This window comes from Gorilla gorilla, chromosome 9 (genome assembly GCF_029281585.2).
Source record: "Gorilla gorilla gorilla isolate KB3781 chromosome 9, NHGRI_mGorGor1-v2.1_pri, whole genome shotgun sequence".
Classification (NCBI taxonomy): Eukaryota; Metazoa; Chordata; class Mammalia; order Primates; family Hominidae; genus Gorilla; species Gorilla gorilla.
Window position 1 is genome coordinate 106,099,419 of NC_073233.2, and position 144,179 is coordinate 106,243,597.

Here is a 144,179-nt window from a genome sequence, read left to right on the forward strand (position 1 = left end):
TGTGAAGCTGCAGACCTTCACAGTGACTGTTACAGCTCATAAAAGCTGCACAGACTCAAAGAGTGAGCAGCAGCAAGATTTAATGTGAAGAGTGAAAGAACAAGGCTTCCACAGCGTAGAACAGCACGGGAGCGGGTTGCAGTTGCTGGCTCGGCAACCTGCTTTTATTCCCTTATCTGGCCCCACCCACTTTCTGCTGATTGATCCATTTTACAGAGAGCTGATTGGTCCATTTTGACAGGGTGCTGATTGGTGCATTTACAATCCCTGAGCTAGACACAGAGTGCTAATTGGTGCATTTACAATCCTCTAGCGAGACATAAAAGTTCTCCAAGTCCCCAACCAACTCAGGAGCCCAGCTGGCTTTGCCTAGTGGGTCCTGCGCTGGGGCCGCAGGCAGAGCTGCCCGCCAGTCCCGTACTGTGCACCAGCACTCCTCAGCCTTTGGGCGGTGGATAGGACTAGGTGTCGTGGAGCAGGGGGCGGTGCCCGTCAGGGAGGCTTTGGCCATGTGGGAGCTCTTGGGGGGAGGGGGTGGGCACCTCGGGCATGGCAGGCTGCAAGGCAGAGCCCTGCCCCGTGGGGAGGCAATTGAGGCCCACTGAGAATTCAAGCACTGCACGGGTGGGCCCATGGTGCTGGGGGACCCAGCACACCCTCCACAGCTTCTGGTCTGGGTTTTAAGGTCCTCACTGCCTGGGGCTAGCGGTGCTGGCCAGCCACTCTGAGTGTGGGGCCCACCAAGCCCACACCCACCCAGAACTTGTGCTGGCCCATGAGTGCCACGCACAGCCCCAGTTCCCGTCTGCGCCTCTCCCTCCACTCATGCCCACAAGCAGAGGGAGCAGGCTCTGGCCTAGGCCAGCCCAGAGAGGGGCTCCCGCAGTGCAGCGGTGGGCTGAAGGGCTACTCAGGCATGGCCAGAGTGAACACCGAGGCCAAGGAGGTGCTGAGAGCGAGCGAGGGCTGTTAGCAGGTTGTCACCTCTCATTGTGACTATGACAGTTATGCAGAGCATTATAGCACTGAAAGAGGAGAAATGTTTAAAAACAATTAAAAAAAATTATGTGGATATACACACATGAATATATACATACATATTTCTAAAAATTAATATTAAAAAGAATGAAATGGAAAAATAATGAAAAAATCTTGAACAGTTCCAAAAGCACATAATTTAATTAAAATTATCTAAAAAATGATTTGAAACTTGTAAATACACTACAGATTATTGCATGTTTTTGTAGTGCAGTACCGTATTTGTAACTTTGGTGGTTTTACCAGTTGGTGAGCTATTTTGCAGGTCTGTATAGGGTCAGAGATTATCTTTTATATGTTCACCTTGAAAAGTGCAAATATTTCCTGCCATTGTAAAGATAAAACTCAAACGATTATTGATTTTTGTCCTGTTGGACATGAATCAGTTTTATAGAAATCTAGCATTTATACCCCAATACATGTTTATTAAACCTCCTATAAATATTCAACTCTTAAAATGCACTTTAAACTGGTTTTAACATCTTACCTGTTCCCTTATCAACACATTATTTAAATACAAATTTGCTGCATGTTCACTTTATATTTGCATTTTTGGATGTCCTGTTGAGTAGCCCAAATGGACATATTTAATGGAGTCAAGTAATTTACATTATGGGCTGCTTAAGTCCAGGCCCTTTTTTTCTTTCCTGATTTCCAGAGGAAAACCCAAGAAACACAGAATTTTTATTTCACGAACTGTATTCTTTCCTTCTCTACCCCTACTGATTTTGTTTTATTTTTTGCTACTAGTTTACTCATATTAGTAACTTGTTTCCCAATGGTGGCATGATTCAGAATTTAGTTTTTAGTTTGATAATTTGGAGATTTCTGTAAGTGAATGATGAAGATCTACACCTTACTGAGTAAAAGATGACACAAAATATAGTTTTGAGTCTTTTTGTGTCAATTTATCAACTGAAATTAATTAAGAAAACTTTTTTTGCCCACTTAGAGTAATTTTTTGATAGATTAGTGAATTTTTATAGATTTTGTTTGCTTGTTTTCTTTTTCCTTTTTTTTTCTTTTGATATGTGACAGAAATTGTAGAATGGAAATTGCAGACATTACATGTTTCTGTTTGTCTCTTTGTCTACAACTCAGAAAGCTTAGTGCAAAGTCTTTTTCTACCTATGGAGAGTATTTATCGATTAATATTTTGTATCTCTTCAATTAAAATGGTATTATAAGTTTATAGAAATAAGTTACTGGTTATGTCTTTTCTCTGATTTATTAATATAGAGTATAATATAAAAGTGAACTTTATAGTTTCAGTCTTATTTAGAATTGCTTCTTAATAAATAGACTAATTAATCTTGAATTTGTAATCTTATACCAGTTTTCTGATCAAAATAATAAGCTTTATCCTAGTATAAGCTTTCAAATTATAAAAAAATATAAATTTTGTTCAACAAAATTGAATTTTAACTTTATGAATATTTTTATTTGAGCAATCATTTATTTTATATATATATATTTTTTTTTGAGATAGGGTCTTGTCCTGTCACACAGGATGGAATGCAGTGGCAGAATCACAGCTCTCTGTAACCTCAAACTCCTGGACCCCAGCGACCCTCCTGCCTAAGCCTCCCAAGTAGCTGGAACTACAGGTGTGTACCACCATGCCCATCTAGATATTTAAATTTTTTGTAGAGATAAAGTCTTGCGCTGTTTCTCAGGCTGGCCTAGAACTCCTGGCCTCAATGATGTTCCTGTCTTAGCCTGCCAAACTTCTGGGATAACAGGCATGAGCCACCATGAGCTATCATATTTTTAATGCGTTAACATGAACATTATTTCCAAATCTTTTGGTAACTTAAAACCTTGAATGAGTAATGACTACCCTTCAGATAACTACGTAATATCTAAGTAATTCAGAAGGTTGAAATATTTATTGGTAATTTTTATATATAATATCTTCATGTTATGAAATTACTATTTACTGGGTCATAGGAATGCAAATGTTTACTTTTGCCACCTAAAAATGTACAAGGGAAAGTTGTGCTTTGGGTATTCATTCATTTTGCTAGTTTGCTAATATATTTGTGTATGGTGAGCAGTTCTCAATTATTTACCACCCAATTTTGTCCATGAAATAAAGTTACTATAATACCTTCCTAAAAAGTTATAATTGATATAGTGGTTGATATTACCTAGAAACAATAGTGACTTAGAAACATCACCACATATGCTGAGTAATAAGGTGAGTTGTGTTTTGTAAGAAAAAGGAAAAGCCATTTTGCTCTAAAGTGTTAACTTTGTTCTGAAATATAAAAACATAATGAAAGAGAAAATTGGAGAGTGTATAGAAAGTTGTAGAATAGTGAGGGGGGTAATATTTTTTATCTTGTTTTTTAATACCTCAGTCGGTGAAGATGCTATTGTTTTAACTTTCCCACAAAGTTCACTCACTTTTAATGATCTTCTGTATTAAAAATTTAAGAACAAAAAAGGACTCCATGACAAACTTTGCTCTCAAATAGTAAATTACTTCGCTCTCAAATAGTAAATTAGTTCAAAATAAGAATTTGGCTTATTTTTTTTCTGTTTTGTTGTTCCTGAGACAGAGTGTCCCTGTGTCATCCAGGCTGGAATACAGTGGAGTGATCTCTGCTCACTTCAGGCCAGTGCCTCCCAGATTCAAGTGATTCTTGTGCCTTGGCCTCCTGAGTATTTGGGATTACAGGCGTGTGTCACCATAACTGGCTAATTTTTGTATTTTTTGTAGAAAGAGAGTTTTGCCATGTTGGCCAGGCTGGTGTTAAACTCCTGACAAGTGATCTGCCCGCCTTGGTCTCTCAATGTGCTGTTATTACAGGCACAGGCATGAGCCACTGCTCGGGGCCTGGCTTTTTCTTTGTTTGTTTGTTTGTTTGTTTTAATATGGCTGGGCTTGGTGGCTCACCCATGTAATCCCAGCACTTTGGGAGGCCAAAGTGGGCAGATCACTTGCGGTCAGGAGTTCAAGACCAGCCTGGCCAACATGATGAAACCCTGTCTCTACCAAAAAATACACACACAAAAAAAATTAGCTGAGTGTGTGGGTGGTACACGCCTGTAATTCCAGCTACTAAGAAGGTTGAGGCAGAAGAATCACTTGAGCCCGGGAGGCAGAGGTTGCAGTGAGCCAAGATCACGCACTGCACTCCCGCTTGAGTGACAGAGTGACACTCCATCTCAAAAAGATACCGCAAAACCAAAAAAAAAAAACAAAAAACAAAAAACACATTAATCCTAGAGCTTTTCATTAGGGGATGTAAATGATAATACTTTATTTTCTGTGTGATCTCTCTAGAAGAAAAATTTTTACTGCTTGTGTTGATTTTATTATTCATTATTTATAAAAACAAATAAAAAATCCCCAAAATACAGGAGAACAAATGTTCCTTGCTTATCAGAATTTTCTGACATTTATGCTGCCTTCTTCTTTCTATTTAAATTTTTTTGTCATTTTGATTATAATCATAACTTCCCATCCACTTATTATTCTGTCTGAGTCAAGTGATCACATCTCTTCTAACAACTTTTAATTTTGCCTTTTTAATATCAGAAACTATATTTAGAAAATAAAAAAAACTTTGCACCAAAAATTGCCTTTGAAATTTCCCAGAAGTTCTTGAAATCACAAGGATTTATTATTTTACATTATAAAAAGAAGCACTAAAAATATTCCATATGTATGCAACATATATTATCTCATCACTGCTGGAAGAGCTGCTTGGTAGGAATTGTGAAATGAGAAGAGATGCCCAGCCTTTGCTCGTTAACTTCATCCAGATGATATGTTATTAAAGTGAATACTTCAGAAATTGTACGCATCATGGAAGAGCACTGGATATTTCCCATGCATTTACTCTACCTACTGTGCTCTTACCTTTGGGGAAACATGGATCACACTATTAATAAATAGTTATGAATTGTAATTCAAAGAGGATTTTATACTCCTCGAGTTTTTATAATTGGTTACTGAAATAAATTAATCACAGCTATGTAGTCTTATTATCAAACATATATCTGCTTTCCTATCTATTCCCTGCCACAGTTTAGAAGCTAAGTGTTCAACAAATAAAGATATTCCCAGAGTTCTATGGAAATAATAGTATCAAGTTGCTTAAAATACTCTTGCTTCAAAGAATGAAAACTTTTGTAAAAGCTACTGAGCTGACATTTTTTATACGTTGACTGTACCACTGATCTCTGTATCTTAGGATTTTTAGTTCAGAAACAGAGAATGCTGACCCAACACCTAGGGAGCAACATCAAATTATACAAAATTGAATGAACTAATTAAAGAAATGTAATACTTGTTTTTTGTTTGAAATGTTGTTGGCAATGTTTTTATTCTTCTATTGGTACCTGATACTCAACACCTCTGTTTTCATAGGTGGTAAGAAAGTTCATAAGCCTTAACAAATTTTGAGGACCTCAGAAAGAGTAGAATTCATTCAGATTAGATGTCCTGTGGGTCAAAACGAATAAGAGCATTTGTTTTCAGTTTTTTAGCCTCAGTATATAAGAGCAAATGATACAGAAGTTCAATCTAAGATTCCTTATGAAAATTTGTAAATGAAAGTTAGTTCTCTGGTACTGGTTAATACAACACAGGATGCTCAATGAAGCCTATGTAATTAATTAACACTTTGGTTGGACCTATATATGTAATAATCCAACAAAACATAATGAAACGAGTCTTACTATAATTCATAAAAATCTTCGGAGATTATCAACCAAAGGGTGGTGGAAAATTATTAGAAAAATTGTTAGAAGCTTGGAAATAAGCAAAAGAGATTACTAGTTATTTATTTAGGGCATTACTGGTCTTGTACCTTTGGTTGCTTTTCTGTTGACTTTACAGTTCTGTTGCTTCACAGTTCTGTAAGGGCAGAATTTATTTTGTAGATAATTTTCAAGTAAAAAACAAATTATTTCTGTCTGGTGGAAATATACTTTTAAAGATTACAATGTGGCCAGGCACGGTGGCTCATGCCTGTAATCCCAGCACTTTGGGAGGCCAAGGCGGGCGGATCATGAGGTCAGGAGTTCAAGACCAGCCTGGCCAACACAGTGAAACCCCGTCTCTACTAAAAATACAAAAATTAGCGGGGCATGGTGGTGCATACGTGTAGTCCCAGCTACTTGGGAGGCTGAGGCAGAAGAACCGCTTGAATTCAGGAGGTGGAGGTTGCAGTGAGCCAAGATCGTGCCACTGCACTCCAGCCTGGGCGACAAAGTGAGACTCCACCTAAAAATAAATAAATAAATAAATAAATAAATAATTGCAATATATTGCCCTAAAAGACACCAACCAGTTTTGAATCTAAAAACCAATTTTCTCCTCAAATTCCTGTATTGGATTGCCAAAACTATTCGGCAACTCAAAAGGAACTTTGAACTGGTTTCAACACCCTACTGCTTCCCCCATCAATTAACGAGTAAAATGAAATAGCTGACATACATTCACTATATAATTGCATGAGTCATTTTTTAAACTTTTAATATCTTATCATTAGATAACAACAAATTAAAACCACATTGTTAAAGAGAAACACCACAAAGAGTGATGGTCAATAAAAAATATTGTAAATGCCAAATGTTGGCAAGAATGTAGACACTGAAAATCTCATACACAATTTATGGAAGAATAAATTAGTAACCACTTAGGAAAATATTGGCATATCTACCAAAGCTCAGCATATATAAATCTTATGAACGAGCAACTTTATATACACATAGGTGTATAAAGTAAGCAAATAAATAAATAAATATTTATGAGGGGGTGTATATATGTGTGTATATATATATAGAATACTTATATATTCAACATATATGCAAACATATAATGCTGAGAGAAGCCAGACACAAAAGTTCACACTCTGTAATTCCATTTGTATTTAGTGCAAAAGTAATCAAAATTATTCTATGCTGTTAGAAATCAGAATGGTAGGATGGGTTGCTGGAAAAGAGCATTAAGGACACATCTGGAGTACTGACAATTTCTTTGAAATGTTCAATTTGTAAGCACTTTTGGGCTAGATACACAAAGCATGAACTTTTTCCGTATATATATTAGATATTAGTAAAAGTATGTGTATAAGGTAATTATATATAGTGTGTGTATATTTATATATATACACACACAGAGTAATATTTCTATGTCTCTATATTTTCACCTCTATCTGTCCACCTGTCAAATTTGATGGTTAGCATAGTGAGCAACTCACTATTGTTGGATGTCTCAGAAGATCCATAAACTATGGCAGTCAGAGAAAAAGTGAATTTAATATTAACATGGTTATCAAATTATGCTCTAAAACTCAATAAGAGTTGCCAAATATCCACATGTTGACTTTTGGTCTGAAAATTCATACTTCTGAGAATTTATCCTAAAGACAAATACGAGTACATAAAAATGATATGTGTAAAGGGTATCTATTGCAGCAGTGCTTATCAGAGTGAAAGATTAGAAACTATTGATATAAAAAGCTTTTCAATATATATTAGTGAAAAAAGCAAAGTTTAGAACACAGTATATAACAGGTTATATTTTGTGTGAAAATAGGATGACAAAAATATGAATATATTCTTCTGTTTGCACAATAACTCCTTAAAGTATGTAGAAGAAATTAATACAATGTGATATTTATAGGGATTTAGAAGAAAAATATGATTAGAACACAACTGATAGTAAAACATCTATAGCTCTATCTTTAATACATACAATTGTAATTTGAGTTCTGGGAATGTATTACCTTACAAAGATGTAAAATTTTAAACAAATAAAGCAAATATGAGATTTATATTAAAATCAGTAGCCCACTCTGTGAGAAAATCTGAAAGTGCTCGGTTGTAAGGTCAGGAGTTTTTATCCTGTTGTATAACGGAGTAGAATGTTGTGGGTCTCTATGAAAAGGCTTCAGGTAAAATACGATATTCAGGAAGCTATGTACCAACAACAAGTAATACCAATATGGTGGCCTCAAACTGCAGCATGGGTAACAGAAACTTCAAAATTTGTTTTAACATTCTATTCTATATTAATTAAATTGTGAGTTCCTTAGGGGTAAGTATTGCCTTTTTATATAATTCATTTCATTTCTGATATTTCTATGTCATGTTAGCCTTTTAAGTTTGTATATTCTGTTTATGATAACTCATAGGCTAGAATATTGATAATAAAACACTTAACATATGATTACATTGCATGTGTCAAACACTGTGAAAATCAATTTAAGTGGATTAGCTTATTTAAAAATTTCGGTAATTATTTGTGGAGAGTTTTAGAGTGCCTGTGTTACAGAAAACCAATTTTAGAGCTGTCAAGGTTGACAACGAAGACTTAACACAGAGAATCTCAAGCTCTCCCTGTTTTTCTGCCTCTTAAGCAGATTGGCTTCCTTGGTCAAGTTTTCAAGGTGTCTTTTGCACCTCTAATCATTACATTCAGCATTCCAGACAGAAAGAAAAACAAAAGAGAAGGGAAATATTGGAATGCTTTCTCCTCCTTCTTTTATAAGAAAAGCAAAAACTCTCCCAAACTTTCTGCAGAGAAGAATTTTCTTACTTCTTATTGGCCAGAAGCAAAGTACATGTACACGCCTAGACAGCTGTATACCTTAAGTGAGTTATTGATGAATGGTCATCAAATGAGGGGAGGGTGGGTTTTGTAGCACAATTTAGCACACTTTTGAAAAGTTATTTGAAATGAATTTCAAAGGCATAGTGTAAAACAATTTCAATTTGTATGTAGTAAAATATTAACAGTGTATCATTTTTTTTCTAACTACTGATGTGCGGTAATGACTATGAAGGGACTGATTTCTACATGAGGGAGCCATTTCCATTAAAACTGATCTCACAGATAAAATGCTAAGCACATCAGGAAATCCACAGATCTGAAAGAAATTCAAAATTTGAAAAAAATGGGAAAATTAAAAGGGGAGGAAACGTAGATATAAAAGCATGTTGAAAGGGATTTTAAAACAGGTTGTGATTAAAATGTTCAAAGAGTAAAAGGAAGTAATAGAATAAGTGAGTATGTCTAACTTGTCCAAGGTTATATAATTTCAAATGATCTAAATTCAAACTCAGATCATTATGATTTCACAGCCTCCTCTTTTTAAAATTTTTTGTTTTAATCCATGCTACCTTGTCTACTTATATTCTAATACTATTATACTATTTGGCTAAAGCATGAGGCTCAAAGAGACATTTAGTTCTGTGGCACTTCTAAGTCTGATTCTCCCATATACTGACCTAATGGCCTGGGGTAAGGTGACAGTATCTCTGGGATTCAGACTCATATTCATAATACCTACAACAAAGGGCAAGGAGAAAGATGAATAAGAGTGATATGAAAATAATCTGGGTTCTAAACAGTGACAGCACAAATCTCAATCATTTTATGATAGATGCATGTACTCAATTAAAAAAAATCTGGATGAAATGTAGGTTTAATAGCAATTCTTGGAAAACAGAATATTTACTTTTGGAAGTTGATTGGCATTTTTCTTGTATTGCAAATTATTGCACATTGGAATTACTGGGGTGGGGAAAGAGGGTATTGACTGCTACTTATTGGTTTGTTGCTATTATTTTGCATTTTAAAAGCAGGTGAGTTTTAGACTTTCTGATCACATATGAAATATTTATACAGATTGGAAAATTCAGTATTCTCATTATCAAATTCCTGAAGTTTTTTAGGTGGAGAAATATTTTTATTTTATTATTTATTTATTTATTTATTTATTTTTAAGATTGAATTTCACTCTTATTGCCCAGGCTGGAGCATGATCTCGGCTCACTGCAACCTCCGCCTCCCAGGTTCAAGTGACTCTCCTGCATTAGCCTCCCGAGTAGCTGGGATTACAGGCACATGCCACCACACCCAGCTAATTTTTGTTTTGTTTTTTAGTAGAGACAGGGTTTCACCATCTTGGCCAGGCTGGTCTCAAAGTGATCTCATGATCCACCTGCCTCAGACTTCCAAAGTGCTGGGATTACAGGCATGAGTCACCACGCCTGGCCGCTGAAACGTTTTTAAAATACCCTTGCAAATAGGCTTTCACTGCAAAATCAGACTCTCCTGAATACATTTGGAAAACATAATCTGAAATAAGACTATTTGTATTCCATATTTATGCCATTTAATTAATATTTTATTGAAAAAATAATAATATGCATAATTAGGAACTGCTGTTTAAGCCCATGCTGAGGATAGTATGTATTATTATGTAAACGGTATCACATTTCCAAAATCCAAAAACCTGTCTACTGAGAATATTTCTGACCCCACACATTTTCAGTGAGGGAACTTTGGATTGATATAAATAAAAATAAGTAAATCTCTTTAAAAGTCTATTTAAGAATCTACTGGAAATGAAATGTCTCCCAATTAGTATAATGCTATTTCAAAAGAAGTACCTGAGAAGAAAATAATCTAATTCGCTATTATGTTTAAAGGATGAAAATATATCCTGCAGATAAATTCTTGAAAGGGGATTGACTGAAATACTTTTAATAATTATCATGGGAATATAATTTTTTCCTGCTAGATTTATAGGAAGCTCTTTGACCTGCAGGAACAATAGGTCATCATAAATTTAAGTAACATGAAGGAGAGAAAGAGCTGGACTGTCTATGGTCCATCTACTAGCATTAACCCCATGTTACAGGACAGTGCTAATTTGTCCACTGTATGAAATAGTAAATCAAATGGTTTCTATTTTCTAGGAAGAATAGATGAAATGACATGTCTCAAAGCAGAATAATAATTACACAGGTCAAAGGCCTTTGAGCTGGTACTTAACTATGATACATAATGAGGATAGTTCATCAAGATTTGAGTATCTGAGTTATTTTTTCTGGATTCACTTTTCTTGGCATTTTTCTTAGAGAAGTTTCTAATGGATACTTAATAAAAATGATGCTAAACATATTTAGAATATGGCATAAGTAAAAATAAAGCAATAAAAAGCAATGCAAATATTCTGCATACCTTTAAGATTTAGGCAATGATTTCTTGTAATTCTTTTCTACTTTCCACTCTTAGTTTAAAAGATAATTGCTATCTGCATTTTATTACAGCAACCATGAAATACTATTAGATGTAAAACTACTTTGGAAAATGTAAGTCACTATAAAATGCAATGTTATATTCATCCATATTTATAATGTAATATGTGAAATATTTGTAAATTATGTATTTTAATAATTATTTTCTAGCTCTGGATTCCTAACTTCCCATTAGCTTTGGCATCATTTTATGAAAACAAAAATGACATATAAATAAACATATGTATATGAAATTTTAGGTTCAACATTAACAAATTATTTTTTAAGAAGATGTCTCAAATATTTGGATATACTTGTTGATAGAGTTGTAATTATGTAATTTTGTTTTGGCTTTATCAATACATATTTTACTAATTCTCTGCCAAAGACATTAAAATCGAAGGGACCAATAAAAAATCTGCTAGGCATAATTTAAAATATTTCACAGCTAAGTGGAAAATATTTCACTTTTTAAGTCTTAGATAGGTATCATTGAGAATTATGAAGTAGATAATTGAGCTTGCTGTGGTGAACATTTCACCATCATTTAAAATAAAATTCAAGTTCACGAAAACACAGCATATGTATTCTAAGATTTTATATAAAGCGTATAGCACTAAAAAGAGGAGCACTTATTATTTTGAGTTACTTGAGAATGAATCATTAAATTCTATGGCAGCAACCCTGTGTCCCTGGGCAGTTTACTTACATCTCTGATACCTCTTCTTGGTAAAATAGGATTCATGAAAACTACTTGTTGGAATTACTGAGAGGCTTTATAACACTGGACACAGCACAGTGTCTACAAACCAAAAGATGATGGTAGGCTTTTGTTTTGTTTGTTTTTTGCTTCCTCTTCAGCACTCACCAAACTCCATAAAACCGCTTATTTTATCTGGACCATCTTCTTGATTAATATCATCCAGAGCTTTATAACCACTGAAAGAAAAAATCTGTGGACCACAAAATCATGCACTCACTTCTCATCAGAATAGGGAAAGTCCCTAAATAAGTCACACATCTGATGCTTGGGCTCTTTCCGAGGAATCAGTTAGTCTTGATGAACACAAGAGGCTAAAAAAATCCTTTAATATTTGTACAGTGGACTGTAGATGACTATCGAATACTCTCTAATACTCCTCCCACTTACTCAGAGTACTCTCTAATTTATATTAGGCAATATATAAGCGAGATTAAGAATTTTGGATTCAGCCAGGTTTGAATTAATATACATTCCCACATTTGTAAAAAAGAGATATATATCCTGTATGTTTGTTGTGTATAGCAAATGACATATTCTATTTAGAGTTCATATAATTTATTATACCAATAGTAAGTATATGGTAAATTATTTTTAGCATTTATGACTACATACCTACCATTTACTTGGTGCATGTTACCTGTCAGACACTGTAATAAACCCTTTGCATGCATCATTTCATCTAATTCATATACCCTATGAGATACATTAAATTATTGGGACAATTTTACAGATAAGAAAACTGATGTTTGAAATTGTGCCTGTGAAATCATCAAAGGTGGTTGCATACTAAGAAAAGCTCATGTAAATATTGGACCAGCTTTACAATACTGTCTACTTTTTAATAATACTAAACTCTGAGTCTCTTCCCTTTAACCAGTACTGTATAATCACTATCAAATTTAAACACTTTAAATTTTCTAGTTCAGATTCATGTAAAACTTGTATTATTATCAATTGCTAGAGTTTAGCCTAGTTCCACTAATTACATATTAGTAATTTTTGCCTACCTGGAATTAGCCATTGTGATGAGATTGAGTACTTTTCTAATATTCACAGATTTCTATTAATTGGCGTATATACACCTGGGTCCTTAAGTACATTGGACCGCTTGCAAGATGCAGAGACAAGGACATTTTATTACCTTCATTTTGTCTACCATACCATGGGTGTTTCACAAGCCTGACTCAGAGCAGAACAATTAACAAAGATTCAGTAGTTTCCAATACTTGTATACATTCTCTAGGCTTCTTCAATTGTTCCACATTTCCGTGAATGATTTACATCTGCATTTTCGTCATACTCAGAAGCATTGTCTCTATAAATTTTATATATCTTATCGGTGTGGGCATTAGTGGAAGAGAAAGGGCTAGGAATGTGTGTGTAACAACATTATTTTAAAGAAAATACTAACCAAAAATAGGATAGATCAACAGTATAGAAAAGCAAATACAGAGACATTTTACTCAGAAGAAGAAATGATGGAAGGAAGGATAGAAAGTATTTAAAAGTTTCTTGTACATCTGAGTTTATTCTAGCCCTGTTTTGAAAATAGGCACCTTGATATTCGTGAATAATACTGAGCAGGTCATAATAAATTATTTTTAATATTAGCTTACTGCAGCATTAAGTCTTTCAAATGCTAAATATCACTTTTGTTGTTTACAAAGAAATATTAATTGCATTGCAACTTTTTTATTTCAGAGAAAACTTATAGAAGACAGTTCTGGATTTTAATAACTCTTCTCATGTGCTAAGCACAGTTGTCTCATAGCATTCTATCCAAAGTGATTCTTAATTATTTTACTCTATTATTTTATGAACATTCAATATATTCTTATTTTGCATTTTTTAATCTGAAACATTTCCACATGAGTGATAATTTCAAAAAATACACTCAATTTTTAAGCACAAAACACCATGTTTTGAGCAAAGGTCTTATTTTTTTCCTCTGTCTACTGAACTTAATTATAAAGAAAAAATATTTTATACTTTATGTGCAATAGTACTTCAAGGCATGTTTTTTCCTAAGTAGAGGACAATTAATTCTAGGTCAATTATCTATAAACTCTGATCTGCCTCTCAGTTCATTATTATATGTAAGCTTCATTACTGTTCCTTAAAATTACAATTTGGAAGTTGATGTTGATTTATGAATATTTCTCTACATATTTTTACTAATTCAATGATTTTTATTGGGTGTTTTATTCAAGGCATCTTGCAAGGACTTATATGGAATTCAGATGTGAATAAGGCATGGCCTCCTATTTCAAAGGCTGTTATCTGTCCAGTTATCTAAACTTGTATCACAGTTTCTCAATATGATTTAACTTTTTTTTTACTTAACAGTTTTGACTGTGGAAAAGCATAGTGCAGTATGAAAGCATGGATCACACTGTTCACTTTCTAGTGCAGATTAAATACATGTTAAGTAAAACCAATCCAAGATTTCCCTCGAATAACTATGTTTTGATTTATTTTCCTTTATTTTTACATTTTTATCCATAGAATTATCTTTATCTCTTACTTCATTTCCTGCTTAGGTTACAAAGAAAGATAAAAAAAAAAGTTTGCACTTCAATTATTAGTTTCAAACAAACAAATCTAAAAGATCACTTTTCATTGCTCATATTAATAAAAGCTCTTTGCATGATTGCTTTGCCCTGTCCCGGTTGCTAAAATTGTGTGTGTGTGTGTGTGGTGTGTGTTTAGACAGAGAGAGAGAGACACACACACACACACACAGAGAGAGAGAGAGAGAGAGAGAGAGAGAAATCCATGCTACAGTTTGCAAGGATATTGTTAGAAAGTTTCTTCCCAGTGATTTGTTTCTTTGCACTTTAAATGACTGCTTGATTTGGAGGCCACATTTCAATACATGTTCTTCAAATACTTTATTTAAAGTATATTATTTATGAGATTCTGTAAGAAAATAAAGTGGAACTTAAATAAAGCTTATAAAGTTTTAAATATGTGACTTCTAACCAACAGTAACATATATGGTATTAAGCAGTAGATCAATATTTTGGAGGGTTTTTTGTTTGTTTACTTTGTTTTCTATTTAATTTCATAAAAATCAAATTTACCAGCCCCGTTTGAAATTTTTGTAGATTTCTCTACTTGTTTCTCTTCTCTATATTCCTCTATTAAATTACACTTTCCTAAATGTAGCATCACTATTTCTCACAGTATGTTTGTTTCAGTCATCATATGCCTGATAACTTTTTCTACTGGGATTAAATATGTTTATAAAATTTAAAAAACGTTAATTTTGCCAAAACTGTTACTAGAATCATTTGTTTTAAAAATGTAATAAAAAGATGCCAGATTTATTGATTCGTTCTCTCTGACACATACATATATACACAATTTAAGCCCTTAAAAAATAATTTTTTTGTACTTAAAGGCAAAATGTAGTAAGTGTGCTTAAGACAAAATTAAAACAGTCATTAAAGGCATATGTGGCACAAAAATTTTACTATCTCCTAAAATCTGTACATTAGACTTAAAAGACATTTGGGTTAGCAAAGCAGTAAAGAATATCATGTATGGGGTGTGACAACTGCTATGTATAGAATTATAAGGAGTTGAACTGTGGTATAGAAATTTGGTACAATATTTACCTTTAACATGAACAGTGTTATGCTGGGTCTAGAATAAAATTAGTTTGGACTTATTTTTTGCAGAAAAACCTAAAAATTAGGAAATTAAAATGCAAATTATTTTAGAAGGGATACAATCCTCAAATAATATCCAGTTCTTTGGGGGTTTCTTTGTTTTTTTCTTTATTGCTTCTAAAAAAAAAACAGGATACATGCGCAGAACATGCAGGTTTGTTACATAGGTATACATGCGCCATGGTAGTTTGCTTCACCTATTGACCTGTCCTCTAAGCTCTCTCCCCTCACGCCCCACCTCTTAACTGGCCCTAGTGTGTATTGTTCCCCTCTCTGTGTCCATGTGTTCTCAATGTTCAACTCGCACTTATGAGTGAGAACTTGTGGTGTATGGTTTTCTGTTCCTGTGTTAGTTTGCTGAGGATGATGGCTTCCAGCTTCATCCATGTCACTGCAAAGGACATGATCTCATTTCTTTTCATGGCTGCATAGTGTTCCATGGTGTATATATACCACATTTTCTTTATCTAGTCTATCTTTGATGGGCATTTGGGTTGGTTCCATGTCTTTGATATTGTAAACAGTGCTGCAATAAACATACATGTGCTTGTGTCTTTACAATAGAATGATTTATATTCCTTTGGGTATATACCCAGTAATGGGATTACTGGGTCAAATGGTATTTCTGGTTCTAGGTCCTTGAGGAGTCACCATACTGTCTTCTACAATGGTTGAACTAATTTACATTCCCACCAATAGTGCAAAAACATTCCTCTTTCTCCACAGCCTTGCCAGCATCTATTATTTCCCAACTTTTTAATAATCGCCATTTAGAATGGCATGAGATGGCATCTCATTGTGGTTTTGATTTGTATTTCTCTGATGATCAGTGATGTTGAGTTTTTTTCATATGTGTGTGAGCTGCATAAATGCCTTCTTTTGAGAAGTGTCTGTTCATATCCTTAGCCCACCTTTCGATGGGGTTGTCTTTGTCTTGTAAATATGTTTAAGTTCCCTGTGAATTCTGGATATTAGACCCTTGTCAGATGGATAGATTGCAAAAATTGTCTTCCATTCTTTAGGTTGCCTGTTCATTCTGATGATAGTTTCTTTGGCTGTGCAGAAGCTCTTGAGTTTAATTAAATCTCATTTGCCAATTTTGGCTTTTGTTGCCATTGCTTTTGGCTTTTTTGTCATGAAGTCTTTGCCCATGCCTATGTCCTGAATGGTATTGCCTAGGTTTTCTTCTAGGGTTTTTATGATTTGGGGTTTTACATTTAAGTCTTTAATCCATCTTGAGTTAATTTTGGGTAAGGTGTTAGGAAGGCATCAGGTTTCAGTTTTCTGCATATGGCTAGCCAGCTTTCCCAGCACCATTTACTGATTAGGAGATCCTTTCCCCATTGCTTGTTTTTGTCAGGTTTGTTGAAAATCAGATGGTTGTAGATGTGTGGTGTTATTTCTGATGTCTCTGTTCTGCTCCTTTGGTCTCTACATCTGTTTTGGTACTAGTACCATTGAAGGAGATAGAGACACAAAAAACCCTCCAAGAAATCAACAAATCCAGGAACTGTATTTTTAAAAAAAATTAACAAAATAAGCCGGGCGCAGTGGCTCACGCCTGTAATCCCAGCACTTTGGAAGGCTGAGGCAGGCTGATCAAGAGGTCAGGAGTTCAAGACCTGCCTGATCAACAGGGTGAAACCCCATCTCTACTAAAAATACAAAAATTCGCCAGGCATGGTGGTGCACACCTGTAATCCTAGCTACTCAGGAGGCTGAGGCAGGAGAATTGCTTGAACCCGGAGTCAGAGGTTGCAGTGAGTGGAGATCGCACCATTGCACTCCAGCCTCGGCGACAGAGTGAGACTCTGTCTCGAAACAACAACAACAACAACAAGACAGAGAGAAGAATCGAATAGTCACAATAAAAAAAGATAAAGGGGATATCACCACTGACCCCACAGAAATAACAGCTACTATCCAAGAATACTATACACACCTTTATGCAAGTAAACTAGAAAATCTAGAGGAAATGGATAAATTATTGGATCCATACCCCCTACCGAGACTAAACCAGGAAGAAGTTGAATTCCTCAATAGACCAATAACAAGCTCTGAAATTGAGGCAGTAATTAATAGCCTACCAACTAAAAAAAAAAAAAAAAAAAAATCCCAGAAGTATTCGCAGCTGAATTCTACCAGAAATACAAGGAGGAGCTGCTACCTTTCCTTCTGAAACTATTCCAATCAATTGGAAAGGAGGGACTCCTCCCTAACTCATTTTATAAAGCCAGCATCATCCTGATACCAAAACCATGAAGAGACACAACAAAAAAGAAAACTTCAGGTCAATATTCCTGATGAACATCAATGAGAAAATCCTCAATGAAATATGGGCAAATTGAATCAATCAGCACATCAAAAAACTTAGCCACCACGATAAAGTGGCATTCATCCATGGGATACAAGTCTGGTTCAACATAGGCAAATCAATAAATGTAATCTATCACGTAAACAGAACAAAAGAAAAAAACCACACAATTATCTCAACAAATGTAGAAAAGACCTTTGATAAAAATCAACATCCCTTCATATTAGAAACTCCCAAAAAACTACATACTGATGGAATATATCTCAAAATAATAAGAGCTATTTATGACAAACCCGCAGCCAATATCATATTGAATGGGTAGGAGCTGGAAGCCTTCCCTTTGAAAACTGGTTCAAGACAAGGATGCCCTCTCTCACTACCCCTATTCAACATAGTATTGGAAGTTCTGACCAGGGCAATCAGGCAAGAGAAAGAAATAAAGTGTATTTAAATAGGAAGAGAAGAAGTCAAGTTGTCTCTGTTTGCAGACGACATGATTTTATATTTAGAAAACCCCATCGTCTCAACTCAAAAACTTCTTGAACTGATAAGCAACTTCAGCAAAGTCTCAGGATACAAAATCACAATCATTCCTTTACATCAACAATAGGCAAGCAGAGAGCCAAATCATGAATGAACTCCCATTCACAATCACTAAAAAGAGAATAAAATACCTAGGAATACAGCTAACAAGTGATGTGAAGGACCTTTTCAAGAACTACAAACCACTGCTCAAGAAAATGAGAGAGGACACAAACGAATGGAAAAATAGTCCATCCTCATGGATAGGAAGAATCAATATCATGAAAGTAATTTATAAATTCAATGCTATTCCCATCATACTACCATTGACATTCTTCACAGAATGAGAAAAAAACTGTTTTAAATTTCATATGGAATCAAAGAAGACCCTGTATAGTCAAGACAATTCTAAGCAAAAGAACAAAGCTGGAGGCATCACACTACCTAATGTCAAACTATACTACAAGGCTACAGTAACCAAAACAGCATAGTACTGTTACCAAAACAGACATATTGACCAATTTCAATATGAATTTCATATTCATAGAATTTCAGGGGTTCAAAAGCAACGAGATTTATTTTCAAAATTCTTTGAAAAAACATTTTTTAATCAGATAATAAATCTATCTGTGTGTCCGTAGGTATTTCATGTTTCATTGTACCTATAACATGATTTATTTTAAAATAAAATAAACATGGCATAAACAGCAACATCACTGTTTCAACTAGAGAGTTCCATATGGCCCCTACCCCACATTTGTTCCTTTAAGTGAGAAATCTAATACTAGGGTATTAAATTCAGTACTTTCTTTGAAAGTGTAAAATACTTCCAAATATGCACATACAGTTTTCATAAATGTGCCCTTTGAATTTTCAGAAACTTTGCACTTCGTGTAGCCTCCAAGCATATCAAGAAAAAAATAAACATTATCAATATCAGAGAAGCCCACCCTTGCCTCTTTCTGGTCAATAACCTACACCCTTCAACATTATACAGATGTCTAACAGTAAATATTATTTATTTTCTGTTTTGTACTTTATATAAATTCAATCAAAGTGTATTTTTTTGCATCTGCATTTATTGTTTCAACATTCTCATTGTGTTTGTTTATTCTTATCTCAGTATAGCACTACATTATTTGATATATTATAACCAAGGAGGTGAAAGATATTTACAAGGAAAACTACAAAACACTGCTAAAAGAAATCATAGATGACACAAACAAATGGAAACATGCCATGCTCATGGATGGGTAGAATCAGTATTGTGAAAATGACCATACTACCATTAAATGCAATTCCTATCAAAATATCATTATCATTCTTCTCAGAACTGGAAAAAAAATCCTAAAATTCATATATAACAAAAAACAGCCTGCAAAGCAAGACTAAGCAAAAAGAACAAATCTAGAGGCATCACATTACCTGACTTCAAGCTATACTACAAGGCTATATTTACCAAAGCAGCATGGTACTGTTATAAAAATAGTCATGTAGACCAATGGAACAGCATAGAGAACCCAGAAATAAAGCCAAATAGTTATAGCCAACTAATCTTTGACAAAACCAACAAAAACGTAAAGTGGTGAAAGGACACCCACTTCAACAAATGGTGCTGGGATAATTGGCAAGCCACAGGTAGAAGAATGAAACTGGATCTTCATCTCTCACCTTATAGAAAAATCAACTCAAGATGGATCAAAGATTTAAATCTAAGACCTGAAACCATAAAAATTATATAAGATAAAAATTAGGAAAACTCTTCTAGACACTGGTTTAGGCAAAGAGTTCATGACCAAGGACCCAAAAGCAGATGCAACAAAAACCAACGTAAATAGATGGGACTTAATTAAATTAAAAAGCTTCTGCACAGAAAAAGAAATAAATGATAAGCAGAGTAAACAGACAACCCACCAAATGGAAGAAAATATTCATAAACTATGCATCTGACTAAGAACTAATATCCAGAATCTATAAGAAACTCAAATCAATCAGAAAAAAAAAATCCCATCAAAAAGTGGGCTAAGAACTAAAGGGGCTGAGAATAATTTTATGTGATTATTGACCTCTTAGATTTCTTGTTTGGAAAAGGACATTTTATTAATGTGTTTCATACTGCTAACATAGACATACCTGAGACTAGGTAATTTATAAAGTAAAGAGGCTTAATGGACTCACAGTTCCACATAGCTAAGGAGGCCTCACAATCAAGGCATGAGGCAAAGGAAAAGCAAAGGCATGTCTTATATGGTGGTAGGCAAAAGAGCTTGTGCAGGGGAACTTCCATTTACAAAACCATCAGATCTCCTGAGTCTTCTTCACTAGCATGAGAACAGTATAGGGAGAAACCACTCCCATGATTCAGTTATCTCCACCTGGCCCCACCCTTGACACTTGGGGATTTTTACAATTCAAGGTGTGATTTGGGCGGGGACACAGCCAAACAATATCACAGATGTTCAAGTACTTTGGCCATTTTTTGTTGTTGTTTAATTTTTTGCCTTTTCTTACTGCTTTTTAGTAATTGCTTAATTGTACTCTGAACATGATTTTTATGTCATATGTATATATCAGAAGTATCATCTCTCTGTGACTACTTTTTGAATCTCATAATTTTTTAAAGGAAATGTTCTTAATTTAAATACAGTCAACCATATCTCTTATCTTCATGGTATTTGAATCCTTCATGTGGGAACTATGCCTTCTTCAAGTCATAAAGATGTTCTCCTGTTTTTTTCTAGAACATTCATAATATTACCATTCTCATTTATAACTACAATTCTTCAGGAATGTATTTTTGTGTATAACATAGAGTACAGATCCAGATTCATTTTTTTCCCATACAGATATGAAATTGACTAAGAACAATTTATAGAAGAGTCATTTCTCTACTTTGTTCTAGGATCACATTGTTATGAATTAGGTGCATAGGTGAATTTGTTTCTGGATTTGCTTATGTCTATTGGTTTAACTGTCAGTCCTCAAATGAATACCACACTGTCTTGAGAAATATATTTTTATATTTAGATTTTTACTGTATATGTTTAGCAAAATTATTTTTTGTTGTATTTGTTTGTTTTTAGAGATGGGATCTAACTATGTTGCTCAGCCTGAACTCAAATTCCTGGGCTTAAGTTATCCTTCCACCTCAGCTTCTCACTTAACTGGGGTGTATATCACCATGGCTGGCTCATGATATTTTAATATACATATACATAGTGAAATAATTACTACAGATAAGCAAATTAACATATCCATGATGTCAAATGGTTTCCTTTTTTGTTGGTAAAAGTACCTAAAATCCACTCTTTTATCCAGTTTTCAATAATACTAACTAGAGTGGTTCCCCCGATAACTTGTGGTTTCGCTTTCTATGGTTTCAGTTGCCCATGGTCAACCACAATCCACAAATATTATGTAAAATAAGATATTGAGAGAAATTACATTCACATAAATTTAACTACAATATATTGTTGTAATTGTTCCTTATTTTTAATATCCTACTGTACAAAATTTATAAGTTTAACTTTATCATAAATATGTATATAGATAAATAGAAAATGGAGTATATATAGGCTTTGATAATATCCATGGTTTGAGGCATCCAAGAGGATGTCGGAACATGTCTCCTGCTATAAGAGGGTACTAGTCTATTGTCTTCATTGATGTATCTTAAATATCTTAAATCTCTAGATTTATGAAACTGTAACTTTGTACACTTTCACCTTGGTATCCTCATTCCCCCACTCCATCTCTCTACCTGGTAACCACCTATCTTCTGTGTTTTTATGTATTCAAGTTTTTTTGTTGTTATTTTCAATCCACATGTAAGTGCAATCATTCCGTATTTTTCTTTCTGTGACTGGCTTATTGCACTTAAAATAATGTCTTCTAGGTTCATCCATGTTGTTGCAAATTGCTGGATTTTGACACAGAATCTTAGGTGTTCCATCACTAACCAGAAAACTCTGTGGCCGGTGGCACCTCTGCTTGGGTTTTGCTCATGTCTGCTGGACTCATTCCACCCATGCAGCCCAGCAAGCTGTGGCTGGCTTGCACTATCCGCCCAGATCCCATGCCTGACAAGGGCGAGCCAAGCACGGAGCAGCTAGTGGTGTGTGAGCAAGTGAGTGTGGGGTCCAGCCACTGTGCACAGCAAGGTGTGCCAGCTGTGGCAGGATAGGCAGCTCCAGGTGCTGGCACAGGCACTGGCTCCATGTGAGGGTGCAGCTGTATCAGGCATACTGCAAGCAGCTTCCACTGTAGGCACTGGGGAACATGGTGTAGCCCGAATGCTCAGAGATGCCAGGAAGCACAGAGCTCCAAAAGGGTGTTACAGGGTGTCACAGCCCAGGCTCAGGGAGCCCCACAGTCTGGGCCCTCAGAGGGGCCACAACTCTTTTCTCCTCATCACCTGCAGGGCAGTGAGCAGTGGAGTGGGGGTGTGTTTTGGGGGTGTGTGTTTCAGCCCATCTGTGTTACAGCTATTTCAGTACTGCTGCCCTGCTCCGGCCCACAGCTCCTGGGCTGTCCAGGCCCTGCCACTGCTTCCCAATGCATTTGGCAGCTGCGGGGCACAGGCATAAGATGGGAGGGCTATAGTGTTACAGCAGCTCAGCTAGGGGAACCCCAAGGTCTGGGCCCCCAGAGGGGTCGCCACTCTTCACTCCCACAGTCTGGGAGCCTGACACATCCTGCAGTTCAGCAATCCAGTCCGGAACATGTCACAGCTCCTTTCGCTCCTGCCAGTGGTTTCCAAATTGTTCTCCTGCATCCAGGAAGAATGAGGTTATGTGGACAACTGGAGGATGAACAAGGTAAAGAGGAGCTTTACTGAGCAACAGAACAGCTCCTGAAGTGGATAACTCCTATTTACAGGCAGGCCATCCTGAAGAGCACAGTGGAGACCCAAAGTGGGTAGCTCTATCTGCAGGCAGGTCTTCTTGAAGAGTGTCTGAGTCTGGCTGAGTCCGGGGGGTTTTAATGGGCTCATAAGGGAGAAAGCGTGTGCTGATTGGTCCATGGTTGGCCATGGGTGGGCCTGGAAAAAGCACCATCCAACCAGCCAAAAGACTTATTAAGGAAGTTTTCACCGTGGGTTGTGGACTTCATCCGTAACTGGCAGCGCAGTCCCCAACCTTCAGGCTGTCCCTGGCTTGAAGGTGGGGTTTCACCAGAGACCCACCTCTTCCCACCTAGGAACCTGTCTGCCTCCTGCTGACATCAACATGCTGTCTACAGCACCCAGGAAGTCCATGCAAGGGGCACTTGCAGGCCCATGGCTAGCTGCCTTCAGCTCCCCAGCTTCCCTCCCATGCTCGACGGTGTCCAAAGTCCAAAGGGGGGCCGAGGTGGCAGGGGCCTGGCATGTCAGCACTACCCTGGGCATGAGCATACCTGGCCAGGTCACAATAGCACCTGGGCTCTGCCACAACTTTGCTCCACATCAGAGTGGGTGCTGGGAGCGGGGAGAGGCCAAGGAGTGGGAGGAGGCACTTTAAGCCTGTGGGGGCAGGGGGCTTCCCAGGCCCCAAGAGCACAGGGGTGCCCAGGTCTGGAGCTGCAGCTGCGCCTGGGAACATGGGGCTCTAGCCCTGCCAACTCTCTAGCGGGTGGGCATCTCATCTGTTCCTGGCTCCACGGAGCACATAGCTCTGGCCGCACCTCTCCTGCTGCAGCTGGCGTCTTCCTCACAGCGGCCGTGCTAGGTAGGCTGCTGCTGCCATCAATTTCCTTCTTCTATAAAACTGAAAATAATTATACTGTATATATAGACCACAATTTCTTTATTCATTTATCCATCAGTGGACATTTAGGTTGTTTCCGTATCTTAGCTATTGTGGATATTGCTGAAAAGAACATGGGGATATAGATATCTCTATGAGGGGCTAATTTTATTTGAGTAAATACCTGAAGAAAGATTACTGGGTCCTATGATAGTTCTGTTTTTAGTTTATCTGGTGTATTCTGCCGTTCTTGCATTTCTATAAAGAAGTACCTGAGACTGGGTAATTTATAAAGAAAACAGTTTTAATTGGATTACAGTTCTGTAGGCTGTACAGGAAGCATGGCACCGGGCATCTTCTTGACTTCTGATGAGGCCTCAGAAAGCTTACAATCATGGTGGAAGGCAAAGGGAAAGCTGGCACATAACAAAGTGAAAGGCTGAACAACAGAGAGAGAGTGGTGGAGGGAGTGTTATACACTTTTAAACAACCAAATCTCATGAGAACTTACTATTTTGAAGAAAGCACCAAACAATGAGGTATTCACCCCCATGACACAAACACCTACCATCAGACCCCACCTCTGGAATTGGGGATTACAATTAAACATGAGATTTGGGTGGAGACGAATATCCAAACTCTATTATCCAAGAACCTTCATATTCTTTCCACCATCACCGCACCAATCTACATTTCAAGAAACAGTGCACAAAGGTTCCTTTTGCTCCACACCCTTGCCAACATTTGTTGTCTCTTACCTCCTGAATTGAGTAGCTGAGACTACAGGTGCATGCCCCCATACCCAGCTAAGTTATTATTATTATTATTATTATTAATTTTTGTAGAAACAAGGTCTTGCTATGTTGGCCAGGCTAGTCTTGAACTCCTGACCTCAAGCTGTCCTTCCACCACAGCCTCCAAAAGTGTTAGAATTACAGGTGTGAGTCACTGATCCAGCTCTTGTCTTTTTGATAAAAGCCATTCTAATAGCTGTGAGGTGATAGCTCACTATGGTTTTGATTTGCATTCCCTGATGATGAATGATGTTGAGAACATTTTCATATACTGTTGGCCATATTTATGTTTTATTTGGAGAAATAATTATTCTGGTCCTTTGGTCATTTTAAAATCAAGTTATTCATTTTATTTTGCTATTGAGTTGTGTGAGTTCCTTATATGTTTTGGATATCACCTCTTATCTGATACATGTTTTGTATATTTAGATATTGATCACTATGTGGATCTCCAGTTTTGCTTTTCTTAGTATATGGTTTTGTTTTGTTTTATTTGAATTTGATTTTTTAAAATATATTTTCTTGCCCTATATTATGTAGATCTGTGGGAAATAAGGAGATAAAAGCTGAGATCTTCATTACCCCTGATATGTATATAGTTGTCCCTTGGTATCTGCAGGGGATTTGTTCCAGGACTCCCTATGGATACCAAAATCCACAGATACTCCTGTCCTTTTTATAAAATGGTCTAATATTTACACATAACCTACACATCCTAGATAATTTATAATATCCAATAAATGTAAATGCTCTGTAAGTAGCTGTTATACTGTATTGTTTTTAAAATTTCTATTATTTTAATTGTTGTACTGTTATTTTTTATTTTCTGTTTTGGCTATTTTTGATCTATGGTTGACTGAATTCACAGACATGAAACCTGTATATATGGAAAGTCACCAACTCTCTCTCTCTCTCGCTCTCTCTCTCGCTATAGATAGATAGATAGATAGATAGATAGATAGATAGATAGATATGCACACACACATGCACATACATCATGTTAGTACATTTCCCTAACCCGGTTGAACATCCATACATGTGATCACACACACATACACACACAAACACATTGCTTAAGGTGACATCTTTCAGAGAACTGTGAAGCATAGAAATGTTTATATTTATCCTAAGAGGACCAGGTTTTCCTACAGTTTGATAAATCCTCCATTACGTATTCCTTTTTCTAAGTCTGGAGTCCTTCAAATTAGAATTTCCTCTGAGGGCAAAATCCCTGAAAAAATTACCAATTGTTTACAGTGATGGAAAAGGTAAACAGACTTCCCACTAATTAAGGTTTTTTTAATAATGGAAGACTCAGAATTTAAGCAGTTTATCTTCTGCTTCGTTATTGATATATTTAAAAAAGAATCCTTTAATATATGTAATCTTCAAACTTACAGAACTTCTTACTCATTTTCCAGTAGGTTTATTTATTTCTTCTGCATTAATACACTGGAAAGACCTTACAAAATTTTTATTGTTTTTGATATCAGGCATTCTTGACTGAATATTTTGATTATTATTTTTAGCCACAATATATCTTTTTAACAGGTTACTTAATATTAGTCACTTTACTTAATTTACATGTTAGAGACACATTTTAGAATTTTATTTTTTAATTTGGAAAAGATATTAGATTTCTCAGCATCTCATCTATACCAACGGAAATTTTAATTTCTTTTTTTTTTTTTGAGATGGAGTCTCGCTCTGTCGCCCAGGCTGGAGTGCAGTGGTGCGATCTAGGTTCACTGCAAGCTCTGCCTCCCAGGTTCGCACCATTCTCCTGCCTCAGTCTCCCAAGTAGCTGGGACTACAGGTGCCCGCCACCATGCCCAGCTAATTTTTTGTATATTTAGTAGAGACGTGATTTCACCGTGTTAGCCAGGATGGTCTCAATCTCTTGACCTCGTGATCCGCCCCCCTCAGCCTCCCAAAGTGCTAGGATTACAGATGTGAGCCACCATGTCTGGCCATATTTCTTATTTTTTGAACACGTATATTGCTTTCCATTTACCTAGAGGTTTCGATTTGAACTAACCATATTTTTTCATTAGTTATTTTCTCAAGACTATTTGATAATATTGTCCTTAATATTTTTATGTCCATATCTATGTAGAAAGTTTGTATATTTTGAGAATTGTAAGTCTATATGTGTTGTTAGTTTTTGTTCAGTGTTGTCTTTTTGCAAATAGATTCATGAAATTTCTATATTTGTGTATAGCTGTATAACTTTATATAGCAGGTACTATTTTGATACTTAAAATAATTTACCTGAAAATTTATCTGGCAACTCATCTTTATGTGATTTTTACATTTAAGAAACTATTATAGTTTCAGTGCAGAGTTTCTATATTTAGTTGTCAATTTTGCTAATTGATATATTTTTTTAAAATAATATAATGTTTACATTCTCAGTTTGGGTGTAGAGCTATATACAGTGTTATTTAAAATGTTTTATTATAATCTTTTCAATATTTTAAATGTCTAATAATATATACAGCAAAAATACTTTTCATATTAATTTTTAATAAACATTGATTTATAACAAGTGTTCTGGGATTTTGTTGGGAAATGCATTAACTCTGTATATGAATTTGAGGAGAATTGACATCTTATTAATATTGTGTCTTCCAATCCTTGGGCACATTACATTTATAAATTTATTTATGTCTTAGATTTCTTTCATCATTTTTGCTTTGTTTTGTTTTCAGCAACAGAACTTAAAGGAAAATTTATTTTGTCTATTTTTGTAGTACATTGGAGATTACCTGATTCATAGTAGTTGCTCAATAGATATTTGTCAAATAAGGAAATGAGCTGAGAAAAGTCTAGACAAAGCAAACGTATGCAGGGCTTATTCAGAGGGTTGGCAACAATTAATGAGGAGAAATCAGAGTATATTTTAGAGCTCAGAGTTTGAAATTATGATATGAAAATAGCACCATGGCATATGGGGTGGTGTCAGACTCTTTATTTTATTTACACTTGAAAGAAACAGCGTTTGGAGCAAGGTGAGATATTTATATTTGCTTGACCCATATGTGCTACATTTGGAAACATAAATGCATGAATGGCCATTCATGCTGAAATATTAAAAAAAAGTAAGGGATAGTAAAGAGATAGCTCAAATTTGGCGGAACGTGCAATATTTTGTTACAGCCTACAAAGTCAAGAAAATAAATTTAGAATAATGTGTAATATCCTGTAAGAAATATGTACTTATTTCTTATGTACTCATCAAAAGAGATGAGTCTTATCCATTTGGATGAGACTATGTATTCATCCAAATATTTGAATTTGATTAAGGCAATTATGTTTGTCAAAATTACTCAGAACTCATTTTCGAAATCGTAGATTACAGTGTTGGAAAGAGACTTAAATGATCGCACGTTTCTAGACACTTCAGTATTATCAAAATTTCTGACAAAACGAGAATCCAATTTATAGTTACAATAATTAGTAATGACATTGCACATACTTTTGACTCTGTTCTGATTCCTTGACATATACATTATTAATTATTTATTTCTCACAAATTTCCCATGACCCAAGAATAATTATTATTTTCACTTTATAGATGAGAAAACAGAGGCAAGAAAGATTATCTGACATACTCAAAGTCACGCAGTAAATTATTTACTTTTTCTTAAATATGTGACAATTAAATTTATCTCAATGTTTTTTGTAAGCCTAGGTAATTTAAATATTTAAATATTCTTTCCTGATATGCTTGCATTTTCTTTGTTAGACATCTCACTCCCACTTCTTGTATAACATTTTTCAGCTTTTCAACACTTGTATAACTATGGTATTTATATGCCATAATAAAAAGTAACTGTCATTAAAATTACATTTTTATGATCTCAAATTTGTTTTTTTCATAGTTTTATGCCATGAAATCATGTACTTGTGTATCTATCTATCTATCTATCTATCTATCTATCTATCTATCTATCTATCTACCTATCTGTCTGTCTTCTATCTGTCAAGGTTCCTCAGAGAAAAAAATAAACAACAGGATGTGTGTGTAGGTATATAACAATATTAATCACCTCACACAATTATAGAGCAGATCAAATGTGTAGTTTGGGCCAGAAATCTCGAGATTCAGGAGAGCTAATGATGGAGATAAAGTTCAAAAGCAGTCTGCTGAAAAATTTCCTCTTACTCAAGGGAGAGTCAGTTTGCTTGTTCTATTTGGGCTTTCAAATGATTGCATGAGACCCTTCTACATTCTGACAGCATTGTTTTACTCTACCAATTAAAATGTTAATCTCACCCAAAAACTGTCATGGAAATATCCAGAAAAATGCCTGACCAAGTTATCTGGGCACTCTGTGGCCAATTCCGGTTGACAACTAAATTACCCATCTTTACCTTCTATCTATCTATCTATCTATCTATCTATCTATCTATCTATCTATCTATCTATCTATCTATCATCTATCTATCTATCATCTATATATCTATTGTCTACCTATATGTTTCTATCATCTTTAATTTTTTGTCAAACTAGTTTCTGAGGAAATCTTTTAATGTTGTGATGACATGCAGGCTGTTTTAAGGCAAAATTTTCTATTGTAACTTAGCAATTTCTGAGCTCACAAAATTCTGTTTTCTTTCACCATATGCCTATCCAAGTGATTATCTCCTAGATCATTGCTTTCTCAAAATCTCAACTGCCCATGTGGAAAAGTAATGGCAACAAAACTTGATCTAAATTTTGAAGATATTTCTCTGAGACTTAACATTCTCTCGATATCCATCTCCTCATGCCTAGAACTGCTTTTCTTCCCCTTATTATACAGAATGACTGATATTCTCTAGGTGATGTATCTTATTCATATCATAGATATGATCTTTTAGTAAACAGCTTAGATTCCAGTTTGCTGTGCTGTGTGTGAAGACTTGTGTGTACAAACTTATATAATAGAGTACTCTTTTTCTATTCTCTACATCTTAGTGTTTCCACAAAGAAACCACTCATGTGCTTATTTTTCTTTGTTATGAAAGCTTTACTAATACATTCAAAATGTCTGTCAAGTTAATATTAACATTCCCAAGTTAGTGTTTATTATTTTAAAATAATTTTACTATAAATTGACAATTATAATTGTATGTCTTTGCGGAATATGGGATAATGCCATAATGTATTAATACAGTGTGAAATAATTAAATTAACCTAATTATCGTGTGTGTGTGTGTGTGTGTGTGGTGAGAAAATTTGAAATGTACTCTCAGCTGTTTTGAGATACACAATATGCTATTATTAATGGTATTCACCATGCTGCACAATAGATCTCAAAAAAATAAAACTACGCCTCCTAGATGAGATTTGTAACCTTTGACAAGCATCTTCCCATTCCTCCACCCCTATCCGCTGTAACCACTATTCTACTCTCTGCTTCTATGAGTTCAATTGTTTCAGATTCCACATATGTTAGAAAATCACATACTGTTTTTCTGTGTCTGGTTTATTTCACTTAGCATGATGTTCTCCAGTTACATCTATATTGTCACAAATGACAATTTCCTTCTTTATGGGTGAATAGTATTTCATTGTGTATAAATACCACATTTTATTTATTCATTTATTTTTTGATGGACACTTAGGTTGATTTCATGACTTGGCTATTATAAATATTGCTGCAATGAACATGACAGTGCAGACTTCTCTTCAACAAACTGCTTTCAGATCTATTACATAAATACCCAAAGGTGGAATTTCTGGATCACATGGCAATTCTATTTTGTTTTTGGAGGAACCTCCAAAGAGTTTTCTGTAATGGCTGTTCTAATTTACATCCTCACCAACAGTGTACAAGTGTTCCCTTTTCCTCATATCCTCATCAACACTTATCTGTTGTCTTTTTGATAAAACCATTCTGGCAATTGTGAGATATCTCACTGTAGTTTTAATTTGCATTCCCCTAATTATTAGCAGTATCCAGTATTTTTTAATATATCTGTTGGCATTTGTATGTCTTCTTCTGAGAAATATCTATTCAGGCCTCTGGGCTATTTTTTGATTATGTTCTTTGTTTTCTTGCTATTGAATTTTTTGAGATGCTTATATTTTGGATATTAACCTCTTATCAAATGTATGGTTTTCAAACATCTTCTTTCATTACATAGGTTTTCTCTTCATGCTGTTTTTATTTTCTGTGCGGAAACTTTTTAGTTTGATATAATTTCATTTGACTACTTTTTGTTTTATTGCCTTTAGTTTTGGTGTCAAATCAAAACAATAATTGCCTCAGACAAATGTCATGTACTTTATCTCTGCACACATTTTTTTCCTTGTAGTTTTACAGTTTCTTAAGTATTTAATCCATATTCTTTTATATATTGTGTTAGATAAGGGACCAATTTTATTCTTCTGCATATAGATATCCAGTTTCTACAAACTGTTTTCTGAATAGACTATCCTTTTCTATTGTATATTTGTGGCACTTTTGTTGTATTCCAATTGTTTGTATGTATGGGTGTAGATTCATTTCTGAGCTCTCTATTGTGTATCATTAGTTATGTAGCTGTCTTTGTTACCAATATGATGTTGTTTTAATTAACACAGTTTTGTAGTGTAGTTTGAAATAAGGTAGTATAATGACTCCAGATTTGTTCTTTTTTGCATATGATTGGCTTGTCAATTCAAGTTTTTTGTGTGTTTCTATGTGAATTTTAGGACTGCTTTTCCAATTTCTAAAAATATGACATTGGAATTTTGATAGGGATTATATAGCACCTGTAGATTTCTTTGGGTAGTATGTATATTTTAACAATGGAAGTTTTTCAAATCCATGAACATGGGCTATATTTCCATTTATTCATGTCTCCTTCAAATTCTTTCATCAATGTTTTATAGGTTTTGGTGTGTAGATCCTTCACTTCCTTGGTTAAATTTATTCCTAAGTATTTTATTTTTTGTAGCTATTGTAGGTGGGATTTTTCCCTTGATTTCTTTTGCAAATAACTTATTTATTGGTATATAGACATGCTGCTGATTTTTGTAGGTTGATTTTGTATCCTGTAACTTTACTGCAGTTGTTTATTAGTTCTAAACGTTTTTTGGTGGATTATTTAGGGTTTTAAAATATAAGATTAAATTATCAGCAAACAGTTACAGTTTCACTTCTTTCTTTTCTTTTCGAATGCCTTTTATTTATCTATCACGCCTAATTTCTCTGGCAAGCACTTGGATAACTACATTGATTCGAAATGCTCAGAGTGGGCGTTGGTATCTTGTTCCAAATAGACGACTGACTTTCAAGTTTTTATCATTGAGTAAAATGTTAGCTGCAGGCTTCTCATATATGGTCTTTACTTATTGAATTACATTCCTTCTATACCTAATTTGATGAGAGTTTTTATTATGAATGTGTTGAATTTTGCCCAGTGCTTTTTCTGCATCTAATGAGATGACCATAACTTTTGTCTTTCATTCTGCTGATGTGATATATCACATTTATCAATTTATGTATATTGAATAATCCTTCAATGAACCAATCTGAAACTGAGGATTTATTTTTTGAAACATTTAATTTCAAATACATGTCTTTATTAATTATAGGGTTATTTAAATTCTCTCTCTTATTGGGTGGGTTGCATTTGTGTTTTTCAAGAAATTGTTCTGTTTCACCTAATTGTCAAAATTGTTTGGGTGGAATTGTTTACAGTGTTTCTTTTTTATTATGCTAATGTTTGCAGCATCTGTAGTAATATCCTCTGTTTTATTCCTGATATTGATCATTTGAGCTCTCTCTCTATCTCCCTCTTTCTATCTACATCTGTCTCTTGGTAATCTACAGTCATACCAATTGTATTCATCTTTTAAAGAGTCAATTTTTGTGTCATTAACTTTCTCTGTTTTTTAATGTTTTTCTGTTTATTCACTCATTTTTTTTCCGTTTGCTTTTCATTATTTTCTTTTTCTAGTATCTAGAGGTAGGTGCTTGGGTTATTGGTTTCAATGTTTTCTCTTGTGTGCATTTAGTACTATAAATTTCCCTTTCTACTGATCAAATTTTAACCATTTCCTTAATTTTAAAAATATTAAGATAATTGAACGGATGTGGTGCTGCATGCCTGTAGTCCCAGCTATTGGAGAAGCTGAGGTAGGAGGATCACATCAGCCTAGGGTTAAGACTGTAATGAGCCATGGTCAGTCACGCCACTGCACTCCAGCCTGGGGCAACAGAATGAGAACCCTACCTCCAAAAAAAAGAAAAAAAAAGATTTTGGATGGTTGTCTTATTGTCTTAAAGGGTAAATGCATATATAGGTGGGTGGGCATGGAGCCTCACGCCTGTAATTCCAGCAATTTGGGAGGCCAAGGCGGGCGGATCACCTGAGGTCAGTAGTTCGAGACCAGCCAGGCTAACATGGTGAAACCCTCTCTCTACTAATAAGTATAAAAATTATCCAGTCATGGTGGCAGGCGCCTGTAATTCCAGCTGCTTGGGAGGCTGAGGCAGGAGAATCGCTTGAACACAGGAGGTGGAGGTTGCAGTGAGCCAAGATCACGCCATTGCACTCCAGCCTGGGCAACAAAAAAGAAACTCCGTCAAAATAACAACAAAAAAAAAATGTAGTTATATATTGCGAATTTGCCTCCATATGTGTTTTACCACTTTTTACTTTTACTTGCATTGTATGAGAGAGTGCTTGTTTCCCTCACTGTCTCACTAAAATTGTTTACTGTCAAGTGTTTGCATATTCCTTTTTTTTTTGAGACGGAGTCTCGCTCTGTCACCCAGGCTGGAGTACAGTGGCATGATCTGGGCTCGCGGCAAGCTCTGCCTGCAGGGTTCACTCTATTCTCCTGCCTCAGCCTCCCAAGTAGCTGGGACTACAGGCGCCAGCCACCACACCCGGCTAATTTTTCGTATTTTTGGTAGAGACGGGGTTTCACCATGTTAGCCAGGATGGTCTCGATCTCCTGACCTCGTGATCCATCCACCTCGGCCTCCCAAAGTGCTGGGATTACAGGCGTGAGCCACCGCGCCCAGCCAAGTATTTGCATATTTCTTTTTTTTTTCTTTTGAGACGGAATTTTCGTCTTGTCACCCAGGCTGGAGTGCAATGGCGCCGTCTCGGCTCATGGCAACCTCTGCCTCCCGGGCTCAAGTGATTATCCTGCCTCACCCTCCTGAGTAGCTGGGATCATAGGCACGTGGCACCACGCCCAGTAACTTTGTATTTCTAGTGGAGACCAGGGTTTCACCATGTTGGCCGGCCTGGTCTCCATCTCCTGACCTCATGATCCACCCACCTAGGCCTCCCAAAGTGCTGGGATTTACAGGCGTGAGCCACTGCTCCTGGCCCAAGTGTTTGCATATTTATAAAGAAAAGGTTGAGAAGTGGCACCTCAGTATAACTTAATTTGCTTTTCTCTTACTGTAAGTGATTGGGGTTTACTTTTCATGTGTGTAGGAGTGATTTGTATGCTTTGATGTAAACTCTTTATTTGTTTTGCCCTATATTGTTTCGTTTGTGAGAACTCTCATTTAATATTTTACTTTGACATCGTTTGTGATTTTGTTTCATTATGAAATCTTTTTTAATAAGTTGTAAGAAAATTTATCAAGATTTTAAAAATTTCATCTCAATTTTAAGTTATAGTTGGAAGCTTTTTTCTATGTTCAGATATGTCAGCCAATCCATGTTTTAATTAATATATTTATGTTTTTAATATACAGATCTCTTTCCAGTAACAAAAATATTGTGTTGTTTAACATGAGCCACGAGTCAGGTTTTATTACTTCCAAATGGCTATTAAAAGATCCTGTGAATTGGATTTTGCAATGTACTTATTTCCCTTTCTGGACTTTATATTTTGTTCCCCTGGTCTGTCAGTCTATTTATATACCAGTGCACCACTTCAATTTTGGAAGCCTTATAAATATTTTAATATTTGGAAAGGATGTTTACCTTTTCATTGGCATTTTTATTAAATGTCTTTTATTACATGAAATGCTTGTTTTTCTATATAAATTCTACAATCATCTTGTCACTTCCAGGAGGACAATAAAACACAGACAATAAAACTTTGTATTTATATTTGGATTGTACCAAATTTGCATATTCATTTGCAGAAAAATTTTTACATGGCTAAGTTATCCTATTGAAGAAGTGAAGATGGTTTCCCATTTACTCAGGTGACCTCTGTGTCTTTTAGGAGTGTTTCATTTTAACATTCTTTTGTTACTATCTTTAACATTTTTATTGAAGTATAAAATTATCTGTGTTTAAATGATTGAGATATGTAAAGTAAATGAATCTTAATTGTACAGCTTAGTGAATTTATATATATATATTTTATGAATTTATACATATATATTTGGCAAATATATACATATACATGTATATATTTGTATAGACCAACGTATCCACCACTACCACCTCCATCAGAAACAGAATATTTGCAGCACTGTACATAGTTTAGTCATGTTCCTTCATGACTAAAGTAAATAAGTCTTAATTGTATAGCTTGGTGAATTTATACATATATATGGTGAATTTATACATATATACATATATACTTATACAGACCAACCTATCCATCATTACCACCTCCATCAGAAACTGGATATTTGCAGCACTGTACATGGTTTAGTCATGTTCCTTCACAATCAATACCATATTCTGTCCTCAAAATAACCATTTTTCTGTGACTAAAAATTAGCATTTCTATCTGACATTTTTATTGACGAGTAATGACCAAGCATTTTGAAGAATGTTCTTCAAATTGGATTTATCTGAAGTTTTCTCATGATTATACTAAGCTTATGTTTTTTAAAAAGAATATCACAAAAGTTACATGCTCTTTTCATTGCAACACATCGGGGCTATATGATATACATAAAATTCATTATGAGTGATGTTCATCTTAATTATTTGGATGAAGGAATATCTATCAGGTTTTTCCATTCTAAGGTTACTATTTTTATAATTCTCCAGTCTGTTTATTAAAAGTCAGTCATTAGCAGTGCACTTTCAACAGAAAAGGAGTCAAGCTCTACTTTTATCCCTACCTTTCATATAATGTGGGCTGCCTGGGAAAAAAAGCTTACAAAAGTGTGTAAACTTCTGAGTCTGGGGTCACTGTGGGCTTCCTACTCACACACTAGCCAATGGTTGTATTTTAACAACTAATTAAACATTTCCAGGCAAATGTTCATATAAGTTCTTTTGCAGGCTGTCTCCCAGATAATTCTATTTTGGGTTCTATTTATTCCAGAAGGCACTTTTTCTTCTCATTCTGGGATTCAAATTATACATAAATTGGTACTTCATATCAATCTTGTACACTTTTTATACATTCCCAAGTTTTATCTCTCTGTACCTCATTCTGGATATTTATTCAGTTTTATCTATCTGTTTTATAATTTTCTCTACAGGTCTGCTTAATCCCTGGTAAATCTGTCACTGAATAATTCCATTTTTATGCTTTGTACTACATTTTAATTGAGGATTTTTTGTTATTTTCTTTCCTGTACTTTTCATTGTTTTCTGTTAGTTATGAGAATATTAACATTTACTATTTATGTTTTAAAATAGTTATTTTGAAATTATTATTAGATATCAGATTATTTTTATGGTGTATTGCCCACTATGTTTATGGTTACATTTTGTTTTAGCAGACTTAATAGTTTCTTAATACACTCAGAAAAGAAAATTATTTGAATATATGTGTCAATTCAGGAGAGACACTTTAGTTGCATCTTATTGTTATTACCAGTTTGTACTTCTTCAGGATCCCACAAAAAAAAAAAAAAGCAAGAAATTTTACCCGCATGTTTCCACTTCGGTGAACCCTGAAGTCTATTTGGTGTCTGACCCATGAATCTATAAACCACTCTGTTTTCTCATCTTCTATGCTACCATTTTAGGGAGTAGAATATTTCCTAAGGATTAAATCAGTCTCAAATGTGGGGCTTAATGTTTCAGGCATGTCTCCTTGTTTTTTTTTTTTTTTTTTTTTTTTGAGATGGAGTCTCCCTCTGTCACCCAGGCTGGAGTGCAATGGCACCATCTCAGCTCACTGCAACCTCCACCTCCCAGGTTCAAGCGATTTTCCTGCCTCAGCCTCTTGAGTAGCTGGAATTGCAGGTGCACACCATCACACCTGGCTAATTTTTTTTCTTTTTTTTTTTTTCGTAGAGACAGGTTTCACCATGTTGGTCAGGCTGGTCTCGAACTCCTGACCTCGTGATCCACCGCCTTGGCCTACCAAAGTGCTGGGATTACAGGCGTGAGCCACCGCGCCCTGCCTCCTTGTTCTTAATGCAACAAATTCTCCCTTATTTGACGCGAGTTTCATACGAGAAGAGATAATTGCTTTTGTCTATTTTTTCCTCACTTTTTTCAAACAGAAGAGTTAGGGCAAAAATAAATCTACTCAGCCATTTATAGAAGCAACTTTTTTTCAATCTTATTTTACACATGTTATTTTGTAACCAAACGGAGACTTTAAATAGTATTTAAATATATCAAATGTTTACAGTTTGAAAGTGTCTATTCAGATAAAATAGTGATGTTTAACTTAGTAAACTAGAATGATTAAAGTTTTGATGTTCACTGTAGAGAAATGATACAAAAGCTGTTCTATATTTCCGCTATAAAAGACTAACAGTTATTAATCAAATAGTAATAAAATTGAAGTATAGGCAAATAAGATTCTAATTAACTTGAGGAAAACTATGAGTCAATTAGCACTGCAATGAAATATAACAACCAAATCTATCATATGCCAAAATAACTTCTGTCCTTCAAAAAAAGGTGAGAACATATGTACATATATGAAACTACATTTAATTACCTATACTTTAATAAAATATTTGCTATGTATATCTCTATATACATAGTACCTATTTCCTCCCTTTTAAATCTCCTCAAAGCATTTGGTTTAGTCGGAGAGCAAAATATTGTATGTATTAATAAAAAGTTAATTTCAAATTGATATTAAAAAATTTATACGTCATTTTTTATGTGTCATGAGCTAACATACTCGAACACTTATTTGACATCTTAACCTAATTCATTGTTTGAAAAGATTTGTCTACTTGAATGTGTTAAAAGTAGAAGTTCAAATATTTAATATTATTAAAAAATTATAAATCTTGTGATTTTAGTTATCATAACAATAATGTTCTTTATTCTTAATACAAAAGTTAATTCTGTAGCAAAATAAATAAGTAAATGAGACAAGGAAAGGTAAGTAGTAAATTACCAGCCTAGAAAAAGGTCTAGTTAAATATATATGCTGGGAATCACATATTTTTAGTAAATGTCTGCTTCTTTTCAAATGGCTGGACACTGTAGATGAACCTTCTTTTACTCATTTATCTCTCCATATTTACCCTGCTGTAGAAAAAATAATTATTCAAGAATGTTGATGTAAAATGCTTGTACTTAATCCTTTGAGTATGTGATTGAGCAGAGTAGAGACTTAAAAGTGTATTTTGAACTAAAATTCTACCTACTTAATTTCTGAAAAGCTTACTGCTACATATCCATTCTAAAGAGTGATTTATATATGTCTTTCCAGCAATAGTATGTAGCAGTACTCATTTCATTACATGTGTTTTAACAGGGAACACTATGCCCAATTTTTTTTTTTCTTGAGACAAAGTCTCACTCTGTCTGCCAGGCTCCGTGCGTTGGTGTGATCTCGGCTCACTGCAACCTTTGCCTCCCAGGTTCAAGTGGTTCTCCTGCCTCAGCCTCCCGAGTAGCTGGGATTACAGGCACCCGCCACCACGCCCGGCTAATTTTGGTATTTTTATAGATACGGAGTTTCGCCGTGTTGGCGAGGCTGATCTCAAACGCCTAACCTCAGGTGGTCCGCCCGCCTCAGCCCATGCCCACTTTTAATTTTTCAGTGTGATGAAGTAGAAATTTGCTTCCCACGAAGTAGAAATTTGTTCCCATGAAGTAGAAATTTGCTCCAATTTTTGAGAATATTTTTCATTAAATAAATCATCTAACATGATATATAAATGATATAGCTATGTAACTATGCTGTTCAGCTAATTCAAAATGAACATTATGTTACATTAAACATTTTATGGATAAAATCAAGCTAACTTTCAATAAGAAAGCTTAATGAATTAAATAATAGAGAAAAGTTTACATCTGCTAAGTCAAATCCAAATATAAAAAAAATCTTTCAACTAGACTACACATCAAATCCTGAATTTAACTGATGTTGATGTAACCAGCTTAATAACGTTCTAAAATGCACTTATAGCCAAAGTACTGATTGAATTTGCTTTAGTGACTTGGTGATAAATTTATAGAGTAAGATTTAGAAATAATTGTGGTACCTTAAATGTGTCTCAAGCAGTAAGACTTTTCTCTCTCATTTTTTTCTATTTTGTATTGTTTCTAATACCTCTAATTTGATAAAATTGGAGGTTAATATCAAACAGCAAATTTAAATTAAAACATCTCTGTAGTTGGATTCTTCAAGCCAATTGGGAAAAAATAAACTTTTAATTAGTGGGTTATAATAGCAAACCTACATTTATAATTACAAAAATATTGTTTGTACAAAAATCTTCAATTATAAAAGGAATGTGTACTTAATTAGCATTTATAATATAATATATGATCAATAATCTCTACATGTAATTAGTAAAATACCTTGAGTCAGAATGAACATTACTTACTATTTATTATGCTATCTAGATATCAAATATCCAGATTTCATATAATTGTCTCTACTCCTATTAGTGAAATTTAATAGCATTGTGAAAAGTAGATATTTTGACATTCCATCTCTACATTGATCTACTTCCTTAAGAGTAAAATTATACTTATGATCAATAACACCAAGCCTGTCATCAATTAGTCTCATTTTTGTCCCTTTCTATTCTCATGAAACTTTCCATGTAAATCATCACACCCAAAAAACCAGTGTATTGATATGTTGCTATGGCAAAATTACACTGCAACTTAAATTTCATGGGATTAGATGGTCATTCTTGATATATATCTCCTCTAACACTCAAAACCACTGAAGAAATATCACGATGTTATTAAAAGCTACAAATGTACAGGGCTAGAAAATATACAGCTCCAAGACGCCAAGAAAGTGAAATTAAAAGAGAGCAGCTTGTGGAAATATTTGTATAAGCTTTCATGGTTCAGAGTTGAAAAGTAGCTGTAATGATACCATTCCAAAAACACTTTAGGGACATGTTAGGAAGCATTACACCAATTACTTTAATGTTCGGTTATGGTCAAAATCTTGGCAACTCTTTTAAAAGTGTTTAACTAGGGAAATATTTGGAAAAGCATCACTTGATTTAAGCTTGTGTATACTGCCTTAAATAACAAATGAACAGAATGTACGGTGTATTTGATATAAGTAGGGCTTCTATTGCCACTGAATACTGTCAAACTGCTTTTCCAAAATTTATAAAACGTTTTTAAAGCCAATTTCTATAAGAGTAAATGAAGAAAATTGGCCATTTTTTTCTACTCATGGATAAATATTTTACACAGTTAAGACATGGGTAAAATGTCTTCTTCCCAATTAAAGGCTATCTGATGTAACTTTCAATTGAAAATAGTAAAGCAGAAGTCTTTAATTTTTTAGTAAATATTGAACCCCACAAACCTCAAGTTAGCAGTCAAGAAATAATGTTCTATTAGACATTAGCCAATTTTGAAGAAAGTGTGATTAATTATTCAAAGATTCTTATAAAGAAGGTCATTCAATTGATTAGCCCATGAAAATTTTTCCATGCTCTTAACATTTTTAGCAGCTTTTATCTATGCTATATAATATTACTGAATACCATTGATGTATAAGTTGAAGCTCATATATTACAAACTACTCTTTCCATACCAATAGTTAGTTGTAAGTGATAAAGTGAGTCATTTATGCTTCTGTAAAGGAAGGTGAAAAAAAAGTAATCTGGGAAATATGGAGTTAACTAGAATGTGAGTAGAAAAAATATTCTACTAATTATAATATTCTAAAATATTCTAATTTGAATAATGTTCTAGAATATTTGTTCCTGCAGAAGAAATAGTTGTTGCATACAAAGTAATCGTTTTAGACAAAGTATTTCTTAAAAATGTTTCTGAATTTTAATTGACTATTTGAGCACTACTTATTATTAAAATACACTCAATAAATGAACATTTTAAAGTGGAATAAACTTTTTTTTGCTTCCTTATTTACATATCTTTCCTTCAATTGCCTAACAGTCTTTTCTGTCTCTTTTAAAACATCTATGTTTTTTTTTTGCTTCTATTTTATTTATGTAGCCAACACATTAGTCTGGCATTTGTCATAAGTAACTTGCCAAAAAAAATTATCAACTTTCACTTATCTATACACTTTTATGGCAGAAAAATATGTCACCATTCTACATATATCATTTTCTAGGTTCCCTTAATGTATTTAGAGAAAGGCATTCCAATTTTGACCTAAAAATATGTAATTAATATTGCCTTGTCATGAATGGATGAAAGTGTGAGAGAGGCTTTCTACCGGATATTGATAAAGATATCCTAGACAGATCAAGACATTACACTTTATATCTAATACCCAAGTCCCATATTTCCGCAGCAAAAATCATAAATTTGATTGACATATTCAGTTCACTTTCCATCAACCTAACAATAAAAAAGAATACTCTTTTATAGCAAATTTTTTGAAAGAAAAATTAAATCTATAGGCAATGCTTGCTTTTATTGTTTTTGTGCAAATAAAAAAAATTGTCAGCGAAGGTTTCTTTAATAAACTAGGCTTTGTTATACATAAACCAATATTGATTTATGTCATATAAGCCAGCAGTTGTTTAGTATGTGCCAGACATTATGTTACTTTAAATATATTATTTATTTTAAACATTGTAAGCATGAAATTATCATGTCTCCTTCATACAGATAAGAAAACAATGGGCCGGGCACGGTGGCTCACGCCTGTAATCCCAGCACTTTGGGAGGCCGAGACGGGCGGATCTCGAGGTCAGGAGATCGAGACCATCCTGGTTAACACAGTGAAACCCCGTCTCTACTAAAAATACAAAAAAATTAGCCGGGTGTGGTGGTGGGCGCCTGTAGTCCCAGCTACTCGGGAGGCTGAGGTAGGAGAATGGCGTGAACCCGAGAGGCAGAGCTTGCAGTGAGCCGAGATCGCGCCACTGCGCTCCAGCCTGGGCGACAAAGCAAGACTCCGTCTCAAAAAAAAAAAAAAAAAAAAAAAAGAAAACAAAAAAGAAAACAATGACTTAACACAAGCCTGCATAGCTAGTGTATCAGAGCCAGAGATTAAAATTAATCATGCTATTAATATTTCCAAAGGAGAACTTTTTTACATGTATTACAAAAGCATAGAAAGCACATAATCTTTTGTTGGCCAGGATAAATTGTCATAATTTAGAAATCATCACCTTTCACTTTGTTGATTGTCTTTCCAGATTGCTGTCCATGAGGAATTAGTTTACATTTTCTCGGCCCTTTAATGATTATAAAAACTTGATTTGGCAGTGCTATGTAATTGTGACCCTCTCCCTCCAGTTCATTTTTTAAATTTACCTTTTTTGTTCTAAGTGCTAATAATATTAATTTAAAATAGAAGAAAGTATTGTTTCATGCTCTGGAAAAAACTTGTGAGTCATATGATTTTACTTGTGTTGAAATTGTAATTGAGATAATCAAAGTAAAGATGCATCTAGACATTCCCTTCTGTAAAAGCTGAGGCTTAGAGTTACTTGGCACAGTGTTTGGAATATATGATGCAATCTGTAGTCCCCTAGGGTATTTGTTCATTTACCTCATCTAAAAATTTTAAAATGTATTATTTCAGGGACATAGATATTGTATCTGTGGGTGAATTAGGAAGGGTTTCATGTATATTAGTAAAGCAAACATGATAAGTAGGTACCTTCATTTAGATAAATACATGTTCCTCTATTTCTCCAGAGGGGGGGTAAAACCTCAAAACTAAATATTGCTAATGGAAAAAGGATAATTTAGAAACTAGATTAACTTGGATAGTTTCCTTCTTTGATTATATTCCAGACTTAATTACTTTTCTCTCACTTTTCATGTTTAAAATTAAGCAACGAGACTCTAATCCCTAGCTTTGGACAGAAAGGTTTATTCATTGAGGAATCTGTTTAAGTATTTTATTCATATTCGGCAAGGCATGGAATATTTTCCTACACATTTTACATTTGACAGACTGTAGATACGTAAATAGCAACAGATTTTTGTAAACATCAACGTTAGTCCAAGGTAAAATTTTTAAGTCTTATACTACCAAATTTTGATTCTTGCATTTTCTATTTCTTTTTCAATTTAGTTAATCTGTCTACCTCATATTTATATGGTAAATTATTTTATTATAACATTATTATAGTTAGCATAGAAATGTTGATGTGTTCAGAAGAAATTATTTGAGTTTTAAGCTTTCAAAAATATGATCTTATAATCAAAGGCTATGCAGCCCATAAATGCAATTTCTTGAAAGAAAAACTTTCAAGGATATAAGGAGCCTTTTAGTTGTCCAAGATCTTATATTATACCTATGTTACCCCTATATGCACTTCCACTGCAGTAAATTGTTATCTCCTTTCAGGAGGCAAAGGGAGAAGGTAGTATGAATGGAAAGAGGGGCTCAGTTATCTTTTCTGAACTATTCCTTCTCCTTTCACTCAGGCAATGACTCAAGCGATAGAGATTAATTTTCTAGGGACTAAAAAGAAGAGAGAAGACCTTAAAATTGTCAGCACTGAACATTGACTATTTCAAACCTGGATTTTCCCTTGACTTTCATTCCATTTCCTTGCTATTAACTTCTAAATCCTCATCTACTTCTATCCCAGGTCAAATTCAGTGATCTAGCATTTGTTTTTATTCTGACTTAGACCCTAATATTCAATTTTATACAATAGTTTGACATACTATTCAAAAACTTTTTGTAACAGAGGTAGTCTGAAGAGTAAACTAGCATGAGGAGTAGGGCACTAAAAATTTGGGGTGGGAAGACAGAATGTTGTATGAGGACTTTCAATATATGTTTGAGTGTTTGTGTGGATGTAAGAATGAGAGAGAGAGAGGGAGTATTGTAAGACTGATAATTATTACCAAGAGAAAAAGTAACTTAAGATTTATTAAGCACTGATTATGTGCAAAGGACTATGACAAGTACTTTATACATTACATATTTAGTCCTGGTAGCAATTATATTAAATAATTATGAGTATTATCTCCATTTTACATGATGTCTTAGTCCACTTTGTAACAAAATATTTGAGAATGGGTAATTTATAAATAACAGAAATGTATTTATCGCAGCAGCTCTGAAGGCTAGGGAGTCCAAGATCGTGGTGTTTGTATTTGGCGATGGTCTTCTCCTGACATCCACACATGGAAGAACAGAAAAGGGCAAACCTAGCCTGGCAAATTCCTTTTATAACGTTATTAATCCATTAGGTCCTACCTCTCAATGCTGTTGCATTAATAATTAAGTTTTCAACATATAATTTTGGGGGTGAGGGAAACCTGTTCAAAGCATAGCATATGGAAATCAAGACGTAGTTAGTAAATAATTTATCTCAATGTTATATAGTTAGTGAAAGAAAAGAGATATTAAAACCCAAGTCTCACTCTTGAGATGTGACAAGAGTCACCAGGCTGAATTAGAAGACCTTCTTGTAATATCAATACCAGTTGATTGATATTGGTTGATTGAAAGTGGTTTCCTCTTTGAGAGGCTTATTTAGTAATAGTTTAAATTTTTCCTTCTCACTCCATGGACTCTGACTTTATTAGTAAAGGTTAACATATTTGTATATTAAAACAATAATGTTTATTATTAATAAATGCTCAAAACATAGTTCTTACTATGTGTTCTTACACTATAGTTCTTACTATAGTTCTTACACCTACTCAATGTGAATAAAGAGATACTTTATATTTCTTGGTTTGTAGCTGCAAATAATGTTGCATTAAGATAGATTAGATGTTCAAATTCTTAAAATTTAAACATGACTAATTTCACTTTTGGAGAATTATGTTTCTAAAGATAGATATATACAATGCTATATGCATAATTCTTCCTGCTTATTTCACTGCCTATATAACTCAGCATACATTTCCTCTGCATATATGTTGTATGATTCAATAATAGAAGAAATGAGACGTTGTTAGTAAGTACATTCATATGTTACTCATGAGACCAATCTCAAAAATTAGGAATAAATTTTAAGTTCTTATGGTAAATTTATCACAATATCTTTTATGCAAGTATCATTTTCATCTCATTATTAGAGGTCATTCACGTAGGTTTAAAATTTAAATGAATAGTTATAAACACAGTTCTCAAAGAAGTTAGTTTCTCTACCCCAATCTTTAATTTTTAGTCTTACTAAAAAAGTGATAAAAAGCAGTATTTAATTTTCATTTATCAGTAACTTAAATATGCACCTGTTAGAGATAAAACTTTCTAATAGTTCCCATAAAAGTGGAATTAATAACAGATAGTACCACGGTAATGTCTGAAATTTTATATATCTTCTTACTCAGATACCACTATACAAGAAGACAGTCTGAAATACACAGAATTCAAATTAAGTTGGCAAATTTTCAGAAAATGTACTATGTGCTCAATATCACAGCTCAGCTTTCTGTGTAACTCATTACAAAAGCAAGACGCTGGGAAATTACAAAAAGGAGAGACTATTTTCTTAAATGTCCATTAAATTGGCAAGTATTTTTAAACATTTTCTTCACAATTGTGATGACTGACTCATTTTATATGAACAGAAATTTTCAAGACAACAAAATAGGAATAGTGAATTCTTAATATTTTATAATTGACTATAATAATATTCTACCAATGTCAGTTACAAGCAGCATGAAACTGACTAATTCCCATATGTTTATTTACAAATTTAATTTCATAATACAAATTAGGTGTCATCAAACTAATTTGCACAAAGTCTTATGCAATTCTTGGTTAGTAAGAATGTTTTTCAGAATTAATGCTATATTATGCCACCTAAGGCATAAAGGGGTAATCACTCTACAATACACTGCTTTTTATTCCATGATTGCCTAACAATTAACTTATTCCTCCTGGCTAAAGTTGTCACTTATGCCACAAAATAGCAGTAGATTAATTATAGCCTTCAAAATTGATCTCCATGAAAGTTGTGGATGATGTCACTTTCTGCGCACTCTCCTCTCTGCTCTTTCTGTCACCCATGTTCAGACTACGGATAAATACTAAGAAAACAGGAAGTTGAAAATCAGAGTTTTTTTTTTTTCTGGAATGTTCAAAATATGCAGGTTGATCTGTTTTATGAAACTATTTATGATTTTTTTCATTGTTCTTAAGATCAAAGTCTCTATTATTTTTATGAACTTTCAAGAGCAGCCATCACTTCATACCAAGGAAGCTGTCCCTTAATTCTAACAGAACAGGCTAAAATTCCCATTCTTCTTTGCCATAGCCACAAACATGAACTCCACCATAACTGAGAACATTCCAGGAGCTCCAGTGCATTTTCAGAGTTTACAAGCTGCTGTGGCTGTCTTTCACTAATGTCTTTATGAGGACAAAACATGCATAAACATCAACAATCTATGAAGCAATATATTGTACTGGTTAAAATTACATACTCTGGAGTCAGACATAGGTTTCAGTATCTCCTGTCTATTTAATAACTCTTTAATATATAAATTTAGGCAAATTACTTAGTAATTATGTCTCAGTTTCCCTGTAAAATGCAGCCTTTATATTTACATAATGTAATTGCTATGAGAAATAAATTGAGGGATATGTATGGAGCACTTCACATAGTGTTTGGCACATAATCAATACTTGATAAACCTTAGTTACTTTGGAGAAGGCAATGTAATATGCTGTGTACAGATGACCCTAATGAAATTATTTAAATAACTTTATCAACTAATTTGGGAGGCTATTAGAGGATAACAAGATTGTAATACTTTAAATTAAACTGTTTTCTTTTTTACATTTTTGACTGTGAAAATAATGTGTTTACTAGAAAAGGTTATTTTGATTGTTTTATGATATACAAAAACTTATATTTTATTAATTGCTCTCAAGTTGTTCACTTCATAGCAGGACCATGGGATAGTCCTTAGCAAATATGCAAGCTCTTTGGGAAAACTAAATGCATACAATAAACAATAAAGAATTCAAACTTTGAAAACAAAAATTCAGATACACATATCCTAGATGGAATGCTTAAATGCTAAGTGGATGTGAAGTAATGAACAATGCATAACTAATCAGGAAAAAATTGTAAACCTAGTCATGCAGAATAGAGATATAGATGTTTACACAGATAAAAGTTATGGATACAGAGTCAATAATAAATATAATTAAGAAAAATCCAACACCAATAAAAAATATCACAAGCTTATAAAAATGATTCTTAATAAAAATTTAATAAAAATAAAACCAAATATGTTGGTTTTCTCTACCCAGACCATCATTTAAGTCAGTTTAATACCAGCCAGCCCCTGGCATCTCACTACACATATGCAGGTAGAAAATAGATTATAAGATATACATTGTATATGAAAATGAAAACTATATGAGAGATTATACTTTATTAAAAACTACAAAATAAAATAAAATTAAATTTTTTTCTGTATTTAAAAGAAAAAAATCCTGAATTTAGATTGAAAGAATATCTGAAACTCAATTTTTATGAAAGACAATTTCTTAAAAGATTTCTGGAAGACTAAGAAAATAGATCATGAAAAACATAGCTAAGAAAACAGTTAAACTTTTTAAATTTTAGGCAGTATTTATAGATCATTTATTACAATGAATTAGTATAATCTTCTAATTTTTTCTCTCATCTCACTGTTCCCAGTAATTGTTGTAATAATTAAATTATTCCTCCCTTTCAAGGTTAGGCGTTACTTTCTGCTCTATATAGTATGGTAATAAATAGCGTAGACTGTGGATTCAGATTGCTCAGATTCAATCAAAACTTTGCCATATAGCTATCTAAATTTTATCTCATTATTTTACTTTTCTATTCCTCAGTTTCTTCATCCGTTGAATAAGAATAATAGTATATCTGCCTCACTAAGTAAGCGAAATAGTTAACTACTGTTTTATTATTTTGGTTATTTTGTAGCCATAACTAGTCAATTGTTCAGTATTTATCTATTTAAATAACATCTCCACCAATCTCTAGTCCTTCTACTGTGGCTTTCTAATTCTTTTTTGAGTTGCATCTTAATTTTTTCAACAGTATCTTTGGTATTTTATAGCCAAATTCCTTCAATTTTGAAAATTTCTATGTATTGTAGTCATACTTTTAGTAAAATCTTGGCTGGATATAATATTGTCAGTATATCTTTTCTTTCTCCCTTAACTTTATAAATGTTATTTTCTGTTATTGAATAATACAACAAAAATATTTATTTTTGGGAAAGGGAGCAACTCACTTTACTGTTTGTAGATGATTTCCTTAGTCTATTTGGATGGATTAAAAAATATTATTGCCTTAAAACTTATTACCTATCTGGGATTTGTTTTAGTTAATAACATTACATAAAAAAGAAAATTCTTGAAACTGTTTTCTCTGTATCCACAAATTTAATTTTGCTAGATAAAAGATATAAACAGGTCATTAAGCAAAAAAAAAGTTTAATAAACTAAAGATATACTCAACCTTATCAATAATCATAGATGTGAAATAAAATAATATGAGATTAACCAAATATTTACATTTCTATAATGTCAATTGGAGTTTTAAGAGGTCAGTTTTTAAAAAAATCATTGCTTTCTCACCTGAGGTGTGAACATAAAATCAAATAATAGATTTCCAAATTTTAGCTCAATGACTGCTAAAAGCATAAATGAAAAGCATGGCCTTAGTGTGCAGCCAAACAGATTTAGTATCACATTCTAAATTAGATAGTCTTTTCTACCCAGTCGGAGGCAGCACTGATCAAAGATAGGCCACATGCAAAGGGGCAGAACCAACTTCACAACATCTTTCACAGATCTCTGAGACAGCAAAATTTCCCCTCTCTTCAAGCACACAGATCGGACAATAGGAAAGATCATCTGAACATGCTCAGTGCCTTCTCCACCTGTTGCAAATTCTCCAGTGAAAAGTTTTGTTAATGTAACTGAAATATCTTTATATAGAATAATGAGAGGTCTGAGAAAAGTCTATCTTCACTAGAAATGTCAAGTATCAGCAAAGGTGTAGGGAGCCAAGGGCTCTCAAAAACCACCAATGGGAGTTACACATATAACCAATTTGGAAATATCTGATGAAGTTTACTGTAGTGAAGTATTCCAGATACTATACTCAAAATTATAGTCTGTCTCTCTCCCTCTCTCATTCTTTTTCTCTCAAATATATACATATAGGTGTAAGTATGTGTCCATATATTAACGTGTATTTATGTACATATATCTGTATGTGTATATGTGTGTATAAATATGTATGTATGTACAGGCTACCCTGCTTTGATAAAATAACCTCACAACAAGGTTGACTCAAAAAAGATAGACATTCATTTCTCCTTCACACAGTAATCCGAAGTTAGCCGGGAAATGTAAGATGGATACAGAGATATACTGCATAAAGGATTGCAGGATAAGCCGACTTTGACCTGGATTACTTTCATTGTTCTCATTTCTGATTCCTGAGAGCAAGCAAAAGAACTTTCTGAGATGATGGCAGTATTCTATATTTGCACCATCTATTATGATAGTTACTAGACAAATGTGGCTATTATACATGTGAAACATGGTTAGTGTAACTGAAAACTAAAATTTTAAATTTATTTAATTGCCATATGTGATACAGGGCAGGCAAGTCCCAAAGTGCAGCTTTGCCTGCTGGTTTCTTGTCTTTGGCCAGGAAAGAATTCAAAGGTAATCCAGAGGTAGAAGAAAACAACTTTATTGAAGAGGCAGTGTTACAACTGCAGTGGTGTTACAGATTCGTGACTGCTCCATAGCTAGGGCTACCTTGTAGGCAGAGAGTAGCAGTTTGGGGCAGTTTTGCAGTCAAATTTATATCCACTTTTAATTGCACGCAGATTAAGGTGCAGTTTATGCAGAAATTTCTCGGGAAGGGGTAGTAATCATTGGGTCACCACCATGGAAAGGGGCAGTAACTCCTGTGTGTTGCCATGGCAACAGTAAATTGACATGGCACAGCAGCAGACTGTCTAATTGAAAGCTGCTTTCACCCTGGCTCTGTTTTAGCTAGTTGTCAATCTGGTCCAGTGTCCAAGCCTCAGCCCTGGGGTCAAGTCTTGCCTCCTATCGATCACATATGTAGCTAATTGCTACTATACAGTGCTGTTTTTAGTCATCATGTGACATGAAGCCTGGCAAGCTTCACTTCTGCACCCCAGTTCATGGACACAGTAAAGAGAAGTCCAAGACAATTTTAAGATTTATTTTAAAAAAGAATTTTGAACACAGTGCTCAAGTTTACATCTTATGGTCATACTTTGAGCCACAAAAGAGACAGGAAAATCTATCTCTAGCTTGGGCAGCTATGTATCTTGTTAAAAGTTTACAATAAAGGAAGATCATTCTGCCTCAGTATATGTTCTAGAGAAAAGTTTACATTTCAAATCAAGGACACACACCATTTATTAAAACTTTATATAACAAAATGGACAAAAATCTGGACAAATAGATTAAACACTAATTTTAGGATATTGTGTATTTTCTGGGTTAGGAGGGAGATAAATGAGTGAGTGGATGCAATTATATATGCACTAAACATGATTGGATTGATATGTATATACATTATCATTTTTCATTCAAACGTTATCAGAATTACAGTTAAGTAATGTAAAAGAAGTACACTACAAGAGCAGTAGTAGACAAGGGAAGAACATTGTTGAAGATGGAAAGTAGCTGAAAAAATTGTAATTACAAAGTGAAGATCTAAATAGTCGAAATATAAATGACTATACAATGAAAGACAAAATGAAACAAACCCACATACATTGCAAAACCCTAAGTAGGTTTAGTAATTAGAGACACCAGGCCTTTTCAGCAGTGTGGATGGGAAAGAAAATGTAAGAACAAATTCTAAGTCTGTGAGTTTGCCATAAGAGGAATGGTTACCAGTGATCTTTTGAATGGAAGATGTCAATCAATACTTACATACTCCAAGGTTTATTTAATAGAAAATGATATAGCAACTTAAAAAGAGATTATAATGAAAGGAAATATTGAAGCCTACTCCTAAAATGAAGTACAAGATTCCTGATCTTTCACACACATCCATGAAACCTGTAGGTTCTTAGATTTTCTCCAACAGACAAAGGATTCTATCAGGCTTAAGAGACTGGCTGACATGTATCAAAATCACTTCAGCATCTACTGATTGAAGGAAAATAAATCTCTCTCAAAGAGAAGAATAAAGAATATGCGAGCATAAAAAGACACAATGTCTGCGATTATTTACTACACAATTACTGAATAATGACAATGAGGTAAACTAGAGACACATGAAGATCTTGGGGTTTGTTTGAAATTCTCTTTATATCTTATATTAATGGAAATTGTAGGAATTCTTTATCCTCTATCAAACATATCTTAGTATAGAAACTAATCTCTAAAGACCTTCATATAGAAAAAGAGGGAGCTGTATAATCCAAGCTACTTGGGAGGCTAAGACAGCAGAATCACTTCACCCCAAGAGTTTGAAGCCATTCTGGGCCACATAGGAAGACCCTGTCTCTTTTTTTTTTTTTTTTTTTGTAGAGACAGGGTCTTGCTGTGTTTCTCAGGCTGGTCTCAAACACCTAAGTCAAGTTTATTAAAAGCTAATTAAGAGTGGCTTAAAGCACAGCTAAGTTAATATCAAGTAAATCTTAAAAAAAATTATTAAATTAAAAATCACATTATATGTTGTTACCAGAAGTAATTCATCAACACGCAAACATTTGGTAATAAATTCCAGTGGAAATGTCATGCTCACTTAAAATTTGATATAATTCAATTTCCAAACCTTTGTAATCCAGTATGAGATTATTTTATTATAAAGAAATATAGAAAATCAGACATTTTTGGTACAAATTTAATTTGGTTTTAAAACATTTTATACAAGTACTACCATTTATGTCTTTTGTAAGTAATGTCATTTTGTTGTTCTTTGTAATACGATAGAATTTTCTCAATTATCAGATATTCTTCTACTACAAATTAAACCTCTCAAAATTCACATCGAAATATAAAAGTAAATGTAGTAAGGCTTTTAACCTTCTGAGGGAAAAGTAATTCTAACTTAGACCTCTCTATTCATCCAATCTATCTACCAATTAAAAGATTAGAATGTAGATATTTTCAATTGTGTTAGGTCTCAAAGTATTATGTCTCATTCTTCTCTTATTATGATGCTAATAAAGGATATATTAACAAATTTCTTGTAGAAAATCAAGAAAAGTCCTATCTGGTATCTAGAAAAGAGAAGTTATAGAACAGAAAGGAGGCACAGGGAATTTTGAAGACAATGAGGAGAAAAGCCCCATGAAGGCAAATGATTTCAGGAGAGATGTCCTCAATGAGAAAAAAAGCACTAATGGGTTTTCTCATATATTTTAAAGTATTGAGAAGTAATTTGCAATTCTATATGAGTGTTGGAAGAAAAAAAGGGATGTGAGTATATAGAAAATTATGCCAAAATTTGGGATCATTAACTCCAAGGTGAATAAAATAGCATACAATAAAAATAAATAATATTGATATACTATAGATGCAAGAAAAGAATCACGTTAAAGTCAAGATACTATAAACATAGAATATTACACATACAAATGATGTTGTTGTATAACTAATTAGAACATGTATCTGTGTCTGTTGTGGGGTAGGGAGAGGAAGGGCTTATAGAACCATAGGGTATTATTTTTAGACAATATCTAAAATTGGATAGAGTCATAGTGAAAGATGGTTGTTGAACAGGTTGTGTATTTATGATTAAATCCACCTTATATAATATCTCAATTTAACAACATATATTAATAACAGCTATTTGCAAATGCAGCAAAAACAAAATTGACAAATGGGACTTAATTAAACTAAGAGCTTCCTGCACAGCAAAAGAAACAATCAACAGAGTAAACAGAAAACCTAAAGAATGGGAGAAAACATTTGCAAACTGTGAATCTGACAAAGGACTGCTTTTCAGATCTTATAAGGAACAAATAAATCAACAAGAAAAGAACAAACAAGACCATTAAAAACCGGGCAAAGGGCTGGGTGTTGTGGCTCGCGCCTGTAATCCCAGCATTTTGGGAGGCCCAGATGGGTGGATCGATTGCCTGAGGTCAGGAGTTCAACGCCAGCCTGGCCAGCATGATGAAACCCCGTCTCTACTAAAAATACAAAAATTAGCTGGGCATGGTGGTGCATGCCTGTAGTTCCAGGTACTCGGGAAGCTGAGGCAGGAGAATCGCTTGAACCCAGGAGGCAGAGGTTGCAATGAGCCAAGATCACGCCACTGCACTTCAGCCTGGGCAACAAGGTGAGGCTCCATCTCAAAACAAACAAACAGGAGGCAAAGGACAAGGAACAGATACTTCTCAAAAGAAAACATACAAGCAGCCAACAGCATATGAAAAAATGTTCATCACTAATCATCAGAGAAATGCAAATTAAAATAACAATTATTAATAGATACCATCTCAAACCAGTCAGAATGGCTATTATTAAAAAATCAAAAAATAACAGCTGTTGGCAGGGAGGCAGAGAAAAGAGAACACATATACACTGTTGGTGGGATTGCAAATTAGTTAAACCCTGTGGAAAACTGTATGGATATAACTTAGATAACTAAAAATACTACTATTCAACCCAGAAATCTCACTAATGGGTATGTGCCCAAAGGAAAATAAATCATTCTATTTAAAAGACACTTGCCTTTGTATTTTTATTGCGGCACTATTCACAACAGCAAAGTCATAGAATCAATCTAAGTGCCCATCAATGGTGGATTGGATAAAGAAAATGTGCGGCCAGGCGTGGTGGCTCACGCCTGTAATCCCAGCACTTTGGGAGGCCGAGGTGGGCAGATCACCTGAGGTCGGGAGTTCAAGACCAGCCTGACCAACATGGAGAAACCCCATCTCTACTAAAAATACAAAATTAGCCAGGCATGGTGGCACATGCCTGTAATCCCAGCTACTTGGGAGGCTGAGGCAGGAGAATCGCTTGAACCCAGGAGGCAGAGGTTGTGGTGAGCCGAAATCATGCCATTGCACTCCAGCCTGGGCAACAAGAGTGAAACTCCATGTCAAAAAAAAAAAAGAAAAAGAAAGAAAATGTGATGCATATATACCACGGAATACTACACAGCCATAAAAAAGTATGTCTTTTGCAGCAACATGGATGTAGCTTGATACCATTAACAGAAGAAAATCAAATACTACATGTTCTCACTTGTAAGAGGGAGCCAAACAATGGGAATATATGGATATAAACATGGAAAGAACAGACACTAGGCACTCCAAAAAAGGGGAGTGAGGGATAGAGGCAAGGGTTGAAAAACTGACTATTGGGCACTATGTTCATTCTTTGGGTGATACATTCAATAGAATCCTAAATTCAAGCATGCAATATGCCAATGTCACAAACCTGCACATGTACACTTTGAATCTAAAATAACTCTTAAAAATGAAAAACGTGCTATTTGGGAATGTGGAAGAAAATATCTTCATAAGCATCAAAAATAATTTAAAGTGATATTTTGGAAGAGACCAGGAAGTAGTGTTAGAGAAGTGAAAGTGAGGAAAACATTGATTCTGGATTTTGTTTTGTTTTGTTGTTAAAGGTTTATAGTAGCATTTATCTTCAAGCTAGGGGAAGTCATTATTTGGAGAAAAGTAAATAATAGAGCAAAAGTAAGACCTTAGACAATATGATAAATTGTGAACATAAGTTAAATCTTGGTGATATTTGCATATATGTCAATCAAAATGTGTCTTGTATTTTTTCTAAGCTTTTATAAGTACCTTAATGTAAGTGTATAAAATGTGTCAGATGGCTGAGTAAATTTGCTATACAGAAAATGTTTACACAATTTGATATATATAGACTTTACAGGAAAGTTGACATGATATAAATCTGAACATTTTTTTAAATATATCATTTTGTATAAATTATGATATCTAGACTTTATATGTTTTGAAACAAACAGGAAAGATGCCCCAGCTTCATGTCAAGAAATATTAAATCCCCGAATTACAACTTTTTAAAAAGTTGCATGATATTTTGCCATAATTATTATGCAGCTTTTGAATTTATTTACATTAAATCATTATTTATTACCAGAAAAGGAGGTTTGAAGTTTAAAACAATTTATTGATGAAAGCACATGTAACATGGGTCACAAATGTGCTTTAAAATTTTAGTACATTTTCTCTAATCTATGAATCAGATATTGAGACTTGTTACATAAAACTGACACTGGAGCAAGGAATGCTTATTACAAAGTTCCATAGTTAGAACTTTATATAATTTTTATTCATTTGATACATATTTATTAAAAACGTAATACACAGATGAATAAGCAGCACTTCTGCCCTAAGAGCTATGGTCCTAAAAGGGAGAGAGACAATACAGAGGCAATTACGGAGTATAATAGTTGCTGAAGAATACCTGTGGTTAGTGTGTGATGGAAGTGAGTGGTGAAGCCAGCTGGGCTTCTGGGTTGGGTAGGGAATTGGAGAATTTTCTGTCTAGCTAGAGGATTGTAAACACATCAATCAGTGCTCTGGGTCTAGCTAAAGGTTTGTAAACGCACCAATCAGCACTCTGTAAAAACGCACCAATCAGTGCTCTGTATCTAGCTAAAGCTTTCTGAATGCACCAATCAGCACTCTGTAAAAATGGACCAATCAGTGCTCTGTAAAATGGACCAATCAGCGCTCTGTAAAATGGACCTATCAGCAGGATGTCGGCGGGGGGCAAATAAGGGAATAAAAGCTGGCCGCCCTAGCCAGCAGAGGCAACCTGCTCCAGTCCCCTTCCATGCTGTGGACGCTTTGTTCTTTAGCACTTCACAATAAATCTTGCTGCTGCTCACTCTTTAGGTCCGCACTACCTTTATGAGCTGTAACACTGACTGTAAGGGTCTGCAGCTTCGTTCTTGAAGTCAGCGAGACCATCAACCCACTGGGAGGAACAAACAAACTACTGATGTGCCACCTTTAAGGGCTGTAACACTCACTGCGAAGATCTGTGGCGTCACTCCTGAAGTCAGCAACACCACGAACCCACTGGAAGGAAGAAACTCTGGACACACCTGAACATCTGAAGGAACAAACTCCAGACACACCATCTTTAAGAGCTGTAATACAACAAGAGTCCCTGGCTTCATTCTTGAAGTCAGCGAGACCAAGAACCCACTGGAAGGAACCAATGCTGGACACAGAAGCATATAGAAAGAACTACCAATCTGGCACCAAGACTTCAGAGGTGTTTTATCAAAGGAGTTGATTTTCAACTGAGTTCCAAAGAGTGAACAGGTGTCAGCTGGAAAAAGATCACAAAAAGAGTAATTTGTCTTTACTACATCCTTTATTAAGTTTTTGATCTCTACCCTTTCCACAACCACTAGTTTTTAATGATTTTAAATTTTTCAAGTATTTTTACTTTAATGCATCGTAAAAATCACTTTACATATCTATCTGTATTTTGTCATCTTAAAATGGCACAGAACATGACTCACCAGTTTGCTAATCAGATTAGCCCGGTGATTTCATTTAATAATGATAAAATAGCTAGAAGTGAGTAGATAAGTATAATTTGGTATTAATGGATTAACATAATAAAGGCTAACATAGGTATCCAATGAACATAATGTGTTTATAGAAATAGTCTTCATGGAAAGGTTAATTTCTTTCAAGGCCTTGCATGTCAGAATTATACTTAAGTATATTTTAATGACTTTATAGCACTTATTATTTGCCCTTTCACAGTCGTAATCTTAGAGAATGGAACACACACACACACACACCCAAACACGTCACGCACATTTGCTAAAATCTTCAGAATGGCTATAATTGAAATCTTACTTATGTGTTTCCAGTGTCCAGAACAGTTCCAATTAACTTGGTATTTGATTTCTGCTTAAATGAATAAATATTAATTTGTAAGTGGATAATATAAATCAAATTCAGTTCTGTCACAGTCATCCATGATCTGCGGACTAGAGTGAAAGATTCCTTTATTTAAACATTCACCGTTACATCTGGCTTTAAATTGATGCTAAAAAAATGGACCTCTTTTAGTTTTATGTTTTTAGTTTTTCTGAGACAGAGTCTAGCTCTGTCGCCCAGGCTGGAGTGCAGTGGCGGGATCTCTGCTCACTGCAAGCTCCGCCTCCCAGGTTCACAGCACTCTCCTGTCTCATCCTCGCTAGTAGCTGGGATTACAGGCGCCCGCCACCAAGCCTGGCTAATTTTTGTATTTTGTTTAGTAGAGACGGGGTTTCACCGTGTTAGCCAGGATGGTTTCAATCTCCTGACCTCGTGATCCGCCCGCCTCGGCCTCCCAAAGCGTCGGGATTACACGCATGAGCCGCCGCTCCTGGTCTAGTTTTATTTTCAAATGAAGCTCTAATGTACATAACATACCAACTTGGGATAAGTGATCACCTTTAAGAACCTATTTTCCATGCTTAATTGAATGGCCTAACTCTAACCTTCAATAGCTAAGTTTAAAAAGGCAGGGCTGTGGATAAACTCAAGAATAGACGAATGTTACTGAACTGCAATGCCTTGCTTTCCCCTTCCACCACTGGAAAATATAAAAATTGTTTCACTATGTCCAACTTGTTGAAAAACCAGTTAAGGAGACTACTCAGATAACATTTGTCGTGTATTGTTTCTGCTACTCAGCAGATTGTTGTGTGACTTGTGTTTAAGATATATAGTCAGGGAGTTAACAATTAATATTCTTTCTGGTGCCCTGACAAGAAAAATATGATGCTACACGGCATTTAGCCTATTTGTTTTGATAAAAGATGCTATGGGACATGTGTGGCTCCTTTATGATAAAAAAATAAATCGGGCATTTTGGATCGTGTCTAGAGAGCTAGTTGGACAGACAATGAGAGCCCAAAAGGGGGATGAGTCACTGCATTCCCTCAGGCTGAACAATAGAACTTAAGTGATCAGCTGGAGAACACTGCGTGATAAACGGCAAAGGAATTGCAATTGAGAGAATCAAACAAGGTGAAATTTGCATACTGATTTTTGTATTACAAGCTATGTTTGTAACACAAGTGGTAATTAGCTGGGCATAGTGGCAGGCGCCTGTAGTCCCAGCTACTCGGGAGGCTGAGGCAGGAAAGTGCCGTGAACGTGGGAGGCAGAACTTGCAGTGAGCCAAGATCGCACCACTGCACTCCAGGCTGGGCAACAGAGCCAGACTCCCTCTCAAAAAAAAAAAAAAAAAAAAAAGAAAAAAAAAAAACAACTAAACTCAGTGTCGTATTTTCAGTGAAGGTTTGTATTCTTTTTTTCAAATCAAATAACTAAAAGTGTCCTATTTTCAGTGAAGGTTTGTATTCTTTTTTTCAAATCAAATAAAATAAATGACAATGATTAAGGTTTCTATACAATTTGGGATGATAGTCTAAGTCCTGTTACATTGATAATTTAAAAAAACATTAATTTATATGTTTTAATATAATAAAAACTCTGAACTGGTTTTATCTGTAGTTTATACAAAATCTATATTGTCATATTATGCCTCTGATTATAATTCTTCAGTGCTTACTTTTCAACATAAAATAAAATTTAAATTTTCTACCAAGCCTTGCATGAACTGATCCTTGCCATTTCTTCCAATATAGCCTACATTCTCCTGTGTCCAGAATTGGTTCCTTCTGGTGGGTTCTTAGACTTGCTGACTTAAAGAAGGATGCCGCAGACCCTCGCAGTGAGTGTTACAGTTTTATAAAGGTGGTGCTTCCGGAGTTGTTTGTTCCTCCCAGTGGGTTCATAGTCTCGCTGGCTTCGGGAGTGAAGCCGCAGAACTTTGCAGTGAGCGTTACAGTTCATAAAGGTGGTGTGTCTGGAGTTGTTCGTTCCTCCTGGTGGGTGCGTAGTCTCACTGGCTTCAGAAGTGAAGCTGCAGACCTTCAAGGTGACTGTTACAGCTCCAAACATAGTTTGGATCTTAAGAGTGAGCAACCGGAAGATTTGTTGCAAAAAGCAAAAGATAAACCTTCCACACCACAGAAAGGGATCCAAGCTAGTTGCCGCTGTTTTCTCCGGTGGCTTACTTTTATTCCCTTATTTAGCCCAACCCACATCCTGCTGATTGGTCCATTTTACAGAGAGCTGATTGGTCCATTTTACAGAGTGCTGGTTGGTCTGTTTTACAGAGTGCTGATTGGTCCGTTTTTACAGAGTGCTGATTGGTGCATTTACAAACCTTTAGCTAGACACAGGGTGTTGATTGGTGCATTTACAATCCTCTAGCTAGCCAGAAAAGTTCTCCAAGTCCCCACCCCACCCAGAAGCCCAGCTGGCTTCGCTTCTCGCTACTGATGCCCAAAAGACTTGCATTCTGTCTTCTAAATGCCTCCAAAACTCCAAGGTCTGGCTTATTCCATTTTTATGCATTGCCATCTTCATAACAGTACACTCCCCAGTACCATCTTTAAAACTTACAAGTATTTCTTTGAATTTTTTAACTTAAATTTCATTGAGACATTTTCTAACCATACAATATAAAGGCATTTCAGCCTTCCCTCAGTTATACCATGTTTTATGCCTTTATATATTTTACCCAACAACACTTATTCTGCTCTGTGATTCTTACTTTGTTTTTGTTTGATTGCTTTTGCTTTGTTAGAATATAAACTTGATGAGGGAAATAATTCTGACTATATTCACATTCCTTTCATCATTAGTAGTTGGCACTGAGCAGTCACTTAGTGAATATTCTTTGAATTAATGGAAATGAGAAGGAAAGGTAGAAAGGAAGGAAAAAGGAGGTGAAGGAGGTAGAGAGAGGGAGAATGTGTAAGCTTAGAAAGCAGTGTATTTATTTTTCTTTTTTAAGCTTCAACTCATTGTTTAATCTGTAATATGGTGAGACGTAGTCCTCTGTGTGAAGAAAGGCACTTCATGTAATTTTGACATTTTTAGGAGTTTCCAAATTGACCTATTATTGATGTTCATGTTACTTTAGAGAGAACATTAATGAGAATTTCATATATTGAGCAATATATACAATTTTGTACACCTAGAACAAAGAGTGATAAACCTCTCAGCTATATTCCCTATTGCACAAATTGACAAAAATCTCCCAGCGCCCACAAGGTGCATCTATAAAATAAAGGGGTATTTTTTTATAAGAAGAATACCTCTGTCTTGATTGCCCTATTCTTTTTTTTTACAATTAGGATTTTATTTGTCTTTTTTGCTGATGCACAATAATTGTACACATTTATGGAGTGCATATGTTATTTCAATATATGCATACAGTGTCCATTGATCAAATCAGGGTAGTTAGAATATCCATCACCTCAAACATGTATCATTTCATTCTTCACATGCAGTTATTTTGAAATAGACAGTGAATTATTGTCAATTACAATCATTCTACTGTGATATCCAACAGGAGTACTTAGTCATTCTATCTCACTTCAGTTTCGTACACATTAACCAACCTCTCATCATCCTCACTTCCTAACCTAAACTTCCTGGCCTTTGCTATCTATCATTCTATTCTCTACCTCCATAAGATCAACTTTTTTACTTCACACATATAAGTGAGAACATGTGATATTTGTTTCTCTGTGCCTTATTTCTTTTAACATAATGTCCTCCAGTTCCATCCATGTTGCTACAAATGACAGAATTTTATTCTTTGTAATGGCTAAATAATATTCCATTGTGTATGTATACCACATTTTCTTTATCTGTTCATCTATTGATGGACACTTACGTTGAATTCATATCTTGGCTATTGTGAACATAGCTGCAATATATATCTCCCCCATGTACTTATTTTGTTTCTTTCAGATATATACCCAGCAGTGAGATTGCTGAATCATATGGTAGGTCTATTTTTAGTTTTTTGAGGAACTTTCTTACTATTTCCCATAGTGGTTGTTCTAATTTACATTCCCATCATCCGTGTGTTTTTTCCTTTGAATGCATCCTCATCAGCATTTTGTTATTTTTTGCCGTTTTTTACAATAGCCGGTTAACTGGGATGAGATGATATCGCATTCTGGTTTTGAGCTGCATTTCTTTGATGATTAGTGATCTCCAACATTTTTTCATATACATGTTGGTCATTTGTATGTTTTGTGAAATGTCTATTTGGATCTTTTTTCCGATTTTAATTTGACTATTGTTATTTTTTTACTTTTGGCCTGTTTTTCTTTTATATTGTGATTATTAATCCCTTGTCAGATGAATAGTTTACAGATATTTTCTCCTATTATGTGGAAACAAAATTTATTGTTTGCTTTGCTGTGCAGCAGCTTTGCAGCTTAATGTAATCCCTTATGTCTTTTTTTGTTTTTGTTGCCTGTGTTTTTGAAATCTTAGCCCCAAAATCTTTACCCAAACCAATGTCCTGAAGCACTTCCTCAGTGTTTTCCTCTAGTAATTTCAGTTTCAGATCTTACATTAGAGTATTTAATCCATTTTGAGTTGATTTTTTATATATAGTGTGAGATAGGGGTCTAGTTTTATTCTTCTTCATATGGATACCCAGTGTTCTTAGCACCGTTTATTACACAGATTCTCCTTTCCCCAATATATGTCTTTAAGATCTTTGTTAAAAATGAGTTGGCTGTAAATATGTGGCTGTATACTTGGATTTCTATTTAATTTCATTGGGCTATTTGTCTGGTTTTACGGCAGTACTGTGCTGTTTTGTTTAAAATGTTTGGAGTGTATTTTGACATCAGGTAGTGTGATGCTTCCAGCTTTGTTCTTTTTAATCAGGATTGCCTTGGCTATACGTGGTCTTTTCTGGTGCCATGTAAATTTTAGGATTGTTCTTCTACATTTTCTTCTTCTACTGAAAAATGGCGTTTGTATTTTGATAGGGATTGCATTGAATCTCTAGATTGCTTTTGGTAGTGTGGTCATTTTAACAATATTAATTATTTTAATCTATGAACACAGGATATGGTTTCACTATTTGTGAACCCTTCAATTTCCTTCATCAGTGTTTTATAGTTTTCTTTGTAGAGATGTTTCACTTCCTTGGTTAAATTTATTCCTATGTATTTTGTAGTTATTGTAAATGGGATTACTGTCTTAACTTTTTTCAGATGGCTCACTATTGATGTATAGAAATGCTACTGATTTTTGTATGTTGATTTTGAATAAAGCAAATTTACTGAATTCAGTTACTAGTTCTAACAGTATTTTGGTGGAATCTTTAGCTTTTTCTAAATAGAAGATTATGTCATCTGCAAACAGGGACAATTTCACTTTTTCTTGCTTAATTAGTCTGTTTAGGACTTTCAGTTCTGTACTGAATAAAAGTAGTGAAAGTGGGCATCCTTGTCTTTTTTTGAGATTTTAGAGGAAAGAGTTTTAATTTTGTCTCATTCAGTATTATATTAACTGTGGGTTTACCATATATGGCCTTAATTGTTTTGATATCTGTTCCTTCTACACCAAGTTTTTTGAGGGTTTTAATCATGAATGGATGTTAAATTTTATTGAATATCATTAATATCAATTTTTTCAAACTATTTCAAAACATTAAAGAGGAGGGATTACATCCAAACTCATCTAAAAGGTCAGCATAACCCTGATGCCAAAACAATAGATGCTTTCTCAGCATCTATTGAAATAATCATATGATTTTTGTTCTTGATTCTTTTAATGTAATATGTGGCATTTATTGATTGGTGTACACTGAATCATCCTTGAATCCCTGTGATGAATCCACTTGATCCCCATGAATGAACTTCTCAATGTGTTGTTGAATTTGGTTTACTGGTACTTTGTTGAAGATTTTTGCGTCTATATTCATCAGGGTTATTGACCTGTAGTTTTCTTTCTCCATTATGTTCTTGTATGGTTTTGGCATCAGGGTTATGCTGACCTTTTAGATGAGTTTGGATGTAATCCCTCCTCTTTAATGTTTTTGAAATAATTGGAGAAAAATTGATATTAATGATGCTTTTAATGTTTTGTAGAATCTAGCAGCTAATCCTTCAGGCCCTGGGCTTTTCTTTGGTGAGACATCTTTTATTACTGCTTTGATCTCATTACTTATTATCAGTCTTGTCAGAATTTCTGTTTCTTCACGGTTCAATCTTTGTCAGTTGTATGTCCAGAAATTTATCTGTTTCTTCTAAGTTTCCTAATAGTTTCTGATGATCCTTTGTATTTCTGTGGTATCAATATTAATGTCTCTTTTTTCATCTCTGATTTTATTAATTTGAATCTTCTCTTTTTTTAGTTATTCTAGTTAGTTTCTCAATTCTATCTTTTTTAAAGGCCAACTTTTTGTTTTATTGATGTTTTTGCATTATTTTTAGTCAAAAATTTATTTATTTCTACTCTGATATTTATTTTTATTTTCTTTTCTCTTGCTGGGTTTGGAAGATTTTCTTTTCATTTGTTCTTGTTTTTTTTTTTTTTTTAGTCCATTGTGGTGTATCATTAGTTTGTTTATTTTAAGTCTTTCTCCTTTTTTGATGTGGACATTTATTGCTATAACCTTCCCTCAGAACTATTTTTGCCATATCCCATAGGATTTGGTATGTTGTGATTTCATTTTTATTTATCTGAAGAAATTTTAATATTTACTTTCAAATTTCTTCCTTGATCCTTTTGTCATTCAAGAGCATGTTGTTTATTTTCCATAAATTTGTACAGTTTCCAATATTCTTCTGTTATTTATTTCTAGTTTTATATCATTGTGGTCAGAAAAGATACTAGATATGATTTTCATTTATTTAAATTTATTAAGACCTGCTTTTTACCTAACATATGGTTTATCCTGAAGAATATTCCATGTGTTGTTGAGAAATACGTGTATTCTGCAGCTGTTGGAATATTCTTTAAATGCTTGTTTAAATAAATCTACTTCATTTTGTCTATAGTGCAGTTTAAATTCAATGTTTGTTAATTTTTTGACTGAATGATCTGTCCATTGCTGAAAGTGAGGTGTGGAACAGCCTTATTATTACTGTATTGCAGTCAGCCTCTCCCTTTAGGTTTATTAATATTTGTTCCATATATTTAGGTGCTCCAGTATTGGGTGCATATGTGTCTATAATTGTTATATCTTCTTGCTATGTTGACACTTTTTCATTATATAATGGCCTTTTTTGCCCTTTTGTTTTTTACTTAATCTCTACTTTATATAAGAATAGCTACTACTATTATTTTTTGTTTCCATTTTCATGGAGTAACTTTTTCCATCTCTTCACTCTCAGTCTGTGTGCCAACAGATGTGAGGTGAGTTTCTTGTAGATAGTATACATTATATATTAGGATTTAAAAAATCCATCAGCCACTCTTTTAGCTGGATAATTTAAATTATTTATATTGATATGTCCGGCTTTACTACTGCCATCTTATTACTTGTTTCTGATTGTTAGATCCTTCTTTTTTTCTGTCTTTCCTAGTTGTTAAGTGATTTTCTTTCTTCTGTTTGATCAATTCTGCTGTTAGAGCTTTCTAATAATTTTTTCAGATTAATTATTATATTCTTAATTTCTAGGATTTCTCTTTGTGTTTTCTCAAATTTTGTCTATATCTTTGTCAAGCCTGGAAATTTGGATTTTTTTCCAAATTTCATTTCGTTCTCTATCTGTACTTTTGTGTAATACCCTGAAATTCTTAAGAGGTTTATTCTGAATTCTCTGACCTTGCATAAATTTTTAGTGCTTCTGCGTTCTTTGCTAAAACTCCACTGGTTTATTTTGGTGGTGTCACATTTTCTTGAGTTTTTGCAGTCCTTGTGACTTTCTGTTGGTGCCTGTGCATTACAATCATCACTTCTTCTAGTTTTGCAGGTATTCTTTGGTGGTGATAGGTTTTTTTTCTGCTTAGTGTTGGAACTTGAACTCTGGCCTGTGATTTCTTCCAATTTTGAGGAAGACTAATAGTGAACACCAGAACTAAAACACTTCACTGGAACTGACTTGTTATCCTGATATGTTATTTCCAGTCTGGGGAATACTTACAGTGCTCACAGAAACCTAAATACTGCTTTGGAACTAAATCACTTCTTTCCTATTTTTTCCTAATCTGGGGAAGGCTTATAGTGAGCACCAAAACTTAAACTTTGCCCCAGAGGAATATTGCTGTTCTGCCATTTTATTTTCCCTATTCTAGGGAAGACTTAAGTGGGCACTGAAGTTCTTAAGCCTGACCCTTTAATTGTTTCTGAGTCAGGAGTAACCTCCACAAGAGCACCTGGGCTTTGTGAAAAATACAACCAGGGATTCATACCTTGCTGTAGATTGTGTCTATGCAGCAATATGGCGCTGGTCAGTCTCTTCAATTTGGCATACCCAGTGATCTCAGCATGCAGTAGCCATCAAGATCCATGTGCCAAAGGCTGCAATTATTGCCCTGCTCTTTGTATGTAACTAACCCCAGATAGTCCAGCCCTCCTGGTACTCTCATTGGTTCCCATGAGATTGGACAAAAGTTGGCTTACCACAAAGATTCCCAGACCAATAGGAAAATAAAATGTCTATCTAAAATTTCCTCCTCTCACCTCAGAAACCACGAGTCTTAGAAAATTCTCTGTGAGTAGCATTATGCTGGCTTGGAGGAGGGGCCGTTATAGTCTGAAATTACTCATCATGTTTTTTTTTCTAAATTCTGTGACCCAGGGAGTTTTTCCACTTCTCCTCTGAGTTCTGGTGAATTCGTGGTTGTATCTTTTTATTTGAATAATTTCTTTTTATATTTTTTTGGGGGAGTCATGCCATGGAATCTTCTGTTCTGCCATCTTGCTGATGTTCCTCAGCCTTATCAGTTCTTCATTATCATGTTGATACTTCTGAGATAGAAAATATTAGGAAAACAAAATTGCAGTCAGTAAAAAATAAAATGAAAAGACAAGTGTTATTATAAAATCTATTGTGTGAGATTTATAATTATTTCAGAATGTCAGAAAATTTTTCTCCAATCCCTATATCTTTTTGTACCATTTTATTGAAAATAAATGTAAAGTAAGACTTAAGAATTATCTAAGAGTAAGAATTCTTTACACTTTATAGATGCAGTACATGAGATTGGAAAGACAATAACTGTATTTTCTGATACTGGCATTTATATTTATTCATGTATGCATTATCTGTTCTCTGATTATCTTCTAAGCTTACTAAAGAGAATTCTACTAAATACCTGTTTTCTCAAAATTACTAAATGCATTTCAAATCTTAACCCTACCTACTTAGGCTTTTCTGTATCTTTTTAATAATGAGCCTTCAAGTATTAAAGTTGGTCTTTGTCATTTGCAGAAAAAGAACAAAAGACATGTTGCATTTTTTTGTCTTTTCCGACTATTAATTTTAATTGCCTTCATAAAAGCATTAGTCAAAGAAGACAGCTTCAATACTATAGATGTATTTTCTAAGCTTACCATTTGTGAGTGTACATCACACATGGAATCTTTAAGCTACTATTTTTATAGTTTAAGTAATTAACATATGGCAGCCTGCTTCACCAAGGGTGGTTTTTGAAGATAAAGCATCTGATTTGATTTTGATTCAAGTCTTAACTGAGTCTTATAAGGACTATCTTCCGAATCATAAACATTTTTTAAAATATAATATTTGTATTAGAAAAAATAAAAAGAATTATGTTCCCATTATAATAGAGAAAACATGAATATTAACCCATCCTAACATTCCATCTTATTAATTTGTAAACTATAAACATGAAGAGAATATATTTTGTCAAGCCATGTGAAAAAATTATTATTGAATCATTACAATGCTATTATTTATATATATTACTATAATGCTATAGTTGATAATTTGTTTGACTAATATAGCTTAATAAATATAAAATATTTTTAATAATTTTAAAAATACTTTGGGATTTTCAAAAATTATTTGATGCAGGATTTGTCATAAAATAGCCAGAATTTCCTTATGTAGATAATTTGATTATAATCAGGGCACAATAATGGCTGTTATTAGAATATGGAATTTCAAAATATAGGGAAGGGTAAGGTTAAAATGAACTTTAGTAATAAAGAAAGGTTTTATGTCAGAGCTGATGTGCTGAATCTTGAAATGTAGGTAAAATTTACAATGGTAGAGATGAGAGAAGAAAGAAATCTAAACCTGAGAAGAGAGTGTCAGCATATGATACAGGCTAATTAAAAAGACGCTTCTCCATGAATTTAAGTGAATTAATAATGAATATTGCCAAAGTGATCTTTTATATCCACAATTGTTATAATTTTATCAAAGTGACAGTGATTAATAATGATGAATTATAGAGGCAATATTAATATTTCTGTTTAACTTGTAAGGTAATTTTCAGTGATAATTAAGGTTACACTAAGTAAACCAAAGTGAAATTATATTGATGTAACTAATACTAATGAATGATTCTTAATTTAGTCTTAAACACATTTTATTGAATGTCTATTGTGGACTAGATTCTAAATTAGACATGCAGGTGGAAATATGAGTAAGGCATATTCCTCAGGTTTAAACATACCAGATACTCTGTTAAGGAAGACACTAGTATAAATGCATGCAGTATAACACAATGTAATGCTTTCAAAGGTAAATAAAGAGGCTGGCCTGTGCAGACATGCCCAGGACCAGTTAATATGTATTAAAACATCACTGTAGTGATCAAAAGTTATCTGGAAAGTTCAGAGATTTTGTTTAACCAAACACTGATGGAGTACAGCATGAGGGTAGAAGAGATATTTTGATAATTTGAATAGGATAAAAGAGTAAGGATTTTATTCTTCCTTCCAATGAAATCTATACAAGAAATATTAGCATCACTATACCAAACTTTGAAAAGGGTAGTTGTTTTTTTGCAAGATTTTTGTTTTGGTTGATTTGAATGAATATGATTAGTGCCAAAACAAAGCTACTTCAGACTGTAATAAGCTGAATAGTCCTCCAGTATTTCTTCTCTATACTTCACCAAATTCCTGTATACAATTGTACAGTTTGTATATGAGGAACAAATCAGGCTGAAGAAAGACATGGAAACCAAATAGTCTGGTTCAATGTGAAAGAGATTTATTGGGGTTATAATTTACTACATCTAAATAAGAATGAAACTGGTGAAGCAGTTTTCTGCATTCTTTATTTTTTCCTTCAACTTTGTGTTGAAGTTCTGAGGAACATGTGCAGGATGCACAGGTTTGTTACATAGGTAAGTGTGTGCCATGGTGCTTTGCTACACAGATCAACCCATCACCTAGGTATTAAGCCCGGTATCCATTAGCTATTCTTAATCCTCTTCCTCCACCCACCCCCTGCCCTTCAACAAGCCTCAGTTTTGTTGTTTTCCCCAGTGTGTCCATGTGTTCTCATGATTCAGCTCCCACTTATAAGTGAGAACATGTGGTGTTTGATTTACTGTTTCTACATTAGTTTCCTGAGGATAATGGCTTCCAGCTCCATCCATGTCCCTGCAAAGGACACAGTCTCCTTCCTTTTTTATGGCCGCATAGTATTCCATGGTGTACATGTACCACATTTTTTTTTAATCCAGTGTATCATTGATGGAAATTTGGGTTAATCCCATGTCTTTGCTATTGTGAATAGTGCACAGTGCACATATGTGTGCATGTATCTTTATAATAGAATGATTTATATTCCTTTAGGTATTGTAATAGTCCGTTCTCATGCTGCTACAAAGAACTGCCCCAGAAATTTATAAAGAAAAGAGGTTTAATTGACTCACAATTCAGCATGGCTGGGGAGGCCTCAGGAAACTTAGAATCATGGCAGAAGGGAAAGCAACTATGTCCTTCTTCATGTGGTGGCAGGAGAGAATAATGCCAAACAAAGAAGGAAAAGCCCCTTATAAAACCATCAGCTCTCATGATAACTGACTCACTATCAATATGAGAACAGCATGAGGGTAACCACCCCCATGATTCAATTACCTCCCATTGGTTCCCTCCCACGACATGTAGAGATTATGAAAATTATAATTCAAAATGAGATTTGGGTGGGGACACAGCAAAACTGTATCAGGTATATACCTAGTAATGGGATTGCTGTGTCAAATGGTATTTCTGCCTCTAGGTCTTTGAGGAATTGCCACACTATCTTACACAATGGTTTAACTAATTTACACTATCACGAACAGTGTATAAGCATCTTTTTTCCCTTTTGACTTTTTTAATTATTTTTTTTAATTTTTTTTTTTTTTGAGATGAAGTCTTGCTCTGTCCCTCAGGCTGGTGTGCAGTGGCACGATCTTGGCTCACTGCAAGCTCCCCCTCCTGGGTTCATGCCATTCTCCTGCCTCAGCCTCCTGAGTAGCTAGGACTACAGGCGCCTGCCAACATTCCCGGCTAATTTTTTGTATTTTTAGTAGAGATGGGTTTCACCATGTTAGCCAGGATGGTCTCGATCTCCTGACCTCGTGATCTGCCCGTTTCGGCCTCCCAAAGTGCCGGGATTACAGGCATGAGCCACCACGCCCGGCCAACATTTTTTCAATAATACCCATTCTGACTGGTGCGAGATGGAATTACGTTGTAGTTTTGGTTTGCATTTTCTAATGATCTTTAATGTTGAGCCTTTATTCATATGATTGTTGGCTGCATGTGTGTTCATGTCATTTGACCACTTTTTAATCGGGTTGCTTGTTTTTTCTCATAAATTTGTTTAAGTTCCTTATAGATGCTGGATATTAGACCTTTGCCATATGTACAGTTTGCAAAACTTTTCTTCCATTCTATATGTTGTCTGTTTACTCTGTTGATTGTTTCTTTTGCTATGCAGATTCTCCTTAGTTTAATTAGATTCTGTTTGTCAATTTTTGCTTTTGTTGCAATTGCTTTGGCGCTTTCATCATGAAATCTTTGCCCATGCCTATGTCCTGAATGGTGTGGAAGTGCCATCAACATGTAATTTTCAGAGCACACATTGTTTTACACAACTCAGAATTAGACTTTAGCCTCACTAGGACCACTGAACGAATAACAGTAAATATTAATTTATTATACAACTAGTGGATGATGTGAAAGTGAGTTTACTGGTACGTATCCACCTCAATATGTATGCCTACATAGTAGTTAATAATAAATCAGCTGAAAATCTGAAAATTCTCATTAACTATTTCCCAAACTAAATAATAAGACTTTTTAAAGTAGATACTATGTGTTAACTTCTCTAAGGTCCCTGTTTACATCTCAAAAATAGGTACATAATAGGTGACAAGATTATTTGTTGCTGTTAATTGAAAAAATTGAGAATGATTATTAAAAACTGTAAATATAAATTAAATCCTGATTAAGTTTAAAAATATGCCACCATAAAGCATTTTTTCCAAAAACACACTTTATAAATAAATGCTGTATAAAAAGAGAGATATTCTACATAAATTGAAAAAAGTTATTTATTTTTGTAAAGTAGTGGTGAAGGAAGGTTGTTTTGATTCCACACTTTGAACATCTTAGTTTGAACTCAAAAAATTTGCCAAGCTTCTATCTCTAGTGCCTAATTTTTTTCACATTTAATTCCATGAAGTTTTATAGTTATCTATTTTATTCCATATAATAATAACTCTGGGGATAGAACTCTGCAGAAGGAATTATCTAACTTTATATTCATTGGTCAATAAACAAATTTAATTTCAGCATATATTGTTATGAGTTCTAAAATTACTAATATAATTTAGAATCTTCTTTATCCTGAATTATGAAACTTTGGTTAATGAGAGCCATGCTGTTACACAACCACACAAAATATGCAGGCAGAAACACAAGGACTTTGTGATCCTAAGCCACCATTTTGGACGAAGGGATTGTGTCTGTTTATATGTGTAGAGTTCCAGAGCCTATACAGTACCAGAACAAAACAGGGCATCAAGGAATGTTTGTTAAATGTAACTAAACATCCAATACTCTTGCTCTTTAGTCCTACTCTCAGTACAAAAGTGGAAGATAGTTTACATTGTTAACTTATCACATTTTCATCTGAACAGTCTTCCTTAGAGGCAATGTTGTTCTTCTGTTTAAGAGATTATCGTCCAAGAGAATAGTGATTGAGATTCAGAGAAGAAAAATTTATATAGCCTTTTAAATTCTACTTCTAAGATTTTTTTCTGAGCTGTGATTTGTTATCATTTTTTGAAATCATATTATCTGTCTTTCTTTGTCTCTTCACTGACGTATTTTTAGGGTAATTGTTTAGCCAATGAAAAGATAAAACTGAGATAAGTGTAGGCAAATTGTCCATTTGAGGAGTTGAGATGAAAATAGTGAATACAATAGCAGTTTAATAATCAGAAAGGATTGAGAGTTGAAAAGTAAGTGAGACCATGATCTCAAAGTTAGAAAGTAACAAATATGAGCAAGAAAATTAGGCAAAACATTACCCAATCCTAAATAAAAGGGAAGTCTCATTCCCTTATCTGCATAATAGTTAAGAACACAGATACAGAGATATTCATACTTGAGCTTTGATTTTAGCCCCGCTACTTTCTACTGGTGCATTCCTGGGCCGTGAAGACTTTCTAAATTTATTTTCTAATGTGGGGATAATATTTCAGTCTGAAATACTGCAAAAGTGATATTATTGTATCCATTTTAGAGGACACAGCTGTATCACAGCTTTTGGCAAATGATATATTGTTGTTACTTTTGATCACCCAAGTAAAAGTGTTTCAGGTTTCTTCATCGTATTGTTATTATTATTATTATTATTAACATCTAATTAGCAATCTTTTGGGAGATACTTTGGAACCATTCCATTCAAATATATTGCTTCTCATAACATTTTTACTCATTATGCTTAGTATCCTCTGATGAGTATCGCCCAAACCAATCTACCATAGTTATTGAAATATAGTGATTGACTAACTCCAGTACTTTCTTCCCATTTTCAGTCAACATTCCACTCCCTTTTAATTTACAGATTTGTGTATTTATTTATCATTATCTCAGTGGTATGAACACATGAATTTCCATTTTGTATTCAATAGGTTGTAATCCATTACTGATCTTACTGATTTTCATTTAAAAATTTTTCAATATTTGGTCAATAGATGCTCTTTAATGCTGGCTTCTCTCTCCTTTTCACATGCCTCTATCTTGTTCTTGGACACTCTCTTACTTTTGGCAGAAGATATTCCAGGCTAATTTTGTATGTTCTCTATCTGCCTTCGAGCCACTCATTTTTTCAAACAGAAAAACAAAGCAACAAATTAAAAAACACAAAAATCAACAACAAAACAAACAAAAGGGAATACTGTATACATAAAACATTTTTGCAGACTAGAGAATTAATTTCATCTCACCAAGAGATAATTAGGGAAATTGCAGAAAAAATGAATATAGTGAGCAGTTAATATATTTATTTTCAGATATGAGTAAAAATATGCAGAAATGTGAGTGGACGAATAGTGTGTAAACGTTCCAGGTTCGAACAAAGTAGAAAGACTACAATGAAAAAACATGGGACCAGAAAAGATGGGTAAAGGAGAAATAGAAAAAGATTATTGGATGTTTACAGACAACAGATAAAAGTCAGAGAATGTCATTTAAAAAGTCAAATTCAATAATAAATAGAAGAGAATAAGAAAAATCAGGCACTAGAGAAAGAATAAGTAAAAATATAAAGCTTCCTCAATACCAAAATAATTTTTAAAAAGGAAAAAGACTCCACAAAAGAGGCACAGAAAATTTAATAACTTGGCAATTATGTCTGTTTAAACATTTTCATTTCAGAATATTTAAAATAAGTTTAAAGCAATGGTCAAATAAAAAGTAATATTTGTATACTTTATGTCAATAAAAATGATTGCATCAATGTTAATAAACTAAAATCTCAACTCAAAATGCTAGCAGAAGAGTGAGAAATAAATTCCACAAGAAGCATTGTCATCTTTGACTTTTAAAAGTATTAATTTCTTCTCCTCTACTTAACTTTTTCTGGAATTACAGTCACTTGGATTGTGGAACTCTTTGGGTGATATACAAGGAATCATTGTTTGTCATTTTAAGTTCCAGGATATTTTTTTAAATGAATGCCTATATGAAACTTCTCTTATGCACAACTATATATCTCCTCCATGCACTTCTTGTCCGAATTTCTTCTACATGATCAGTTCTTTTATTTAAAATTATTTTATTTATTTAATTCCAGGACACATGTGCAGGATGTGCAGGTTTGTTCCATAGGTAAATATGTGCCATGATAATTTGCTGCACCTATCAACCTGTCACCCACGTATTAAGCCCAGAATGCGTTAACTCTTTTCCCTAATGCTCTCTCTCCCTCCCTCTGGCTTTCACCCAGCAGGCTCCAGTGTGTGTTGTTCCCCTCTCTGTATCCATATGTTTTCATTGTTTAGCTCCCATTTATGAGCGAAAACATGCAGTGTTTGGTTTTTTATTCCTGCATTAGTTTGCTGAGGATAATGGCTTCCAGCTTTATACATGTCCCTGCAAAGGACGTGATCTCACTTTTTTTAATGGCTGCATAGTATTATTCCATGGAGTATATGTACCAAATTGTGAATAATACTGCAGTGAACATATATGTGCATGTATCTTTATAATAGAATGATTTATATTCCTTTGGATATATACCCAGTAATTGGATTACTGGGTCAAATGGTATTTCTGGTTCTACATCTTTGACACATTACTGCACCATTTTCCACAATGGTTGAACTAATTTACATTCCCACCATCAGTGTGAAAGTGTTACTATTTCTCTGCAACCTCTCCAGCATCTGTTGTTTCTTGACTAAGCAATCTTCTAGTTACATTGCATAGAAGCAGGAAAGCAGTGCCTTGCAATGCTTGCTTTCTGTCCTGAGATTTCTTTGATTTTGTGATGTGGTGCAATCTGAGAACCCATTTCAGGACTAACTTAGACAAAATCTTAAAATATATCAAAATGTTATCTTTAATCGATGATGTATGGGAACTAAGAGATAATGCTTCTTTATTTAGTGCCCCTGGCAGACAATTCTGAGATGCATTTCATAAGGTTTTTTACAATTTTCCAGTAACTGTAGCACCTGTCATGCATAGCTATTGTCAACTTTTTAATGCATACATGCATTGGTTTTTCCTTATTTTCTTCTCTACTCCCTGTTTGCTCGCTCCTACTCCACAATATCACTTCTCCAGTAAATTAGCTTTGTGCAAACCTTTGTTTCAAGCTCTAAGTCTGAAAGGATCTGAGAAATAACAGGGATACCAAATGTAAATCTTAAATGTGGAACGTTATTAAGGAATTTGAATCTGGATCACTTATTGAGACAACAATGAAGCCCATATTGCTGGGAGGAAGTGGGGAGGTGAAAGTAGCTAGTCATTTAGTAGTTTCATATTCGCTAAGATAATCACATGTAGTGGATTGATAAAATACAAGTAAATCATTAATAGTTTTGTTTTGTTTTGAGACGGAGTCTCACTCTGTTGCCCAGGCTGGAGTACAGTGGCGCAATCTCAGCTCACTGCAGCCTCTGCCTCCCAGGTTCAAGCGATTCTCATGCTTCAGCCTCCCATGTAGCTGGGACTTACAGGCACACACCACCACGCGTGGCTAATTTTTTTGTATTTTTAGTAGAGACGGGCTTTCACCACGTTGGCCAGGCAGGTCTCCAACTCCTGACCTCAGGTGATCTACCCTCTTCGACCTCTCAAAGTGCTGGGATTACAAGTTTGAGCCACTGCATCCGTCCAGATCATCAATTGTTAAATGATGTGATAGTTTTGTAATTTAAATGGTATGAGGGCAATGATAATTGTGGTTGGCTGAATTTTGTTAACTACAAAATTCTAAGCAAACTATTATCTCAAGCCACTGTAAAAATTAGAATATTTTGATTTAAATATTTAATGTGATCCTCTATTGAAGTCACAGGCCTCAAAAGACTGGAAATTAGGAACAGTTTATACTCATAAGGTAACAGAGTTTTAAACAAGCTGAAGATACAGGTTACTGATAGGAATAGAGTAGTATCCTAAGACTTAGGATGAAAGATTTTTAATTATTTCAGTCATTTGAAATTTATTGAGGCTTGTTTTATTCTGCAAAATACAGACTACCTTGTCAATGTCTCATGAGTCTTTGAAAAGAATGCGTATTCTTCAGTTTTAGGTGTGGTTTCTTGTAAACATCAAGTAGATCAAGATGGTTAATAATATAGTTCCAATTCTCAGTCTCTTTCTAATACTTATTCAGTAAATTATTAAGATATGAGTTTTTAAATATCCAGGTATAATTGTAATTTCATCTCTTTATTTTTGACAGTTTTGATTGGTGTATATTTTTTATTGTGGTAAAAAATAACATGATTTCGGCCGGGCGTGGTGGCTCACGCCTGTAATCCCAGCACTTTGGGAGGCCAAGGCAGGTGGATCACGAGGTCAGGAGATCGAGACTATGCTGGCTTACACGTTGAAACCCCATCTCTACTAAACAAAATACAAAAATTAGCTGGGCGTGGTGGCGGGCACCTGTAGTCCCAGCTCCTCGGGAGGCTGAGGCAGGAGAATAGCGTGAACCCGGGAGGCGGAGCTTGCAGTGAGCGGAGATCACACCACTGCACTCCAGCCTGGGTGACAGAGCAAGACTCCATCTCAAAAAAAAAAAAAAAGCATGATATCAATATTTATAAATTTTAAGTGTATAGTACAGTATTGTTCATTATAAACAAAATGTTCCACAGCAGATCTCTGGACATTTTTACCTTGCATGACTATAATTTTATATCTATTTCCTCCCCATAATCCCTGGCAAACACCGTCCTACTTTCTTCTTTGATGAGTTTCACCACTTTAAGCACCTCATATAAGTGAAATCATGCAGTATATGTCCTTCTATGACTGGCTGGTTTCATTTAGCATTAATGTTATCAACCTTCATTCATGTTGTAGCATATAATATTTTCTTTACTTTTATATGGCTAAATAATTCCCTGTGTGATTAAACCCCATTTCTTTTTTTCATTGATTCCATGATTAACACTGAGGTTGTTTTTACCTCTTAAGGATTGTGAGTACATTTGCAATGAATATGAGAGTGCAAGTGTATCTTCAAGATCCTGATTTTCATTTGAAAAAAATAAATACCCAGAAGTGGGATTCATGTATCATATGGTAGTTCTATTTTTAATATTTTTATTAACCTGCATACTTTTTTTCTGTAGTGGCTGTACCATTTTGCATTTCCACTAGGAGTGCACAAGAGTCCAAATTTCTTCATATCCTTTCCAATACTTGTTATTTCTGTTTGTTTCTTTTTTGATAATAATCATTTCAATGGAGGTGAGATGATATTTCATTGTGATTTCAATTTTTATTTCCCTTATGATTGTTGATGTTGAGCATCTTTACATATACCTGTTGGCAATTTGTGGGTCTACTTTGAGAAATATCTAATTATATTCTTTGCCCATTTTCCAATTAGTTTATTTGTTCTTCCTTTTGGTTCAAAAAGAAACCAAAAAATTTCAAAAAATTAGGGTAGTTGGAGTGTTTATATGTTTTAGATATTAACTCTTTATCAGCTATATGGTTGCAAATATTTTCTTCCATTTCACTGTCTGAGTTTTCACTCTGTTGATCGTTTCTTTTGCTATACCAAAGCTTTTTAGCTTGATATATTCATTCTTCTTTATTATTGCTTTTGTTGTCTGTGTTTCAGTTTCATATCCATTAAATCATTGAAAAGATCAACATTAATAATTGATTCTCATATTTTACATTTTCAGATTTTATGTTTGAATATTCATTTTCAGTTGATTCTCTTGCATTGTGAAAGATAAGGATCCAATTTCACTTTTTTGCATGTTAATATCCAATTATCCCAATATTATTCATTGAAGAAACTACACTTTTTCTATTGTGTATTTTTGGCACCCTCAGAAGCAAAAGATACAAATAAATGAAAAGACCACTTGTGCTCATAGATTGGAAAACATTATATTGTTCAAAAGTTCATACTGCCCAAAGCAAGATACAGATTTAATGAAATCCCTACAAAACTCTGATGGAATTTGTTACAGAAATAGAAAAAAAATTCTAAAGTTTTTATGGAACAAAAATGGATCCCCCAAATACACAAAACAATCCTGATAAAGAATAAAGATTGAAGCTGCACACTTCCTGATTTCAAAACATATTACAAAACTGCAGTAATCAAAACACTATCATATGGGCATAAATACAGACATGTAGACAAATAAGACAGAGAATCCAGAAATAAAACTGTGAATATGGGAGCCTATTGAGAGACCTGGAGGGAGCCACACCTTTTTATACAATTGGTAATAGGCCTGCAACATGCAGACTCTCATACTAGAGCCACTCATATTTGCCAAAGTTCAGGAAACAATCCAGGACACCTAGGGACAAGAGAGAAGTCATGCCAACCAGTGCCTCTAGTAACAAGCCCACCAGCTTCACAGCCACTGCAGATTTCTCTAGATCCAACGGCTGATGCATTATCTGGATCCAACTCCTGTTACCACAAGGATTGTGAGGCAGTCCTTCAGCCCTGACAGGAGAAGGCCCTAAAGTGTTAAAGCCAGTCTTTAAAGACTAAGATGTGTTTGCTCCTTCAAATGCACAGACACTATCACAAAGGTTCACAGATAGCAAAAATCAGACAAACATGATACCACCAAAGGAAACTAATAAAACTCAAGTAATCATTCCCAAAGATATGCAGATCTATGAATGTCTGAAAAAATTCAAAATAGACATCTTAAAGAAAATCAGTGAGATTCAAGAAAACACAGATGACTAAATAAAAAAAGAAAAACAATGTATTGACAAGATGAGAAATTTAATAAGGTCAGAGAAACCATTAAAAAGGACCAAACAGAAGTTATGGAGCTGAAGAATACAGTGATAGAACTGAAAAACTCATTGTAGACCTTCAACAGCAAATTTGATCATCCAAAACAAAAAGTTAGTGAACTCAAAGACAGGTCATTTGAAATCAAATAATTAGAGGAATAAAAAGAAAACAAATGAAAAAGAATGAAGAAAACATGAGGGACCATTGGGACACCATCAAATGTACAAATACATGATTTATGGCACTCTCCAAGGATAAGAGTGAGAGAAAAAAAAAATGATGCTTATTGGCTGGGCGGAGTGGCTCACACCTGTAATCCCAGCACTTTGGGAGGCCGAGGCAGGCAGATCAAGAGTTTGAGACCAGCCTGGCCAACATGTTAAAACCCCGTCTCTACTAAAAATACAAAAATTAGCCGGGTATGATGGCACGTGCCTGTAGTCCCAGCCACTTGGGAGGCTGAGGCAAGAGAATTGCTTGAACACGGGAAGCGCAGCAGAGTTTGCAGTGAGACAAGATTGCACCACTGCACTCCAGCCTGGGCAACCAAGCGAAACTCTAAAAACAAAACAAACAAACAAAAAAATGCTTATTTGAGGACATAATGTCTGAAAGCTTCCCAAATCTTGGAAAAAATATTGACATCCAGAACCATGAAGCTCAAAAAACGTCCAAGCATGATAATTCCAAAGAATAATAGTCTGAAACACAATATAATGAAATTATCAAAAGTCAAATAGCGATAGCAAGATAATAGAGATTTGTGACATATAAACTGTCTCATATAAGGCTATCAGCACACTCCTCAACAGAAACCTTGCAAGCCAGGAAAGAGCAGGATAATATATTCAGACTGCTAAGAAAAAAGTAATTGTCAAGCCAGAATACCATAACTGGCAAAGTGGTCCTTAGGATATGAAGAAAAAAGAATAACATTCCAATACAAACAAAGGCTGATGGAATTCATCACTAAAGACCAGCTTTACAAGAAATGCTTAAGGGAATTCTTCAAGTTGAAACAAAAGGTCACTAAGTACCAACATAAAAACATGACATTATAAAATAACTGGTAACAGTAAAATAGAGTCAAAATTCAGAATACTCTAATGCTGTAATTGTGGTGTATAAATTACTTTTAACTCTAGTATAAGACCTAAAAGTCAAAAGTATTTAAAAAAAATAGCTACAATCATTAGTTAATGATGTGCAATATAAAAAGACATGTCAAGTTCGACATCAGTAGCATAAAACAAAAAAGAGGAGAGAAGTAAAATTGTAGAGGTTTTGCAATCTAGAATATTATAAAAAATGCTTTATGTAAGCCCCATAGTAACTACTAATAAAAAGGCCAAGTACAAATACAAAAGATAAAGAGAAAAGGATCAAAGCATACCACTGCAAAAATTTAAAATATCATAAAGGAAGACAGCAATATTGAAAAAAAGGAATAAATAAAATTCCAAGGAGTCAGTAAACAATTAACAAAATGGTGGTAGTACGGTATGATGTGTCAAAAATTTCTTTAAATATTAATGAAGTAATTTTCCAATCAAAAGACACAAAGGTTAAATAAATTAAGACAAAACAAAACAAAAAGATTCAAAAATAGACCGCCAACAAGAGATTTACGTTACCCTTCATGAGAACACATATAAACTGAAAATGATAGAAAAAGTGATTCTATGCAAATGGAGCTAAAGAGAGAAGAGGTGAATATACTTGTATCAGACAAAATAGGCTTTAAGTAAAAAACTGTAAAAAGAGACAAAAGCAATCATTATATATTGATAAAGGAGTCAATTCATCAAGTTATGTAACATTTAAATATATATGCACCAAAAATTGGAGCACCTGAATATACAATGCAAATATTAATATATATGAAGAGTGAGATGGACTGCAACACAATAAAAGTAGGTAATTTCAATACACCACTTTCAAAACTGAACAGGTTATCCAGACATGAAATCAATTAGAAAATGTTAGATTCGAACTAAAGTTTAGACAAAATGAACACAACAGATATATACAAACATTCCATCCAATAGCTGCAGAGTACACATTTTTCTCAGCTGCATACAAAACATTTTCCAGGATAGAAAAAATATTAGGAAACATAAGAAGCCTTAACAAATTTAAGAAATCTGAAATTACATAAAGTATCTGTCAAATCATTCCACCACAATGGGATGAAATTATAAATCAATACAAGAGGAAATTTGTAAAAGACGTCTATGGAATTTAAAGAACATTGTTCTGTACAACCAAGGAGTTTAAGAATAATGCAAAAGGAAAATTTAAAAATATCCTGAGACAATAAAAGAGAAATATAACATACCATGTCATATGGGATACAACAAAAGCTGTTCTAAGAGGAAAGTTTATAGCAATAAATGCCTACATTAAAAAGAAGATCTCAAATAAACTAAGTTCACCTCAAGGAATTAGAAAAAGAACAAACTAAACCCAAATTCAGTAGAAGAAAGTAAATAATAAAGACCAGAAAAGAAATAGATTAAATAGAGACTACAAAAACAATTTTAAAACAATGTAGTTAAAAGTCATTTTTAATACAGAAAAATCAACACACATTTAGACTAAGGAAAAAGAGAACGGTTCAAGTAAATAAAATTAAAAATAAAAAAGGAGATATTACAACTGATAGTATAGAAAGAAATACAAGGGAAGGATAATAAGATAATACTCTTAGCAATTATATACACCAAAAAAATTGTATAACCTAGAAGAACAGAAAATATTTTAGACACAAACAACCAACCAAGATTGAATCATGAAGAATGAGAAAATCTAACAGACCAATCATGATTAAAGAGACTGAATTGGTAATAAATGGTCTCCGAACGAGGAAAAATTCAGGACCTAATGGCTTTATTGCTGAATTCTAACAAATATTTAAAAAGTTAGTATGAATTTTTATCAAAATCTTCCAAAAAATTAGAAGAGAGGAAATGCTTTCATTCTATTCAATCAACATTACCTTGATATCAAAGCCAGACAAGGAGAATACAGGAAAAGAAAGTTACAATCCTGGACAGTTTTTTATAAATACAGTCATATAATATATGATCATGTTTGATTGACTCTTTTACTTAATAAATATATTCCAGGTTCATGCTGTAAAAGTATCAATACTTCATTTTTTATAGTAAAATAATATTCAATTTTATGAGTATATATTGTTATTTATTCATTAATCGGGTGATGAACATTTACTTTTTTTCCTCCACTTTTGGCTATAATAAATGATAAATAACATGCTGTGAATATAGATGTACTAGCTTTTATATAAATATTTAAAAATTTCTCTTGAACATATGCCTAAGAGTGGAATTGTGAGATCATATGACAACCCTATTTTTAAAATTGTGAGGAACTACCAGACAGATTTTCAATGTGGCTTCAACCACATTGGTTGCATATAAAATTGAGAAATTAAATATGAATGAGAAATTGATTTCAATTTTTCCACATCCTTAACACTTGTTATTGGTTTTTATTTTTATTGTAGCCATCCTAGTAGATGTATAATATACCATCTAATTGATTGGTAGTTTTCTTGTGATATTTTTCTCAGGTTTGGATAGAAGGCTAATTCTGACCTTATGCAATGAGCTGAGAAGTAACACTGACCTCATGTGATGCATTCAGAAATATTTACATCCCTTAGTTTTTTGAATGGTTTGTGGTATTAATTCTTCCTTAATGTCTGGAAGAATGCATAAGTGATCCTTCTTGGGCCTGAGCTTTTCTTTGTGGGAAATTTTTAAATTATCAATTCATTTTTTTTAAAAAACTATTTAAGGCATGGACCTCACGTTTTCTAGTTTTTCTTGGGTTTGGTTTGGTAGTTGTGCCAGTCTAGAATGTGTTTTATTACATCTAGCCTATTTAATGTGTTTCTATACAGTCATTCATAGTATTCACTTATATGGGATTCCATTATAGTCCATTGTAATAAAAAATTATTTTAAGTTAGTAGTTAATGAGATAGGAATAATACAGGGTCATCACAGAAGAATAAAAAATTTCAAGCAGCAGTTTCACAAGACTAAAGGCAATGGGGCTGATAAGACCTTAAAAAACAAGTGTGTGGACCAAGCTGGCTAAGAACAAACATGGCTCCAGAGCAAACATGGCACTGGATTTGACCTAGGTTTCACCAAGGACATTATTATGCACTCATTAACATACTAACTCACAGACCCACAAGCACCATGAAAGTCCTGAGAACACCCATATTTGATGTAAAATTGATGGCACCACAGTTTTGAGAAATCTCCACCTTTTTCAAGGAAGTTTCATGAATACTCCACCCCTTAAAGAAACCTATACAAGTAGAAATCATAAACCCCATTGCACGTCTTTCTTGAGTTGGCCCCCAATCCCCTTTCTTGTGTGTGTATTCTTCCCTTTGCAATAAATCTTTGCACTTTCACTATTTTCTGACTCATCCTTGAATTTCTTCTCATCATGGTGTCAAGGGCATGGACACTGGCTAAGTTGATGTCCCACCAACATTTGGGAATGTCTCCCAGCCCACTGGTATCAGTTATGTCCCAATTCCATTGCTAGTAATCTGCTACATCTCCCTGTTTTTACTTAGTGTAGGTAAATACTTGCAAATTTTTTGATTGCTTTGATGAACCAACACTTACTGTCATATATTTCTCATTTATTCTATTCTCCAATCCTTTAATTTAAGCTCTAATAATATAATTTCCTTTATTTTGATGAATTCTATGTCATTAATTCTTCTTTTTCCACTGTTACAACCTGTGCAATTAGGTCGTTGATTTGTAAACTTTCTTCTTTTGCAGTCTTTTACAATATATCTTGCCCTCTAAGCACTGCTTTAGGTGCAACCATATTTTTTAATTTTCAAAGTGATTTTAATTTTTTCTTGTTATTTACTCTTAAATCCTGTATTAGTCCACTCTCACACTCCTAATAAAGACATAACTGCAACTGGGTAATTTATAAAGGAAAGAGGTTTAATTGACTCACACAGTTCAGCATGGCTGAGGAGGCCTCAGGAAACTTGCAATCATGGCAGAAGGGGAAGCGAATATGTCCTTCTTCACATTGTGGCAGAAGAGAGAATGAGTGCCCAGTGAAGGGGAAAGCCCCTTTTAAAACCATCAGATCTACTGAGAACTAACTCACTACCACTGGAACAGGATGGGTGAAATCGTCTCCATGATTTAATTATCTCTACCTGGTCCTTTCCATGACACATGAGGATTATGGAAACTACAATTCAAGATGAGATATGGGTGAGGACACAGCCAAACTATATTATTCCACCACTAGCCCCTCCCAAATCTCATGTCCACACTTTCCAAAACACAATCATGCCCTTCCAACAGTGCCCCAAATTCTTAAGTCATTCCAGCATTAACTCAAAAATCCAAGTCCAAAGTCTCATCTGAGACAAGGCAAGTCCCTTCCCCCTCCAAGTCTGTAAAATCAAAAGCAAGTTAGTTACTTCCTGGATGCAATGGAGGTACAGGCATTAGGTAAATATACCCATTCCAAATGGGATAAATTGGCCAAAACCAAGAGGCTACAGGCCCCATGCAAGTCCAAAATCCAATAGGGTAGTCATAAATATTAAAGGTCCAAAATTATCTCCTTTGACTCCATGTCTCACATCCAAGTGATGCTGATGCAAGAGGTGGGCTCCCACATTCTTGGGCAGCTCTGCCCCTGTGGTTTTGCAGGGTAGAGCCCCCCCTCCCAGCTGTTTTCATGGGCTGACATTCAGTGCCTGTGGCTTTTCCAGGTGCACAGTGCAAGCTGTCAGTGGATCTACCATTATGGGGTCTGGAGTATAGTGGCCCTCTTCTCACAGCTCCACTAGGCAGTACTCCAGTGGGGACTCTGAGTGGGGGCTCTGACCCTACATTTCTCTTTCATATTACCTTAGCAGAGGTTCTCCATGAGGGCTCTGCCCTGCAACAAACTTCAGCCTGGGCATCCACATGTTTCCATACATCCTCTGAAATTTAGGCAGAAGTTCACAAACCTCAGTTCTTGTCTCCGGTGCACCTGCAGGCTTAACACCATGTGGAAGGTGCAGGGTTTGGGGCTTGCACCCTCTGAAGCCACAGCCCAAGTTGTATGGTCCCTTTTAGCCATGGCTACAGCAGCTGGGATGCAGGGTACCAAATCTCTAAGCTGCACACAGCAGGGGGACCCCGGACCCAGCCCACAAAATCATTTTTTCCTCCTAGGACTCTGAACCCATGATGGGAGCAAAGGTCTCTGACATGCTTTGGAGATATTTTCCCCATTGTCTTGGTGATTTGGCTCCTAGTACTTACGCAAATTTCTGCAGCTGGCTTGAATTTCTCCCCAGAAATTTTTTTTTTGTTTCTACCGCATCATCTGGCTGCAAATTTTCCAAACTTTTATGCTCTGTCACCCTTGAATGCTTTGCTGCTTAGAAATGTCTTCTTCCAGGTACCGCAAATCATCTCTCTTGAGTTTAAAGTTCCACAGATCTCTATGGCAGGGCAAAATGCTGCCAGTCTCTTTGCTAACACATAACAACAATTTGCTCCAGTTCCCAACAAGTTCTTCATCTTCATCTGAGACCACTTCAGTCTGGACTTTATTGTCCATATTACTAGCAGCATTTTGGTCAAATACATTCAACAAGTCTCTAGGAAATTCCAACCTTTCCCACATTTTCCTCTTTTCTGAGCCCTCCAAACTGCTCCATCCTCTGCCTGTTACCCAGTTCCAAAGCCACTTCCATATTTTTGGGTATCTTTGAGGCAGCACTCCACTACCTGGTATCAATTTACTGTATTAATCCATTCTCACACTGCGAATAAAGACATACCAGAGACTGGGTAATTTATAAAGGAGAGAGGTTTAATTAACTCACAGATTAGCATGGCTAGGGAGGCCTCGGGAAACTTACCACCACGGCAGAGGAAGAAGCAAGCACATCCTTTTTCACATGGTGGCAGGGGAGTGAATGAATACCCAGTGAAGGGGAAGCCTCTTATAAAAACCATCAGATCTTCTGAGAACTAACCCACTATCATGAGAACAGGATGGGGAAAACTGCCCCTGTGATTTAATTATGTCCACCTGGTAACTCCCACAACCTGTGGGGATTACTGGAACTACAATTCAAGATGAGATTTGGATGGGGACACAGCCAAACCATACCAAATCCCTTGATTATTTAGGATTTTATTGTTTTATTTCTACACATTTGTGATTCCTAAATGTCTTTGTATTCTTGATTCCCAATTTAATTATATTGTGGTTTGAGGGTACATACTTTGATTTTATGATTTAAACTTATTGAGGCTTTTTTATTGTCTAGTAAATGATCTGTCCTTTCAATGCTCCATTTGTACTTCAGAATAATTCATATTCAGCTGCTATTGGGTGGGTTGTCTATAGATATCTGTTAGAACTACTTGGTGCATAGTATTTTCAAGTCTTTCCTTTCCTTGTTGATGGTCTGCACAGTTGTATCCATTATGGAAAATTAGTTATTTGCATCTCTGATTATCATTGTGGAATTATCTATTTATTTGCATATGTTTATAATTGTTATATCTTCCTTATGAATTACCCTATCAATATTATAAAATGTTTCTTTTTATCTCTAGTAATTTTTTTATTTAGACTTTTTTGCATGTTAATAAAACCATTCCAGCTTTCTTATAGTTGCTCTTTGCAATAAGTATGGTTTTTTAAATGATTTTACTGGTTTCTCCATTGATTCTGGGTACAGTCATTCTGAATAACAATAGTTTTAGCGGAACTCCCTTTGAATGTTTTTTCTCTGACTTCTCTATTAAGTTGGTTCTCTTTATTGCTGTCACCCAGCTGTTAGGATCTATAAATGTTTGCTGATTGATATATAGTCCTTGTGATCTGGGGGATTAAAGTAGACATCTCTTTATCAACTCAGATAGAGTCTTAGGTTAAGGAAACCAAGATACTTATGGGTTGAGAGATAAGTCTGGCTGGCATGGCAGATTTTTAAATTTCTGTGGCTAAAATCCCTAACAAATGGAGCGATCAGGCTAATTTACAACCCAGGCAATTGCAAATCTGACTGGACAGAGGACCTATTTTACAGCCGTGTTTTTGTTTGTTTGTTTGGATAAGCTATTTGCACACCTTAAACCAGTTTCAGCCAGCTTTTAGAAGCTGTACATACACCATTTTTGCGTCCTTTTCTCCCCAAACCTGCCGAATATGTATGATACTGGCCCTGTGAGGTATTAAACCCAATCTGTCCTTACTTTCTTCAAAGAAAGAGCATCTTTGGCGCATGCTGGAGACTTCCTCTTCTCAGCTTGCACACTAGTATAGCCAATAAAGCTCTCCTTTCTACAATATAGCCATACTGGTGGTCTTTTGGGTGACATTTTCATGAATTCCCTTGGGCATGAAGTTCTCCAAAGTCTGATTTAATTACATTTGGTCCCCTTTATTAAGGCAATATTTGAGGCCAGTTTTCTTGATTTGCTCTGACCTTAGGAAGACTCTTCTTACCTACATCTTTCCTTGGTTCTCTCAATAAATTTGCTGGTATATTGCTTAGCTTATTGCTCTCATGGATCTGCCAGCCTCTTTTTAATTGTTTACTTCCAAAATCTTTTTTATTGAGTGCACCCTTAGGCTTGAACTTTTCCCACTGTTTCAAATAATGTCAGTTACCTTGGGGAAATCTTTGGAGCTCTCAATTCTGATGGTCTGCCTCTACATCTGGATAAAACCTCTGAGTCACTGCTCCAGAGCTGTGTGCAGGAATAATGACCTATTTCTCTTGGAATAGCATCTCTACTTTATGAGAATAGTGCTTTGCATGGGCAATAGTTTCTGCTCTTCTTGGCTTGTCTCTCTTAGTGTGGAACTTTATCCTTATGAGCAAGTTGGAGTGACAGTAATCAGGTTCCTGGTATTCTTGACCTGCCATACCTGGATGTTAGATAGAAGAAGTGAGGACCTGTGTTTTGGCTATACTTACTTGGATTTAATTTCTGCAACATAATCACTAGCCTTTCTCATTTCCTGCTTTCACCCACCAAGAAACTCTGTGTTGCAGAAGTTAAATTCCAGGGAAGTACACTATAAATTTTACTACCCAATAAGCTAGCGATATTACCCTTTTATCTTTATTCATTATGGTGCTAGAGGAAAGCAATATTAACATTTAATTTTGTCTTAGTCACAAGGTGATTATATTTATATATATATATGAAATGTTCTACTCAGGTGAATACTAGGAACCCAATCTTAATATTATCGCTAGAATTATAAATCAAATAGTCTGATTAACTTTTTAGCTGCCAAAATACCTGACACTTGTTGCCTATAAGGCCATGAACTCAAATATTTACATTATTAGTGTCCCCATTTCCAATAACAATCTGTGTCTCATTATTCTATATTCTTTTTGTCAATGAATGTTCAATATATACATTCATACAATTATCTAACATAGAACCATAGGTCTTATGATTCTTGACTCTTCCTACTCAATTATCTCCAAAATCTTATTGGCACCAATTTTTCTGATTATAAATCCTTGTAATTTATATATAATTCTGATGAAAAATACCTTGTCACTAGTGATAAGAATTCTCACTGAGCTATTTTCAAGACAAATGAGATACTACATCCTTTGTAAATAGAATAAAAATTACCAAAAATGTATTAGATAGGGTAATACTTTTAAGAATAATAACCTGTACTGGGACAAAAACACTGTCAGTTAAAATTCCAATTTGTCATTAGAAGTTCACAGATATGACTATTTTTGGTGAAAATTGGTATTAATACTTATAAATATCTTTTATTCTACTTAACATCTTACTTCTTATAAATAGCACAGAGGAATATTATTATATTAACATTTAAACCTTTTATCAGGATTCTAAGAATTTCCTAGTTTTTAATTTGTGATGAAAGGCAGAAAGCAACATTGTGAATGGGCTGATCAGATATAGGAGATTTTCAATGTCTAAATTCTTATTATAATTTTTTAAATATATGCTATTTGCTGACACAGATTCATCATTTGTTTACTTGCAAAAAGTTGAACATTATTAAATTAAAATACAAATGCTTATTTATGCAAATACTAGCAAACATGATGTAAGCATATAATAGGTATTTTGAATAAATGAATACTCATGCACATTTTGAATAAATATTAATTCAAGATCTATTACTTGCTACAGTGTACTCAGAAATGTGCATTTTCTTCTTATGACTATGATGCATATCTCAATAATTCATGCTGAAATAAATAAGATTTTTAATTTTATTACATCACCAATAGTGTAAAAATAGTTGAAAGTTTGAAAACTTGAAAATAAAGGCAATGGCAGTATAAATGGTGATCTCATTATCACAAGTCAACAAAAGGTGCTTTGATTTTTACTTAAGTAAGCAGCAGTAAATCCCACACTTAGTGCATTAAAACTTTTTGTCTTTAATAATGACCTAGAATAATTTATCTTTATCAAACTGCCTTCCAAATCAGAAACATGCATAAATCAGTTAGTCTAGCTTTGAGCCAGCATTTCAATAATTTAGTTTCGTTATATTGTCATTAAGCCAAGAGATTAGATCATAGACTGTTTTTTTATCTACAAAATTATGAGAATCCAGGGTAGTGTTTAGTTTTTATGAAATAGTCTGCTGTTAGGGTGAAAGAGGTTAATATGCTAAATATCACAGATATCATTAATATCAATGGAATCCAGAAAATATACCTCAGTAAGATGTGAAACCTATTGCAACTGCTAATATTATTTCCAAATTGCATTAATCACATAAATATGTTGTGTATAAATAATTTTATCTATAGTCTGAGTCTGTTCTCAAATTGATGTGTTTAAGGCAGTAGACCTTTTAGCAGTTCAAGTGGTTAAAAACAATATTTAATATTATACATTTTCAAACTGTGGTGTGATATGGTTTGGCTTGGACCCACCCAAAATCTCAACTTGAATTGTATCTCCCAGAATTCCCACATGTTGTGGGAGGGAACCAGTGGGAGGTAATTGAACCATGGGGGCATGTCTTTCCTGTGCTATTCTTTTTTTTTTTTTAATTATACTTTAAGTTTTAGGGTACATGTGCACATTGTGCAGGTTAGTTACATATGTATACATCTGCCATGCTGGTGCACTGCACCCACTAAATCGTCATCTAGCATTAGGTATATCTCCCAAAGCTATCCCTCCCCACTCCCCCCACCCCACCACAGTCCCCAGAGTGTGGTATTCCCCTTCCTGTGTCCATGTGATCTCATTGTTCAATTCACACCTTTGAGTGAGAATATGCGGTTTTTTGTTCTTGCGATAGTTTACTGAGAATGATGATTTCCAATTTCATCCATGTGCCTACAAAGGACATGAACTCATCATTTTTTATGGCTGCATAGTATTCCATGGTGTATATGTGCCACATTTTCTTAATCCAGTCTATCATTGTTGGACATTTGGGTTGGTTCCAAGTCTTTGCTATTGTGAATAATGCCGCAATAAACATACGTGTGCATGTGTCTTTATAGCAGTATGATTTATAGTCCTTTGGGTATATACCCAGTAATGGGATGGCTGGGTCAAATGGTATTTCTAGTTCTAGATCCCTGAGGAATCGCCACACTGACTTCCACAATGGTTGAACTAGTTTACAGTCCCACCAACAGTGTAAAAGTGTTCCTATTTCTCCACATCCTCTCCAGCACCTGTTGTTTCCTGACTTTTTAATGATTGCCATTCTAACTGGTGTGAGATGGTATCTCATTGTGGTTTTGATTTGCATTTCTCTGATGGCCAGTGATGGTGAACATTTTTTCATGTGTTTTTTGGCTGCATAAATGTCTTCTTTTGAGAAGTGTCTGTTCATATCCTTTGCCCACTTGTTGATGGGGTTGTTTGTTTTTTTCTTGTAAATTTGTTTGAGTTCATTGTAGATTCGGGATATTAGCCCTTTGTCAGATGAGTAGGTTGAGAAAATTTTCTCCCATTTTGTAGGTTGCCTGTTCACTCTGATAGTAGTTTCTTTTGCTGTGCAGAAGCTCTTGAGTTTAATTAGATCCCATTTGTCAATTTTGGCTTTTGTTGCCATTGCTTTTGGTGTTTTAGACATGAAGTCCTTGCCCATGCCTGTGTCCTCAATGGTAATGCCTAGGTTTTCTTCTAGGGTTTTTATGGTTTTAGGTCTAACGTTTAAGTCTTTAATCCATCTTGAATTGATTTTTGTATAAGGTGTAAGGAAGGGATCCAGTTTCAGGTTTCTACATATGGCTAGCCAGTTTTCCCAGCACCATTTATTAAATAGGGAATCCTTTCCCCATTGCTTGTTTTTCTCAGGTTTGTCAAAGATCAGATAGTTGTAGATATGCGGCGTTATTTCTGAGGGCTCTGTTCTGTTCCATTGATCTATATCTCTGTTTTGGTAGCAGTACCATGCTGTTTTGGTTACTATAGCCTTGTAGTATAGTTTGAAGTCAGGTAGTGTGATGCCTCCAGCTTTGTTCTTTTGGCTTAGGATTGACTTGGCGATGCGGGCTCTTTTTTGATTCCATATGAACTTTAAAGTAGATAGACCGCTAGCAAGACTAATAAAGAAAAGAAGAGAGAAGAATCAAATAGACGCAATAAAAAATGATAAAGGGGATATGACCATCGATCCCACAGAAATACAAACTACCATCAGAGAATACTACAAACACCTCTACACAAATAAACTGGAAAATCTAGAAGAAATGGATAAATTCCTCGACACATACACCCTCCCAAGACTAAACCAGGAAGAAGTTGAATCTCTGAATAGACCAATAACAGGATCTGAAATTGTGGCAATAATCAATAGTTTACCAACCAAAAAGAGTCCAGGACCAGGTGGATTCACAGCCGAATTCTAGAAGAGGTGCAAGGAGGAACTGGTACCATTCCTTCTGAAACTATTCCCATCAATAGAAAAAGAGGGAATCCTCCCTAACTCATTTTATGAGGCCAGCATCATTCTGATACCAAAGCCGGGCAGAGACAAAACCAAAAAAGAGAATTTTAGACCAATATCCTTGATGAACATTGATGCAAAAATCCTCAATAAAATACTGGCAAAACAAATCCAGCAGCACATCAAAAAGCTTATCCACCAGGGATCAAGCTTCATCCCTGGGATGCAAGGCTGGTTCAATATATGCAAATCAATAAATGTAATCCAGCATATAAACAGAACCAAAGACAAAAATCACAGGATTATCTCAATAGATGCAGAAAAAGCCTTTGACAAAATTCAACAACCCTTCATGCTAAAAACTCTCAATAAATTAGGTATTGATGGGACATATTTCAAAATAATAAGAGCTATCTATGACAAACCCACAGCCAATATCATACTGAATGGGTAAAAACTGGAAGCATTCCCTTTGAAAACTGGCACAAGACAGGGATGCCCTCTCTCACCACTCCTATTCAACATAGTGTTGGAAGTTCTGGCCAGGGCAATTAGGCAGGAGAAGGAAATAAAGGGTATTCAGTTAGGAAAAGAGGAAGTTAAATTGTCCCTGTTTGCAGATGACATGATTATATATCTAGAAAACCCCATTGTCTCAGCCCAAAATCTCCTTAAGCTGATAAGCAACTTTAGCAAAGTCTCAGGATACAAAATCAATGTACCAAAATCACAAGCATTCTTATACACCAACAACAGACAAACAGAGAGCCAAATCATGAGTGAACTCCCATTCACAATTGCTTCAAAGAGAATAAAATACCTAGGAATCCAACTTACAAGGGATGTGAAGGACCTCTTCAAGGAGAACTGCAAACCACTGCTCAAGGAAATAAAAGAGGATACAAACAAATGGAAGAACATTCCATGCTCATGGGTAGGAAGACTCAATACCATGAAAATGGCCATACTGCCCAAGGTAATTTACAGATTCAATGCCATCCCCATCAAGCTACCAATGCCTTTCTTCACAGAATTGGAAAAAACTACTTTCCTGTGCTATTCTTGTGATAGTAAGTCTCACAAGATCTGATGGGTTTATCAGGGGTTTCTGCTTTTGCTTCTTCCTCATTTTCTCTTGCCCTGCCATGTAAGGAGTGCCTTTCCCTACTGTGCCAACCATGATTCTGAGGCCTCGCCAGCCATGTGGAACTGTAAATCTGATTAAATCTCTTTTTGTTCCTAGTTTCAGGTGTGTCTTTATCAGCAGTGTGAAAACAGACTAATACATGGTGTTGCCAAAATATATTTTATATTTAGACAATTCACTTTTGTTAATGAAATGAGTCCTTTAATATTCTGTGTGATATAGTGTGTTGCTGTGCATTTATTTTAAAATAAATAATTTTCTCACATCACTCTTCTAAAATTGTCAGTGTCACCAGTATTCCACATGTTGCTAAATGCAATTGTCAAATCTCAGTTATAAATTTATTTATCAGAGCTTTCAATGGTTAACTATGCTCTTTTTGTTTTCCTTCTCCCTTGTTCCTTTGCTGCTCTCTGCTCTTTTCTTTTTTTTCTTTTTTTAATTTGAGAGTGCTTGTATGACTCAGTCTTTTCCTTTTCCTCTTGAGTATCTCCTTTAGTGTTATTACTTCACATATCCTCTATACATTAATCACTCTGTGTATGTATGTGTGTGTATATATATATTTTCAGAGAACTCTTTGATAATAACTAGGGAATTTAGAATCTTGTATCAAACTCTCAGTGAATTAATACAACCAAAGTTTATTATTTACTCGTGCCAAGTCTGCTGCCAGTCTGAGTGATTGATGAGGTCAGCTTTCATCCATGAATAGGTTTACAACCTCAGATGGTTTCATTATCAAGTGATCTGCACAATATCCATGATCCCATAATTCTCATGAGGGCCCTGGGGAATTGAACCAAGCCAGTTAAACACTCCTATCCTCAAGTGAAAGAATCCCTGCTCACATTTAATTGGCCAAAGCAGATCACATAGTGGGGAAGTGTAATCTTTCTGTGTTCCCAGAACTATGGAACTAAATATTGATGAATACATGAACTGCCTATCAAAAATGTCTCTGTTACAGTTTTTTAAGGTTTTAATGTATTTTATGTGTAAAGTGCTTAGAACGTGCCCAGCGCAAATTAGACATGTGTCAGGAATTATAATTTTGGACAGACAATTATACTGTTAGCTGATGTGGTGAGGAAATAATTAGGATAAAGTTTTAGATATTAAGTCAGTAATACAGAATAAAGAGCTTATAGTAAAGAAAATTAACAGGTGGGTTAAACATCTATAATGAAAGATCACCTAGGACTGACTTCTGGAAAAGTGGGCATGTCTGAAATAGTAAACATAGAAGAAAGGAAATTATTTTATTCTAAAATTCGAAGAAAGAGATTAGGCCCAAATCATAACAGAATAGATAGTTTCTGACAAGCCAGGTACTGTTGTAACTAAATCCACTCAAATTAGATATTTTGGAGCAATATATTGTCTTCGCAGATATAACTTATAAGATAAAGGGGAAGAACGGCAAATGTAACTTCTAGTTTTCTCAAGTCTCATTTTTAAGAAGTAATTATGCAGTAATTAGAAAAGAAAGAAACAGAGACAGAGACAGAAAATACTGGCTTTATGAAACAAAAAAGCAAGTTCTACTTGCCCCTTCATCTTCTATTCCGTAGATGGATGAGATGTATTACTCAAAGTTATAACTAAAAAAAATGTTTGCTGGTAAATATATAAAACTAATTTTCAAGGGAGGTGGATAATAAACTATGGTACAAAACTATAAATATTAACAGGAAAACAATTGAGATAAAATGGCATAAGATCATTGGATATATACATAAAGAAATATCCTGCATCTACTGTCTTAAGCTGCATTTGTATGGACAAAATGAGGTGTTGTCCTTAGAGAGCAAAATGTTCAAATCCACACATATAATCAAGACATCCTTGGAGGCAGTGGTAGTTTTAATTTTGAGACTGTTCAGAAAAGAGAAATACATGGCAAAATAGAGAGTTTATATTGTTGAGAGAACTAAATGTGAAAAAAATTGCCAGTAAAATAGATAGTTTCTATGTGAGGTGCTCATAATTTCCCTATGAAAAATAACAAGCCACGAATACTGCCACTATAGCATTTATTTTATATGTTGGTAGAACAAACCAAACAGAATTGAAATAATCCCTTGAGAAGAGTAATGATCCTCAGTTAAAGGAGGCATAAAAACATTTTCAAAATTGAGTAGGAATAGAAAAGCTACTGCGAATTGACTGATGATTATCACTTTCTTAATACAAAAATGTTCAAACTGCTTTTTTAAGGGGTATAATAAAATATTTCATGATCTTTTAAACATTGTGAGAAAACTTTAATTTAGCTAAAAGTAATAATCTTTACTTTGACCTCAGATATTTGGAGTTATGGTTTAGCCCCAATATCTGAAGAGGAATATGTGAAATGACTCCAAACATATAAAGGTCATTTTCACAAAAGGATTAAACTATTCTTCTTTATCTACCCTAAAATCTAAAAGCAAGGAAAGTCAGAGTAAAGAGCAAACTTTTTTTCTCAAAAAGTAACTGAGGCTAGGCGCGGTGGTTCACGCCTGTAATCCCAGCACTTTGGGAGGCTAAGGCGGTGCATCACGAGATCAGGAGATTGAGACCATCCTGGCCAACATGGTGAAACCCCGTCTCTACTAAAAATACAAAAAATTAGCCGGCGTGGTGGCGTGTGCCTGTAGTCTCAGCTACTCGCGAGGCTGAGGCAGGGGAATCGCTTGAACCCAGGAGGCGGAGGTTGCAGTGAGCCGAGATCGCGCCACTGCACTCCAGCCTGGCGACAGAGCAAGACTCAGTCTCAAAAAAAAAAAAAAAAAAAAAAGTAACTGAAAGTTTTTTCACCTTTAAAAATCCCTCTTCCTTGAATGAGTTGGGGGACATTTGCCTTGCTGGAGTGGTTGCAGTGTATATATCTAAATGGTAAATTTGGGTTATACATGTTTTGATATTTTTCTGCTAGCACTGCCCCTCGTGCTTTCATCCCCACTCCTCCTCCTGCTCCCATTCTTCATCTTCATTTTCCTTCTGCTATTCCTCTTTCTCCTTCTTATTCTTTTTATCTTTGTTCTTCTCTTCTTCCTTCTCCTTTTTTTTTTTTCATCCTTCGCACTTTTCGTTTCCTAAAATAATTCCATCCATTGTATCAGGTCTTATCAGCCTGATATATTCATAATAAAAGTCCCCATTAATCATTTACCTGACAGTTTTAGCTTGCATTTATAACTATTGCATCAGTCTATCATTTCATGAGAGCTTAAATAATAATAATATCAAAAAATTTTAGATTCAGTTCATCTCTATATAAAACAAGTTTTCCGGGTGAATTATTTGGTTAACCTGAAATACAGGTTACCAGGGAAAGTAGTATAAGTGTTTAAATCTTTTCCTGTATTTACCAATTTTCAAGATAATTGGTGTCCTAACAAAGTGCATGGCATATTATAGGTTTTCTTTAAATATCATTGTGAACTTACGGATCTCTATATATTTCATGTCTTTTAATATACTGTGTATGTTACTGTTTTTTGATGGTCAAGCTATTCTGCTCATTAATTCAAAAGCCATTAAATTCCATATGAGCATTCGTTTCTGATTATTTTCTTTATTGTCTTTTTATTTGCAATAGATATCTAGATATCTACTGGCCTTATGGTTTTCTTAATTTTTTGAATTTTGACGTCACTAGAGATTTACATGCAGTTGAAAGAAATTTAAAACATAAAGAGATCCTATATACTTTTTAGCCTGTTTCCCCCAATGGTAACATATTACACACCTATATAATTCTATATCACAATAAAAGTTGACATCGATGTAATTCATTTACCTTATTTTTTGTGTCCTTTTCACAAAACTCCAGCAATCTTTGCTTCCTTTGCCTTTTGGCCTAACAATATAATCAGGGATGGTTTGGTACTCTCTGTGCATCATCCTGAAATTAGTTACATTGCTAAAGAGTTCAAATTCTTGTCAGTGGAAAAATGGTATTAATGACCATAATCTAAACACTAGGGTCTCCACTGATACGAGGTTGTCATTGTTTCTAATTCATTTTTATGTTCATAGCCTCCCAACATGCATTATTTTACTATGAAAAATAAATGAGTTCCTATTAATAGTTTCTCAAACAAAAGATTACAGGTGTGGGATTAATTTTGTTGTAGTTGCTTAGCATTTTTTACCTTTTATTTGTATTTTCTTTTTTACTGATAATTTGGGTTGTGTTGACATTCACATGCCATATTTAACATGTATTTGATGGGTATCATCCTCTGTTGTCTCTCCTTATTCACATTTCACCGTTTTCCATTCTGCTCTTTTCTTCAGGAGGCAAACCCAAAAAGCTTGCTCTATTGCTTTTATTTGGGTTTAGCAAATGGTAGCAACTGGAAAGAGCCTGGTGAATTGAGGGATTATGTAATAGAAATATTATTCCTTTGGTTCTTTGTTCCTAACTCATATGAGGCAAACTTTATCATCAAGATATTTTCTTGGGTTGGCAGCAACTGTGTCCTGATTCTGCCTTTCAGGTATTGGAGTAAAGGAGTTTTGCTGTTAACCCCAGGTACTGCAGTAATCTTTGTGGAGTGACCTCAGCCTATCCACAGGTTTTTAAATTGCCCTGTGTTTAAAAACTTCTGAAATCCCTTAGCTTAGGTGTGACATCTACTTTCTGCTGAAACTATCATAGATACAACAGAGCAGCCTAAAAATTGAAATCAGTGAATATTTATTTAGATTTTACTGAATTCTGTCATTTGTTCTAGGTTATTAAAATTTTACAGACATGAAAAATGGCCCCTGTTCTCAAGAAACTAACAAGTTGATGAAACTGACAAATAAATACATAATTCTATGTAAAATAACAAATCTATTATAGAACTATGGAAGATCTGCTTTGAGAGCACAAAATAAAACTGCATAATCCATCATAAGTTAAGAGGTCAGGCTGGGCGTGATGGCTCACGCCTGTAGTCCCAGCACTTTGGGAAGACAAGGTAGGTGGATCACTTGAGGTCAGGAGTTCAAGACCAGCCTGGCCAACATGATGAAACCCCATCTCTACTAAAAATACAAAAATTAACAGGGCTTGGTGGTGCGCACCTGTAATCCCAGCGACTCAGGAGGCTGAGGCAGGAGAATCACTTGAACCCGGGAGGTGAAGGTTGCAGTGAGCCGAGATCGTGCCACTGCACTCCAGCCTGGATAATAGAATAAGGCTCCACCTCAAAAAAAAAAAAAAATTAAGAGGTCTTCTTAGTTAATATGCTCCTGAGCTATATTTATTAAGAATTCTTTTACATATACAAAAAGTGCTCCGAAGAAAGATTATAACTTATTTGTTTTCATAATATATACAAACTTCACTGTACATAGTAGGTTCAATACATACACTTTGGATGATTAATTGAATATATAAGCATAAGTAACAAAATATCCAAATAGAAAATAGTTGTGTGTGTAATTTTTTAAATTTAACTGAATAAAAGCTCATTTTTACATATGATTTTTGATAAATTTTACTGCCTTATAATTATTTCATTATCAGTGCTTGCAACTTAATAATTTCATATGTCCTTACAGTTTTTTCTAAATCGTATTTGAATGATTATGAATAAATATTTGTAAGATCAGTAATGCCTATTCAAATACTCGTTAAATTTTATTTAGGGACCATGGAAGGAGGAATTTAAAAACCTCAGGGTTTCAGGAGACTTATCTTAAAAACAGCTAAGATCAATAAAACAATCAATATTTGGACTGTAGATGAAGCATTTTCCCTGCAATGGTCACAAGTCTACAGTTAAATACCTCTAGATACTGAGATCTTATTTTCTTTCAAGGTTGCCCAATCCATTTTCTTTCAAGATTGATATTTCAGAAAAGGTGTAGAGTCTGCAAATAGAGCCAACCATAATCATAAGAAATAAGGAATAGATTTTTCTAAATTATACAATTCTGATGTGTGGTCATTATAATTGCATTTCAGATAAACTACTAATATACTATGTCAGATCATTTCTTTCAATATAGTTCTCTCATAAGTAATTAAGTGTTCATTTTCTGATTTTTTTCTTGCCAAAATATTAGAAACTTCATGGTATTATGTTTTACATGAAGCTGAGAGCTATTTTATGTCATAGTTTTATATCTTATTATAAACCTATGGTGCATTTGCTTAAAATATAGTTATAAAATATTAGAAAATAAGATATTGTTTTTGTATGACGATATTAAAACTTTTAAGCATGATTGTTGCACAGTTAATGATAAGAAGAAAATTATTTAACTCAATTACTAACAGAGAAAATATCACTAATAACATGGAGTAACATCCTTTGGCCCCATACTTGCCTCCATTCTTTATTTACAGACGTTAAATTATCATCTAAAAAGTGACATAAGCAAGATAGCAAAATAAAAATTTCCCAGCTTCACTTTCCCACACAGAAATTAAACTTGCAATTATCCACATGCAAGAATATCACACTTAATATCCCAGTACTGGGGAGTGAGCCTAAGATGACTACTTGGACCACAAAAACAAGATAAATGTGATCAAATAGTAAGAGAATGGTTGTCTGTTACCTTGCTGGCCATACTCCAAGCCAGCACAGTGACGCGTGCACAAAAATATCCTAGACCCACAATTTGTACAAAGGAAAATGTGCATTAGAGGTGGACACTCAGCTTCCTCACCATTCGGGGACACCTTGAAGGAAGCTCACTCCTGTCACATCCCTATGAACAGTACTGTACCCAGGAAATCTCTCCTTCAGAAATAAACAGATATTCATTTTTCCAAGCAAATACTTAGCGAGTTTATCTGAAGTTGTTCAAGTTGGTAAAAAGGATGCCAACGAGTAACATGGAAACAGCTGAAAGTATCAAATTCACTGGTAAAAGTAAGTGCATAGTCAAATTCAGAATAATACAGGTAACAGTGGCACAGAAGTCATTTATATCTTTAGTATGAAGTTTAAAAGACAGAACTGGCCAGGCACCATGGCTCAAGCCTGTAATCCCAGCACTTTGGGAAGCCAAGGCGGGCAAATCACGAGGTCGGGAGATCGAGACCATCCTGGCCAACACAGTGAAACTCCGTCTCTACTAAAAATACAAAAATTAGCTGGGCATGGTGGCGCATGCCTGTATTCCCAGCTACTTGGGAGGCTGAGGCAGGAGAATCGCTTGAACCTGGGAGGCGGAGTTTGCAGTGAGCCAAGATCGTGCCACTGCACTCTAGCCTGGCAACAGAGCGAGACTCTGTCTCAACAACAACAACAAAAAAGAACTATTAAAATAATATTTTATTTATATAATAATTTCGTAATCTGTTAAATGTTGTGTAACATCAAATGTCAACAGATGTAAACTGTGACATTGGAAATTCAAAATGTGGGTGGGGAGTGGAGATAAAGTGTAGATGTTTTGCCTGTTTTGTTTTTGTATTTTAATTTGCAATCAAAGTTGTTATTAGCTTTGAATGACCCGTTATAAGATGTATTTTGTAAGCTTCATGCAAACAACGAAGCGAAAACTTAAAAAATATACACTACAAATTAAAAGCAAGGAATTAAAATATACTACTACAGAAAATTACTTGGCTAAAATGAAGACAGGAAGAGAGAAAGAAAGGAAGAAGTTACCTACAATACAACATGGAAACCAATTTTAAAAAATGGCGGTAGTAGGTCCTTACCTATCAATAATTACCCTGAGCCTAAATGGATTGAATTATTAAATTTAAAAACATTGAATAGTTGAATGGATAAAAAGGTAAGAATCAGCTAAGTTATGCTTACAAGAGACTCATTTAATCTGTAAGCATACACATAGAACTGAAAGTATGGGGTGAAAAAAGATATTTCATGCAGTAGAAGACGAAAGAGAGTAAGAGTAGCTATAATTTTAACAGATAAAATAGACTGTAAATCAAAAACTGTAAAAAGAGACAAAGAACATCATAATATAATGATAAAAGGGTCAATTTAGCAAGAGGACATAAGAATTGCAAATATATATACACTCAACATTGGAGCACCTAAATCTATAAAGAAAATATTAATAGATCTAAAGGGAGAGATAATGATAGTACAATAACAGTAGAGGATTTTAACGCTTCATTTTCAGCTGTGGACAAATCATCCATACAGAAAATTTAAAAAGAAGCATTGGATTTAAATTGCACTCTAGATCAAATGGTCCTAACATAAATTAACGGAATATTTCATCCCACAATAGTAAAATATACATTTTTATTAACTGCACATGGAATTTTTTCCAGGATGGATCATATGTTGGGATACAAAACAAGTCTTAACATTTTTAAGATAATTGAAATCCTATACAGAATATTTTCTGACCATAATGGTATAAAAGTAAAAAGCCATAACAGAAAGAATTTCTGAAACTTCGGAAAGTTGGACAACTCTTTCAGATTTAGTCATTGATATATTTTTCAAGGCAATACTAGTTTACTTTCAGAGCAGTGGAGCCATTTTCTTCTCTGGAAAAAAAATTTCAGGGGTACTCGAAGGGTTAAGTGTTGTCAGCCACATGATCTATGTTCCTGGGACAATAATGATTGGAAACCTAATTCTAAATCTCAGCAAACCTTTTCAGAAAGTAACATATCAACAAGGGGAGCAGAAAAAAAAAAACAGCCATAAAGAGGAGAAGACCTACAAAGTTTTATCTACACATATAGAGAAATAAATATCTCATGATAGTTATTAAAAAGTAATCCTGAAAGGATTGTGGTCTTTAGTATGGGGTTGGGGGTATGGCCAAGGTATGATGACATGGCAGGGAATACATATTCTGGACCCCAAGTTAGTCTGATTTTACAGTTTCTTATCTATGCTGCCAAATGACCGAGAGTAAAGAAGCATTTTGATGCAGTTATTACAGGATAGCTAATTCAGGAACAGGGCAAGGTGAAGAAAGAAGGAGATTGTATCTGGGGAGGCAAAAGAAAGATATTAAACCTGCATAGCTACATGGAAACTTAAGTTACTGTGACACATATTTCTATGTGTTAATGCTATAGTCTAAATATTGCTCTAAAACTTCTGTTGACATTTAATTGCCTTTGTAAAAATATTAGGTAGTAAGACTTTTAAGAGGTGATAAGACCATGAGAGCCCCACTCTTATGGGTGCAATTGATGCATTATAAAAGGGTGAGATCAGCCTCCTTACTCTCTCTAGTCTACTTGCCTTCTGCCATGTGATGTCACAGCAAGAAGGCCCTTACAAGATGTCAACATCTTAATATTAAACTCCCAAACTTCCAGAACAATGAGTCAGTAAATTTCTGTTCATCATATATTACCAACTGTCAGATATTGTTATAGCTATAAAAAAATACACTAAACCAACTAACTAAAATCTAGTTTGTTTTTCTTAAAAATACAGGTAAACTCCATGTTTCAGGCTTATTACAGTAGTCTGAATCATCATATATTGACAGATTGAAAAGATAAAAATGGAGGAGAGTAAATTAAATTTAAATTTGAAATAAACAACAAATACTTATTTTAGTAAAAGTGTAATTCCTCAAATATTTGCTATATAATCATATAAAAATTACAATCATTGTTTATCTGAAATTCAAATATAATTGGTTGTCCTTTTTTTATCTAACAATGCCAAATCAATGAAGTGGATGGAAATATTAGACTGGTTTGCTGGTAGGTTGGCTCATTATAAAATAATTAAATTAATAACAGTAATAATAATGATGATAACAGCAACCTGGATTTGTAGAGTTTGCCGATCTCTGTTACTTAAATAGTCTCCCATGGCCAATTTCAAACTACCAACATAAACTGAATATACAGGTAGAAAAAGACAAGCACAGTAAACCATTGTAAACTAACTTTAGCACAACAGTGACTATACATCTTTTTTTTTTTTTTTTTTTTAGACGGAGTCTTGCTCTCTCTCCCAGGATGGCGTGCAATTGCACAGTCTTGGCTCATTGTAACCTCTACATCCTGGGTTCAAGCGATTTTCCTGCCTCAGCCTCCTGAGTAGCTGGAGGGCACACCACAATGCCCAACTAATTTTTGTATTTTTTAGTAGAGATGGGGTTTCACCATTTTGGCCAGGCTGGTCTTGAACTCCTCACCTCAGGTGATCCACCAGCTTCAGCCTCCCAAAGTGCTGGGATTACAGGCCTGAGGCACCACTTCCGGTCGACCATCATTTTTAATCCTCTTACTTTAAAAAAAAAAAAAAAGATCTCACACAATCCTCCATTTTCTGTGCTTCTTATAAATAGTAGGATTTAGTTACATGTCTGCCATCTATAAGAAGCAAAGAAAATGGATGAGGTTACATGTCTGCCATCTAGAAGAGCCATGAGGAGAGGATGTCCAAACATCCACAAAAAAAGCACTGAAGCCCTACGTCATTTTTTGGAGGTGAACTATGAGATCAGGTACACTTACATTGAAATGTGTTTTGTGAGTAGAAATGAACTTTAATTCTGTGAAGCCACAGATAGTTTGGGATTTATCCATTAAAACATCTAGAATTTATTTTATCTTGTAAGCCAGTTTTGTTATGTGGATCATAACGCAGGAAACATTAGGGACCAAAATAAAAATTTCACTATTTTAGTCATCATTTAAAATATTTATTATATATTTATTAAATTAGAAACATTTTATTAGATATGGGGAATACAACAATGATTTCTGTAGATAGTTTAGAAAGCTTAGAGAAAGTTTAGACAGTTTAGAAGCCAAAAAAAAAAAAAAAATCCAACGTAGTGTAGACTAATAGGAAAGGGTACTGTTTTAGAATCATATTGAGCAATTGAATGGCAGGATACTTAATGTTTTGTGTCTTTCTACTTACTGTTAAACATACCTGGAATGCCATCTCCCTTTTCTGTTTCTTAAATTGCTGTTCATTATTCAAGACCTACCTCAAATGTTATCTCTCTGTGCTTTCCAAATATTGCTTCCTTTATACTTTATATTTTGAGCAAACTTCACCTATAGCTCTCTTGTAATTATATTTTCCATATTTATACTTATCACTGAATGTTGTATTCATTTAAATCTAGAACCCAGACATATATACTTTTATTTTCTCCTCCATTCCCAACAAAATGCTTCTGCACATAGTATTTAAGAACAGTCTTTGTGGCTTCTGTTTTGTGTGAAATGGTTTATTCCAGAAATCCAGCTATGTAGCCGTAGTTGTCTTCATAATTATTATTAGAAAGCCAGGTATGTTTTATAAATAATGGTCCCTGTGACTGGCTGTGATGTATTATAATTTCTGAGATGCATTTTCATGTTTGTTCTTCGTGTCAGTACTTGTCTACATGCATGGCTGAAGAAATAATCCATGTATATATTGAATATACTCATGTGGAAGCTATACATTTCCCTTTGGATTATACTTAAGAATAAAGACTGCTTCTTATTTTGATTCCTCCCAAGATCTAGTACAGTGCCTTCTGCATTTAAAATACTAAATAGGATTTCAAACAACCTTTTCCTCATCTATCTGTGCAATGCTTTGCTAGCATAATCAACAGTGAAAAGTAACACAATAATCCATGAGAATTGTCCATCAATGCTAGTCACATTTTGCCATGCCTGGCAGAATTTGCTTTCCTCTCTTGCTTTGTAACAATATCTTCCCCATGTTTCTGATGGTACACAGCTTTGATTGCTACTTTCTAGACTGTTCCATCTGCTACTCTGTGATCTCCCAGCAGACAAGCCAGTATACTGTGCCACTTTAATTTTTGCTTTAGTGCCCTTTAATGGCTTCTCTGTCTTACCAGCCAGGCTTTAGCTCACCATAAAGCACCTGCTAGGGAATTCTGTGGCCAGCCTGGTGATTGTGGTATGCTTTCAGAAATAAAGTAAAAATGCTTGTGGAATTGAGGTCAAAAACCTCCTTCATTTTTCTTGGCAGTTAATTGACTATGTTTTTCAGAGTAGGAATTTGAGTTATAGCATGCTTTTGTTCACAGGGTCAGAGTTAGAAATCAACGGTTTCTGACACTGACTTTTCTAGATTCATTAAAAGGCCACAACACATGTGCACAGGCTTTTAGGGTCATAGCCCTGTTAATGGCAGGTGTTTATTCTGTCAAATTAGAATACAGCTACACCATAACCTTATCATTGGCTACAGGTGCCAAGTTCATACTACAATTGACACAGTCTTCTTACAGAGCTTCTGCAGAGATCCTAGCCTTAGCTAATTAAAGAAGTTACCCTATGCCAGTCTTTAAAGTTGATTTAGTTTTGCATATAATGCCACCTATACATGGCTGAACATTAAATTAAGAAATAATTATTTCTTCTCTTGATAGCATAGAGTGAACTCATAACTGATGGAATCAAATACAAGTATTCAGGCAGAATAAATTGAATATTCACCTAGTATGTAAATTTTCCCTCCAAAGAAAGCACATTTTCATGACTCATGATTGTCAGGATTATTGTCTCTTTGATATATAATGATAATCCAAGTATTTATGTTTTCAAAATTCCTTAAAATAATTATCATTTTTTAAAAAATTTATGCAGAATCTAGTTAGTTGCCTTATGTCTAATCCATATGCTTTCTGGAGGGCAAAAAGGGGGTTAAAATGTCCTCTTTAGGCAGGTCTTCCTAACATGAAACTAAATGATTCTTAGATATTTCTCAGGTCTGGACTTTTATTTTTAATTCTATAAAAATCCTACTAACACTATCTTTCTGTAATTTTGATTAAACATATTCTACATGATATTTCCCCCTTATTGTCTACTTATTTTTTTCTCATTAAGAAGGCCTGTAATTCTTTCTGTACCTTGCGTAAGCATTAGTGATATGGTGAAAACTGTCCCTCAAGAGTTTTGCTTTACTACTGCTTACCACTAAGGAAGCTGGTGTTTCTCAAGCCTCTCTTCACTTTATGCTAGGAAGTGGTAAGATGCAGGTGCATGCTAACAGCAAGGATGTTAATCTTCCAAAATAAGTAATTTTCTAACATTAGTTTTCATCTTTATACTTTTTCTTCAAGTAATTCCATGTGAAGTATAAAAATAAATAAACAGATAAAAGACAAGCAAGACCGTATTGGTCTGTTTAAGGGCAATAAAGGTACAGAAACCTACAAACTTAGTCCTCTCTTAGTATTTCTATATAAGTCAATCATCTTTTCTTAGTGTGTCGTAAAGCACAGAATGAAAACCACAGATGGATGAGATTAGATAGTTCTATCAGACTACCTCTGTTTGGGGATATTGTGGTTTGTATATATACATAAACACATACATATACACAAATATATCTGTGTATATGTGTACATATATGTAATGTCATATAGACACATACACACGGATGCACACGTGCATGCATGTTAGAGAATTATTAAATATCATTAATAAAATGTAGCTATTCTAGATCCTGATTTTAAAGGTTATTCATTTTGTGAGAGAGAAATAAACGATTTCAAAGCAAATTGTAGGACTTTTAAAAACATGGTTTCAGAGAAAAATCCATACGTAGGGAGCAATAATCATTGTAGGTAGGCAAAATACTGTCACTTTTGATTATAAAGCTCATTAGTTTTATCAGTGTAAATATGAATATGAAAGTAGTTAGATATTACGTGATGAAAGGTTTTATATTGACTATTTTCAAAACTTTTCACATTCTAATGTGGATTTATAGTACCATTCTACTCACAATTTCTTTACATCTCTATTTTTTATAATTTGTTTTTATTTGTGTTTTCTGCAGAATAACTATCTTTCCATGTATTATGCCTCAAAATTAAGGCTTCACTCAAGAAAAATTGCTATGCTGTATTCATTTGAACATCAATGTCTTATCGTATTTCTGCAAATAACAGATGTACTGTTTGCTACATGTGATATACTAGGCATTTCAAAACAATTTGCAGTAAGATGGTGGCATAATACAAGTGTTTATGCAGTGCTTACAATGTGATAGGAGCGAACATACAATTTTCTCTAATCCTCAAAATAAGTAGCTTTTTGCCAAAATTATAGGCAATTAAATAATCTTAGAGGAGTAAGTGATTAGCCAATAGATGCATGACTAATATAATGTAGCCCAAGTTTAACTCCTAAGTTACCTACTAAATCTTACAATTACACACCATTTTGGGGCATTTCCCAGTTGCTATTAATCTCAATAAGATTATATAAAATGACATGCACATATATGTATATATGTGTGTGTACATATATATGTATGCATATACACATATAATATTCAAATTACAATAAGCTTTTGTTCAGTAACCCAGAGGCTATGGTTAACAGTGAAGAATTAATGCAATGTACACATCAGGATTTTTTTTTTTTATGATTCACTATTTCATTGGCTATGGGGAAGAAGGGAAGGTGCATACTGGACAAATTTTGTATAGTCTGGCAGAAGCCCAATTTTTGTTGAGGTCAACTTTTGTTTTTGCCGCTTTCATTTGGAAAACTCTATAAATGGCCTAAGTGGTAGATACTCAGAATTCAGTTTTTGTCATTTAGGATTTCTTAGGGACTCTGGGCAAGGGAGGTGTTAATCTTCAGATTCACATTGTATCTCCATCCTGAATAATGCCAGTCGATGTCATCTTATCACTGACTTGTCTCATCATCTCTCTTTGGATAACCTTCAAGTGTGCTGAATTTCAAGATTCTAGTGCAGCTCTTCCCAGAATGTGGTCTCCCAACCGACAGCAATAGCAGCAGTAGTTTGGAACTTGTTATAAAATTGTATCATTAGGCCTCACTCATGAACTACTGAATTAGAAGCTCAGATGGGGCCCAGCAATCTACATTTGAACAAGCCTTTCAGGTAGAGATGATGCATCTTTTCAGACCTCTAATCTGAAAAGCAGAGATCCCTTCTTGTCATGACTGCTACTGCTATAGCTTGTCTATACAGCAGCAGAAGTGCTAATTCCCCTGCTTCTTAGTGGAAAAACCACCAAAAGGAAGGGTGCAGTCCTGCTTCTTAGCTAAGAAAGAGATCGTGAAGGCATCAAGATGCTGAAGCCCATTCTGTCTTCTCTCCAGCTTTCACAGTAAGACTAATAAGAATGGTAGCTCCCGGCGGGGTGCGGTTGCTCACGCCTGTAATCCTAGCACTTTGGAAGGCCCAGGCGGGCGGATCACGTGATCAGGAGATCGAGACTATCCTGGCTAACACAGTGAAACCTAGTCTCTACTAAAAATACACAAAATATTAGCCGGGTGTGGTGGCACGCGCTTGTAGTCCCAGCTGTCGGGAGGCTGAGGCAGGAGAATCGCTTGAACCCGGGAGGCAGAGGTTGCAGTGAGCCAAGATCGCGCCATTGCACTCCAGCTGGGCGACAGAGCAAGACTCCATCTCAAAAAAAAAAAAAAAAAAAAAAAAGAATGGTAGCTCCTATCTCTTGAGTATCTCCTTTGCGTCTGACATTTTTCAGCTCATTAAATCTTCACAGCAACCAAATACAGATTACCTGCTAGCGTCTCTTTGGGCTTTAGTTGCAGAGGTTTGAGATTATTGCATTCCTTAGATCACCACGCAGTGCTATCACTGTCGTAGCAAGGTTTCACTCTTTTTTTTTAACTTCCTTTTATCTATAATCTCCCCCCAGACTCCATCTCCCCATAATGGGCAAACATCTTTATCTGTTATTTGTTTCATGTTATAATATTCACATGTGCTTTTTAAAATGGGAACATTTTATTAATATAGTTTTAGATATATTTTTTCTAAATAGTTTAATTGAGATAAAATTCACATACCATACAAATCATCCACATGAGGAGCACAATTCAATGGCTTTTAGTATATTTGGAGAGTAGTGCATCAATTATCACAATCAGTTTTAGAAGAGTTTCAGTACAAAAAACAGAAACAGAAGGGAAAAAAGTACACTTAACCTTAGGCATCACCCCACAACCCCTGTGATGGTTAATATTGTCAACTTGATTGGATTGAAGGATGCAAAGTATTGTTTCTGGGTTTTCTGTGAGGGTGTTGCCAGAGATTAGCATTTGAGTAAGCAGACGGCATATCCTGGGACTTCATCTTGTGATCATATGAGTCAATTCTCAATAAACTACCTTTTATATATACCTATATCCTATTAGTTCTGTCCCTCTGGAGAACCTTGATTAATACAACCCCCATCCCACAGCTCTAGATAACCACTAATCTACTTTCTCTTTCTGTAGATTTGCCTACCATGGATAATTCATATGTACTCTTTTGTGTCTGATGTAGTTCGTTTAGCATGTTTTCAAGGTTTTCCATGGCATAGCACATAACAATTCAATTCTTTATATTGCTGAATCATATACCATTGCATGGGTATACCATATTGTATTCATTAGTTGATCAACATTTGGGTTAATTACAAATTTTAGCTATTATAAATGCAGCTATGGACATTCATGTATATGTTTTTATGTGGATTTTTTAAAAAAATATTTCTTCTGGGTACATAATCCAACCATGTCATAACTGTTCGTTTTATTCCATAATAATTTTTAAAACATTTTTTATCCAGTCTAGCTAAAGATGTATCTACTTTGCAAACCTTAAAAAAACTGGTTTCCTTGACTTTATTGTTTTTCTATTTTTTACCTTATTAATTTCAACATGAATTCATATTATACCTTTCCTTCTGCTTGGTTTGGGGTTAGTTTCCTCTTCTTTTTAAGGTGGAAGTTCTTGTGTTCTTTTAAATTTAGACATTTAAGGGTGTGCATTTTCCCTTAAGCACTGTTTTAGCAGCATCTTCTGTGTTTTACATTGTATTCATCTTCAATAAGTGGAAGTATTTTCTAATTCATCTTGTCTCCTTTGACCAATTTGTTATCTAGTGGTCTTATTTGTGAATTTCCCAAATTTCTTTTATTACTTTTAAATTTCACTCAACGTGTACAATTGGTATGATTTCAATAATTTTAAATTTATTGAGGCTTGTTTATTGACTTAGCAAATGGACTGTGCTAAATCCAGATAATGTTTCTTGTGTTTCTTAATTTTGAGACAGGATCTTGCTCTGTCACCCAAGCCGGAGTGCAATGGTGGGATCTGAGCTCACTGCAAATCCACTTCCTATGGTTAAGCAATCCTCCCACCTCAGCCCCCAGTTTTAGAATAGTTTCATTGCAAAAAACAGAAACAGAAGGGAAAAAAGTACACTTAACCTTAGGCATCACCCCACAACCCCTGTGATGGTTAATATTAAGTGTCAACTTGATTGGATTGATGGATGCTAAGTATTGTTTCTGGGTTGTCTGTGAGGGCAGGCACCTCCACACCCAAACTTTGTTTTGTATTTTTAGTAGAGACAGAGTCTTGCCATGTTGCCCAGGCTAGTCTTGAACTCCTGAGCTCAAGCAATCTGACTGCCTTGGCCTCCCAAATGCTGAGATTACAGTCATGAGCCACTTCATCTGGCCTTCTTGTGTTTTTCATGTGTATTCTTTTTGATTGAGTGTTCTATAGGTTTTCTTAGATCCAATTTGTGTAAGTGTTATGTATGTTTTAATTCCCTTGTTGATCTTCTGATGAGTTCTTCTATCCATTACTTAATGACAGATACTGAAGTCTCCAGATATTATTGTTGAATTATCTATTTCTGCCCTTAATTGCATCTGCCTTTGCTTGGCATCTTTTGGGACTCAGGTGTTTGATGTAAGTTTAGCAATGTTATAACTTCCCAATAAGTTGACCCTATTATGAAATTATATACCCTTTTGAATTTCAATTTACATTTTTCTTTATAAAGTCAAATTGGCTGATATTAATATAGACACTGCAAATTTCTAATGGTTATTTGCATGATATATATATTTCCCTATTTTTACTTACGCTGTATAATATTTGTACTTCCGAATCTAAAATGTGTCTCTTTAGGCGACATATAATTACGTCTTGATTTTTAGCTAGTGTAACAATCTCTGCCTTAATTAGATTATGTATTTCATTCACAATTTTTTATTAATAATCTAATTGAATTTAAGCACGCTATAATGCTTTTTGTTTTCTAAATGCCTCATATCTTCTTTGTTCTATTCTTCATTTATTGATTTTTTTTGTACTAAGTAATTATTTTTATTGAGATGTTTTAATTCCATTAAAGGTCTTTTTTTCTTTTTTGCTAAAGGTTTTGTGTTGTTTTCTTAGTGGTTTGTCTAGGCTTACAATATACATCTTAGATTATCAGAAGGTACTTCACGTGACAAATAAATTACTTACATATAGCTCTATTCTCTCATCCCCTTTACTTTTTTGCCTTTCTGACTATAGTTATGCATATATTTCCTGTATGTATATAATATTATGGGCCCAAAAAACAGTTATAATGATTATATAATTTTATTTGTTTATTTATTGAGACAGAGTCTCTCTCTCTGTTGCCCAGGCTGGAGTGCAGTGGCGCAATCTCATCTCACTGCAGCCTCTGCCTCCTGAGTTCAAGTGATTCTCCTGCCTCAGCCTCCCGAGTAGCTGGGATTACAGTGCGCACCACCATGCCCAGCTAATTTTTGTATTTTTGCCTGGCTAATTTTTGTATTTTTAGTAGAGACGGGGTTTCTGCACATTGTCCAGGCTGGTCTTGGTCTCGAACTCCTGACCTCAGGTGAACCGCCTGCCTCGGCCTCCGAAAGTGCTGGGATTACAGGTGTGAGCCACCATGCCCAGCCAATGATTATATAATTTTATGTCTATTGAAAAAGGAGAGAAACACAAGTAAGTATTTATAGAATTTGCTATATTTATCTTACTATTTTTCACTTCTGCTACTTTTCCCATGTTCCCTTGAGTTAGAGTTAACAATCAGTGTCATTTTCTTACTCTAATACAACTGTGTTAACATCCATTTCTTTGTGCTGTTATTGTCAAATATATTACATTTATATATGTTACAAACTGCAACACAATTTTATACATATAGATTTATACAATTATTTTATATGATTGCTTTTGAGTCAGGTAAGAGAAGCTAAAATACACATTTGTACTGTCTTTTATAATTATGCAATGAATTTTACAGTGTCTTCCTCTTTCTGTCTCCATATACTATATTTTAGTGGATAATATAGTTTGGATCTGTGTCCCCACCAAATCTCATGTTGAAATGTAATCCCCAGTGTTGGAGGTGGGGCCTGGTGAGAGGTATTTGGCTCATGGGGGTGGATTTCTCATGAATGGTTTAGCACCAAATCCTTGGTGTTATCCTCCCAATAGTGGATGAGTTCTCATGAGATGTGGTTGTTTAAAAATGTGTGGCACCCCACCTCCACCCACACCGCACCTCAACCCCCTGCCACTCCCTTGCTTCTGCTTTCACCAAGTGAAGTGCCTGTTCCCACTTTGCCATTGCCATCAGTAAAAGCTCCTTAAGGCCTCAAGAAGCTGAGCAGATGGCGGAGCCATGCTTCCTGTAGAGCCCGTAGAACCATGAGCCAATTAAACCTCACTTTTAAATAAATTACCCAGTCTCAGGTATTTAATTATAGCAATGCAAGAATGTCCTAATACAGTGGATTTAGATGTCTGTCTGGGTTTACTTGTTTTTGGCTTGAAGAACTTTTATTAGTGTTTTTGTAAAACAGGCCATCTAGCAACACATTCTCTTTTTATTTATATGGGCATTTCTTTATTTTGCATTGACTTTTGAAAGATAATTTTCTGGATATAAGATTTTTGTTTTGCTCTTTATTTTCTTTCAGTACATTTAATATGCCATTTCAATGTCTTCTGGCATCTGTTGTTTCTGTTAAGACACCAACTGTTAATTTTATTGAGGTTCCTTTATTGATTTTATTTTTCTAACTATTTTCAGACGTTCTCTTTGTCTTTGGCTTTCAGTAATTTTCTATCATGTGTCTGGGTGTGGATCTCTTTGCATTTATTCTACTTGGAGTTGCAGCTTAATGTTTTTCAGTAAATTGGTAAGTTTTCTTGTCATTATATATTCTTCAAGTATTTCTCTGCTTATTTCACTTTCTCTTTTCCTACTAGTACTTCCTGTATGCATATGTTGCTGCATTTAAAAGTGCTTTGCCTGTCTCTGAGACTCTGTTCAACTTTTTTTTTATTCCATTTTCTTTCTGTTCTTGGATTGCCTAACTTCTGTCAATCTATCTTATAGTTTGTTGATTCTTTCTTCTTGTTCAAATCTATTGTTGAACCCCTGTAATGAACAGTTCATTCAGTTATTGTGCCTTTTACCTCCAGAATTATCATTTGGTTTATATTTCATAATTTTTTCCTCCTTGTTGATAGTCTCTATTTGATGGGACACTGACATCATACCTTCCTTTACTTCTTAAGATTGCTTCCTTTAGTTCTTTGAAGATTTTTATAATGACACTTCGACATCTTTGTTAAATATTAAATATTTCCTTCTCACAGAAAATTGTTGTTGCCTACTTTTTCCTATTCTTGAGTTCCAAATTTCTGTTTCTTTGTATGCCTCATAATTTTTTTGTAGGAAGCTAGTCATTTTGGGTAATTTATAGTAGCTATTCTGGATATTGATTCCCCTCCTCATTTCTGGGCTTGTTTTTGGTGTTGTTTCTTGCATATTTATTTTATGAAATGAATAGGTTAATGTAGTGAAGACTATTTCTCCTACAGTGTTAAGCCCTTGGTGTCACTCCTCAGTGGGCACAACGTTGGCTGTGTGCTGCTTTAATCTGAGATTACAGCGGTTTGTGCAGGTCTCTCTTTGTTTCTTTCCTTGATCTCCCTCTTAACCTGTTTACTTCATTTGCTATTATGCACTGCATATTAGTCTCCACTAATTACTGGTCATTTGCTTTATTGCCCCGGAACACAGAAGCCTGATACATTAAATTTTTCAAGGGTGGTTTTTAAGGCCAGTCTTTGAGGTTTGTTTAATCCCCGGAGGGCTCTTCTGAGCTATACCTTTCCATGGTTTTCTCTGGTGAGCTAGGTGGGCTGTGGTTCATCTTGCTGCTTTTAATTAAAAGAAACAATTTATTCAAGAAAGCTCTTAGGCTTGAACTTCCTCAAATTCTTTTTTTTTCTTTCTAAAGAAAAGCCAGTTCCTTTTGAAAAAATTTCTACCCTCACAAATAATATGCAATAAATCTTGTTGCACATGTTCATATGTGGAATGGCACGGGAATTCTTAGAAATATAACTCTAAGAACAAAATTTGTGATTAACTGATAATACATACAGTTAAATATAACTAAGATGCCTCAGATTACTTTCCATTATAAGCATGCCCTTCTCTACTCCAGTAACAGCAAATGAGCATTTCTGTATTCTGCCTCCCTGGAAATGCTTGGCATTATCCAGCTTTCTTTCTACACAGTAAAATAGATGTCAGTCGATAGCTCACCATTTAAAGTTCTATTTATCTGATTAATAATGATTTTGATCATTTCCTAAAAGATTTATTGTTTTTCAGATTTGCTCTTCTGTAAATTGGTTTTCGCCAGTTTTCCATTTTTTTTTGTTGGGATTGTTGATTTTTTAAAATATTTACATTTTTGTGTATATTCCAGAGAATAATTCCTTTTTGGTATTAATCATTGCAAAGAACTTTTCCTATTTGTCATTTACATATTACCTCTATCCATGGGGTTTTATTTTTTGTTTGTTTAACAGAAATCTTTAAGAAGTAAAAGTACAAACAAAAAAAGAAAAAATAATACTTACTTGATATTAAAGATTTAGTATTTTTCCTTTTATTAGGTCACAAAGTTAACTTCCCAAATTTTCTTCTAATTTTTTAGTTATATTAAGCAACTTCAGGTCTTTAATCTATCTAGTACTCACTATTTTATATGGTGTTAGGAAAAGGATCAATTTTATTTTTCTCTGTATGATGAGTACATTTTCCCAATACCGCCTATGAAGTAAACAACCTATTCCTTATTGACTTGTTGAGATCTTTTTATTTTTTATTAAGTTTTCATAGATACAAGTCTGTCTCTGAAATATTCCTGTTCCTATTTATAGTGTTTCTACCAAGTCATACTGTTCTCAGACTTCCAAATTTTTTTTCCATTTATACAAGTAAAACTTTTCATAAAATACACTATTGAATAAAAAACTGAAGCTTTATTTATCTTGTTGATCAACTCTGAAACGAAAATGTTAAAAGGAATGCATTCTAAATGTTATGATTTTTTCCTTTCTTAGTAATAGGGTATTCTTTGCCTGAGAACAGTGACTTAATTATAAATGCAGAGGTGTCTTTGAAAGCAGCATTTCCCTCCCCTCCTTTATTCTGTCTATGTGGTGTGAATAGAGGAAAATACTGACAAATTAAAGTAGCCAATATTTAGACACATACAACTGACCTTCCAGAGAGATCTAGATATATACACATATGTATTTGTACACCTCGTGTATTTTTACAGATTCAGGGGTTACATGTACAGGTTCATTACATGGATATACTGCATAGTGGTGAGGTTAGTGTTTCTAGTGTACCCATTATCCGGATAGTGAACATTGTGCCCAAACGGTAGTTCTTCAACTCTCCCCCATTCCCACTCTTCCCCCTTTTGAACTCCCCAGTGTCTGTTGTTTCCCTCAGCATGTCCATATATACCCATTGTTTAGTTCCCACTTTTATAAGCAAAAAATGCAGCATTTGATTTTCTGCTTCTAAGTTATTGCACTCAGGATAATGGCCTCCAGCTTCTTTCATGCTCTTGGAAAAGACATGATTTCATTCTTTATATAGATATGTAGTATTACACTGTGTGTGTGTGTGTGTGTATATATATATAGATAGAGTGATATATATACAATATATATAGATGATATATATAATACATATTATATATGTATAAAACACATTTCTTTATCCAAGCATCTGTTGACGGACATTTAGGTTGATTCCATGACTTTGCTATTGTAAATTGTGCTGCAATAAACACATGAGTGCATGAGTCTTTTTGATAAAACAGTTTCATTTCCTTTAGGTAGATATCAATTAATGGGATTGCTGGGTCAGAGAAACGCAAATTAAAACCACAGTGAGATACCATCTCACACCAGTTAGAATGATTATTATTAAAAAGTCAAAAAGCAACAGAGACTGACAAAGATGCAGACAGAGTAAAGGGAACACTTTGACTTTTATATTTCCACACTGTTATGGAAATATAAATTAGTACAACCGCTATGGAAAATAGTATGGAGACTTTTCGAAGAACTAAAAAGAACTACCATTGGATCCACTGGATGCAGATTTTTTTTTTTTTTTTGAGACAGAGTCTCACTCTGTTGCCAGGCTGGAGTGCTCTGGCAACAGAGCTCTCTGCTCATTTCACCTTCTGCCTCCTGGGTTCAAGCGATCCTCCTGCCTCAGCCTCCCGAGTAGCTGAGACTACGGGCATGTGCCACCACGCCCAGCTAATTTTTGTATTTTTAGTAGAGGCAGGGTTTCATCATGTTGGCCAGGATGGTCTTGGTCTCTTGACCTCATGATCCTCCCACCCTGGCATCCCAAAATGCTGGGATTGCAGGCGTGAGCCACTGCGCCTGGCCTGGATGCAGATATATTTTAATATAAGAAAATATGCCCCTCAATGCATACAAATTCTCAGAAAGAAGGAAGTCTGTATATCTTTTTTCCTGACCTTGCCATGATGCATTTTATGTTCCTCTTCTTTGTGCTTCATTTCTCATGACCTTCATCCACAAATCACAAAGGCCCCTTCATACCTGTAGTCTGTAGGATTCATTAGTTATTTATTAACTTAATAATTATTATAAAGTGTCTTCTGTTTTAGGCACATGGGATATAGATCTGTGAATAAAAAGACAGCTATCTCTGCCCTCATAAAGCCATATTCTAAGCAAGAGATGATAGATAATAAACAATGAACACAATAAATCTGTAAATGATCTAGGATATTAAAGGTCAACACAGAAAATAAAAAGTGAGTAGGTACTGTGAAATTAGGAGTGCCTGGCTGCAATTTTATGGCAGGATAGATCTCACTGTGAAGTTGATATTTGAACCAAGCCCTGAGAGAGGCAAGGGTGCTTTTGAGGGAAGAAAGGAGTAGTACTATGAGGCACTTGGATGGTTTCCAATTTTTGGCTTCCATGAGTAAGGCTGCTATATGAATTCCAGTGCATTTAAAATATATATCTGTCTTCTTTTCTGTAGCTGAACAGTTATCTTATTTAGTTACATTCCCACCAGCAAGGTATCAGCATCCCACTTGCTCCACATCCTCAGCAACATTTGCTGTTGTCCACTTTATTTGTTTTTAACGTGAGTTAAAGTGGTATCTTATTATGGATTTAATTAATTTTTCTAATAATTTTATGGTGCTGAGTACCTTTTCTTCTGTGATCACTGGCTATTTTTGTACCTTCTTTTGTGTAGCGTCTGCTAAGTCTTTTACCTTTTCCCTTTTTAATTACTTGGTTGTTTTTCTTCCTTAGATGAAAGCTTGATAGAGGTTGTTTTCTGTCTTTTTTTACTCCTGTCTCATAGAAGTGAAATATATGCCTTATTAGGCAGTTATAAAATGTGGTATATTATAACTTACTGAGAATGTCACATAGTGTTATCATTGTTCTAATTAATAATCCCTTTCTATGTTGAGAATGTCAGATTTCTCAAAATGGTAGGATTTTTACCTTACATGTTCATTTTGTTTTTTGGTATTTTTTGCTGATAGGTTTTATTTTTGATATGTAGTATACTCACATGAATAAAAATCCAAATAATATAAATTAGAAAACTGTAAGAAATCTCTCTGTTTTTAGCCACTTGTTGTGTAACAGCACAAGTTCTCCATATACAGTTAATGAACATTATTTGTTTCTTGTGTGTCTTTATAAAGACATTTTATGTGTATAAAATCAAATGAAGAATATATATTAATGTATTTACTTTTCCACAGAAGATAGGATGTATAGTTCTGCATTTTGACTTTTTGAAATATTATTATGAATTACAACAAACATAAACATAAATAATATATACAACATATGAACTTGAATAATCATTACCCAGGTAAAGTTTTATTTATTTATTTGGAATTTAATAAATGTAAACATACATAGCAAACATTTTATTGTATCTGGCTAACTTTACATAATTTTTAGGATACACCCAAGTTGCACATTTGTCATTCATCTACCTCTGTTGCTATACAGTGTTCTGTTGTACAAATATGCCAAATATTCTACTGTTGAACATTTGGGTTGCTTCTAGTTTCATTGTACTATCACCAATCTTTCTGCATAGCATTATTCATCTCAGCTTGTCTAGATTTACTGAATGTCTATCCTCAGGGCTGCGTAGAACATGATGTTGACTCTTCACCAATGCAATAAAATAGGTTAACCAAAGATAAATGTTGTTCTCTAACCGTTGTTCTCTAACCGTTGGTCTGTGAGATATTTTACAAAGTATGAAATACCAGCTTGTCAGCATTGTTGTAAATGATTTGTACCTGGATTTTGTAGAGTGTGCAGGATTTTGACAATTAACTTTGGTCATGTAGTTGGAATTTGACTACGTGACCAGCTCACCATAAGAATCACCATGAACAGACTGTTGGCTTCTTGGTACCAAGATATACTGATGCTTGTTATGGCACATGATGACCTAAAGACCAAGCATTTCCTGTGTAATGCAATGGTGGGAGAACAAAAAAGTTTACTCCTAAGATCCCCAGACCCATTTCAATGTATATATTTCTCCTGCATTTGCCTGGAACAGTTTTTTATGAGTATAAACTGAGGGATATGAGTCCCTTAAAAAATCAAACAGAAAGTAAATAATGTGTATTTAATGCACATGCCATATAAGCATCTGGTGTGTGTGTGTGTGTACACATATATGTGTGTGTGTATATATATAGTGTGTGTGTATATATATATATATTCATATATATATGAATGTACCAATATTTTGTGTATATTTAAGATTGGAATGACTGGATAATACAACATTTATATCTTTACACTTACTGGTAATGACAAATCATTTTCTATGCACATGCCATTAATATTTTTTATAAGAATCTGGTGTGTGTGTGTGTATACATATATATGTGTGTGTGTGTATAGTGTGTGTATATATATATATACACATTCATACATATGAATGTACCAATATTTTGTGTATATTTAAGATTGGAATGATTGGATAATGCAACATTCACATCTTCACTTTTACTGGTAATGACAAATCATTTTCTAATGTGGTTCCAATTTTCACCCCTGATGACAGTTTATGAGAGGTCCTTTTACTCCAACAATAGCCGACCGCTGGAATTCGCAGATTTTTAAATGTCTGCTAATCTGTTGGGTGTGTAATAGCTTTACCTTTTGGTTTTATTTTGCATTTCTCTCATTACTAAATAAGTTGAAAACATTTTTACAGGTTCATTGGCCATTTCTGTCAAGGTGCCTCTCCTCAAACGCAAGGTCTTTTCTAAAATGCTTATTTTTTATGAAGCTTCTTACTTCATGGTTTCTGTTTTAAAGGTCTGCAGCAGAAAGCTTCCTGTATTCTGAGGACATAAAGACATTTTCTATATTATGTGGTTAAAGCATCATTGTTTAAGTATATGATTCATTTTTATTGTTTGTTTGTTTAGTAAAATTTGGAGTCAGTTTCCTTTTTTAAATTCCTTATTCTCTTCTTTCTTCTCCTCTTTTTTTGTTCTTCCTCCTCCTCCTTTTTCTTCTTTTAATAAGGCCAATGAGTTATGCTGATACTTACTTTAAAAATATTTTATACACTTTATTTTTCATAAAGTGTCCATACGTTTAGGGCTGCCTGTGAGTTTTTATTGAGTCCCTTTGTGCTATGTTTCTACTTGCATGAATACTACACTGCCTTGATTTATGCAGCTTCACAGGGGTCATTATTGAGTAGAGCAACTCCTCCAACCTGGCTCTCTCTCAAAATGCAACATTTTGGTCTTTTGCATTTCCATGAAGTTTTAGAATCAGAATTTTCAGTTATACTGGCATACATATGCATATAAACAAGTAAAACCACATAGAAACTGTTGAGATATTTATTGGCATTGCATTGGAATTATAGATCAATTTGTAGAAAATAAGCATAATAATAATATCGAGTTGTTCAGTGCATAAGCATGGTTCATGTCTTCATTAAATTTGATATTATTTAACTTTTTCTAGAATATTTTATACTGTCCTGGATAAATTCATTTTTTGGAACTTGACATAAAATGATTTTGGCTATAGATGTTTTCCTAATATTTGTAGTAACTGATCTAATAATTTTAATGGTAATAGAATTATTCAGGGTTGTTATGGTTTGGAATCATGTAGAGGATGTGTCCAACCCTGGTTAAAATTATTTCTCGGTATTTTATAATTTTCAAGCAATTTAAAATTGTTTTACATTTTAATTTTTCTATTAAAAATATTGCAAATGTAGAGCATTATGACTGAAATTTATGCAAATTGACTTTACGTTTAACATATTTACTAAATTCTCCTATTAGTTTTATTACTTTATCTTCACTTATATAATCATATTTTTGAAAGTAATGACAGTTGTTTTAGTTTGCTCTTTTGAAATCTTAATACTTTGTTGTTATTTGCTTCTTGTATTAATGATGTGGTGTGGCGTAGAATAAAAGTGGTGAAAATAAACACCCCTTTTTTGTTTTGTTGCTGTGTCTTGAGTATTGCTTTGATAATTTGAATTATTTATAGAAACTTGTCCCCTTAAATTACTTGTCCCCTTTAAATGCAGTATAATTCTTAAAAATATATTATACAGTATTATTTTGTCATTTTTAACATCTCTGAGCTCTGTAGTGGTATTCTTTTTTATTACTGACACTGTTTTTTTATTAGAAGAGTTACTTAGGATATATATGTATACATATACATATATTTCTATAACTATATCTACATAGTTGTTTCTTTTTTTTAACTTTTATTTTACTTTCATGCATACATGTGCAGGTTTTCTGTATAAGTGATTGCATGTCACAGGATCTTAGCATACAGATTATTTTATTACCTTGGTACTAGGCATAGTATCTGACAGGTAGTTTTTCAATCCTAATTCATCATTTTCAAAAATACAGAGTAGTCCTAGGGAATTTAAGTGTTATATAATTGCTTGCTGTTATTATTGTAGTTGAGAGGTTTGGATGAGTGAAAATGAGGTTTGCTCAGAGATGTGGGGAAAATTTGACAATTGCTGTTTACAGTGGAGATGGACAAAGAAGCTTAGGCTGTCAGACAGACAAAATGAGGGAATTTGGCTAATTATTTGGCTGAGGGAGGAAGATGTTAAATGAAGAAAAAGTTGTACTGCCTTTATTCAAATATATTGCCTATCATAATGTTTATTGAACAGATAGGTCTGGGACCTCTTAAGACACTTCTACCTTATTAAAAATATAGCCACTAAATCAATAGACCAGACCACTGGTGTCTACAAAAGTATGGTAATTGTCACTCTTGCAAACATTATCACAATTATATAATACATGTGAAGGCTTTTCATAAATCACAAAAAGCTATACAAATGATATTAGTAGCAAAAAGTCTGCTTTGATGGGCGCCACTGGTAATTTCTTTTATGTTTTATGTACTTTCTCAGGTTTCTTACCTCTCTATAATCATAACAGTTAGAGCTTTCATTTCCCCACAGCTTTCTATCTATTCTGATAGAACAGTCTTTCTTGTTTCTGATCTCTTTCTGTCTAGTCTCTTATCTCTCTGTCTCCCAGACATCACTACTTAAGTGTCTTTCTATCACATCAAATACTCTATAACAAAGACGAATGTCTAATCTTTTCCTTAAGCCCTGTCCTCTGCTTCTTTTCTCTCTCTGAAGTCATAACATTTGTCAATATTTAAATGCAGACTTATAAAACTAATCCCAGACATACAACAGTGCATGTGCAGATGTTTTCAATCACCTCACAAAAATCTGCAGTATTTCTATTAGTCTTAATGCAGTAACTTTACTTGTTTTAACATTGTCATCTAAATATCTAAATCAAAAAGTGACATGAATGTAGTTTTATTATTTTCCCACTATAATGGATATTAGTCCTACTAGTATTTGAGATATATTATCTGAAGCACTTAACTTTATAATAACTATATAAAATTTGATATGTGTAAGACTGCAAAAATACTAAATTTAAAAATATACAAATAAAAGATATAGCAACTGAAATTACTGAGATTAGAAAGAAAAATGGGGCATGTAAGGTAATATAATTTGTAGAGAGTCTCTTGATAAGAAAGGGAAACAAGAATTTGGTTTATGAGCCAATATTCCACTCCTCTGTTAATATTAAACCAATAATTTTTAGTTTTTCATGACATACTTACATTTTAAAACATTATTTTATTTCTACAATTTCCTAGTGTGTATATATATATATATAAAGTATTGCCAAACATTGCTAACTCTATTTTTCACCTTGAATTTATTCCATACATGAAAGCATTATAGCAATCAGAAACAAAAAATAAGAAAAAAAGTTGTCTTCCAAGATGTCAACAAATGAAATTTAAAAAAGAAATATTTAAAACCTTATGGTTACCTTAATTTTCATCAACTAATCTTTTATTCATTTAAAATATTTTAGTATAAATTCAAATATGTTGAATTTATATGCTTAGTATAGGGGAAGAACAAATTAATTACATATTGTCTCTTTCTCTAGGAGAAGAATGGAATCTAGTAAAGGAATATATACATGAAGAAATGATAGTAATAAAAACACTTTAGGTGTGCTATCTAAAGTATAGTTTACATACAGAATTATAATAAAGTGACATAGATGAAATGCTCCACTCCCCTTTGTCGGGTATTAACTGCTTCACAGGCAACTGATATTTGAGCCAAAGTTTAAAAAATGAGTAAGTAAGTTTTTGTCTTATGCATAGGAAGAATAGAGCTGTCTGAGTGAAAGGTGAAATTTGGGAAAATACATTGAATAATTAAAACTTCATGCAATTCAATATAGCTGTACTTTAGGGGCAAGGAATGGGTACAGGAAAAAATGAGGCTGAAGATGTAGGCTGCAGTGAAACTTAAACAAGTTTTAGACATCTTCTCAAACACTTTTGAAAACGTTATTGTAAGTAAACATGTTGGAGATAGAGAGCAAGAAGAAAAAGATCTACCGTCATGGCTCATTTCTTCAAAGTGAAAGAAAATCCAGCTCAAGCAAGCTTAACCAACTATCACAACGTAAATATATATATTCACAGAATGGAAGAATCTACAGTGAAGTTTTATTTCAGGCATAGTTGGATCTAGATGCTGACACAATAAATTCTAGCCTCAACTTTGCGTTGCTATAATTTTCAGATAGACGCCACAACTAGTTACAGAAATAGTTTTTAACAGTCCCACACAAAGGTCAGGTGCGGTGGCTCACGCCTGTAATCCCAGGATTTTGGGAGTCCATGGCAGGCAGATCACTTGAGGTTAGGAGTTCAGAGACCAGCTTGGCAAACATGGTGAAGCCTGTCTCCACTAAAAATACAAAAATGAGCTGGACGTGGTGGTGTGTGCCTGTAATCCCAGCTACTCGGGAGGCTGAGGCAAGAGAATGGCACTCCAGCCTGCACAACAGAGTGAGACTCCATCTGAAAAATAAAATAAAATAAAAAAGGAAAAAGAAGGAAGGAAGGAAGGAAAATAGAAAGAAAGAAGGAAGAAAAAGAAATCCCACACACAGGTTATACTGCATAGAACATCTTTTCCAATGTATGATTAACATTTTTTTAGTATTATTTACTTTGGCTTTGACAGATTCATATGCCCAGGCTGGATTCAATCCCAGTGAAGAGATACAGTTTGTAATTGTCCAAAGTAGAATACAAGCTCACCTCATTGAGGCTTTAGCACTACAATGAAGCAGATAGAATTATAAAGATGAAAAGATGGAATGTATTAAAGTTGTAGAAACCTGCAGATATATAAGTTTTACAAGAAAATTGAAATAATCTCAACTAGTGGCATAAAATAAGATAACCAAAAATTTTTGGATACTCTTACCTCTAAGAGGCAGAGTCTAGGTACCATCGTTTTATAACAGAGTGAGCTCCGTGACTCCTTGACTAATAAGAGTATGGCGGAAGTGATGCTATTTACTATTCACAGGTCAGTTTCAGAACTGTTGCTAGAGTAGTTTTAGGAGCTCAAGAAGCTGAGTTTCTACTTCTTGTGTCTTAGAAAATTCACTTTTGGAAATGAGCTACCATACTCTAAAAAGAGACCAAATGCTTTTCACATGAAGAGGCTCATGTAGAGAATGAAGGAGGGCCTCAAGCCTACATACCTGGCTGAGTTCCCAGAAAACAGCCAGCTTATATCTCCTGCCCTTGTGATTGAACTATCTTTAAAGCAACCTGTCTCAGATGACACCCCATCAAGCAAAGTGTTGTTGTCTCTAGGAAAACCTGCCCACACTCCAGGTTCATTGTTTTTACATGGCAATAGATAAGCAAAATTCTTTTTTTGTCCCTGAATGTGATATGTTGCCATAAGAAAAACCTAAAACCTTTGAATTGTACCCTCTTGGACTGGGTGGGAAAGAGAGATTATAAAATTTAAATAAGTAGATAAATAAGTCAATAAATAAATAAAAGGCCTTTGGATTCCCTACATTCTTTGGACAGAGAGTAGACTAAAATGTCTATTCAGTTGGCTATTCCTTCCTAGGAAGGAAATGGATTCCACTGTAGTGCTGAAGATGCTGACAATTTTTTGTCTTGCTAGTGATTAAAGTGGAAGAAGTTGTAGGATATTATATGCCTGCTGCAGATTTGATATTCACTGTTGCTCTTCATACTTATTAAAATTTTTCCTTGAAAATTAGCATATTAACATTGCTTTCATGTATACAACACTAGACTGACATCCTGGTAATATTCTTCTGAGTTCTAAGTGAGAGCTCAATGCCTAAACTAATTTAGTGCCTTTCTGCAAGAGTCTCTCTGATGCAATTGTTAAGATAGCATTCCAGACCTTGTCTGTTTTCTTCACCACTGACTTTCTATCATATTAAATGCTCTATAAATATTTTGATACATTTATTAGGTGGAGAATTTGGAAAATAAGACCATGATAACTCAGCCTCTATATGTATGTATGTGTATATGTGTTTGCATGTGCATATGTGTGTGTGTATATATATACATATTTAACAATTTTAATCATATCATATAAAACTGTTACAGTATATTGGTTAAAGAGGAAAGGCTCTGGGCTCAAAATATCTGGGCTGGAATGACCCCAGCTCTGCCATTCTTATCTGCCAGTTCCTCCGTGTTCAGTTACTTCATCTGTAAAACAGGAATATTAATAGTACATGCTTCAAACTTTGTGAGAATTAAATGAGATAAAAAATTAAAAAACTTTTTTAATTTTTTAAAAAATTAAAAATTAAATGAGATAAAAAATTAAAAATGAAAATTAAATGAGATAATTAAAAAATTAAAATTAAAAAAATCTCTGTCATGAAATCAAAGTAAGTCCTCAATGTAAGATAGTTATTATAATTTTTTTATGTTTGAGTTCTAAAATGTAGTTTTTCTCCCTGTCAATTTTATATCTTCATCTAATATCCAGCTATTCCCTTATAAAAGCAAAGCTAGAATGTCCTTTATTTTAATTTGTAATTCTTGTTAGCAAGTTTTATGTTACCATTACATGTTCTTTTCCATTCTCTGCCATGTGTTGTGATTATCTATTATTGTTAACAAACTACACTCAAACTTTGTGTCTTAAAATATTAGAGGCTGGGTGCAGTGGCTCACACTTGTAATCCCAGTACTTCGGGAGGCTGAGGCAGGTGGATCACCTGAGGTCAGGAGTTCAAGATTAGCCTGGCCAACATGGTGAAACTCTGTTTCTACAAAAATACAAAAATTAGCCAGGCATGATGGCACGTGCCTGTAATCCCAGCTACTTGGGAGGCTGAGGCAGGAGGATCAGTTGCACATGGGAAGCAGAAGTTGCAGTAAGCCAAGATCGTGCCACTATACTCCAGCCCAGTCAACAGAGTGAGACTCCATCTCAAAACAAAAACAAAAACAAAAACAATCACATTGGAAAGCCCTTATTTTTAAATGAGATTGATGGAATTTTTTTTCTAATAGCCCTCCAGAAAATAAAATTTCTTAAGAATTAGAAATAGAAAAAAAGAATCTTTGGTTTTATTATCTTAACAATCGATGAAATTCCAATAATTTAATTAATTCTGTACGTGAATCAGTTTCAACCATCGTGTCAAATACTTTGCTTTTTTGGGAGGGACAGTCGTCTTCACTGTACACAAATAATTATATAAAAGATCGTAGGCTTGTTTCAGAAATAATAGGGCCATTCTTTTAGTTTTTCCTAGAATGTGAGCTCCAACATTCCAACAATTATAATACTCACTCAATCCCTTCTAAATCTCTTTAAATCTGACATGAAATCCCTTAAAATGTTATGTTGAATTATATTATAGCTCCACCTTAGCAAAAATTCTTTATTGAAAAACTAAATAATAAATTACATTTCTGTTTAAAATACCAAATAACTTTAAAGAAATATACACATGTTCTTTTGCTTCTCTCTCACGTTAAAATCTATTTGTAAAAATTTGCTTTGAAATAGTTTTAGTTGTCTTTTTCTGAGTTCTGAAATTCTACAATCTATTTTTATTTCTGTTGTGGACAGGTGCAGGATTATTAGGAAATTCGTAACTTCCAACTGTTTTTTTTTTTCCATCGTCACTTCTTCATTCAGAAAAGAATTGCGTTTTTGCAGTTATCTCTATTTCATGACTTTAGTAAAACCTGTTAACATTTCTACCTTGTGTTGATGGTCATGATCTTCTCTAATAACTCATTTCTTCAGAAACTAAATGCTACTTTCAGCATTGCTATCTTGCCCCTTGGTGATGGCAGTGATAATAGGGCATAATGCTATGGCAAAGATGGCAAAATGTGCAAAACCCAAAAGGCTACCAAAGGGTTTTCCAAGTCCAAAGGTAAACCTAACACAGATGTAAATAGGTACTACATTCTTTATCTTATCAGTTTAATTACTTAGGCACTTTTTTGAGAATGGGGGTCTCTCTGCATGAGGAAAGGGAATAAACAATATAAACACAATATGTTATTAATTTTCCATTGGTGGGAAAATATCTTTAGTTCTCTTATACCAGGTAGCTGCTTATTAAATGGTAATGTTTCTTGGAGCTAAACACACACAAATACACCACACATTTGAAATAAATTTTCTCTTAGTATTTAGGATGCTTTAAGAGCCACTCAAAAGCACAGAACTTCAACTTATTATAGCTTTAAATATGTTTATATGCTTTATGATATAAGTAGATACTAAACTCTGTTAGAAAACAGATCTAGTCTCAGACTAGAGAATATTACGTGTGTGTGTGTGTGTGTGTGTGTGTGTAATCATGTGGAAAACATTATTGTTGTTCATCAAGAAAATACAGTTAGGAAAATAAGAAAAAGTAAATCTAAAGACTTAAACAAAAAGCATCTACAGTCAACAACTGCTTAATAGGTTTTTGTTTTGTTTTGTTTTTACAAACCAAGTTTCTAAGCCCCTGTTTAATACAGGTGGGCCAAGGAGAATTTATTATTTGTGTTAATTATTTATTGTCTCTATCTTCCCCTGGATGTAAGCTAATATGGAAGAAAAAAGTTTTTCAGTTTGTTCACTGCAACACTAAGTGCCTAGCACAGTGTTTGAAAGAGTAGTTAGTTGAAAAACATTAGTGAAATAAATTTCTGTATCAACATTTAAATGGCAATTGATTTTTTGAAAAGGTAATACAAATGCAACCAACCATATTATTTATCTTTGGAGAATCAGAATAAAATGCCAAAAATATGTGAGTATTTTTATTGGCCCAAACTAGTAGATGTTGCAAGCAAATACTGCAAAGAATATTCACTAAACAAAGTTCCGACAACAATTATTGAAAAAAAAAATCAAAGATGACCTTTCAAGGAGGTTTACATATTTAGTATATAAATGTTGATTATTTCTGTTATTAAAGCAAATTTATAAAGAGTAGCATAAATTCCCCTTCCCCAGTCATATTAAAGCATAAGGAAAAGGTGGACTTCATGGAAAAAATTTACATGTCACAGAAGCAATACAGTTAAAAAGGGCTTTAATGGAAAACTATTAATCATCACATGAAAAAATCAGTTCATTGTATTTGAGCATCTTTATTTGACAAAGAAATCACTCTCATTAGGATTTTCTAACTTCACAGGGGTACATTTCGAAGCAGAGAGTTACAAATGCCATAATGAAGGAGACAGCAAAGAGAATGGTACATCAGGCCTAACCAATGCTGGGACATTTTCACAAATGGATTAAAAACCTGTTACAAGCAAGTCTCCCTTCCAGGGGCACATTTATCCATCTAATAATACTAACATTTTTCTTGATTATTTTAATGCAATTGATGAGCACTCTCCCCCTGGTGATAGAGAAGTCAGAGCTAGCATGCATATATATATATATTTTTTTTTTTTTTTTTGAGACAGTGTGTCACTGTGTCACCCAGGCTGGAGTGTAGTGGCATGATCTCAGCTCAGTGCAACCTCCGCCTCCCATATTCAAGTGATTCTCGTGCCTCAGCCTCCCGAGTAGCTTGGATTACAGGTGCATGTCACCACACCTGGGTAATTTTCATATTTTTATAGAGACAGGGTTTCTCCATGTTGGCCAGGCTGGTCTCGAACTCCTGACCTCAAGTGATCTGCCCACCTCGGCCTCTCAAAGTGCTGGGATTACAGGTGTGAGCCACTGTGCCCGGCCCAGAGCTAGTATTTTTAAATAGCCATCTAAAGAAGGAACTGGGGATATGGGGTGTGAGGAGACATCTTAGTGCAGATGATCATAAATTGCTTTTTGTAGATTGAATAGGCATGAGATAATTAGTGAGGAGCATCAGAGGTAAGGAAGAGGGTGGTGTTCCATTAAGACCAGTGAATGATACAGAAGTGAGAAACATGTTGTTCAGATAGCCATGATAATATAATGGTATAAAATCTTCATCTTTCTGTACTCAGCAGATACTCAGAAACCACATATCTCTTTCCTAGTTTTACCACCAAATTATCTCTTAATAGCCCATTTTTTCAACATAGCAAAAATACAGAGAAGAAAACATGCTACCAATATCTAATGATTTGAGAATTAGTAAATGCTCGTTGGTACAACATTTTGAGACTCTGTAGGAAACTCTATTCAATACTAAGAATTAATCTATACACTACTTTCTTCTGACTCACCAGGCTATTTTTACTAGCCATTATGACCCACATCTATATGCAATACTTATGCTTATGTTTCGCACTGTGTGTATGTTTGTGTTGCGTATATTTGCCCAATTGTGACTTGCTACTAGTTTGTAATAGTTTGTGAGAGATAAAACCATTAGTTCCAGTGTTTTCACCTCCATACGGGAAGAGCCAACTTTATAATTTGGACCCGAATTTACTCTATTATAATACCACTCCTGGAGATTTTTGCAAAATATTAAAACTGAAAAATGATTGACAGATTGTCTCAGTTCATATATACATTTGTGGTCCACTTTTCTATGGTTGTCAAGTTCAGGAATTCTAATAACATATAAATGAAGAAAGTGTATTGCTTAAATCATATTGTTTAGTGATGAAAGTTAGAATTTGAAGTGGTTGTTTTATGATTTGATCCTTTCAAATTATTTTAAATTTTTATTGATCTCTTCATTTTGCTATGAACATTTATAGCACTTTGCTGTTTCAATATTTTTCAGAAGCGTCAATTCTCTGTCTGGATACTTTTACTACATTTTCTATATTAGGCTCATTGCTTGGACCATCATCTGTCTTCCTAGGTATTTCTCAAGATTCTAGCTAAAACGGAAAGGCTGCATATATAATCCAGGACCCTTGCTGAGACTCGATCACATTTGTCCTGAGGGAACAAAATGCACGGCAGGGGGCTATAATTCAGAAGCTGAATATTTAACCCAGTTGTTCCCTTGCAGTTGCATTATATCTAAAAAAAAAAAACGGTTGAGACACACCGAAAATCGTATGACCTGTACTCCCCATTTCTCTTAATTTCACTTTGTTTTGAGAGCAAAACAAGTAAAATTCTCAAAACCAAGTACTCCACATTTTCAGCTACTTCCAACCATAAAGCTCTACTAATCTTTCTCCCAAATAACCAAAAATTCTACAAATGTTCAAATTTTCACAGAGTATAAAAATTGTATTCAATCAGATCATTTTCCTGTGTCCCAGTGATATTGCTTGTGTTGATCACATTTAGGTTATGACACTGAAGAAATTTAGTGTGAGAGTTAAAATTCATTCACTCCCATTACTCTCCTCTCACTTTTCTCAATTTGATCAATATTGTGTGAAATGATAAAGCACAGAACTGAGTACTGGGCACATAGCTTTTATCTAAGAGTCAAAATATGTGTATATACACACACACAAATTGGAGCTGTTACTTTTCTTTTACTACATTCAAAATTTGTTATTCCAAATTATAACTCTTGTCACCTGTAGGAAAGACATAATACCTCCTACAAAGGAGAAAAGTAGACTTATTTCTAGTAATTATGCTAAGCGATAGATAATCCCTTAAAAAGTTTTTGGACTTCAGCAGTCACTTGCATGTGTATTGCTAGCAGAATATACAATCTAAGTAAACTTAAACTTCTGAAAACTAGTAGTTTCGTATACAATAGAAATCTGAATTTATCAAACTATCCACCAAATTTCGCTGACTATTCAAATTATATGTAAGTAGGTTGACTAGCTCTAATCTACATAGGCCTAAGTAAAAGTACTAAGTCATGCTAAATCATTTTCACTATCTTCATTGAGATCTGGCAGGTATTCTGACTCTGTCTTTTAATTTCCTTTCTTGAATATATATATATATATATGCCCCAAGGTAATAATGAATATGTATATATATATATATGCACCAGGGTAATATTGAATTTATCTGTATCTATCTATCTATCTATCTATCTATCTATCTATCTATCTATCTATCTATCTATTTATCTATCTATATATGCACCAAGGTAATAGTGAATCTATATATGTGCGCCAAGGTAATATTGAATCACAGTGTTTTTCACAATAGATTAGGGAAAACGCCTTCAAAAGGTTTGTCACAAGAAATAATAAAATTATGAGGTGATATTTTCCAGGAGAAAAATCCAAGCAAATGAAGTTATACCTAATGTTTTCAACAGATACTGGTTTTTAAAAACTACCTTTGAATTTTAACTGGCACTTAAGTTAAAATTCTACAAATATCAAGTCAGATATGACCAAAGCTACTTTCAAAGATGTGTTACCACTGTCAGGAAAAAGATTTAGATAAATGTGGCTCCCCCTTTTTCCATAGTTCTACAGAGAACTTAATATTTTCTAGTGCTTTTAAAATCATGTTACAGGAATAAAACTCTGTAGGTGCAAGAACTGTCCATGGAGAAGGCTGACTGCCATCGTAATTGCAACACACAGTGTTCCTGACAATATTTGTATTGTTTCATGTGTACACGTTACTTTTCTACAAATGTTACCACCATCCAGCCTGTGAGAAGCAGCTGCTCTGTGGAACTTTTGGCTAAAATGCTTGGCTATCCATACAGTCCCAAGATACAAATGCTTCTACCGCAATAATGACTAAAGCAAGAATTCCATTCTGGAAACATTTTTCAGAAAAGCAAATATAGATTTTGAGAAGAAAAAAAATCAAGACTTATTATCTTCTTTTAAAAATATAAGTATGGTGGAAGAATCTGTGGATATGGGGAATAAATTAGGGGTAAAGTTGGGAGAAACCATGTGTCCATCCTAATTTTGCCATATTCAGTTTCTTTGACCTTGAGCAAATGACTTCATGTCTTTTTTTAAATACATAAGAAATATACCTCCAATATGAATTTGCACTGGGACAACTTGTGGGAAAACGTTTTGCAGATTGTAAGTACAAGGCAAGGCTACTTGTTGGTGTTTATGGTTATAATCATAATTACTAAATATTCAGGCTGTCAACTCCTCCTTCCACTATAGGATGCTCTGAAGTATAGCGTATTCTAATTGCCCAAAGACTTTGTAATAGCGTATGTCAATGCTCAACTGTCTTCCCCAGCTCAAAAACTTTTAAATGCCTAATAAAGTGGATCATAAATTCCTTCATTTAGCATCTGAACCCATTTATCATGTGTTAAAGACATGTTATTTTTAGATCTAACCCCCACTATTTGCCATTTGCTTGTTCTTTTCAGACCTGATTTTTAAACAAATATCTGAATATGGATTCCTATCTTTCTGTGTTTACCTCACACCTTCCTCCTTCAGCTGGAATCCCTTTCCAGGTCATTTTCTATTTTTCAGAAAGCTTTCATAGTCCTATTATTATAATATTTTTCCCACTGAAATATTCTATCTATTTACTAAAGCACTCCAGTGTAGATAAAATTTGTTTTATGCAGGTTAACAAATACATGATATATTCTAAAATATGGAAGATACAGGCCAAGCGTTTGTGAAAAAAGTGAGTAATTAGCTGATAGTTGTTTAGAAACTCAGATATTTAATGTGTAAGTAAAGATATTTTATGTGTAAGTAAAACTTTATAGTCCATAGGTGCTTAGAGAGCTCATAGATATAGAAATACTTATTCAAATGTATTTTTATAACTCTCTTAATATTCATACACACACATATGCACACACACACAGAGAAGCATATTATTATTATTTTTGCTTCCAGTTGATGTTTTAAACAGAGAATTGGTTGGTACCATAGATAATTAGATAACTTTCTAGGAAAATACATAGTTTTAAAAAAATAGTGTTTCTTAAGCAATTGTTACCCTTCACCTACCCAATTACCATCACAATGTGGAAGAAGAAGAGACTGAAAGGAAAAAATTATTTTACTGTGACACAACGTGAGAGTGAAGCTTCCATACAGATGTAAGAAATGGAAGGACTTCGGCATCTTAGAAGTGAAAGCTGGAGAGGGCCCTGAAGAAAAGGAGAATGATAGCAAGAAGAGCAACTTCATTGAAATATTTGTGATTATTTACATACATTTTTCTTAAAATGGCTGTAAGTTTGTACACTTAAATATATTTGCAATAAGTCCCTTTCATGGAATTACACAGTAAAGTATTGTGAGTAAGATTATTATTGTTTTGCTAGCAAAAATATCTGAGTATAGGATACACTATTAATCAATTGTTCCAGGTATTTTAGTGGAAGTCTCTGACTTTGTTTAATTACATCTTTATTAAAATCAAAAATACAAGAAAAGCAATGGAAATGCTATTAAAATTGGACATGTAATATTAATATACGTGCTCAGTAAATAACGCAATCCACCATTAGTTGGGTACATATACAATATTTAACTTTTATAATGATGCCGTTAAAATATTATATTCATTTCATACATGAAAATTTAAGGCTCAGGTTAAGTGACTTGCTGAATGTCAAAGTTTACAAATGACATACCTCTCTGTCCATTCCACTCTGTTCCTTCTAATATCTATAGTAAATGTATATAATATTAATTTAATATTTTTAAACAAAATCCTTATTGAAGGACCAGTGGTATCCTATGAGGTATGTCCATAGACATGTCTGTCAAAGAAATTTAACAACTGTCAAATCATTTAGTACAACATAATTTCATCTAGAAATTATTAAAATTTTAAATAAAATTTTGGAATATATGAATAAATTAATTCAAAATAGGTCATAATCTTAGTTAGCTTAGGTCAGACAGCATATTTTTTATAATTTTTTTAAAACATCTGATAAAGACTGCCAAGTAATGAACAAAATGTTTGAATAGGAGTTCACTAAAAAGGACATGTGGAAATCAAATAAATAAATGAAAAGATGCTATACACAGTCATCAAGGAAGTACAAACTGAAACCATAATGATATACCACCTCATATCTATCTATAAACATGGAAAAACAAAACAACAACAAAGAAATACTGACAATACCAAATGCTGTTGAAAATGCAAAGTAACAAGAAATTTTTTATGTTGCTGGAATTTTCATATGTGACAGGAAAAATGGTAGGCCTTTTGAAAAACACTTTTGGCAATCTCTTTCAATTTAAATATACACTTATCATATGATCCTGTAGTCCCACTTGTAGTTATATATCTAAGATAAAATAAAACTTACATTCACATACATGAAGCGTACAAGCAACGGTTTTTAATCGTTTTACTTATATTTGACAAAAAAACAAAAGTAATCTAAACTGGTGAATGGATAAACAAATAATATTATAACTATTCAATGGAATATTACTCATTGATGATATGAGAAATATTGCTGACATATGTGACTACATGCAACTCAAATGCTTTAGGAGAGATTATGAATATCGGACTGAAAAGTTTATGCAAATTGAACTTTGTTCTATTTGGTTTGGAAAAGGAAAAACAATAGAAACAGGAAACTTATTCTTTTCAGCGAGTATGTGTAAGAGTTGAATACAAAGAGGCAAAGGGGCATCTACTTTGTTTATAAAATGATTCTTCATCTTGATAATGTCAATAACTACACAACTTCATGCAATAAAGTCATTGAACTCTATATTGAAAACTGTGAATTTTACTCTATATAAATTAAACTTCAATAAACTTCACTTTTAAAAACTATATTATATTTACCCTTATGTTGAAATTAATGGTACTTAGAATCAACTTATACTAATACAAATTAAAAATAATGTTTATTGCTTCATGCATTCTTTTTATTTCCAAATTTTTAAGTATCTCTTAAAAAAGTTTAAAGTGAATAATTATTTCCCTGCCTTCAAGGGATTTATAGTATATGATGAATAATAACCATGTAAAAAAATTTAAAATCTACACTTTTTTGGTGTTATAACATTGGAAAACATTTTTGACCATAATGTATAATGCAAGGTATGAATAGAAGATGTGAAATTATATTTCTTGCAAATAGGGGTCCAATTGTTCCTGCAGCATTTGTGGAATGTTGCATTTCTCCACTAAATTACCATTGCACCATTGCCAAAAATCAATTAACTATTCTATTCTATTGAGCTATGTGTTTCTCCGTTTTCCAATGCAATATTGTCATTACTAATTATATTTATAGTATTTATTGAAATCAATGAGTGCCCTTCAACTTTATTTTTTTTTCAGAGATACTTTAGCAATTACAGATCGTTTAACTTTCCAAACAAATATAAAACTATCTAATGGAAGTCTACAGGAAAATTCTCCTGGTATTTTCATTATGAATTAATATAATTTATGTGTCAATTTGTGCCAAAGCAATAATACTGAGTTTTCCAGACCATGAACACAATATATCTCTTCACTTATTTAGATCTGTTGATTCCTCTTACCAATGACTTTTGGTTTTCAGCAAATTTATATTTCAGTTATTTTATTATATTTGTGAATAAGCATTATTGGGTTTTGGTTGCTATTTTCAATGTCACTTAAAAGAAGTAGTTTCCTATTGTTCATTGCCATGCATATAAATAAATTTGGGTTTAGTATATTAGCTGAATCCCAGAGTCTTGCCAAACTCAATTATTGATGCTAAGCTTACTTATTTTTTTTTAGTAAATTCTTTGGGTCTTATACTGTGAGGTGTGCAAATAGAGAAAATTTTATTTTTCCATTTCATTATGAATGCCTTATGTTCTTTTTCATCACTTACTGTAGTATCTAGAATTCACCCCCATTTTACTCATGAAAACATTGAGACAACATAAGTTACGTGAGCAGCTAAAGAGTATGTGGCTACATGAAGCATTGGGGTTTGAACTCAGGTCTGTCTGACACAAACTTCTGACATTTAACCACACAACCAAAGTAGAATCAATTACTATTTCAATATTATTCTCAAGTTACAAATATATAGAGATAGCGTTGCAAAATTATTATACTAATGAGGTATTGTTCCTATATACTTTGTAAACATTTAAACAATGTTTAGAATGATTCAAGATTAAGTGAATCCTCAGACTTCACCACTTTTTACCAACTTGGTATAAGACTGGTAGAAAGTGAAGCATAACTTGAATCAAAATGATCATAATGAAGTAAAATGAAGGCATCTGATGGTCTTCATAAATTAATTGTAAGTGTCAAAAATTGAGTAATTTTAAAGTAGCCAGAGAAGTATGAAATATCTATGAGGAGTTGTTTAGGAGCGTTTCTCACTGTTTCTATTACTGTATGTTTGATTTTACTCCATGCAAATATATATGCAGTTAGTAGGTTTGTCTACAGTATCAACTCATTCTTAATCACCATGCTTTTCCCTCATTACATTTTATTACTACACATTAACTGCATGTGGAAACAAAAGGAAATCCTTGGGTCAAAAACAGCAAAATGTGGAAGTCTGTGTAGAAGACAACTTCAGTGATAGGAAAGTTATGTTGTGTGAACAGTCTAGGAACTTCAGATTTGTACAATATATTCATTCTAACATGTGTGCTGAATATTTTATACATAAAAATATTACTTTGCTAAATGTTTAATTTAAATATTTTATTATATGTAAACTATTGTTGAATTAATACAAGTTAAAACATTATTGCCTTGTTTACTTAGTTATTTCTAGTTTGATTTATGATTCTTTTTATTTTGGAAATCTAAAAATTATATTATCACTAAAGGGTATTGTATTTTCAGTAATATTTAAAGTATATATTTAATAATATATTTTAGTACTAACAATCACATAATTTCAAATTATAAATTATTTATGTTTTTGGTTAAAAAGGAATCTTTTATATAACCAATTAATACAAGTTTTAAAATTATGTGGGTATATAATCTGAATTTACATTTTATACTAACAAAATATTTTGTGTGAATCAATTTAAGAAAAGTACTATAAAATAATCTTAAGAGTGCTACATTTTTACAACAAAATTCTGCAAATTCTAAATCTTAAATCTGTTTTTAAAAGACACACAAAAGTCCTCAAAGTGACCTGGCTTCCATTATATTCATTTTCAGCCACTAGACCATTAAGCATCTATGTAATTTTTAGAAGGAAACTAGTTTCTCCTTGATAATTTATCTAGAGTAGATATCTGGTTGTGAGACTTTAGAAAAATCAAATTACATTGAGCTAATCCTTTTAGTATCACTGGCAAGTGTATGGTAAATCTCTAAATGGTAGGCGGTTTATATTTGTTCTTATAATGACAAGATGACTTCAAAGCAGTCTCTGTTGATTTAATTCCCAGTTTGAGTCTTGTTGCAAGGTGTTTACAGGGGGGAAATCTAAAATGAATTCCATTACATAAAAATGAGAAGTAGTTTCTTGCATTTTCATTATATTATATTGTATTAATTATATGTAACCACATGTTGAAACGTGGAAAAGTTAGATTTTTATAGGTCTCTATTAAAAAACCTGGACTCATGCAGAAAATAAGTCATGACTTGTACACTTAGATTTTCAACACAAGCTCTTTTAATACTTAGTTAACACTGATTTTGTATGGAATGAGAGAGGCTGTTAGTTTACAATTTAAAAAATCAATATTATTTTTAAAAGCTAAAAATAGAAAAAATAATTTCAGAAGAGCTATTTTTTCTTTTTTATTCTTGTTTTCTGAATATGGTCACTCCTCAGATGATTATTTCACCTCTCAAGCAGTATGCAGCATTTGGGATTTGTCACTATCTCCATAGAACAGCCAAAGTGATCTATTAAAAGTACCTGTTAGCTCCTATTATTGTTCACTTAAAACTATCCAGTGACTTCTTCTTACAAAGGGATAGAAATCCCAACTTGCTATGGCTCCTTTGACCTATGCCTTGCCTGCATTTCCAACTTCATTTTATTCCTCTGACTTTGTTCTCTCACTCACTGTACTGCTCTTTACTGGGTTACTCAAAACACTAAACTCTTTCTTACCTTATTGATGAGAATAACTCTTCTTTCTGCCCCTTTTAACTCATATTTACATGACTTATTCCTTTTTGTAGTTCAGATCTTGATTTATATGTCACCTCTTCGGGTAACCTTGACCACCTTTCACTGTGAGCATAGCAGTTGCTGTCACAATAGCAATTCCCTTTTTGCTTTTAACTTAAATATAGTTTCCAGTACCCATCTCTACTTTGTGGAAATTTGACTTCACTCTAGGCTAACGATGATGATTTTTCTTTCTAACTTCATCATAATTACACTAAATTCTCATCACAGTCATTCTTTTTCAGAATGCCCGATTTCAGATCCATGTGATCTAGGCAAACATATGCTAGGGTCTTCACAGAAATAACTTTTTTAATATTTTAAAGACAAGACTTTAATTATCTTGTTCTTTCTCTGTCTCCCAACTTAGTCAAGATCAAGGAAACATACAGTGTGGGAAGTGTTTGATAGACCCACAGTAACAGAAAATCTACTTTAAAATGAAAGTAGGCTGGGAGCAGTAGCTCACACCTGCAATCCCAGCACTTTGGGAGGCCAAGGCAGGCAGATGACCTGAGGTCAGGAGTTCGAGACCAACAAGAGTAACGTGGTGAAACCCCCTCTCTACTAAAAATACAAAAATTAGCCTGGCATACTGGCGGATGCCTGTAATCCCAGCTGCTCGGGAGGCTGAGGCAGGAGAATAGCTTGAACCTGGGAGGCAGAGGTTGCAGTGAGCCAAGATCAAGACATTGCACTCCAGCCTGGGCAACAGAGTGAGAATCCATCTAAAAAAAAAAAAAAAAAGAAAGAAAGTAATACTAAATCTGAGCCCCTTGAAGTTATCATTAAGCTGTCGATTTGAAGTAGTCCTGAAGTCCACCTTGACCTTAGAATTAGTGTCATTGTTTTACTTGTATTTTTTTCATTTCTTGCAGTTGAATGCACTTTCACTGATGTACGTCTAGCTTATTTAATGTTACTACCCTTAGTCACTTTCTGTCCAATTACCCTGTCTTATTTTCTACCATGAATTTATATCAGAAATTATCTTTTATTTATTTAATGTTTATATAGCCTTAAGAACATTAAAAACTAGAGATTAATTTCTCTAGTTAATTTTTATATTTCTTAGCACATAGGAGGTAAAAAAGTAATTTTTGTTGGATAAATGAGTGATGAAAATGGCTGGATAAATTAGATATCAGGGTCAGTTTGGTTGTATCAGGTTTATTAAGCTGTGTCCCCTCATTGTTGACAGAAATCTTGAAACCGCAAAGAACCTGAAGTCCTAAAGTTCCAAAAGCTACACTGCATATTTTTTTGAAGAAATCTTGCCTAGCCACATCTCTTTAACTTGCCTGTGTTCATTTCAGTTTCTCTGAGTTTATAGTCAACTCTGTTAAACAGGGTTTTTGCAAACGCCTGAGACTTAGGCCCAGCTCTGCATCTAAGTTACTAAGCCTAAACTGTTTCCTGATTTCCCCTAAGCACTGACTCCTCCCACATGAAAGCACCGTAATCATGTGAAACTCAACACATATGTTTAGATTAAAGCATTGTGCCTTTCTATTATTGTTTTTATTTATTTATTTATTTATTTATTTATTTATTATTTAAACTTTAAGTTTTAGGGTACTTGTGCACAATGTGCAGGTTAGTTACATATGTATACATGTGCCATGCTGGTGTGCTGCACCCACTAACTCATCATCTAGCATTAGGTATATCTCCCATTGCTATCCCTCCGCCCTCCCCTCACCCCACAGCAGTCCCCAGAGTGTGATGTTCCCCTTCCTGTGTCCATGTGTTCTCATCGTTCAATTCCCACCTATGAGTGAGAATATGCGGTGTTTGGTTTTTTGTTCTTGCGACAGTTTACTGAGAATGATGATTTACAATTTCATCCATGTCTCTACAAAGGACATGAACTCATCATCTTTTATGGCTGCATAGTATTCCATGGTGTATATGTGCCACATTTTCTTAATCCAGTCTATCATTGTTGGACATTTGGGTTGGTTCCAAGTCTTTGCTATTGTGAATAATGCCGCAATAAACATACGTCTGCATGTGTCTTTATAGCAGCAGGATTTATAGTCCTTTGGGTATATACCCAGTAATGGGATGGCTGGGTCAAATGGTATTTCTAGTTCTACATCCCTTAGGAATCGCCACACTGACTTCCACAATGGTTGAACTAGTTTACAATGCCACCAACAGTGTAAAAGTGTTCCTATTTCTCCACATCCTCTCCAGCACCTGTTGTTTCCTGACTTTTTAATGATTGCCATTCTAACTGGTGTGAAATGGTATCTCATTTTGGTTTTGATTTGCATTTCTCTGATGGCCAGTTATGGTGAGCATTTTTTCATGTGTTTTTTGGTTGCATAAATGTCTTCTTTTGAGAAGTGTCTGTTCATGTCCTTTGCCCACTTTTTGATGGGGTTGTTTGTTTTTTTCTTGTAAATTTGTTTGAGTTCATTGTAGATTCAGGATATTAGCCCTTTGTCAGATGAGTAGGTTGAGAAAATTTTCTCCCATTTTGTAGGTTGCCTGTTCACTCTGATGGTAGTTTCTTTTGCTGTGCAGAAGCTCTTTAGTTTAATTAGATCCCATTTGTCAAGTTTGTCTTTTGTTGCCATTGCTTTTGGTGTTTTAGACATGAAGTCCTTGCCCATGCCTATGTCCTGAATGGTAATGCCTAGGTTTTCTTCTAGGGTTTTTATGGTTTTAGGTCTAACGTTTAAGTCTTTAATCCATCTTGCATTAATTTTTGTATAAGGTGTAAGGAAGGGATCCAGTTTCAGCTTTCTACATATGGCTAGCCAGTTTTCCCAGCACCATTTATTAAATAGGGAATCCTTTCCCCATTGCTTGTTTTTCTCAGGTTTGTCAAAGATCAGATAGTTGTAGATATGTGACGTTATTTCTGAGGGCTCTGTTCTGTTCCATTGATCTATATCTCTGTTTTGGTAGCAGTACCATGCTGTTTTGGTTACTGTATCCTTGTAGTATAGTTTGAAGTCAGGTAGCGTGATGCCTCCAGCTTTGTTCTTTTGGCTTAGAATTGACTTGGCGATGCGGGCTCTTTTTTGGTTCCATATGAACTTTAAAGTAGTTTTTTCCAATTCTGTGAAGAAAGTCATTGGTAGCTTGATGGAGATGACATTGAATCTGTAAATTACCTTGGGCAGTATGGCCATTTTCATGATATTGATTCTTCCTACCCATGAGCATGGAATTTTCTTCCATTTGTTTGTATCCTCTTTTATTTCCTTGAGCAGTGGTTTGTAGTTCTCCTTGAAGAGGTCCTTCACATCCCTTGTAAGTTGGATTCCTAGGTATTTTATTCTCTTTGAAGCAATTGTGAATGGGAGTTCACTCATGATTTGGCTCTCTGTTTGTCTCTTATTGGTGTATAAGAATGCTTGTGATTTTGGTACATTGATTTTGTATCCTGAGACTTTGCTGAAGTTGCCTATCAGCTTAAGGAGATTTTGGGCTGAGACAATGGGGTTTTCTAGATATACAATCATGTCATCTGCAAACAGGGACAATTTGACTTCCTCTTTTCCTAATTGAATACCCTTTATTTCCTTCTCCTGCCTAATTGCCCTGGCCAGAACTTCCAACACTATGTTGAATAGGAGTGTTGAGAGAGGGCATCCCTGTCTGGTGCCAGTTTTCAAAGGGAATGCTTCCAGTTTTTGCCCATTCAGTATGATATTGGCTGTAGGTTTGTCATAGATAGCTCTTACTATTTTGAGATACGTCCCATCAATACCTAATTTATTGAGAGTTTTTAGCATGACGGGTTGTTGAATTTTGTCAAAGGCCTTTTCTGCATCTATTGAGATAATCATGTGGTTTTTGTCTTTGGTTCTGTTTATATGCTGGATTACATTTATTGATTTGCGTATATTGAACCAGCCTTGCATCCCAGGATGAAGCCCACTTGATCATGGTGGATAAGCTTTTTGATGTGCTGCTGGATTCGGTTTGCCAGTATTTTATTGAGGAGTTTTGCATCAATGTTCATCAAGGATATTGGTCTAAAATTCTCTTTTTTTGTTGTGTCTCTGCCCGGCTTTGGTATCAGGATGACGCTGGCCTCATAAAATGAGTTAGGGAGGATTCCCTCTTTTTCTATTGATTAGAATAGTTTCAGAAGGAATGGTACCAGTTCCTCCTTGTACCTCTGGTAGAATTCGGCTGTGAATCCATCTGGTCCTGGACTCTTTTTGGTTGGTAAGCTATTGATTATTGCCACAATTTCAGCTCCTGTTATTGGTCTATTCAGAGATTCAACTTCTTCCTGGTTCAGTCTTGGGAGAGTGTATGTGTTGAAGAATTTATCCATTTCTTCTAGATTTTCTAGTTTATTTGTGTAGAGGTGTTTGTAGTATTCTCTGATGGTAGTTTGTATTTCTGTGGGATCGGTGGTGATATCCCCTTTATCATTTTTTATTGCATCTATTTGATTCTTCTCTCTTTTCTTCTTTATTAGTCTTGCTAGCGGTCTATCAATTTTGTTGATCCTTTCAAAAAAAGCAGCTCTTGGATTCATTAATTTTTTGAGCGGTTTTTTTGTGTCTCTATTTCCTTCAGTTCTGCTCTGATTTTAGTTATTTCTTGCCTTCTGCTAGCTTTTGAATGTGTTTGCTCTTGCTTTTCTAGTTCTTTTAATTGTGATGTTAGGGTGTCAATTTTGGATCTTTCCTGCTTTCTCTTGTGGTCATTTAGTGCCATAAATTTCCCTCTACACACTGCTTTGAATGTGTCCCAGAAATTCTGGTATGTTGTGTCTTTGTTCTCGCTGGTTTCAAGGAACATCTTTATTTCTGCCTTCATTTTGTTATGTACCCAGTAGTCATTCAGGAGCAGGTTGTTCAGTTTCCATGTAGTTGAGCGGTTTTGAGTGAGATTCTTAATCCTGAGTTCTAGTTTGATTGCACTGTGGTCTGAGAGATAGTTTGTTATAATTTCTGTTCTTTTACATTTGCTGAGGAGAGCTTTACTTCTAACTATGTGGTCAATTTTGGAATAGGTGTGGTGTGGTGCTGAAAAAAATGTATATTCTGTTGATTTGGGATGGAGAGTTCTGTAGATGTCTATTAGGTCCGCTTGGTGCAGAGCTGAGTTCAATTCCTGGGTATCCTTGTTGACTTTCTGTCTCGTTGATCTGTCTAATGTTGACAGTGGGGTGTTAAAGTCTTCCATTATTAATGTGTGGGAGTCTAAGTTTCTTTGTAGGTCACTCAGGACTTGCTTTATGAATCTGGGTGCTCCTGTATTGGGTGCATATATATTTAGGATAGTTAGCTCTTCTTGTTGAGTTGATCCCTTTACCATTAAGTAATGGCCTTCTTTGTCTCTTTTGATCTTTGTTGGTTTAAAGTCTGTTTTATCAGAGACTAGGATTGCAACCCCTGCCTTTTTTTGTTTTCCATTTGCTTGGTAGATTTTCCTCCATCCTTTTATTTTGAGCCTATGTGTGTCTCTGCCCGTGAGATGGGTTTCCTGAATACAGCACACTGATGGGTCTTGACTCTTTATCCAATTTGCCAGTCTGTGTCTTTTAATTGGAGCATTTAGTCCATTTGCATTTAAAGTTAGTATTGTTATGTGTGAATATGATCCTGTCATTATGATGTTAGCTGGTTATTTTGCTCGTTAGTTGATGCAGTTTCTTCCTAGTCTTGATGGTCTTTACATTTTGGCATGATTTTGCAGTGGCTGGTACGGGTTGTTCCTTTCCATGTTTAGCGCTTCCTTCAGGAGCTCTTTTAGGGCAGGCCTGGTGGTGACAAAATCTCTCAGCATTTGCTTGTCTGTAAAGTATTTTATTTCTCCTTCACTTATGAAGCTTAGTTTAGCTGGATATGAAATTCTGGGTTGAAAATTCTCCTCTTTAAAAATGTTGAATATTGGCCCCCACTCTCTTCTGGCTTGTAGAGTTTCTGCCGAGAAATCTGCTGTTAGTCTGATGGGCTTCCCTTTGAGGGTAACCCGACCTTTCTCTCTGGGTGTCCTTAACATTTTTTCCTTCATTTCAACTTTAGTGAATCTGACAATGATGTGTCTTGGAGTTGCTCTTCTCGAGGAGTATCTTTGTGTCATTCTCTGTATTTCCTGAATCTGAATGTTGGCCTGCCTTGCTAGATTGGGGAAGTTCTCCTGGATAATATCCTGCAGAGTGTTTTCCAACTTGGTTCCATTCTCCCTGTCACTTTCGGGTACACCAATCAGACGTAGATTTGGTCTTTTCGCATAGTCCCATATTTCTTGGAGGCTTTGCTCATTTCTTTTTATTCTTTTTTCTCTAAACTTCCCTTCTTGCTTCATTTCATTCATTTCATCTTCCATCGCTGATACCCTTTCTTCCAGTTGATCGCATCGGCTCCTGAGGCTTCTGCATTCTTCACGTAGTTCTCGAGCCTTGGTTTTCAGCTTCATCAGCTCCTTTAAACACTTCTCTGTATTGGTTATTCTAGTTATACATTCTTCTAAATTTTTTTCAAAGTTTTCAACTTCTTTGCCTTTGGTTTGAATGTCCTCCCATAGCTCGGAGTAATTTGATCGTCTGAGGCCTTCTTCTCTCAACTTGTCAAAGTCATTCTCCATCCAGCTTTGTTCCGTTGCTGGTGAGGAACTGCGTTCCTCTGGAGGAGGAGAGGCGCTCTGCTTTTTAGAGTTTCCAGTTTTTCTGCTCTGTTTTTTCCCCATCTTTGTGGTTTTATCTACTTTTGGTGTTTGATGATGGTGATGTACAGATGGGTTTTTGGTGTGGATGTCCTTTCTGTTTGTTAGTTTTCCTTCTAACAGACAGGACCCTCAGCCGCAGGTCTGTTGGAGTACCTGGCCGTGTGAGGTGTCAGTGTGCCCCTGCTGGGGGGTGCCTCCCAGTTAGGCTGCTGGGGGGGTCAGGGGTCAGGGACCCACTTGAGGAGGCAGTCTGCCCGTCTCAGATCTCCAGCTGCGTGCTGGGAGAACCACTGCTCTCTTCAACGCTGTCAGACAGGGACATTTAAGTCTGCAGAGGTTACTGCTGTCTTTTTGTTTGTCTGTGCCCTGCCCCCAGAGGTGGAGCCTACAGAGGCAGGCAGGCCTCCTTGAGCTGTGGTGGCCTCCACCCAGTTGAGCTTCCCGGCTGCTTTGTTTACCTAAGCAAGCCTGGGCAATGGCGGGCGCCCCTCCCCCAGCCTCGCTGCGGCTTTTCA